The 130,924-nt window shown below is 40.7% G+C and overlaps 31 protein-coding genes, 3 long non-coding RNA genes and 2 pseudogenes across 40 annotated transcripts in view; 16 read left to right on the top strand and 20 right to left on the bottom strand.

Moving 5' to 3' along the window:
- The window catches only part of LOC116931577 (proteoglycan 4), a 4,872-nt gene extending 1,376 nt beyond the window's left edge, over positions 1-3,496 (top strand). Inside the window, exons 3-4 of one of the 2 annotated variants that reach the window (XM_032939172.2) lie at positions 1-2,545; positions 2,606-3,496. The exon at positions 1-2,545 is cut by the window's left edge and continues 972 nt beyond it. In XM_032939172.2, the coding sequence (XP_032795063.2) occupies positions 1-2,545; positions 2,606-3,252 (3,192 nt within the window). In that variant the 3' untranslated portion in view covers positions 3,253-3,496. The other variant, XM_032939171.2, reaches the window with a different exon arrangement.
- An 860-nt stretch (positions 3,497-4,356) lies between these two features.
- On the top strand, positions 4,357-5,046 carry LOC123467043 (pro-resilin-like). The gene is made up of 3 exons (XM_045167111.1): positions 4,357-4,442; positions 4,525-4,611; positions 4,694-5,046. Exons 1-3 carry the CDS (start codon positions 4,437-4,439, stop codon positions 4,940-4,942), a joined length of 342 nt encoding a protein of 113 aa, XP_045023046.1. The 5' UTR covers positions 4,357-4,436; the 3' UTR covers positions 4,943-5,046.
- A 497-nt stretch (positions 5,047-5,543) lies between these two features.
- LOC116931597 (cuticle protein 10.9) lies at positions 5,544-6,407 on the bottom strand. Its single transcript, XM_032939194.2, has 3 exons — positions 6,261-6,407; positions 6,052-6,162; positions 5,544-5,955 (listed from the first exon to the last, which is right to left on the bottom strand). The coding sequence occupies exons 1-3, from the start codon at positions 6,264-6,266 to the stop codon at positions 5,644-5,646; spliced, it is 429 nt and encodes a 142-aa protein (XP_032795085.2). The 5' UTR covers positions 6,267-6,407; the 3' UTR covers positions 5,544-5,643.
- Positions 6,408-7,097: 690 nt separating this feature from the next.
- Positions 7,098-7,901, bottom strand: LOC116931596 (pro-resilin). The gene is made up of 3 exons (XM_032939192.2): positions 7,815-7,901; positions 7,627-7,737; positions 7,098-7,528 (listed from the first exon to the last, which is right to left on the bottom strand). The coding sequence occupies exons 1-3, from the start codon at positions 7,818-7,820 to the stop codon at positions 7,217-7,219; spliced, it is 429 nt and encodes a 142-aa protein (XP_032795083.1). The 5' UTR covers positions 7,821-7,901; the 3' UTR covers positions 7,098-7,216.
- Positions 7,902-8,781: 880 nt separating this feature from the next.
- On the bottom strand, positions 8,782-9,916 carry LOC123467039 (cuticle protein-like). Its single transcript, XM_045167107.1, has 3 exons — positions 9,762-9,916; positions 9,546-9,674; positions 8,782-9,432 (listed from the first exon to the last, which is right to left on the bottom strand). Exons 1-3 carry the CDS (start codon positions 9,765-9,767, stop codon positions 8,899-8,901), a joined length of 669 nt encoding a protein of 222 aa, XP_045023042.1. The 5' UTR covers positions 9,768-9,916; the 3' UTR covers positions 8,782-8,898.
- Positions 9,917-11,121: 1,205 nt separating this feature from the next.
- Positions 11,122-12,063, bottom strand: LOC116931591 (cuticle protein 18.6). The gene is made up of 3 exons (XM_032939188.2): positions 11,903-12,063; positions 11,693-11,803; positions 11,122-11,593 (listed from the first exon to the last, which is right to left on the bottom strand). Exons 1-3 carry the CDS (start codon positions 11,906-11,908, stop codon positions 11,237-11,239), a joined length of 474 nt encoding a protein of 157 aa, XP_032795079.1. The 5' UTR covers positions 11,909-12,063; the 3' UTR covers positions 11,122-11,236.
- Positions 12,064-12,744: 681 nt separating this feature from the next.
- On the bottom strand, positions 12,745-13,586 carry LOC116931595 (cuticle protein 18.6). The gene is made up of 3 exons (XM_032939191.2): positions 13,429-13,586; positions 13,249-13,359; positions 12,745-13,173 (listed from the first exon to the last, which is right to left on the bottom strand). Exons 1-3 carry the CDS (start codon positions 13,432-13,434, stop codon positions 12,862-12,864), a joined length of 429 nt encoding a protein of 142 aa, XP_032795082.2. The 5' UTR covers positions 13,435-13,586; the 3' UTR covers positions 12,745-12,861.
- Positions 13,587-14,450: 864 nt separating this feature from the next.
- Positions 14,451-15,238, bottom strand: LOC116931592 (adhesive plaque matrix protein). The gene is made up of 3 exons (XM_032939189.2): positions 15,103-15,238; positions 14,897-15,040; positions 14,451-14,830 (listed from the first exon to the last, which is right to left on the bottom strand). Exons 1-3 carry the CDS (start codon positions 15,106-15,108, stop codon positions 14,519-14,521), a joined length of 462 nt encoding a protein of 153 aa, XP_032795080.2. The 5' UTR covers positions 15,109-15,238; the 3' UTR covers positions 14,451-14,518.
- A 453-nt stretch (positions 15,239-15,691) lies between these two features.
- Positions 15,692-17,539, bottom strand: LOC116934490 (adhesive plaque matrix protein). The gene is made up of 3 exons (XM_045167105.1): positions 17,436-17,539; positions 17,251-17,367; positions 15,692-17,177 (listed from the first exon to the last, which is right to left on the bottom strand). Exons 1-3 carry the CDS (start codon positions 17,493-17,495, stop codon positions 15,858-15,860), a joined length of 1,497 nt encoding a protein of 498 aa, XP_045023040.1. The 5' UTR covers positions 17,496-17,539; the 3' UTR covers positions 15,692-15,857.
- Positions 17,540-19,346: 1,807 nt separating this feature from the next.
- LOC116931583 (homeobox protein rough) lies at positions 19,347-23,255 on the bottom strand. Its single transcript, XM_045167106.1, has 3 exons — positions 22,798-23,255; positions 21,255-21,489; positions 19,347-19,773 (listed from the first exon to the last, which is right to left on the bottom strand). The coding sequence occupies exons 1-3, from the start codon at positions 23,159-23,161 to the stop codon at positions 19,587-19,589; spliced, it is 786 nt and encodes a 261-aa protein (XP_045023041.1). The 5' UTR covers positions 23,162-23,255; the 3' UTR covers positions 19,347-19,586.
- Positions 23,256-24,015: 760 nt separating this feature from the next.
- Positions 24,016-25,218, bottom strand: LOC116931590. Its single transcript, XM_032939187.2, has one exon. The coding sequence runs from the start codon at positions 24,945-24,947 to the stop codon at positions 24,378-24,380; it is 570 nt and encodes a 189-aa protein (XP_032795078.2). The 5' UTR covers positions 24,948-25,218; the 3' UTR covers positions 24,016-24,377.
- Positions 25,219-25,775: 557 nt separating this feature from the next.
- Positions 25,776-27,124, bottom strand: LOC116931600 (transcription factor 24). The gene is made up of 4 exons (XM_032939197.2): positions 26,717-27,124; positions 26,529-26,585; positions 26,189-26,385; positions 25,776-26,090 (listed from the first exon to the last, which is right to left on the bottom strand). The coding sequence occupies exons 1-4, from the start codon at positions 26,745-26,747 to the stop codon at positions 25,983-25,985; spliced, it is 393 nt and encodes a 130-aa protein (XP_032795088.2). The 5' UTR covers positions 26,748-27,124; the 3' UTR covers positions 25,776-25,982.
- A 3,587-nt stretch (positions 27,125-30,711) lies between these two features.
- LOC116931603 (pro-resilin) lies at positions 30,712-31,616 on the top strand. Its single transcript, XM_032939200.2, has 3 exons — positions 30,712-30,862; positions 30,951-31,043; positions 31,135-31,616. Exons 1-3 carry the CDS (start codon positions 30,854-30,856, stop codon positions 31,387-31,389), a joined length of 357 nt encoding a protein of 118 aa, XP_032795091.1. The 5' UTR covers positions 30,712-30,853; the 3' UTR covers positions 31,390-31,616.
- A 1,929-nt stretch (positions 31,617-33,545) lies between these two features.
- Positions 33,546-34,925, top strand: LOC116931581 (extensin-2). Its single transcript, XM_032939178.2, has 3 exons — positions 33,546-33,685; positions 33,753-33,836; positions 33,917-34,925. The coding sequence occupies exons 1-3, from the start codon at positions 33,680-33,682 to the stop codon at positions 34,739-34,741; spliced, it is 915 nt and encodes a 304-aa protein (XP_032795069.2). The 5' UTR covers positions 33,546-33,679; the 3' UTR covers positions 34,742-34,925.
- A 2,282-nt stretch (positions 34,926-37,207) lies between these two features.
- LOC116931580 (vegetative cell wall protein gp1) lies at positions 37,208-38,437 on the top strand. The gene is made up of 3 exons (XM_032939177.2): positions 37,208-37,347; positions 37,428-37,508; positions 37,570-38,437. The coding sequence occupies exons 1-3, from the start codon at positions 37,342-37,344 to the stop codon at positions 38,302-38,304; spliced, it is 822 nt and encodes a 273-aa protein (XP_032795068.2). The 5' UTR covers positions 37,208-37,341; the 3' UTR covers positions 38,305-38,437.
- A 1,266-nt stretch (positions 38,438-39,703) lies between these two features.
- LOC116931607 (repetitive proline-rich cell wall protein 1) lies at positions 39,704-41,957 on the top strand. The gene is made up of 4 exons (XM_032939206.2): positions 39,704-39,821; positions 40,742-40,869; positions 40,946-41,026; positions 41,118-41,957. Exons 2-4 carry the CDS (start codon positions 40,864-40,866, stop codon positions 41,769-41,771), a joined length of 741 nt encoding a protein of 246 aa, XP_032795097.2. The 5' UTR covers positions 39,704-39,821; positions 40,742-40,863; the 3' UTR covers positions 41,772-41,957.
- A 1,663-nt stretch (positions 41,958-43,620) lies between these two features.
- Positions 43,621-44,991, top strand: LOC123466405. The gene is made up of 4 exons (XM_045167101.1): positions 43,621-43,837; positions 43,928-44,011; positions 44,091-44,376; positions 44,436-44,991. Exons 1-4 carry the CDS (start codon positions 43,712-43,714, stop codon positions 44,897-44,899), a joined length of 960 nt encoding a protein of 319 aa, XP_045023036.1. The 5' UTR covers positions 43,621-43,711; the 3' UTR covers positions 44,900-44,991.
- A 134-nt stretch (positions 44,992-45,125) lies between these two features.
- LOC123466425 lies at positions 45,126-47,549 on the top strand. Its single transcript, XM_045167100.1, has 2 exons — positions 45,126-46,003; positions 46,520-47,549. Exons 1-2 carry the CDS (start codon positions 45,301-45,303, stop codon positions 46,990-46,992), a joined length of 1,176 nt encoding a protein of 391 aa, XP_045023035.1. The 5' UTR covers positions 45,126-45,300; the 3' UTR covers positions 46,993-47,549.
- Positions 47,550-48,384: 835 nt separating this feature from the next.
- On the bottom strand, positions 48,385-49,673 carry LOC123467038 (opsin Rh3-like). The gene is made up of 2 exons (XM_045167104.1): positions 49,311-49,673; positions 48,385-48,870 (listed from the first exon to the last, which is right to left on the bottom strand). The coding sequence occupies exons 1-2, from the start codon at positions 49,601-49,603 to the stop codon at positions 48,741-48,743; spliced, it is 423 nt and encodes a 140-aa protein (XP_045023039.1). The 5' UTR covers positions 49,604-49,673; the 3' UTR covers positions 48,385-48,740.
- A 1,653-nt stretch (positions 49,674-51,326) lies between these two features.
- On the bottom strand, positions 51,327-54,323 carry LOC123467050. Its single transcript, XM_045167120.1, has one exon. The coding sequence runs from the start codon at positions 54,321-54,323 to the stop codon at positions 51,327-51,329; it is 2,997 nt and encodes a 998-aa protein (XP_045023055.1).
- A 2,893-nt stretch (positions 54,324-57,216) lies between these two features.
- Positions 57,217-60,476, top strand: LOC116932962 (annotated as a pseudogene).
- Positions 60,477-69,831: 9,355 nt separating this feature from the next.
- On the bottom strand, positions 69,832-72,061 carry LOC116932964. Of its 3 annotated transcripts, none has more exons than XR_006641595.1 (6): positions 71,424-72,061; positions 71,011-71,358; positions 70,734-70,926; positions 70,569-70,663; positions 70,167-70,512; positions 69,832-70,078 (listed from the first exon to the last, which is right to left on the bottom strand). It is a non-coding gene; the product is annotated as an uncharacterized LOC116932964 (long non-coding RNA). The 3 variants fall into 3 exon arrangements; XR_006641596.1 differs by having other exon boundaries at positions 70,740-70,926; XR_006641594.1 differs by having other exon boundaries at positions 70,569-70,926.
- A 99-nt stretch (positions 72,062-72,160) lies between these two features.
- On the top strand, positions 72,161-74,749 carry LOC123467036. Its single transcript, XM_045167099.1, has 6 exons — positions 72,161-72,284; positions 72,356-72,392; positions 72,502-72,699; positions 72,764-73,703; positions 73,778-73,981; positions 74,042-74,749. Exons 4-6 carry the CDS (start codon positions 73,439-73,441, stop codon positions 74,635-74,637), a joined length of 1,065 nt encoding a protein of 354 aa, XP_045023034.1. The 5' UTR covers positions 72,161-72,284; positions 72,356-72,392; positions 72,502-72,699; positions 72,764-73,438; the 3' UTR covers positions 74,638-74,749.
- LOC123466435 lies at positions 74,643-75,835 on the top strand. Its single transcript, XM_045167119.1, has 3 exons — positions 74,643-74,762; positions 74,823-75,151; positions 75,212-75,835. The coding sequence occupies exons 1-3, from the start codon at positions 74,657-74,659 to the stop codon at positions 75,833-75,835; spliced, it is 1,059 nt and encodes a 352-aa protein (XP_045023054.1). The 5' UTR covers positions 74,643-74,656.
- A 4,545-nt stretch (positions 75,836-80,380) lies between these two features.
- LOC123467048 (peroxisome assembly protein 12-like) lies at positions 80,381-81,577 on the top strand. Its single transcript, XM_045167118.1, is given in 5 exon segments — positions 80,381-80,515; positions 80,590-80,691; positions 80,693-80,699; positions 80,758-81,301; positions 81,369-81,577. Coding segments are annotated over 5 exon segments (906 nt in total). The 3' UTR covers positions 81,487-81,577.
- LOC116931939 (stress-activated protein kinase JNK) lies at positions 81,564-86,618 on the bottom strand. Of its 2 annotated transcripts, XM_032939619.2 has the most exons (11): positions 86,274-86,617; positions 84,612-84,819; positions 84,404-84,533; positions 84,227-84,325; positions 84,061-84,159; positions 83,855-83,989; positions 83,650-83,779; positions 83,413-83,571; positions 83,213-83,337; positions 82,995-83,132; positions 81,564-82,920 (listed from the first exon to the last, which is right to left on the bottom strand). In XM_032939619.2, the coding sequence occupies exons 2-11, from the start codon at positions 84,728-84,730 to the stop codon at positions 82,849-82,851; spliced, it is 1,206 nt and encodes a 401-aa protein (XP_032795510.1). In that variant the 5' UTR covers positions 84,731-84,819; positions 86,274-86,617; the 3' UTR covers positions 81,564-82,848. The 2 variants fall into 2 exon arrangements, with proteins under 2 accessions (XP_032795510.1, XP_045023051.1); XM_045167116.1 differs by having other exon boundaries at positions 84,227-84,533; positions 86,274-86,618.
- A 147-nt stretch (positions 86,619-86,765) lies between these two features.
- On the bottom strand, positions 86,766-89,518 carry LOC116931941 (lipase maturation factor 2). Of its 3 annotated transcripts, none has more exons than XM_032939624.2 (11): positions 89,340-89,518; positions 89,095-89,278; positions 88,727-89,019; positions 88,467-88,645; positions 88,166-88,403; positions 87,891-88,099; positions 87,723-87,816; positions 87,515-87,661; positions 87,413-87,443; positions 87,149-87,343; positions 86,766-87,090 (listed from the first exon to the last, which is right to left on the bottom strand). In XM_032939624.2, exons 1-11 carry the CDS (start codon positions 89,404-89,406, stop codon positions 86,844-86,846), a joined length of 1,884 nt encoding a protein of 627 aa, XP_032795515.2. In that variant the 5' UTR covers positions 89,407-89,518; the 3' UTR covers positions 86,766-86,843. The 3 variants fall into 3 exon arrangements, with proteins under 3 accessions (XP_032795515.2, XP_032795513.2, XP_032795512.2); XM_032939622.2 differs by having other exon boundaries at positions 89,095-89,301; positions 89,351-89,518; XM_032939621.2 differs by having other exon boundaries at positions 89,351-89,518.
- Positions 89,519-89,860: 342 nt separating this feature from the next.
- Positions 89,861-95,056, bottom strand: LOC116931940 (histone-lysine N-methyltransferase SETD1). Its single transcript, XM_032939620.2, is given in 19 exon segments — positions 89,861-90,180; positions 90,183-90,225; positions 90,294-90,443; positions 90,517-90,624; positions 90,703-90,852; positions 90,917-91,141; positions 91,203-91,394; positions 91,456-91,782; positions 91,872-92,072; positions 92,134-92,232; positions 92,290-92,373; positions 92,437-92,687; positions 92,764-92,852; positions 92,930-93,320; positions 93,387-94,058; positions 94,126-94,303; positions 94,369-94,461; positions 94,534-94,788; positions 94,905-95,056. Coding segments are annotated over 18 exon segments (3,582 nt in total). The 5' UTR covers positions 94,735-94,788; positions 94,905-95,056; the 3' UTR covers positions 89,861-90,052.
- Positions 95,057-95,158: 102 nt separating this feature from the next.
- Positions 95,159-96,750, top strand: LOC116931943. Its single transcript, XR_004399209.2, has 3 exons — positions 95,159-95,561; positions 95,641-95,706; positions 95,771-96,750. It is a non-coding gene; the product is annotated as an uncharacterized LOC116931943 (long non-coding RNA).
- Positions 95,552-97,053, bottom strand: LOC123467047 (nucleoporin Nup37-like). The gene is made up of 6 exons (XM_045167117.1): positions 96,784-97,053; positions 96,517-96,696; positions 96,305-96,458; positions 96,008-96,236; positions 95,764-95,920; positions 95,552-95,701 (listed from the first exon to the last, which is right to left on the bottom strand). Exons 1-6 carry the CDS (start codon positions 96,931-96,933, stop codon positions 95,609-95,611), a joined length of 963 nt encoding a protein of 320 aa, XP_045023052.1. The 5' UTR covers positions 96,934-97,053; the 3' UTR covers positions 95,552-95,608.
- Positions 97,054-98,793: 1,740 nt separating this feature from the next.
- On the bottom strand, positions 98,794-104,429 carry LOC123467045 (axin-like). Its single transcript, XM_045167114.1, is given in 17 exon segments — positions 98,794-99,525; positions 99,601-99,751; positions 99,828-99,901; positions 99,973-100,143; positions 100,217-100,417; positions 100,419-100,555; positions 100,619-100,833; positions 100,901-101,045; positions 101,109-101,216; positions 101,298-101,451; positions 101,587-101,712; positions 101,907-102,193; positions 102,260-102,532; positions 102,599-102,930; positions 102,999-103,125; positions 103,552-103,784; positions 104,246-104,429. Coding segments are annotated over 15 exon segments (2,565 nt in total). The 5' UTR covers positions 103,063-103,125; positions 103,552-103,784; positions 104,246-104,429; the 3' UTR covers positions 98,794-99,398.
- Positions 104,430-108,492: 4,063 nt separating this feature from the next.
- Positions 108,493-109,561, top strand: LOC116931947 (protein mago nashi homolog). The gene is made up of 4 exons (XM_032939634.2): positions 108,493-108,900; positions 108,979-109,037; positions 109,094-109,287; positions 109,362-109,561. Exons 1-4 carry the CDS (start codon positions 108,810-108,812, stop codon positions 109,459-109,461), a joined length of 444 nt encoding a protein of 147 aa, XP_032795525.1. The 5' UTR covers positions 108,493-108,809; the 3' UTR covers positions 109,462-109,561.
- A 2-nt stretch (positions 109,562-109,563) lies between these two features.
- Positions 109,564-110,123, bottom strand: LOC116931948. Its single transcript, XR_004399211.2, has 2 exons — positions 109,847-110,123; positions 109,564-109,752 (listed from the first exon to the last, which is right to left on the bottom strand). It is a non-coding gene; the product is annotated as an uncharacterized LOC116931948 (long non-coding RNA).
- A 60-nt stretch (positions 110,124-110,183) lies between these two features.
- Positions 110,184-113,692, top strand: LOC123467046 (eukaryotic initiation factor 4A-I-like). Its single transcript, XM_045167115.1, has 9 exons — positions 110,184-110,331; positions 110,695-110,830; positions 110,885-111,151; positions 111,211-111,367; positions 111,430-111,539; positions 111,601-111,732; positions 111,791-112,110; positions 112,175-112,365; positions 113,422-113,692. The coding sequence occupies exons 1-8, from the start codon at positions 110,309-110,311 to the stop codon at positions 112,317-112,319; spliced, it is 1,290 nt and encodes a 429-aa protein (XP_045023050.1). The 5' UTR covers positions 110,184-110,308; the 3' UTR covers positions 112,320-112,365; positions 113,422-113,692.
- An 80-nt stretch (positions 113,693-113,772) lies between these two features.
- On the bottom strand, positions 113,773-115,203 carry LOC116931946. Its single transcript, XM_045167113.1, has 4 exons — positions 115,120-115,203; positions 114,780-115,032; positions 114,509-114,688; positions 113,773-114,445 (listed from the first exon to the last, which is right to left on the bottom strand). Exons 2-4 carry the CDS (start codon positions 115,021-115,023, stop codon positions 114,066-114,068), a joined length of 804 nt encoding a protein of 267 aa, XP_045023048.1. The 5' UTR covers positions 115,024-115,032; positions 115,120-115,203; the 3' UTR covers positions 113,773-114,065.
- Positions 115,204-126,501: 11,298 nt separating this feature from the next.
- LOC123467049 lies at positions 126,502-127,811 on the top strand (annotated as a pseudogene).
- Positions 127,812-130,924: the final 3,113 nt, after the last annotated feature.

Below are 130,924 nucleotides of genomic sequence, written 5' to 3'. Positions count from 1 at the left end.
ATCGAAGAAAGTAGCAGGTCCAGTCTGGCTTATAACGTCAACAAAGATGGGGCAGAAAATAAAGAAAGTAGTGAGATTACTACTGTGGACCGGGTCACTGAAATTTCAGTACAAGGAAAGCTAACCAAATACGAAGGCCAGACTCAACAAAATTCGGTCATATCTAGTAGAGAGACATCCGATGATAATATCGAAACGGGTGTGGTCGAACTGGTTAGCCAAGTGTCACTTCAGTATGAGAAACCGAAATCTGGATCATCTGTTTATTACGAGCAAGGACCCAGCATTGCTGTACAGGATGTCAATCAAACCAATGGAGAAAGCAAAGAGCTCGTTCGTGACCAACCTATTACCGAGACCGGTGCACAAGAGAAAGAACAAAATGGAGAAAACAATTCGGAAGAAGCTGAAAGGGAAGCAACACCAGTAACCAATACGAATTACGGAGATTCTCAGCCTTCAAAGAGCTTGTACTACGTCGGTACAAATGAAGAGAAGTCGGACGTTGCCAAGGAAACGGTGGAACAAAAAGAGGTATCACAATATGGCCAATCCAGCATCAATCCACAAAAGTTGGTTAAAACGGAAGAAGACGAAGCTGATGAAAGCAATGAAACTACAGAAATATCTGTTTCTAAAACGAATTATTTCGCAAATCAGCTGAATCCACAAGAACCAGCTGTGAAAACGGAGGGGAATAATTCAGCACCGGCAGCAGCACTCGTCGATGAAGATAATAGCGATGAAGGGCCTAGTATAGTAACATCTGCAGTCACGATTCAACCAGCAGTACCTGCTTATCAAATTCCTTACTACCCGCCGAGGCCTGCGGTGCCGAAAATATTTAGACCCAAGGAAGAATCAGAAGAAGTCGAATTACCCATTGCCGGATTTGGCGAGAAGATCAAAGCTTTCACGAAATTCGCAATCGCTGTTCAGAAAAGTAACCTGCAAACTCAACCAAATCCTGTAACAGGTAAATACGACAGTAGTTCTACGCCATCGGTATCGAATACCATCAAAGAGGTCTCTCAAAAACAGCCTGAAAGTACAAAAGAAACAAGTGCTGAAAATTATGAAACAAATGCAACTGATAAAGCAATCAACGCTCAGCCAGCCATTGAATATCCAACAGAGGGCCCCACATTTCACGCCAGTCTGTTCTACAAAAAGCCTGTCCCCCAGGAAAATGATTCTTCTGGAAGTGACCTCACTCAGCCATCAACTAACATCGTCTTGCCCCAAGAAGAAATTCAAACAGAGCTACCCTACATTACCGAACCACTATTCTATGCACAAGCAACAGAGAAGCTTCTGGCATCTCAACTTGCAAGCACCGCCAATGTTCAAGTAGCTGAACAAGATGTTGAGAATGTGGACCTCGTTAAGGAAGACTACGTGCCCGTTAAAAGTACAGAACCGAATTACAGCGTACGTATTGTGGCTGAAAAGATTTCACGTGATCAACCTGTTCAAGTCGTTAATGCTCTTAACGTTTATTCACCTCCAACGGTTGACACTGTTCCAGTGACTGAAATTTCAAGTGTCACGGAGCCAGTATCGATCATCCAAATGCCTGTCTTGGCTCAGGATCCCATGGAGAAAACTAGCTTTTATGCGACTCAAAGAATTTACACTGCATCCGTAGATATTCCTGGTAATGATTACGTAACTACCCCGAAGCCGACAAGTTACGTCCAAGACCAGAATCCTTACGTTACGAGCACTTACGCTTACATCGAGGAAGCTGGTCTTTCAGCAGAGTATCAAAAGGAAATTGCAGCAGCCCAAAACGAAGCCGAACCTTTTGCCAGCAACGATGATCGTATTCCAAACGAAGCCCAGAGTCAGACTGAAGTTCCAGATGTTTCACAGGAAGAAATTTCTTTACCTGTTGTATCTCCCGTGCCCAATACACCTTCCGGAGACGCTCTTACAAAAGCCCAATCCGCAGAAGATGTTTCATCTGAGGTCACCAGCGTTCCAGTGACAGAGCTTGCGTATCTAGAAGTAACCTATGAAGCTGAAACAGTTACTACTAAAGCTAAACCTGCAGAAGAAGTCTCTTCTGAGCTAGCTTATGCCCCAGTTACCCAATCGACATACTACCAAGAGGAAATCCAAACGGTTTCGTACGATGCTGAATCGACTCCCAAAACTCAATCAGCAGAAGACGTTTCATCTGAAGTGACTGACGCTCCTGTTACCGAACCTGCCTACCAGGAGAAACCTGAACTTCCTTGGTACGAAGCTCCAGTAGTCACCACTGTTAAGGCTCAATCCGCAGAAGATGTATCAGCAGAAGTCATCAATCCAGTAACCGATTCGAACGATCAAGACGAAGCTACAGATTTACCCGACATTGCGTGGACCAGGTACAAAACTCCAGCGGTTAACCAAAATGACGTTGAAGCCGTGACAGCTCCTTATGAAACCGCACCGTCCTACAGTACCTCAGATCCTGATTCAACATCAATCGTAGTCGGAACAGTATTCCATATCAACGGCGGGGAATCTTTACAGTCTGTGACTACCGGTAAAACAGATGACCAGCTGTTAAGGAATACTTCTCTTAGCAATACCATCTACGGTAAAAAGATAACAGATGACCAGCTGTTAAGGAATACTTCTCTTAGCAATACCATCTACGGTAAAAAGATTCCCGATCATCCTCTGCCATGTCAATCGGACAAGAGCTCCGAAGTAGTTTCTTCACCGACATGGCTTTTTAATACGGCCGCTTTGGCTAATGTGCCACTGGACAGCCGTGAGTCGAGCGATGAAGATGCAGCCACTTTAAGTCCGACGACTGTTGTTCCAGAAGTGACGACAATCTTCGTTGCCCCTAACGAGGCAAGTGAGACGACAACAGTGGCTTCAGATGGATACAAGTACATTTTTAAATCACGTCCTACACCTAATCGTTTTTACGAAACTAAAACCACCACGGCCGAGCCATCGTCTAATTCGACAAGTACTGCCCAGCAGACTTCTAGACGTCCTTTAGTTGTCATCGGTAAACCGGTTGAAATGAGGAAACCAATCAATGGTAGGGTGTATTCTAGGCCTTCACCAGTGCCGCCAAGGAAATCTCAAACATTAGCGCAGATCAAGATTTTACCCACTCGTCTTCGATCGTCGACGTCTACCCTTCACTTGCCCAATCGGCGTTTTTTCATCGGTAGGTCGTTAATGGCGAACGAAAAGGCTAATCAAGAAAGTAAAGAAGACGAGGGAGGAAAACCCAAATAAAGATTTAAAAACATAAATCTTTAAAAGACGTTTTTAAAAAGGGAAATTTTTTAGAGCTTCTTCAACGTTTCTGGTGCCGGGCACCAGAGTGATGCCAAGATGGCTTCGCGATTCGCTATTCATTCTTTACGAGTTTTCGGAGATTGTTGTAGTATAAATCATTTTGTTAATGTCCATTGACTTGTTATTGGTGTTGTCCTAATTGTTTATAAATACAGAGATAAAATAGACTGGTTATAAATTGCTTTACGTGTCCGTCTTACGAGTTTTAACTAATGCTGCTGAATCTACGGGCGTGCACTTGTAACGCGTAAAGTTTAAAAAAAAAAAAAAACTAAACATTAGCTTCCTCACGGTCTTAAAACAACGGGAATATACACTTTAGAGAAGATAGAAGATCAACTGGTTCTGTTCACCTCTTTACTGGACGCAACCTAATAAGATAAATGCATTTAGAAAGGAAAGTTGATGTCCTAGATGGCCTGCCCCGAGGCATTTGAACTTCTTTTTAGATCAGTAAGATCTAGCGAAATGTGCTGTTGCTATGTTCACATTTGATGATGTCGGAATTAAAGGTATTGAAACACGGCGATAACAAACCAATTAGTAAGAGAGACTATTAGGTGGTTGCTAATCAACATGAATTTCTTGATTATTTACAGTCGAATTATCGTAATTCTTCGGGGATTAACAAGTGCTCAGAAATAACTGTTGAAATGAAATCACGTGTTCGAGGAACGACGGGGAACCCAAAAGAAGAACGCCAACAAACGATTACATTCAAGATCGTGTAGTAAAAGTTTTTTTGAATATGGTCACTTGCCATCACTTGTCACTGTCAACTCTTTCGTCATCTAGAAAAAGATCGGGATTTCATTTGGCATTCAATGAAAGATGGTACAATGAAAAATCGTCGCATACCTGAAAAGGGATAGCCAAGGTAAACAGAGAAGAGATATACACACAAAAAACTGTTGAAACCGCGGGGAAAGTTGGTTTCCAAGACATCTAGAAATAAATTCTTCAATAACTGCGCCAAAATTGTTTCAATTTTGCATACATGTGCCTTCTTCTTGATGCCCCTTTCCTTACATATATAAACAATGGGGCCTGCCACAGTAAAACAGTTCCGTCACCGACCAGCAGCTCAACAGGTCAACCCTCGCTCGCTCTGAACAACAACCATGAAGGTAAGTAAACGGTAGACCAGTGAAGTTTAACTCTCTATAACATTAAACTACGATTTCTTTATTGTTTCTGATTGCTACCCAGCTTTTTGTTTTTGCCATTTTGATCGCCGTCGCGTTGGCCGCTTACGAACCTGTCGTTACCATTAAGGATGTTGCTGAAGCTGAACCCGTAAGAACAATTTATTTCATCTCGCAACTGAAAAATAAGTAAATATTTTTGATGAAGGACGTATATAATCTTTGCTTTCCAGGTCGTTGTTCCACAGCCATACAGTTTCGGATACAACGTCAAGGATGATGAGACTTTCAACGATTTCTATCACGCCGAGAACGCCGACGGAAACGTAGTCACCGGAACTTATCGCGTTGCCCTTCCCGATGGCCGCACCCAGATCGTCACCTACAAAGCTGATAAGGACGGTTACACCGCTGATGTCAAATTCGAAGGTGAAGCCAAATATCCCGAATTCGTGGAACAGAAAGTCCAAAAGAATTACTAAGGAGGAGTCATATTTAAACTATCTGGCATAACCGGGACTGTCGGTCACGTATACATAATCAATTTCGGGGTAATAATTTATTCAATACACATATCCGTACGGCATTCCTGTTTCAATCCATGGTGACATGAAGCTATTCCACTGATTTGCAGCTTCTCAGTTACACGAAAATTAAGAGGCGATGCGTTGGATTGTTTTAGGAAAGGCTTTAAGCGAAACGTACGTGTATTTGGTATAAACCAAACGTACGGGGAAAATCCTACAGGTAAACCGGATGCGGATTTATTGAAACTTAATGTTTTCGTCGCTGTGTCCCTCGACAACTGTTTGGCTAAAATTCTACTAGCAATTGACGCGTTCGGATGGGAAACTAATAGCCTTACATTAGCATACTCACTGTTCGGAGGTGTAGAGGACAATGCGCACAGCATTACATTCTCGATTATGTAATCCCTATGTTACTTTTTGATCTTCAAAAGTTCTAAACGGAAAATCTCGCGTCTGGCATAGGAGCAGCAGGTATTACGCGTTGTTTTCTTGCGAGGTACAGTATTTCACGTCTCTCAAGTACAAATCTATCGCGTTATGTGATATCTGAGGATTCTTACTTAATATATTTTTATTGACAACGATTCATTTTTAGTTGCATTGCGAAGTAGAGGTTACAACACTTATACAGTTAGGATACATTTATAAAGTTTCTAGTATTTAGCGGGTGCCTTGTAGGCAGGAGCTGGGTAAGCTGGAGCAGGATAAGCTGGAGCTTTGTAAGCTGGGGCAGGATAAGAGGCAGCTGGTTTGTATTCAGGGTATTTGGCCTGTCCCTCGTATTTGACGTCAGCGACGTATCCGTAACTGTCAGCCTTGTAGTTAACGATCTGAGTGCGGCCATCGGGCAGGGCAACACGGTAAGATCCGGTAGTCACCTTGCCATCGCTGCTCTCGGAATGGGCGTAGTTATTGTATGATGGGGCATCATTCACTTCCCAAGCAAAGCTGTACGGCTGTGGTGGCTTTAATTGAAATAAGAAAAATATTCACATAGTTACAAGAAGTTGAAACAATTGCACTGCATTATTTGAATTTAGACGGTTGCAGTAAACACTTACGTAAGATTCGGGTTTGTACGCTGGGGCAGGGTAACCGGGGGCTGGATAAGATGGAGCCGGGTATCCGGTGTTGGCAGAGGCGATGGCAACGACGGCGGTGAGGATAAGGAACTGCAGTAAAAGTAATTCAAAGAATTGTTTCGTTATAGTTTTTTGTTAGTTACTTTCCATTTTCTTAAAGAGCCACGTGCTCTTGTATCAACGGTTACCTGCATGTTGTGAGTTGTTTTGAGGTTGGAAGCAGGTGGATAACTGATGCCTTAAACCCGACCAATTTCAGCATTTATATACCGAGTCTGAAAAAGAGAGTCACACACTTTCTAGGGTGTGGGTATAGTTACGAGTAAGATGTTGCAACCGCAAGATTCTACTAGTGAAGGGTTGTACGTTCACAAACAATGCAGACTAGGTAGTACAACCCCCTGCTGAAATTAACTGAATAAATTTTTAATTTGTAAAGCAAGGACATATTTCTATGTGGAGACGACAACCTATAGCGCTAATGCTTATGCGTATTTATCCATACCAAACTTAAAAACACGCGGCTGTATGATACATAATGTGTATGCAGGTTGTTAATGAGTATGTCCTGATTTTAGTTAACGTCGACAAAGGAAACAGTGTTATAACGTCTCCGATATCTTACAGGTTATTCAAACTTGTCACCTCATGAATAAATGCGTATCGTTCTACTTTCCTTTCTCTCTGAAACATAGCAGCATTCTTCCTTTCCATAACTTACGGGGAACTGTAACACTGAATAATGGAAATTCAGTGACGTAATGATTAAGATATCTATCAACATAATACACACCTTAAACTATCGATTATTCATTGACAGGTTGGCTTGTGTGGTTTCCACCAGCAACCAATCAATGGAACAACGTTCTTCTGGTTTAACACCATTTGCGGGTGCGGTATACCATACGCCATCAGTTAACTTTACTTTCATTTAGCTATCACTAAACAGCCACGGAAAACGGAGGTATAACATTTCATGTGAAAATCCATCTTTTATTCTGATTGAAAAGAAACACCATCAAATGTAAATTTTATACACATTTTATTTTGTTCAACCAAAAATAACTCATTCCATCATTTACAACCATACGGGAATAAAAAGTAATACATCTTTCGAAAATCGAATTGCAATTCATTTAGTCTTTTAGTATTTAGCTGGGGCCTTGTAGGCAGGAGCTGGGTAAGCCGGAGCAGGATATGCTGGAGCTTTGTAAGCTGGGGCAGGATAAGCAGCAGCTGGTTTGTATTCAGGGTATTTGGCCTGTCCCTCGTATTTGACGTCAGCGACGTATCCGTAACTGTCAGCCTTGTAGGTTACAATCTGAGTGCGGCCATCGGGCAGGGCAACACGGTAAGATCCGGTAGTCACCTTGCCATCGCTGCTCTCGGAATGGGCGTAGTTGTTGTATGATGGGGCATCATTCACTTCCCAAGCAAAGCTGTACGGCTGTGGTGGCTTTAATTGAAATGGGAAAAATATTCCCATTTGTTACAAGAAATTGGAACAATTGCACTGCATTCTAAGAATGGTAGACGGTTGCAGTAAACACTTACGTAAGATTCGGGTTTGTACGCTGGAGCAGGGTAACCAGGGGCTGGATAAGATGGAGCCGGGTATCCGGAGTTGGCAGATGCGATGGCAATAAGGGCGGCGAGAATGAAGAACTAAACGGTGTCCAACAAATGTTAACATTAAATTCCCGTTTTACTGGATTTCCAGTGCATAGTGATATTAACTTTACCTTCATGTTGGGGAGTTGTTGGTAGTTTTGAAGCAGCTAAATAACTGATACTTGAAATCGGCCAACTTCAGCATTTATATACCAAGCCTGAAAAAAGAGCTCGAAAAGAGAGTTACACAGTTTCTGGAGGTGGGCGGATACGCAAAATGTTGCAATAGCAGACCTGTACAAGTGAAGGGACCTCCTCTCTCCGAAAAGGTTCGTGAACAGGACATTAAAAGCATTGGGTGTACCAGCCTACTTTTTCCACCGTCTACACCTGAATGCTTCTTCCTCACAGTCTGCTAGATATTGATCTGCAATTTCCCTTCAAAATTGTAGTCTAAATAAATTTCCCTTTCGTGGTGTGGTCGAAAAGAATACCATTCTGTTGCGTGCATCTTATTTTGTACTGCCCAACCAATTATTCGTGTCTCGTTTGACATGAGTGTTGGAGTTGGTTTCTTTTTGTCGAGGTTAAAGCAGTTGAGAAAGTCTTTGAATTTTAAGGGAAGCATTCCAGAAGCAATTCAAGTTGTTCATTTTACATTTTGAACATAAGATACACCTGTCATGACATTTGAAAAGGTAACGAACTTCATGTCCAGTGCTTTATATGCATATACGACTATAATTAGAGGGCATAACCTGTTGCCGTTATCGTCTGATTTGGGACTGTGTTATGTATGGAAAATACTACGAATTGAATTCTTACTAGGGAAATTGTATCTGTCCATGTTTTAGAAAACGTAAAAAATGCGACCATGCAATGCGTGATATGCAAAATGCTAATTACAGCATGTGATGATTTAAAAGAAACGTGAAACTAGAAAAACCAGTGTCATGTTAGTTACGATATTTTGCATAGTCTACATTTATACAGCTAGTCATCTCATGAATATGCAATTCGATTTCCCGTTTTCCTCTCAATGCAGAAGCGCCGTTTCCTTATTTCCAACAAGGAACTGAACAACTGAAACGATTGAAATTCAAAAGTGTAATAATTTCATGTATATTTCTCTGATTCACTTAACAAAACGAATACATCGTGGCTGATTGGCTTGATCATTCCACCTCGCAAACAAGTTTACAAAATGTCATTTGACTAATACTGAGAAGGAGCTTTGCTAACAGGAGTCGATTTGTATACTGGAACTGCCGGAGCAGCTGCAGCGACTGGAACTTTGGAAGCAACATCAACCGGAGCACGATAGGAACGAGTAACTGGGGCCTTGTATTCCTTCTTCGATCGAGTTGTGTAAGGTAAAGTGGCCACAGTGACAGGAGCTTTGTATGCTACTGTGGCTAGAGTATTATACTGGGTAGTAGATGGGGTAGTAGAACTTTGATAGGATGATCCAGCAAGTACTTGGTTGACTGGAGCAGGAGATTTATAGGATGGAACAGCGTAAGATGCTGAGGGTTTGTATTTAGGGTACTTAGCTTCACCCTCGTACTTGACGATAGCCACGTATCCATTGCTGTCGTCTTTGTATGTAACTATTTGAGTGCGGCCGTCAGGAAGGTCAACGCGGTAAGATCCGGAGATGACTTTACCATCACTACTCTCCGAGTGGGCAAAATTGTTGTAGGATTCAGCATCGTTTAGTTGCCAAGAGAAGTTGTACGGTTTAGGCGTCTAAAGAAAAAGAAAAGACAGAAAGGATCAATTGAACGTCCAGAACGTTAAGTAGGAAGTTATTGTTAATTTAAACACGAGACAATTATTTGTATTCAATTAAATGTACTTACGTAGCTTTCGGGCTGGTAAGTTGAAGGGGCTTCATTGGCTTTGGCAGAGGGAGTTGGGTAAGCTGGTGTTGAAGTCGGGTCGTAAGAATTAGCTGAAGCAGCAGCAAATAATGTTGCAATGATGAGGAACTTGATCGTTCAAAAATACATTTTTATTAGGATATAATTATTGTACTTTTTTTTTTAATGCTGCGCAACGTTTTAACTGAAATTTACCTTCATGTTGTCGCCTTGTTGTGAAGTAGGAAGCAGCTGAGTAACTGATACATGTGATAAATCTTTCGCGCCCCTTTATGTAGCTACAAGACCATGAAGTCCCGAGGGTTGCGTGTCACGAAGAGACTGCGTTTAGGCTGACGAAGACTTTAGAAAAAGTGAAATTGTCCGGGTGAAATGATTTCCTCTAGCGAACAATTTTCACTTGTATAGTAGCCGAAATTGAGCGTTATCTTGGTAATATACAATTTCCGCGTATCCAACCCAAAATGTCCGTCTTTGATCGCCCATAGGGAACCCAAAACCCGTGTTTGTTTTGCACGCATTAGCCTAGTTTTCTTTCCCTTTCACAACGATCGCCAATGGAAGTATCCACTTGCGTTAAAATCACGAGTTCGCCTCACATCTAGCCTATTTACAGTGGCCGTTGTATACTGTCAAATCTGTTTTCTGGCTTGTACAAACGAAGGTTGGAACAAACATGTAATCATAAAGGGCGATGACATATAGAATTCTGGTGAATAATTACATGTTTGGTAGACAAACGGGAACTTGGTTCGGGATATGATAATTGAGATCACGTTCTAATAAAACAGGTTCTACCTGACTGTTCCGGACACTGCGATTGTTCACCCAATGAGTACTACATCGCAGTTTTCGCCTACATTGGCTTTGATTTATTCGCGTTTTGGAGGTGAAGGTAGTTTGGTAAGGCTCAAAGGGAAACCTTGCAGACAAGAAGCAGGTCGTTAACCTTATATCTTAATTTATGCTCAAAATAGCGGGTTAATGTTGTGACAAGAGAATGTACATTTTTTTTTTCCTGCTTTATTCTGGATTTTAATCCCAATGATTTATCATTGACTGTGATCCCTTTCTCCCTCTTTTTTTTTTTTTTTTTAGAAAGACGAGAGGAATGATTAGGGCCCCGCAGGCAAGGCAACAATTCTTTTCTCTTTCCGATTTGTATAGATAAACACACTTTAGGCTATTTTGATTTTACGTTGTTTTACTGTGTTTGATTGCGTATCACGCGTTCGGTAGAAAACAACTGATCTACATTCGTTCTCACTCTTTCACATAATTTGACGCTGATTTGCCACTGCAATTTTGTTACAAATCCCAATTTAAAAAAAAACAATATCGAGAATTTCTATGTATAGGCTACTTATGTCAAAGATGAATCTCACAATATTTATTGGTTTCACGCGGAACATTGGTATATCATTTGAAATCAACTACTAGTTTCGCTCGTTTACCGTAACGTTAATGGTGACGGAAAAAAAAGGCTTCCAAATGAAAAGCGCCAACATTAAAGGCTTCCTTCAGGGGAAATAGTAAAAAGAAAAGACAAAAGATGTAGGCGTCTGATACGGATTGTATTTGTTTCGTACAAATAACAGATTGATAATTTACAATTGCATGCGAATAGGAAATTTTATATATCTCTTCGATAATCAAACTGCTTTAGCCTTTTAGTATTTAGCTGGAGCCTTGTAGGCAGGGGCAGGGTAGGCAGGGGCAGGATAGGCAGGGGCAGGGTAGGCAGGAGCAGGGTAGGCAGGCGCTGGATAAGATGGAGCTTTGTAAGCTGGGGCAGGATAAGAAGAAGCTGGTTTGTATTCGGGGTATTTGGCCTGTCCCTCGTATTTGACATCAGCGACGTAACCATAACTGTCAGCCTTGTAGGTTACAATCTGAGTGCGGCCATCGGGCAGGGCAACACGGTAAGATCCGGTAGTCACCTTGCCATCGCTGCTCTCGGAATGGGCGTAGTTGTTGTATGATGGGGCATCATTCACTTCCCAAGCAAAGCTGTACGGCTGTGGTGGCTTTAATTGAAATGGCAAAAAACATTCACATTAGTTACAAGAAGTTGAAACAATTGCCCTGCATTATTTGAATTATAGACGGTTGCAGTAAACACTTACGTAAGATTCGGGTTTGTACGCTGGGGCAGGGTACCCGGGGGCTGGATAAGATGGAGCCGGGTATCCGGTGTTGGCAGAGGCGATGGCAACGACGGCGGCGAGGATAAGGAACTACAGTACAAGTAAGTCAAAGAATTGTTTCGTTAGTTTTTCGTTAGTCACTTACTCCATTTTTCTTAAAGAGCCACGTGTTCTTGTGTCAACGGTTACCTGCATGTTGTAAGTTGTTGTGAGGTTGGAAGCAGGTGGATAACTGATGCCTTAAACCCGACCAATTTCAGCATTTATATACCGAGTCTCAAAAAGAGAGTCACCCACTTTCTAGGGTGTGGAAACTTACGCGCAAGATGTTGCAACCATGAAATTCTACTAGTGAAGGGTTGTACGTTCACGGACAACGAAGACTAGATAAGCACGGCCTCCTGTTGGTATCGTCTAAGTAAATTTTTAATTTGTTAAGCATGACCATATTATATCTATGAGGAGACGACATTCATTAGCACAAATACAAATGAATTTATCCGAAACAGACTTAAAAACACGGCTGAATGATACAAGATGCTTTCACAGGTTGTTAATGAGTACATCCTGATGTATTAGCATAAGAAAAGGCTGCCGTGACGGGTTCGCTATCTTAAAGAACAGGTATCACGACTTGCCCCATCCTGAACAAATGCATATCGTTCTACTTTCTTTATCTCTCTGGGACATATCAGAACTCTTCCTCATCGGTTATTTATGGGTAACTACGTAGATTTAACACTGAATAATGGAAGTTCTTTGCGTAATGATTTCGATGTCTGTTACGATGGTGTAGTATACAGTACCTAAAACTCTTAATCATTGACAGGTATATTTGTGTGACTTCCGACAATGATCAATTATTAGAACAACGTTTTCATGCTGGTTTAATACGAATTGCAGGTGCGCTACTCCATACGGCATCATTGACTAACTCCACTTTCATTTACCTTTTACTTAACAGCTACAGAAAAGGAGGCTTTTTAAAAAGAAATCTTTGCTTCTGCTTGAAAAGGAAATACACTCAAATGTAAATCTTGTACACATTTTATTTCGTTCACACAAACAACACATACGTCATTTACAAATATACGGGAATAAAAAATAATATGTCTTTTCAAAAATCGAATTGAAATTTAGTTAGTCTTTCAGTATTTAGCTGGGGCTTTGTAGGCAGGAGCTGGGTAAGCCGGAGCAGGATATGCTGGAGCTTTGTAAGCTGGGGCAGGATAAGCAGCAGCTGGTTTGTATTCAGGGTATTTGGCCTGTCCCTCGTATTTGACGTCAGCGACGTATCCGTAACTGTCAGCTTTGTAGTTAACGATCTGAGTGCGGCCATCGGGCAGTGCGACGCGGTATGATCCAGTGGTCACTTTGCCATCGCTGCTCTCAGAATGGGCGTAGTTGTTGTATGATGGAGCATCATTCACTCCCCAAGCAAAGCTGTAAGGCTGGGGAGGCTGGAATCAAACAAAACCAGACAAGTTAAATCAAATTGAACTTATTTTGATGATAAAGATCTAATAAGCGCATACGTAAGATTCCGGTTTGTAAGCTGGAGACGGGTAGGCTGGGGCTGGATAAGCCGGAGACGGGTAAGCAGTGTTGGCTGAGGCAACAGCAACGCAGACGACCAGGATGAGGAACTATTCATTATTCAAATTTGTCATTATTTGAAACTGACTTCGCCTTATGTGTTTTGAATTATAGTTTACCTTCATGTTGAGAGTTGTTGTTAGGATGAAAACAGCTGAATAACTGATACCTCAATCGAACCGTTTACGCCCTTATATATCCGAACATTTCCGACGATCCCGCAAAAATGGGCGGAGGATGGCATGCCCATAAGTGAATGGAGTTCGTGTCGGTGAACAAACGTGCGGGGAATGTTCGAAATTGGATGTGTTATAGTCTACTTCTGTTCCACCCGAAATGCTCCCTCTCTGCTGCCCACCTTCTATGGATGGTGGACAAAAGAACCTACGACTCATGCCATAAATTTTTAGCCTAGATTTCTTTCCCTTTCACTCGCTGAGCTGAAATTACACCATGTTGCAATCAACATTACAATTTGTTCAATTTGGGCTTGTTAAGCTCTGTAGGTTTTATGCAGTTAAGAGGCTTTGTGTCATAATTATTCCATTCAACGCGTAGTTGTACACGTAACCTTGTTTTAATCATATCATTTGAATAAAGCCACCGTGCATGTTCTTTGCTTTAGTTTCAATTGCGTTCAACCTTACAATTGAATTGAACGCCCAACTACTCTCAAGTCGGTAATTTAAATTTAATAAGAGAACATGAAATTTAAAACAGTTTCATGTTCATTGATGCATCCTTACGATTAGTTTTGGGTTTTTTTTTTTTATGGGTGAAGGTAGTTTCACAAGTGCAAAATCGCATGAATAACTGCGAGAGAGAAACCTCCCATTCCAAAAATCCGTTCAGTCAACATTTTGTTTTTTTTCTTTTCGAGGATGGCAAATAACCGTTTTTAAAAATCAGATAGCAATAAAAATTAAGCAACATATCGTGCTTCTCGATGCGTATTTTCCCTCTCTGTTGGGCGCACATATAAATGATATGCTAGTGATTTCAGATTTTTTGTAAGCTTTCTTTTTCTGCAACCATTCCTTTTCTTTGCCGGTTGATTAAATAACAAGATAACAAGTTCTTGCCAATTAAAACAGAAATTTTCAAAAACATAAATAAATTTATTATTATTTTTTTTTTTTTAAAGGACGGCTATGGGTGCATACAATTCATAAGCTATGAAACACAAAATGCGATACATTTGTATGCAATTCAATATCGAGCGCGACTCTTGTAAACAGGGGGCTTGTATGCAGGGACCCTGTAGGTGGAGGCCTTGTATTCGGGAGCCGAATAAGCAGCAGGTTTGTAATCGGGAGGCGGGTATTTGGCTTCTCCGTCGTACTTGACATCAGCGACGTACCCATTGCTGTCGGCCCTGTATGTCACTGTTTGACCACGACCATCAGGAAGTTCAATTCGGTAAGATCCGGTCACGACTTGACCGTCGCTGGTCTCCGAATGAGCATAATCATTGTAATATTCATCTTTAACATCCCAGGAGAAACTGTAGGGTTCGGCTTTCTGGAAATGAAATTGTTTGTGGTAAATCATCAAATTTGATATTGAGGTTTTGAATTCATTATGTACGTAGGTCTCAGGTTTCTCGTAAGCGGGCGCCGAATAAGAAGGAGCTTCATAAGCTGGTGCCGAATACGACGAAGGTTTGTAAGTTTTTGCCGGATAAGTTGACTTGGCTGCGACGATCGTCACGAGTGCGGCGAGGATGAGAACCTAAGAATCATCAGGTTAACTTTAATTCAGAAAATCGTATTGGTTTTTGCGACCATGTTTACCTTCATGTTGGGGACTTGTTGTGGTGTTTACAGCAGCTGGATAACTGATACCCAAAGTCCAGCAATTTCGACATTTATATAGCACATTGTCCATGTGCAGTCACGAAATCCCTCACGTCCATTTGCAGACTGGGCATGGATGTCAAAACCGGGTCAAGATCCCCCCCACATTTTTACACTGAAGGCAACTCCTTTGGCGTGGAAATGTAAATGTTCACGTTCATAAATTGGACTTAGTAGGTATAACGTAATGGATACGTTCCGGTTTTATTATTTTTATTCAATTTTTGTGTGTGCTGACGGTATGTATACCCCACCCGAAATGTCCTTGATATTGAATCAACGACTTGTTTCATGAGTAACCAGAGATTTCTCTCTCTCTTTTCACGCATGATTAAGTGATTCCGATTTTGGCAGTGACTATTGAACTAAAAAAAAAAAAAAAAAAATCTAGATCGATAACAATATTTAATAAATAAATAGTTTCCATTACAATTTTATTGGATGTTGTGAAAATCGTGTGACTCGCAAAACAACCTTGCAATATCGATAGCTAAGAACCAAAGTGATTTTGAAATTAAAATTTTTAACAAGGTCATTGTATTTTTAGAACGATCAGCAATACATCTGATTGCACACATTACACAGTTAAGAGCATATAACATTGTCAATCTCAGAAAATAAAAAAACATTGTACTTAGACATAAACTATAGTTTTGGGGCTCGCACAGCTGGCCCTATTATTTTTTTCATGTTTACTTTCCATGTTTGTAAGTGACCACTTTGTTAGGAGGAACGTTATTGTACCCTGGAGCTATGTAAATAGGAGTTTTGTACACCGGAGCAGTGTAAGGAGCAACTCGTGTGATGACGGGAACCTTTTTCGCATATGGTTTGTAAACAGTGAACGGTTTTTGAGGTAAAATCTGGTAAGATGCTGCTTTGTAAGCTTTGGGGGTGTAGGGATGAGTCTTGTATGCGTATGTGGTAGTCGGGTAATGTTTTGGACCTGGGGTAGTAACAACAGGAGTCTTATAAACCGGATCGAAATAGATGGGCTTCTTATAAGCTGGGGTAGTAACCGGATAAGAAGCTTTGGGTTTCTTGGGTGCCTTGGGTGCCTTTGGTGTTTTACTGGGAGACGGAGTTTTGTATGCAGGGGTAGTGGCAACAGATGTCTTGTAAACTGGGGTAGTGACAGGCTTTTTATAAGCCTTGTTGGCGGTCGTTTTTTTATTGGCTTCGGTGTAGTTAACGGCCTTGTGATAGTCTGGGGTAGTAGAAGGTGCAATAGAGGCTGGGGTAGTGACAGGCTTTTTATAAGCCTTGGTGGCGGTCGTTTTTTTATTGGCTTCGGTGTAGTTAACGGGCTTGTGATAGTCTGGGGTAGTAGAAGGTGCAATAGAGGCTGGGGTAGTGAAAATCGACGTCGTTTTGTAGTCTGCTGTTGTGTAAACAGGCTTGTAATTTGAAGTAACGGATATTGGTTTCCAAAATGACGTGCTAGACGGAGGAGGAACATCGTACGTCTTCGTTGTGTGTGGAACTTGGGTAGTGTCGACAGCCTTGTCACTAGACGGGGTGTATTCATATTCCTTGTAGGACGATGTGGTGCTAGATATCTCTTGATAAAACAGTGCCGTCGGAAAATTGTAAACTGGTTCTGTGAAAAATTGTTCGCTTGATTTCTCATCAGATGATTTTCGTGATTTTTCATTCTCCCATTCGTTTAGTTGATTTTCTTTGACTGAATTCTCATAGGATAGCTCCTTGTAAGACGGTTCAACGTTCTGCAGTCCATAATCAGCTGACTTGTAGGATGTCCCGAAGTCGTCTGCTAGTTTCTTGTACTCGACTGGTTTAGACTCACTGTATTTGGCCTCTCCTTCATACTTGACATCAGCGATAAATCCTTTTCCTTCATCTTTGTAAGTGACGTGTTGATGACGTCCATCAGCAAGTTGAACGTGGTAATAACCTGACACTTTACCCTGTCTATCTCCAACTCTCGTATCGCCAAAACTAGTGTAATCATCGCCCTTGACTTCGTAACTGAACTTGTAAGGCATTGGGCTCTGTATTGTGGTAAAAGAACGTTAACGTTTCGACTAACGAGTCTTCTTAAAACAGTTAAATTGCCAATCTTACACTGGATTCGTGTGCTGGAAGAGGATTGTAAGGCTTGATGGGAGGTGGTTTTGCTGTTTGTTTGTCGTATCGAGCTTCAGAAACGACGATGGAAACCAAAACCACGAGAATAAGGAACTGTCATCAAAGAGGTTAGAATTATTATTAAACTATATTTGTTTTTGTTTTTTCTTGTGTACACTTACCTTCATCTTAGTGGATTGCAAGTCACTGTTAAGACACTCGAAAGACAACTGACAGTCCATCAGGTGTTGATTGTTATGGTATATATACTGTGGGCTTAGACCATCATCACAAATTGAAAATGGCTAGGCCAATTCGATATACCAGCCTCACTCTACAATGTGGGAAAATAATCGACAGTGACAAAAACCTTAACCGAGGAAAAAAGCTATCAAGGGTGTAGTCGATTTTCACTGAACACAACCAACTGGTTAACGCTTTCTCCCCCAATGTAATTTTGCACATCGTCAGAATATTTTGCCTTCCGTATTGATCCTGTCCAGGGTTCTCACCTGTTCGTCTTGCATTAGAAATGTAGCTTTGCATTACATAATGATGAGAGCACAATGTGATACGAGACAGTTTCTACCAGATGTTGAATAGATTGGGCTTTCACTGATCGATGCAACAATCGGCCACAACCAGCATCCATCGTAAGATCATGGCGGAGAGTAGAAGGAAAAACTTTACTATTGATGTCTCCACACGCCACATTAATTATCAAGCCGCATCATCAACGTATTTTGCGTTTCACCATAGCGGAAATCGTCTGTTTTCTTTATGTTTCCCGCTTGCGTTCATTGTCGCAACAGTCTGGTATCCAATTGATCTCAACAATTCCGTCGAATGGAGTCAATTCCGAGCTGCCGTTGCAAGGAAATTGGCCGTCTGCTTGCTTACCGCAAGGTGAATTCAAATTGTATTCAAAGTCTACAACGTAGACGGCATTAATACCAAAATTACGCTGAATAATTCATGAAGAACAATGGGATACATTGACAATGAAGGTAACGCCGGCACCTTTCGTTACAATCTCGAGTGATTTAATCTAAACGTATGCGGTAACCTCTCGTATTGTTTTTGCTTGACAACATTGAAACGTACATTAGGTGATGTCAATGGTTTATCTTATGAAAGCTTTCGTTCTACAAAAAAAAAGAGTAAGATCTTGGGCCTTGAATTCATTCCGTTTTGACTCTGTGAGATCAAAAGGAAACGACCAAGACAAAGAGAAATAATAAAAAGTTACATGGTTTCTCTTTTTCGCTATAGCCGGAGAAGAATTGAATGCGTACAACAACAACAACAACAACAAAACTTGGTATATTAAAAGCCTGCAGGTCTTTTATTGTTCAGTTTAAAACAAAAAATTTGAATCGGTGGATGTTGCAATATCATTATGAATAAAGAAGAGAGGAGGCCCCTCCTAACGGGAAATCTTTTATGGTGAGAAAAAAATTCGACTTGTGACCGGAGGTGGCAATTCAAAAATATCTGGAGCAAGGTGAATGCTAATATACAACATACAGTTGTAGAACGGGCTGCTTTTTAATCATAAAATAAAATAAAAAAATAAAATAAAAATATTTTCATATTATGGAAATGAGATGCGCTGCAGGAAGAGAGTGAAAGTTTCACTTGGCCCAAGACCAAGAAAATAAAAGTTGAACGACTTCATGACGCCAGTCTACAAACATTTGAAACCAGCCACCCAATGACCGATGTTAAATTGAAATTTAAATGTTATTATTCATCAAGTACCGTAACATACAACACCTCAGTTGGCATTGGAGGGAAAGAAGACAGCTTTGACGTGACTGGAAAGATCGGAGGCAGTTAGATCCGCACCGCGCCCGATTTTACTGCGTTCAATAACGCCTGCGAATGACGACGTCGTTTCTTGAACAGACATGGACCAAAAAACTTTCTTTCTGCCAGAAACGCAGGTGCAGCAAGATTTCATTTCCATTTTTTTCCATCAGTCATCAAGTTTTGTTTCATTCGAAGAGATCTGGGTGAGTTTTGGAAAATAGTTTGATTGACTGTTGCAGACTCTGTGCTGACTGGCAACATAATTATTCTTATTGTTTAGCTTTTGTGTGTGATGATGTGCTGTATTTTATTTTTTTTTTATTTGTTTTCTTTTCCTAGAGCAATTGCAATTGCTTTTGTTATAACCCATCAGACATTTGATTATTTACAGAAAAGAGAGCGTTGACTGGGCTTGTTTCAAACAGAAAAAGTGGCAATTTTTGGCAGGAATAGAATAACATGGCAAAGAATGGAATTGATGCATTTTAAAAAACGAAATCGAAATGATTGGCATTTGTAGATCAAATGGAAACTGGAGTGTCATTGTCTTCGTCGTCCATTTCGCTTTCGTTCACCGGCAACGAAAGCTCTGCATCCCGCTTGTTTTGCGGCTGGAACGAGGACAAATTGCAAGATAAATGCCCGCACACATGGTCCGGCTGCTGAGATGTTGGCGACACGCCCTGCTGAGTGGCCAACTCATTGCACCTGCCCAATCATTTTTTTTTTTAAGTGAAAAACAAAAGATTTAAGGAAAAGAAATCAGAATTTTTGAAAAATCCTATCTACAACGACACCAAAATGTTAGATGTTATTGACCAGCTGCCGACCCACCGTCTCTTGCTGAAGGGTGTGGCCTTCCCCGTTAACCGACTTGCATAATTGTTACACATAAAAACTAAAGTCATCTGGCCAGAATGGCCTTCTCTTGGGGGTCGTGCACTCAAACGTCAGACGAGAGTGAAAGGGTAGGTATGAATAATGTATACACCATTTTTTTTTTTTTTTTTTTTTATATCTTTTATTTTATTTTGTTTTTTTGTTTTTGGTTTTTTGTTTTTTGTTTTTTTATCGTTTATCACCTGCCTAGCTGGACGCAATTCGAATAGGGCGTTGGTCGTTTCTTTCCCATCTGCATTTTCTCTCTCTCTCTCTCTTCCCCTTTTTCTTGTTTTGTCCTATTGCGTAATTAGAATCAAACGATTTATTTCAGGGCAGCCCGCATTTGGAGAGGCAAAAGAACAAAAAGAACAAAATCATCTAGAGAGTTTCCCCTCCTCTACGCTTCGATATCCATTTGCGGGGGGGTGGAAGCCACCTGGAACATACTCGAGAACTTATTGAAAGAGAGAAGAAAAACGATTGAAATCGTGGAGTTTGCTTACTCATCAGGCAAACCAGAGGCCGTTTCACTTTCTTCCTTATCAGTCCCGTGATCCAACAGTTTTGTTTTTTCTTTTTTCTTTTTTCTTTCAACAATGCATAACGGTAAACGTAAACGTACGTATTTTCTTTTAATTACATTTACATTGACTGGCGTGTTGTAAGGTAATTCTTTTAATGTAACAAAATTTTAATGTTTTCATTGTTGTTTTTCAGGTAAAAATTACTCTTCCATTTTTAACACGGACAATTTTCTCTATTAGAAACGCTTGCCATCTAGCGTTGTGGAATGAGATTGTGGGAACCGTCTCGTTACGCAACCAACAGAATTAGCGGTACAGAAAAAAAACAAAAAAACAGAAGGCGGAAAAGAACACCGGTTGGTTTGTGTCATACTAAACGAGCGTATCAGTGACAATTCCAGCCGTTTTAGCGCTTGATGGGTTTTTGCCGAGTCCAAAAAAAAAAAGGCGGATCCGGAAATTAATCACCCTTTCGTGTGCGGTAAGTTATTTCTACATTGTTTATTACACTTCCCAGACCCAACAACAACAACAACAACACAAATTTAACCGACGTGCAACCTTATCGTTACTTTCTAAACTACACTGACACTTCCGTTTTTTCTGTTTGTTTTTTTCGATGATCGCGTGGGAATAGAGGAGGAAACGTATCCGTGACGTAAAAAGAAGCCCTTCATACTTTGCTCAGTTCATTATCGAGTTACGTTTACGACAATCATTTATGTGTAGGCCCTCCCCTCGCTCACGTGTGCACCTCAGACGCTTTTAAATTAGATGCGTTACCTGTACTGATGATCGATGTGGGCCTTCTCGATGCGCTTGTCTTTTGCTCGCCGATTCTGGAACCAGATTTTGATTTGGGTCTCGCTCAAACGAAGGGCTGCGGCCAATTCGGAGCGTCTGGTCCGCGAAACGTACTCGGCTGACTGGAACTCGACTTCCAGACGGAGTGTTTGCTCTTGGGTGAACGTTGTCCTCTGCCTCCGCTGACTCAGACCTTTGCGTTTCCTTCTGGCCACTTTCGACGGAATGGCGGGAGAAATTTTCAAATCAAATCAAGCAAAACACAATAGACGGGCAGAATGTCAAAGACTAGACTTGACTCACATAATTAAAGCGTACAATCTACCGACAGATATTTACAGTGCAATTTAACATTTTGGACACGGGGTTCGCCCATTTCAATATGTGGGAAAAACGTCAGTCGTTTGAAGGGAAACGCACAAAAGCGCGACCGATATGGGAGGTTAATAGGTTAATAGTTTCTGACATTTAATAAATAGATCCACCCCTCACCTTCCGTGTGATGGTTCCATAGACTCAACCCTCCTCCTGCCGACCCTTTTATTCTAAATATCGTATACGAGGAAGAGACAACAGATGTTTAAGAGAGGCGATTATTCTCACCCTCGTATCCGGTTTGAAGTGGGAGCTTCTTCCTCCCCCCTCCACTTTATTTCAAGTCTCTATGTCTTTTTTTTTTTTTACCTTCTCTTTTACCTTGTCAATATCCGTAATGGGGGTTAAGGTACAATAGGGGAGTGGTTTTGCGTCGAGTAAAAAGAGAGGGGGGAACGCGTGTTCATCACGGAAAACACAGATTATATTATACCTGTGCGCGATCAGTGCTGTAATTGTGCATACCTACCCTCCTACTCCCTACCTTTCAAGTAATGGGTACATATTCCCCATTCCACTCTCGTTTTCTTCTCGATGGTTGATCAAATCGGAATTGAATTGGTCATTGAAATTGCCATCGACACAATGCGCAATCCAATTCAAACGAAATCTTTGAATGGAAAATGGCTATGCTAGACTGCTACTCATTCAATAATTTGTCAAATTCTTTTTTGGGGGCTAATGACATCAGTTACCACTCGGGGGGTTGATGCATTTATCTACTTAAAAAAAATGGGTTTAAAAACGAAAAAAAAAGGACTGCGTGAATTAAATGTCCGAATAATCCAGGCACGCAATGCCAGACGTTTATTTTGTTATTTCTAAAAACGTTTGCCCATAGCCTAGTTGGTCTGTCAGTATTCTATTTTCTGTCTTTCTGTCGCTCCTTTGTGTCTGTGTGTCCGTGTGTCAAAAAGAACAGTGCAATTTAGCAAGTCTAATTCGGCTTAGACGGTTGGGCAGATGTTGCATCACGGACTGATGACTCTACACTCGAATATTCAACTTGACGCAGATGACACCCATTCGTTCATTTTCATGCTTTGCTACCGAAAACAAAATGTCTGACACTGCACAACATTTTAACTCGTTCAAATGGAGCTCCCCCCCCAAAAAAATGATTGAAATAATTCATATAATTGTTTACTTAAGGCCGTGAGCGCGGGAGGTAGCGAAAGCGGATCGAAAAAAGATCCTTGATTCCTGGAGGCCCAGAATAACTGTTCCGGATTCCACGACGGATAGAGATGCCAAGAGCTCGTTGCCGAAACGGATCTGTGTTGCTGAAGAGCTATGGCAGCAAGAGAGGAAGAATGTGCCGTCTCGGTAAGTGACCGATGAGTCACAATCTGCATACCGGATGCTGTAGGTTTGTCCTCCTCCGTCGAACTGGAAGAATCCGCTGACTTGCGATCGGTGCCGTAAATTTTGGCGAAGAATTCAGACGGAGACATGGGCACTTTCTTGGCATTGCCATCACTGTTCGATTGACTGGAAGTGGCCATGGCCATTGTTCAGGATTGACACTCACTTTGAACGGACGCCTGGGATCTACTGGCCATAACAATTAGTCTGGCCAGGTATATGTAATACATATCAAACCAAAAAAAACAAAAAAACTGAGCAATACTAACCTTTATTTAGGTTCCACGTGTGTGTAATACTGGCTGTGTTTTTTGAGGGAGACCCCAGTTGTTTGACACCCACCCCCCGACGTCCCTGTCTCCCTCGCCCACCTTCCTTACATCAGGCAGCCAATTGGGTAGGTTTCCATAACTGGTCTAGCTCCATTTCAATTGGCCAGATCTAAAATACTAGGCTAAATGTATGTAATAGTCAAACACATAAGCTGCTCATCTGCCTCCCCTCATTCTCCAGTCGGGGTGATATAGGTTCGTTTCGTTCGTTTAGGGAGGAGCAGGGGGGTTGCAGTGAGTGGGTGTAGGGGAAGCTCAACATCCGGCCAGGTGAATCCGTAGTGATTTTACATCAGGACCATCTCACACAGCGAAGGGATTTCACTACTTTGGTCAGACAGTGACTGAATGTTTGGATTTGGGAGCTGTCGAACGCACTCGTCTCTCGTGTTGTTATAACAATCGTGATTACAGTCAATTTCCCTAATAGATTACCCCCCCCTTTCCTTTTTTTTCCCCTGTGTTTTTGCAAACAGGGGAAATGAAATGTGCATAGGCCAGTTGACTGAACCAAAGTTGTTTTGATCCCTGGACATCACGTCTGTCCCCCTTTTTTTTCTTTCGTTAATACCTGTACTGCTTCTATTACTGATTAATTTTAGTCACTAACCCGTTTCCGCCCTCCTGTCAGTCCATCCGCCAGTTAAATGAGCCATAATAACAATCCATCATGAATGAGACGTACTTTTATTTTAGCCTTCTCACAGATTTTGTATTAAATCGATAATCAACATCGACATACATTGTGGCGGACCAGCCGACACTCTCCATGATAGACGTACTGTGCAATGGACATCACAATTGTTATGCAATCTCTATGCTAACCACATTCCAGCTGGGTTAATTGATTCGTGGTATCATTTGTTTTGTTTGTTTTGTTTTTTTTTTGGCTAAAACGCTTTGTTTTTTCGACTTGATTTTTCAAAAATGCTCTGATCAACAGATATTCTCTTTCTTCTTGACTTAATCTCTTTTGTTTTGGTTATTCCGGTTGTTTATTTTTGTTGTTGTTGTTGTTTTTTTTTTTATTTCAGACGACTATGTTGCGATGGAGTGGCATGTGACGACCAGCCGGCTGAGCAGCGCAGATGCAAGCGACGGGAACGTGAATAATTTCGGTCGAAACGACGTACTGGAGTTGCTGGTCGAGATAAGCCACTTTGATTGGCGACACGAGCGACACGCAACGGGCTGACTGCTGGCCCTGAGACTGGCCTGAAGAACACGGCGAAGATTCACAGAGGCAGTGCGAACGCAGGATCACGTCCGGAATTCGTTGAGGATTGGTGTCCCGCTGGATCTCGAACGGGCACAGAGAACGGCGTTGCAAATGGGGCGAACGAGGATCCGGTTGAATCGGGCATTGATGCCGTTGGTGATGAATTTCACGCCGGATTCTAATGAGAAATTCGCTGCCGTTGCTGCTGGATCGATTGGCCGTTTTCTCTTGCGCGTACATTTGCCTGTCCAGATCAACTGGATCGGCGGCAAACGGATGCACGGAAGATACAGGTAGGGATGCAGACATGCCGGCCACCACAGCCAATACCGTCGAACAGAGTATAACAACAGTTAAAAAACCTGGAACGGTTTGTTTCATTCTTTCGCGACTCGATCGATTAAATCAACATTTCATCTTTGCCTTTTCTTTTTTTGTGACTAAAGGAGCTGAAATGTTCTGCCTCGAGAAGAAGGATTTGAGCACGACAATTGATTTTAACTACACCTAACTATGGACCATGACTGACTGATGGCACTCTGGTGGTGTAGGCTCGGTCTTTACTACGCAGCTATTTATTCTACTGGATTTTTGGTTTTTCACGTTGGTTCGATCTAGCTCGAGATGCAGTCGGTAAGATTGCTGCTGTGCTATAGCCTATAGCTGCCTTGGAAAAAGAAAAAAAAAGACATTCGACGTTGGATTCTTGACGTCATTTGCGTCTATGGTGTTACGTGAGATCCAGCAACAGCGCTCGTTTCAACTGGTTACAATCAGAAATCGTTTTAACTTTGAAATTTCAGACTCCGTTAGAAATTTTCTTTCACCTTTTTCCTTTTTTTTTCTTCTTCGAATCGCCCCATTTTCTAAGTGTCTCTTGCATCACAATTGAATATCAGACGATGACGCGCTGGTTTGCATCTGCCTACCTTCGCAACTTTGCGGCAATCATTTGTTTTTTCGAGAGATCCAGACAAACGTATAGTTCAGCTAAACACCTTTGCGATGATATCGACGACCTATGTTTATCTCGTTGACACTCGTTCAAACGAGTTTCCATCGCATTTTTTTCTTCTTCTTCGCACTTTGGCTACCGTTGCGTTCGTCACGTCCACTCAATTTTACTTCACCATAACACGTGGATGATTTGTGATCTTCGATTAACCGACGCGCGGTGAGAATTTACAAGAAAAAACAAATGTGTTTTGCCCAGTTTTTCAGCATTTTTATTTATTTTTTTTTGTTTACATAAAGAGAGAAAGGGGTACATAGAGAGAGAGAACAAAAGAAACGCCAACGGATATTATCAGACACGTCAAAGATATCTGTGATTTAATTCACGGACAAAGAAGTTAAAAGCTTTCGCCTTTGCGGCAGAACGCGCCCAGCACGGCTGTAATGTGGTTAGCAACCTATTCAGTTATCCCCTGAATGATGATGACGGTAGACCTTCGTCTGGTCAGAGGGCCGATGAGAACCGGAATAATTCAGTCCAGCGTAGAGTCGAGCTCTCATTGGCCACTTCTGTATGCAATACATAAAGAAAACACGACGTTTGTTACCCTTATCGTTAGACAATTTATCCGATATAACGTCCACCACATTGATGAATAGAAAATCACCTTGACCGGATGAAAAGTGACGTTATTCTGGTTCGTAGAATTATTGGCTTGCAAATGAGTCTGTTGTTCGTCGTTGTCCTCTTGGACCAATCGGCCGAGATGGGCGATGTACGCGCTGGCCATCAGTAAGACGTCCAGCTTGGAAAGTTTGGTACTGGGCGGCACGGCCGGCAGTGCCGACTGCAAAGATTGGAAAGCTGACAATATAAACATCACAAACATTCAGCCAAGAAAAAAAAAAAAAAATTGAAACAAATGACAGTATGTGATTTTTGTTGATCTTGGTTGGATCGTAGTCTCATTCCTATAGGCGAGTGATGAAAACAAAATCGATATATACCGTCACGTAAGCTCTGGACGCGACTTCTCTCACGAGCCGCGTTCGGTCGCCGACTGCCTGATGAACAGATCGGTCAAAAGAAAAAAAAAAAAAAAAAGAAAAATTCGGTTAAGTACGTCATCGGGAAACTGAGACAAACCAGCACGCGTTCACTTCCGAGAAATCAAAAATAAAATGGCTGTTGTTACCTGTGATTGTTGATCGGCTGGATGACGACATTTCCGCGTGCGGATGGCTAAATTGATAAACGTGAACTAAGCCTCTTTGAACCGGCAACCTGGAACGTTTTCTATATCTCAATGCACTTAGTCAACAGATATTTCTGGTGATTGGTGAGAATTTTTCGGCTATATAAAATGAGCTGTTGGTTTTGACTGCACACGATCCGCCGACAACTAGCGCTGGAATGACGAAGATTCCGACGCCTTCCAGCACTCGATGTTGCAACATAGAAACAAGAAAAGGGGGGAGTTTGAGGATGATATTCATTTTGCGTTGTATGTACACGTGTAAAACGATCCGCGAGGAACACACACCAAGCAATGGCCCTCACTAAAATACCACCGCCTTTTTTTTCTACACGTTTCACTTTTCCACCCTTGAAAAAAAAAAGGAAAACATTAAAAACCAGAAAAAATAAAAAATAAATAAACATAACCCTCCCTCCTTTGCCTATACGTAACAAAAAATGCCTCCCAGCAGGGTCAGATTACAGCAAGGTTCCTTAAAAACTAATTGGGGCTCAGTGTGTGTACGTGCACTGAAGAGTTGCACTGAGGGAGTCTCCTAATTTCTACAGGTTTTTTTATGTGTAATGTTTTACATTGTTTACGTGAATGTATTACAGTCAAAGGGAGATCCGACTGGAACATGTTCGGATCGGTTGCTGAAACTCGAGGTTGTCACTCGGGACGAATCCGGATCGAGAAACTGGATGATTATAATGGATTCACATTTCAGGTGACGCACTATGTTTATTTTTATTGATTTATTATTCAGACAGTGGTTATGCAACACGTGTAGCCGCAACGAGGGGGAAAACACCAGTGTCGGGTAGTTGCAAACGTGATCGATCTAGTTCGACGTCATACGTTAAACACCAAAATGTGTGTAATGTATACTTGAAAGGTCTCCTAATAATAATTCTGCACTCGAATAGAAGATTTTGCGTCCTTGCACAAGTATCAGCTTAATATTAATATAGGTCTTGTGCCTTATGGGCTTGTTACAATTTAGATTGAACTGGAAATCTGCGCAATCAGTGTCTGTATAATTGTTCATGTAGATTTTTTTTTTGCGGTAATAGTTTTACTCGACTTGGCCTTAAAAATTAATATTTTGTTTCTGAACATAATTGAGGAAATTTAAGTTCCATCTCACTGTACGAGACCATAGATGGCCTTCCTCCCTCTATAGGCGTACAGGATCACCTAATCCATTTTCGTAGGTGCACCTCATCCATCAAATTAAGCCAAAAAAAAATTGGACAGGTGAGCTAATTTAATATCGTTAATACGTGGTTAAACAAATTACTAGTAGTTATCGTTACATCGTTGTAGGTGACACGGATATTACGTGTTGTCTTACGACCTTTTAATTGTCTACCAACCACTGCCGTTTACGCGAATAATAGCTGGTTGCCAGTTAAAAACGAATTGATTCGGAATCCACAGGCCGAGACTCATCGACGTAAAAAAAAATCCTTAATCAACAAATGCTGTCAGAACATGGCGTTCAAAACAGGCCACCTCGTCGTAATTTTTTTTTCTGCGTTATGATTAGCGCATAAATAACTGCGTAAAAGGCGGTGATTTAGGATATCTCCTTGAAGGCAAATGCGAGTTCTATAGTTTGTTATTGTTTCGGGATAGGGCCTGTTTGTTCATTCACTCGGTATGGATGCCATATCGAATTTATGGCGATTATCGATGATAGCAAGCTATAATTAAACTGAGATCAAATACCGATTATTTTACATTAAGCAGTTTGCTAGCATTTTTCAATAACTTTCGCCACGTGCAAATTGATCGCGTTCGTCTAAGGATATGCGCTCTGCGCGTGCATGTGTGAAGTAGAAACTACACTCAGCAGGTGACCAGACCGCAGCAATCTTTCGAACCCCCTGAAAATGTTTGTTGGATATCTAGGAAAGATAGTACTGCATTTTCTAAACCGTTGCAATGTCATGGAAGTAACCAAAAAGGGCCTCCCATGGAGTAAAAAAATTTTTTTTTAATCCATTACTTTTGCGGATATCTAACGCATATAATACGTACACATCGCGTTGTTATTCGATAATAATAACAATCGCATTTCACCCACGACTTTCTAATTTAAACAAAAACAAAACAAAAAAAAATCCCCTCAAATCTTGGTGGCTGGAGGCACATTTATTTTTTCTTGCAGTTTTCCGTTGTTGCTCACTTTTGACTGCGGAAACGACCTAGAATTATTCACAAAAAGTCAAAAACAAACGTAAGAGAAAACGGGTTTATTTTGGCTTTCATTTCTTTCTTTTTTAGGCCCACGCCCATCTCAGAGTCGTCGGACCACTTTCTGTTATACGTACAGGTCAAGACGCATTAGTATGAATTTTTGCCTTGATTTGATTAAATACCTGGAGGATCTCACCTTTTATTTTTAATTTACTGTTTACATTCAAGTTCATAGAGTGGCTTCGCCTCCATTCCGGTTTGCAGCGTTGCAAACCGGAATGCCGACTGGATGTTGATATCTGGCGAATATATCAGCCAAAGATTAACTTCTCTATTTGTTATTGCATATAGCGCCATTCAGCTCGTTAATTATGTACGTCACTGTCACTTTCATGTGTCAGCTGAATGTAGATTGCAACACGTTTTCTTTATGCTAATTCTCAACAGAATATTAGACGGCCATCCATTATGACCGAACGTGAAAGTGTCACAATAAGCACTTTCTCTGCAGATCATATGACAAGTTAACCATTTTTCTGATGCGGCCGAGTAGCTGTGAAATGTTGGCGAGTTGGGAGTCAAATCCGACGTAATGAAGACGTTAAACGTTAAGTTGTTCCGACGAATCCCGAATGATGTGAAGACCTAACATTCGGGGATATTGGAAAGAAGGTGGTGTGCCCTATCCTAATTTCTGGATTTGGAAGCCCTACAATCTGGATGACATGGAAAACACCCACTGGAAAGCCCTTGAGCATCTTTTTTTTTTTATCGGCATTTCCGAGAAGCTACAAATTTTCAAAGTAGAGAATCAACTAATTCATCGAAACTGAGGCAAAGGGGGATCAAAGTTCCATTATGGCCCCCCCCCCTTTTTTATTTGTTCGCCATTCTACCTCTACCTCTAAACTTTACCTTTGAAGCTGAGCTAAATGACACACGTGTCGTGTCTGTGAGGTGAATCTGTGTCGGACAGTGAAAGCCCGAATGTTGTGTTGAATTGATCTTAGTTTATTAACTGACCAATAACTAATACGTAACGGACCCTTTTTAGTATTCCACACTATACACAGGCTCATTACGATCGTTTTTGGACTTAGGGTCATGTTCGATTAAATCCAACAAAATCGAAAGGATATTAGTCTACCCCTGCTGGAACACTAAGGCAAAACGGAACTCGAATGAAAACATTCCATTAAGCGACTTCCCGTCTGTCCATCTTGCCACAGCTGGCCAGATTCACTGTACAATTGAAGCTGGAACGATCCAGGAGGGCGACGCACGCAAGGTCAGTGTAGAAATAATTGATTTTACGTATAACTCGAATTCATACGGTAGATTCAAAGTTAGAGCAAAACGATACAACAACAAAAATGGTAGCACTTCTTCTATTTGTCACAATAGTTTAGGTAGTTATGACTTCGCAAACAAAAACGTATATACTGTGGCTTGTTGGATTTGTTCCATAATTGGAGTGAAACGCCTTTTGCACCAGACTTGCACGAACCGGTTGACTATTTAGAAATGTTATTGAAAACTTGATATTCTAGAATGCATTAAGGATGGAAAGCACTGCATCGTAGCAATGAAAAATTGAAAACTCATGCGATGAAATCCCGATTAGGTAGTGACATGGAAGTGCGATGCAATCAACCACATTATTCACATCCGCAACGAAACAATTTCCCTGCAACTATGCACTCCTTTCACTTTATTTTTGTTGTTCAAATTCGATCAAGTTAGGGGATTTCTCGTAACCTAAGCCCCTTGTACAACTGGTCGTGTTTTGCCAAAAGCCAATTTTCTATAAAAACCCATAAAGAGAACAGTTATAAGTAACTAGTATACTCCAGAGCTTCAATCATAGCAGTTCCCTCTAAAATCTCCAGTATGAATAAGGTAAAAAAAAAAATAATAATAATAATTAAAAAGGCTTCCAGGAATTCTAGGTGCAATGATCCTTCTTTTATCTGTTTGAATTTTTCAGCTTATCGTACTAACTGTTTTGATCGCCATCGCTGCCGCGCTCCCTGTACCTCAGTCCAACTATGCGACCACAGCTTACCAACCCAACGAATACGTGAGTCTCTTAAGCTGACATCCTATTTCAGGTGTTGATTGTCACAATATTAAAACCCCCTGTATTTGATTTTCATTTACGGTTGTTCCAGCCACCTAAACCTTACAGTTTCTCGTGGTCAGTTTTGGATAAGCCGTCGTTCCAGGAATATTCACACACGCAGAGCAGTGATGGTAAAGTGACCACCGGCTTTTATCATGTTTACCTTCCAGATGGCCGCGTTCAAACTGTTACCTACACAGCTGATGAAAATGGCTACAAAGCTGATGTCAAGTACGAGACCTTCTCCAAAACCGGTTCGTGGATTCCTAGCGCGATAGGATTCCGCGTTCTCAGTCGTACGTGAATAATTCGTCACAATGTGTCATTAGATTTCTAGAAGAACGTTCTATATCGACAATATAATGCTGGCTTCATGTTAGATCGCATGTTTGTACCTTAAAATACGGCCATCTACCTAAGAATGCATCCGTTTGTTATGACTTGTCCGCATCGTTACGGTAGAGATCCACTATCAATATACTGTAGATCAGAAAAAAAGAAGAAATAAAGACTACCATTTTGTTTGGTGAACATTCCCCCTTCTATCTGTTTTTAATAATGGAAATTTTATGACTTTCTAGTTGGGCTGCATCCTAAGACATCGAATCTGTTCGAGTGCCGTAGTAAGTCATCGTTTATGTTGCGATATGAGTGTAACCCCTTTTCGTAAACTTAAGGTGACGTCTGATACAGCCTAACAGTCCAAAGCAGATAGGATCAGCTAACGTTGACTTTTGTTGCGCTATTTAGCTTTTTATTCTTTCTATAACTCCATTTAAGGAGAAGTGAAATTAATTTTCTGGGGGAGATGGATGTACGATAGTTCCGTATTTGACAAATCACTTTACAAATACAGATTGCCGGTTTTTTGTTTCATTTCTAACTGATTGTTGAACTAGTTATGAATTTTCATACTATATATAGCTATGATATAGAAAAGCTATGTGAAATTTCACCAGAAAAAAATCTCCCCCTTTCACTTTTTGTAAGTTCACGCAAGACTCACCAGTTATGCTTCCAACCAATTGTACAATCTTTCCGGTACATGTGATGCGAATACAGGATAGCGGAAACAGGCAAACGGCTATTCAGTCCTCTATTTGTATCGTTAGTCACGCTAGAAGCCAGGCTTTTCGGGCTATGGTTCACGAAGGTTTTTGCAATCCAGTTCTGGTAGCCAGTAGGCTTAACCAACAGAATTCCTTGTGCGATTGTGCGCTTAAGTGAATATGATTTAAAACTAATGCTAAAGCAAAGAAATTTAAAGTGGGATACGGGCGTTAGGTTAAAAAGTTTCATTAGGCAAAGAAAGCGGAATACTCGTAAAATAAGTGCATTGAAGCATCTGGATCTGGCCGTGGAGAGCGAAATGGGAATCAAATAGGTGGAAAACAAACTCTCGTTCGTGTTGCCTGCACAAAAAGAGAAATCGCTGACTCATTAAGTTTTAGGAAGACATAATAAGTAATATGCAGGTATATTTACCAGGTCCCTGAACATAACCTATATAGTCATTGCTGGATGCAAATCCCCGGAATTTAAAAGAAAGCGTATGTTCTGCGGGTTCAATGACAAATTCTCGATCGCCATAAGTTCAACAAACGGGACAGGTCCGAAAATTGAGTTGCATCAAAAAGGGACATTTCAAGTTGCCAAAGAGCTGCTGTTATTGGTTTAGAGCAATGGTAATGTGCCCTCTGTAAAAGGACAAGCTTAGGCAACAGAACGCAATGACCTACGCCTTTACTTATACGGAAGAAGGTGTGCTGCAATGGCTCCAAGTTTTTTTGAACCAAAAAAGAACTGAACGTGACCCAGATACATCAACTTTTGTCCTAAACAAATTGAATTGACTACAAAGAAAGAGAAAGTGCCGGCAAAGGCAACCAGTTTAGCTGTCAATAGTAACACGTACAGGGCATCTGTGAAAATACGGACGTCAACGATTTCCGATGTGATACTTACATTTTCGCTGTAATTTCCCGGTTATTATAGACAAACCCAGGAAACTGCAATTCAGCAGGGGCTTTACCGTACTTTTGATTTCTAACTACAAGGTTTACTTTCAGAATTCACAGACTTTCAAGGAATGAAAAATTGTAAGAGGCTAAATGTTTATATTCGAATTTAGGAACAATTCGGGGGTGAAGTGGGATTGAAAATCAGTTTTAAAACATGGACAGGTGGACAAGATCAAGATTTCTTGACATGAATTTAGAGCTTATTTCAATTGGAGAACCCGAATGTTATATTGTTCAACCCTGGAGCAGAACTTGAAGTGCCTACGTGAAAGCAACGAGTGAATGCTGCATAGAGTGTCTGAACTTGTCCAATAATAAAAGAAGCAAAGCCGTTTCACTTTCGCTCTCGCCTGTATCGTTACACTTTTTCTTGCTCTTCGAATACGGAAAAAGGGAACGTTATCTCATGCAATAGTGATAGGAAATAGTCCACAGGTAAAGCCCTTCCCTTCTACTAAACGTTTCACACTAGAAATAGTACTTGTTCAGCAAGTATATAAAGGCTGTGATGTCAAATGATAGTCACAACAGTCGTTGACTTGTCTCAATTCCACTAACACAACACTTCTCATCATGAAGGTAAACGTGAAAGATACTGTATATTTTTTTGTTTTGGTGTAAAAAACGATTTTTGCTTGTGGACTAGATCGTTTTGCTGTCCGCTTTCTTGGCCGTTGCAGTTGCTCAAATTTCATATGATCCAGAGCCGGCCTACAAGGCATACGAATACGTTAGTTCTTTTCAATTCAATTTGCTTAATTTAACTATTTGTCTAAATTTTTTCTATTTGAAACCAACACAATGTTTTAGCCACCACAGCCATACAGCTTTGCGTGGGAAGTCAACGACCCTCCTTCCTACAACAACTATGCCCATTCCGAAAACAGTGATGGCAATGTAGTCACCGGATCTTATCGTGTCGCTCTCCCCGATGGTCGCACTCAGATTGTCAATTACAGAGCTGACAAGAATGGTTATGTAGCCGACGTTAAGTACGAAGGCGAAGCCAAATATTCTGAATACAAACCGGCAGTGTCTTATGCGTCCCCGGCCTATAAGGCACCTGCCCCAGCCTACCAAACTCCGGCCTACAAAGCTCCAGCCCCTCCGGCCTACAAAGCTCCGGCGGCTCCGGAATACAAAGCTCCAGCTCCTCCAGCATACAAAGCTCCAGCTCCTCCAGCATACAAAGCTCCGGCCCCTCCAGCATACAAAGCTCCAGCCCCTCCAGCATACAAAGCTCCGGCTGCTCCAGCATACAAGGCTCCGGCAGCTCCAGTGTACAAGGTCTCGGCTGCTCCGGCCTATGAAGCTCCGGCCGCTCCAGAATACAAAGCTCCGGCCCCACCAGCGTACAAAGCTCCGGCGTACAAGGCTCCGACTTACGAAGTTTCGGCCGCTCCGGCATATAAAGCACCTGCCCCTCCAGCATACAAGGCTCCGGCTGCTCCAGTATATGAAACTCCAGCCGCTCCGGCATACAAAGCTCCTTCAACGGTGTATGACAAGACTCCGGAAGCTCCTGTTTACAAGGTTCCAGCTACTCCGACCTATGAAGCTCCTGCTCCACCGGCTTATAAAATTCCTGCTGCCCCCTCTTACAAAGCCCCTACACCAGTCTACAGTCGTAACTGAACATCTAATAGCAATAACTTAGTGCTCAATTTTTTATGTACAGTCAAAGGGAGAAACTAAATTTTGTGCGAAAAAAAACAAACGCTGATTGCGATGGATGATTTGTAACACACATGTGCCCAAATAGTATAAAAAAAATGAAACTTGTATGTCCGTTGACTAATTAAACAAAAATATCATGAAACAACGTTTCTTTTATTTTTTTTATTTTTGGGGCTTGTTATCAAAAGCTTAATTCGTTCTACGATGATACTCAGTTACGGCGATGGGATACACGTTTTTATGGCGAAAATGCTGACAGATGGGCATGCACACCAGTTGCATTAACGATGCATATCGAGGAAAACGAATAAGGCATCCAATTGTGATTCCAAAGTTGATGTGGTAGAAATTTAACGACGAATTCCAGAGGTTTTCGAGTAAAAGAAAGAAATCGGGGAAAAACAAAAGCTGAATTGATGCACATAAATTTTGTTACCGTTCCCCTCATTTTTACCTGCACGCGCTGCTTTCTTGTCTAGCATCCATTTCCCCCTGTAGCCATAAAGCAGATGAGGATGAGTGCGCAAAATTCTCATCCACTCAAGCTTCGCAGACAAAACGGCAACTATGTCAGTAGTCAATGTCTGCTACTGTTCTTGAAACCTAAATTAGGGAATCCTATCTACTTGTTCAACGCCCACTAGATCTTCTCTCGTTCTTACCAGGTGCACTGAGAGTTCATCGCCAAAGTATGGAACGTTGGCCAGTAACACACAAATTATGAATTGTGCAAACGCTTGTGGTCATCGAGACTGACGTTTTGGCGACTGTGCGTCGGACTAAAGGAAAGAAATATTTCAATCCTATTATTTAACCATTAAGGTCATCAAAAACAGCATTCTGATTGAGCATTGTGTAATGATGGCTTTGTGCTGTACACTAGTGCGTCTCCGGATCAGACCGGTTAACCTAATCGTCTATTCTAGTTTTAAAAACAGTAGGAAATGATTCCCTTCACTTTTTCCGGGGTACTTAAAAAAAAAAATACCAGGGAGGAAAAACTGCAACTTTCACTACCCTTCCTTACGTCTCACGTGTTCTGCCGGTCTCTTTGCTATTTTTCAGTTAGAATATAATATTTAGAATTTCTTTTGTTGATAGTTTCCCTGGCCACAGCAGGTTGCCATGCCATCTGACAGGTTAAAAGAGATGTTCAGACAGTACTTGTCCCATTGTAGAATAATGAATTGCCTCGTAATTTCTTATGTCATATTTTAAAGTGAATATTGATCCTGGTGGTTGAAACTAATGGCACAAGAACATTGGAAATGAGATCGTAGTACTGTTCCATTTTGTTTTTTGTTTTGTTTTTTTCTCCTGGCAGTTAGCAATGCTAGTCGTTCGTGAAATTGGATGGTGAATTCATCACGACACGTTTCTCCCGGAAGGGAAACACGAACAAAATATCAAGTGCCAATAAGTTAGGACTTTATTATATAACTTTTTTTTTTACCGTGTTGATGTTGTAGTTTCGAGGACGGTAGTATAATTTCATGGCGTCGTACAAGTCCCGCTAAACGAGCGAAACGAAAAGCCCAACCACGCACAAAAAAAAACACGGGCGTTGAGCTGATGCTTCTAGCCGGAGAAAAGGAGGAAAAAGGGAGCCAATCTCTTAGTACTCAATAAAAAATAAAATTCACACATCGATTAGCAAGAAGTAAATAAATTATTGGCCAGTAGCTCCGAAGAGAAAGTATGAAGTGAAACAGTTTTCCCTCAACTGCCCCATAACGCTCATGCTGGAGATCATTCGCACAAATAATCACGGATTTCACAAGAGTTCGGCCAACGGAGAATTTGGGGTAGTTCGAATGGAGAAAAATCTTGCGGGCGTTTTCGGGTAATAACTTTCCAAAAATATTACCGTATGATCTTTGATGCAGCGTCGTTCGCACCACGTTATACTTTCCGATTCGAACAACGCGCGATTTCAGCTAAGAGTGAAATTTCAGTGCCTGGCATTTATTCAAGTACGATTCCATATATAATCAGTATAACAGATTATTCAATGTTAGAAATTCACGTTTGGCAGTATCGAGAGAAACTGTTCCAAACATAAAAGGCATTGTTTGGTTTACGAAAATATTGGCCGTCTCAATTGTTAAACCAGGTATTAATCAATTAATATTGAGGTTGGCAAGGGCCACCATCTGCAGCCAACTGCCGTAATTCGAATTTGCATATGCATACTTTATGTAACTAGCGGTCACCAAAATTATATCGGTTAATATGATCTGCAAAAAGCCATCGATTATTACCAAGTCAAACGTGGGGGAGTTCGATACCGACATCTGAATGCGATAGAAAGCAAAAAGAGATCACGTGGTGAAGCAGAAGCGTGAGTCTAACGTTTCTCCATATGAAAGAAAGACGCAAAATAAACGGAGCCTGAATTCACTTTCCCTCTCACGCTTCAGAACGCCCTTTTCCCTCGGCCATATCGACCATCGCTTCACACCAGTGCAGCTCAGGGGGTACACTATATAAAGGGCGCTGTTAGATAGCTAAAAAACATCAGTTGTCCAATCCTATTCAACATCTAAACAGCTCTAAACATGAAGGTAAAAACTCGAAAGAAAAAGAAAATTCCATTACGGCAAAAGAGAACAGATTGAAAACATTTTTCCTGGATTATTGTTAGATCGTCATTCTTGCCGTTGTGTTCGCCGTCGCTGCAGCCCAATCTTATTCAGAGCCGGCGTACAAGGCTCCTGAATCTCAAGTAAAATTTTCATTTATCATTTTCACTGCATTTGTTTTTCAAGACTAACGAATTGCTTTAGCCCCTAATGCCTTACAGCTTCGCTTGGGACGTCAAAGACGACACTTCCTACAATAGCTATGCCCACTCTGAAAACAGCGATGGCAATGTAGTCACCGGATCTTACCGAGTTCTCTTACCCGATGGCCGTATGCAAATTGTTAACTATAGGGCTGACAGCAATGGATATGTCGCTGATGTCAAATATGAAGGCGAAGCCAAGTATTCAGAATATAAGGCACCTGCTTACAAAGCTCCAGCTCCACCGGCCTACCAGGCACCTTCAGCTCCCGCTCCACCGGCCTACCAGGCACCTTCAGCTCCCGCTCCACCGGCCTACCAAGCACCTTCAGCTCCTGCTCCACCAGCCTATCAACCACCTTCAGCTCCTGCTCCACCAGCTTATCAGGCACCTTCAGCTCCTGCTTACAGAGCACCATCCCCTACTTCAGCTCCAGCTTACAGGGCACCAGCTACTCCTGCTGCTCCGGCTTACAGAGCACCAGTCACTCCTTCACCCCCAGCTTACAGGGCTCCATCACCTTCTGCTGCTCCTTCAGCTCCAGCTTATAGGGCACCAGCTACTCCTGCTTATACAGCACCATCTACACCCGCTGCTCCTGCTTACAGGCCATCGGTAGCTCCACCCGCACCAGCTGCTCCGGCTTACAGGGCACCAGCCACGCCCGTCTACGGGGCTCCTGCTCCTTCTTCAACCTATAAAACTCAGCCAGTTCCTCTAGCCTACAGAGGCTAATTGTTTAGTCATTCCGCATTTGAACGTCAAATTTTTTTTTAAATTCTAGCAGAGGATTACTTGGTACTTTTGATTGTCATTTCCATATCACATGAAAATGTTTTGTAATACAGGATGTTCTTACATTTCACTACATGATTTGTGGTTTTTAGTGTTGGAATTCCAAGAAGAAGAATTCAATGTTAACTAGACACGCCAATGGTTAGACTGGTGATTTACTTCTGTACTGATTCCCTTCTTAATTTTAAGGTTTGAAAAGAAAAACCTTAGCTTATAGATTCAAGCACCAATCGATTAAGCTGCTGTATTCAAAGCTCAAATCCTATAGAAATCTAGTTAAATGATTCCAAAGCTTCTTCTTAGCCGTGCGTGAGTGCCTCAAGTTTTGCAAACTGTCACACACATAATCGATAGCAATTCTATTCAACTGCACAACTGTGGATTCTTAAGGATTGGCTCTGAATGTTGAATTACTCTTGCAACAAATATTCGCATTCGGAAAGCTGCGATGACAAGGTGAACAGGCTCTTGCTGCATCACCAAATCGCTGTACCAAAATCGTTAATATTAATTCACTGAAGTACGAAGGTGTGGAAAGGTAGAATAAATCCATATTCTATTCTGGCCACTTTGTCTACTGCGTACAGAACGGAAACTCATTAAACGATGTCCGGGTCTTTCTCCACACCCGAAACTGTTTTTTATGCAGAGCGTTCAAGGCATCATTTGGCACGTTATACCAATCATGAAATGTATAAATTATTCAACCAAATTAAGCAGCAGAATACTCAATTCTTAATCAAGTATTAGAACAAGGAATCATTTGCCTTTATCTATTTATTCATTAATTTAAGCACATAGCCCAGGGATCTGGAAAAAGAAAGAAATGACAATCAATCAATTATGGATTGTGAGCTGCACAAACGAAAGTTCTTTCAAAACTTTTGTCGTTAAAATAACTATTTCAGCGAGTAAGCTGCAAATAAGTAAGCACATTTTCACGAGGCTTTTGCGTATCATCAATATTATACACACATTAGTGCAAATTCTCACTTGCAGGAAAAAAAAAGAAAACGAATCTTATTCCTTCGACTTAAGGTTTGTTTGCTAATTCGGAAAGTTTGCACCCGTAATTGCTAAGTGATGGTTTTTATATATCTTAAGATACCCCTAAATTTGCCGTTGATCAGCATCAAATTCTCAGAAAACAGAGATGAATATTTACTTACAAAATATCCCATAGGAGTTTCATAACCTCAAATTTCAAAAAAGGGAATGGTATTACAGATATCGCTTCCTTGTCCCTTCCTTATCCCCCTGTTTCTAACCATTCGCACGTTTTCTTTTTTAATGAAGCTGGCAACCCTTTGTAAATCCATCCATAATGAATTCAGTGCACAACAGGACCAGTTTCATGTTTCAGTTCATCGTTGCCTAGAAATGGCAAGTCGTTTAAAACCCAACATGTTTTTTTGTTTTTTTAAGTTGCTATAGTGCTTTGGAGAATACTCTAAACGGTGAGTGGATTATCAAGCACTCAGTCGTGTCTTTTTTTTAAACCAGTGTATTCCATAAGGTTTTTGATCGATTCTCCTCAGAAACATTTAGCCGAGATGACATTCTATTCGAGGTAAAACTAACATGTAAAAATGCGTTGATGTTATTTCGTGATTCGAAACATTGTTAAAGATTTCACCCCCAACTTTGGTCACGCTAGACAATCTGAATTTAAAGGCTAAAATTTGAAGACGTAGAAACTAGAAAGCTAGTGCATTTTTTTGTAAGGGGCTCGATGAATTTCGTCTGCATGGAACTTTACTTTCCTTCTCACAAGTCCCGGCATTTTCAACATTTCTGTCTATTATCTTTGACGGCAAAAAGTGTCAGTGTAAGCTGTCAAACGTGTTCAATTTTTTTGTTCAATCTTTCCTTTATCATATATTTTTCCGGCATCCCTAAAAATGAAGGAAAATTTTTAACTACAAAGATTTCTTGGAGCGAAAAGAACAAAAAAACAAAACAAATAATGCTACTGAAGCTTCAGATAATGCAATTTTGAATGTGAAAATATTATTTTTTATTGTTTAAAAAAAAAATGGTAGATGAAGCTCTTGAGTAGCATATGTTTGATTTACTTTGATTGACGTTTAATCTAAATCTGTTTCGAATAATCGCCACCTCCACGATCTATTTTCGAACCTGTTCCGCAATTGAAAAAACGAAGTAAAAAAAAAAAGATGAAACAATGCACGGACATGGTCACGATGACGTTGGTTAACGCAATACGCACGGGCAACAATGCCGCCAGGGGAAAATTGTAAATCGTTTTCGGTAGAAAGCTTTTGATGGTTGGATTTGACTTGCCCGAAGAAGAAAAAAAAACACAGGGTTCAAAACACTTTCCCTCTTGTTTGTTCTACATTTGGCAATGCTACAGGCTATATGAGGGCGATGTCGTTGTCACTTCAAACTTCCGAAACACTTGCAGTATATAAGGAAACCCCAAACTGCATAAGTCAGCATCAGTTGTTTCTATCCTCTCATCGATAGTTATCCAACATGAAGGCAACTAGACTTATTATTTTTATAGCTTTCTACAGTTAAGTGTTACTAATCTTATAATCTTTAAATCGTTGCACAGATTATCGTAATTGCCGTGTTCTTCTGCGTCACTTCCGCTCAAACTGTTTACTACCCAGAGCCAACTTACGAAACTGAATACGTGAGTGGTGTAATTTTAGCACGAACAATAATCCTTACTTTTTTAATCGCATTCAATTAATTTGGGTTGATTTACTTTCACTACTTTTTAGCGTCCACAGCCGTACAGTTTCTCATGGGAAGTCAACGATGCTCCCTCCTACAATAATTTTGCTCACTCTGAGAGTAGCGACGGTAAGGTAGTTTCCGGCTCTTACCGTGTTGCCCTTCCTGATGGCCGTACGCAGATTGTCACGTACAAAGATGACAGTTACGGATACGTTGCAGATGTCAAATACGAAGGCGAAGCTAAAAGTCCAGAGTATAGACCATCTTACTCTACCCCTGTCTACAAAGCACCAACCCCGGCCTATCAGGCTCCAGTCGCACCGGCCTATAAAGACCCCACTACACCCGTCTACGAAGCTCCATCCTCGATATACAGAGCTCCGGCTACTGTCTACAAAACTCCAGTCTACGAAGCTACTACTCCATCCTACAAAGCTTCTATCCCAGTCTACAAAGCTCCTAACCCAGTCTACAAGGTTCCCATTGTTCCGGCCTATAAGCCTGCGCTTCCAACCCCCTACGAAGCTCAATCTTCACCAGCCTATAAGATTCCTGAATACATCGTTCCTTCCTACAGACCTCAAACAACTGTTGCACCGGTTTACACAACGTCCTCTACACCTTTCACGCCCATTTACAGGTCACCTGCACCACTACCTATACTTTACAGGACTCCTGCAAAACAAACGACATATTAGTTCTGAATTTCAACATAAATGTCGTGAACATTAATTCCTAATGTGCCACAATCCTTACAAAACCTAAACCTCGCAATTAATTGTAAACGTAGTAGAGTTTGCATTGTCGTGTGTTTCAAACATAATTAGATGTCATCATACGTGTACATTTACATTAATCAAAGCAATATAAAATATTATTTTCAAGCCTTTGGCCCACACTAGAATGTAATCACAATTGATTATCGACCGGTGCTGGCACGAGCTTTGATTTTGTCAGCAACAGTTTCTTCCACCACATCTTCCCCTCTGCATTCCCCATGGTGAAATTTGGACAACGAATGCCAATCTGGCAATAGAATTTACCTCCGGGAAATACTGCGAACGAAAATTTTGGCAACCACCATACATTATGCTGTTTCTCAGCATATCGCAACCCAGTTCGGAACTGCACGGACGCCGTTAAGAACAGGTAATATTTTTTCTTTTCTCAAACTTTCCTCAGATCGCGAATAGAATTTTTTGCTATCATACGAAATAATAATGAGCTTCCTTTAGAAAGAAAGTTTATTATTCAGAAAGTATGATTGAAAATTGAAAGCATAAAAGTTGCGCTAGTTGATTTTTCCTTTGAGGTTCTTTCTATGGGACCTGATTCTAAGGACCAATTTATGTTTTAGTCACTGCGAATGATACCAGAATTGATGCGCAGATATCACTCTACAGCATTCAATTAAAGCATACGCACAAAGCAATCCTGCATTGAACTAGACATCAAAGCATCGGCTCAGCCTTTGCGCTCTTTGCAGGATTGCGCGTTTCTCCTTGTTTTGATAGGTGATGCGTAAGGATACACATTTTTTGTGGCGTAAAACCATTTTATTGATTGCATTGTGAATCGAACGAAGAAGAAGTGAAAGTATTCGTTTCTTTGTTCGACGAGAAACTTCATTCTTCTATACGTTTCCATACGTAAATATTAACAAAGACGGGATTATATTATTTAGAGTGCGTCAACCCAGAACCGTGGTCTAACTATGGGATTCAAATGAAATATGAACACCTATAGACACACATAGTCTTTGGATCTCTACTCCGTTATATCCGTAGAGCCAGTTTTACTTTCGTCTGTTTGCTTAACAGAGGGAGATGATAAATGTATTCAAGCCTTCCACTATGGAAATTCCATGAATCTCAGCTGCGCTTTTCACTGATATTGCAACTGCTAGAACCTCTGAGAACATCAATGGGGATAGCTTTGGATAATAATGAACATTGTATTATTTGGAACGTTACTCAAATCTTTAGACGATATACCTAAAATTCAAATTAATCTTCAATAAAATTCGAAGCTACTCATGTCCAAAGTTTGCAGGCGAAAACGATGGCTTACTGCTATTCTCCTTGGTTGGTTTCTCCATGCAAATACATCGGTCCTAACTCCCATTCCTGTGCTTCAAAAAATAGCTGATAGCAAGTCACGTTTTCTTCGCACCGAATGAAGAACAAAGGTCCACCGCCATCAAAGATAATCCTTTCCATGACATACTCGAACCTGACACGCTTGAATGTTTTCACCTTTGGTACTGATTGTCGGCTCAAATCAACGTCGATAAGCTCAATTAGAAAATCCAAAACAAACAGCGCAGAAGTCTGGGTCCGTATTTTTCAAAATCGAAACATGTTCTTTGCTGGCGCCAAGACAGACGGCTTTCATCATGAAATAGGACTTTATCTCATCGACAAAAGACCTGTAATCGTGCTTAGTAAAAAGAAGAAAAGAAAAACAATTATACACCTTGACTACTGAGTGTATCCATTGATTGACATTTCCGTATTCATAACGAATATGGTGGGATGCGACTTGTAAAATGGGTACAGTCTTGATTAGATTTCTGAACGCTACAGTATACCTTAGAACCTTACGTAATAGACATCTTTAGTTAACGTAACAGTCAATTATGGAACTGGTTCGTCACACCGTTGCTGTAGTGATTGTTTACCTGTTTCTTCTGACGCTGACATGTCCAACTAGTGGAAATGCTCTTACCCTGGAGGAGGAATTGCAAGAACTGACTGAGAATTACGTAAGGCAACTATTAAATATTTATACATATGTCTCTTGCTGCAGACTTGGTCTTGAATGCCTTTAAAATTAATTTTATTCCATTTTTCAGGTTCAGTTCAAGGAAGCTGTACAGGCAAAAAATGTTCAGTTGGAGGAAACAGTCAGAAAACTAGAGGACCAGCTGCAACAAAACGTTAGTATCGTCCCTCCTACTGTTTTTCATGGAATTCGAATTTTATTCTTTTTCGCATATTTTTATTCTTTTTGACCAGAATGAAATCAAGAAAGATTTGGAATCAGAGTTGATTCGTTTGGAATCCAAATTACAACAACAGGGGTCACGTTTAGCTGCCATAAACCCATCGATGTTAACAAAAGATTACAATAAATCTGTTTCGAATTCCGATACGCAACCAGTGGGTGTCCTCGATGAAATGGCAACGTCATGTGCGGATCTACGACAGGCGGGATATAATTCGAGTGGATTCTATTTGTTGGTGAGAAATGCAACAGTGGAAAACGTCTACTGCAACTTTACAAAAGTCTCCGACAGTTTAGGTAAATAGTTATACCGAGTGAGATGCCGACATCAATTGTACAACAATTTTTCCAACAAGGTTTTCGGCAGTGCGGTGAATATGGTAATCTGAAATCATCGCCCGTCTATTTTTACGTACAAAGAAACAACCTCTTCAGCAAAGAGTCCACTCCAATTTCATTTGATCTTGAAATAATCAATGTTGGAGAAGCGATGAATGGATCGTCTGGAAAGTTCACGGCACCTCAAATGGGAACTTATTCCTTCATCTTCAATGGATTGGCCAAGTTTTCAGTATCCTCTACTCCACTTCGTTTGGGGTTAAATCTTCAATTGAATGGCTCTGGGTTGACAACAGGACGAGTCGAAGTGGGAGACCATGTCATCGTCAGTGATAAGCTTATCTTTTTTGCCCTCCAAGCAACGCTAAAACTCAAATCGGGGGATCAAGTTTGGCTTGAAATTTTCTCTCTGTCACCAGGAGTGTCTCTGTATAATGACGGTACCCATTTTACCTGCTTCAGTGGTTCGCTATTGCAATAATCAACTGAAACTCCGTGAAACTCATGGTAATTGCTTTGAACATCTAAAGTAAACGTATTAACTAGAGAGAAATAGACTGGTACAACGACTCACTGATGACCTAACAACGCTCCTTTTTTCTAACGCGGTGATTACGGCAAACAAATTTGTAAATACTGGAAAATAACTCGCGTAATTGAATTTCTGCGTCGACGATGAGACCATTCATTCACAACCCAGTTTTAGGAGTGTAACTCAAGGACGAGCTAAACGATTTGTAATAATCAGTCTATTCAAAGCATTGCTAGGACGATCGTGCCGCGCATGCGAGAAAAGATGAAAAGGATGTTATTCCGGCTGACTGGCGTGAATATAGCTATATTCGCGGTGCGGATACACCTTGTCTTAGTTCGTGCATTACCATGGAGGACTTGGCACCCGAGGAGAACGTTACATCGTTACGGCAAAACATTTCTTTTGATTTCCCCATAATGGGACAGAACATTACTTACGGCCAAGAAGTGTTCCGTAAATCCGTCGTCATCGTCGGCGTGCTTTTGAATTGCCTCGTTTTCTTTGTGGTGAGTTTTTCGCGACAGTTGCGCTATCCGCGTCATACTTTTTGGGCTGTTATTGCCTTCTTCGAATGTGTCTTTTTGGTCAAATGCGCACTCGAACTGGCCGTCGTTGTGCATCACGATCATTTGGCGTGTCAAATTTTAGTTCTTCTGGCACCTGTCGACTACTCAATCCTGTTGCTTTGCCTTTCATTGGCTGCACTCGATCGTTATTTGGCAATCGTCCGCTACGAATGGTACAAGTCCAGCGTGAGCAATCGAGGAGTCATCGTTTTGATTTCTCTATTGTCCATATTGACTTTTATCGTAATAACGAGTCCATTCTGGACTGGCTATTTTTCCATTTATACCTGTACGAACAATTTGACCCACATGCATTGGATCCTCATTTGGGACTTGTTTTTGGGCACTGCTGGCGTCATCCTGCACCTCATGATTTTCATGGAATCCAAGGCTCTTATTCAACAGTACTTAGTAAATCGCCATCAGGAACCGATTACCGTCAGATTCGTCAACTCGGTGGCCCTTCAACACAATTCTCTTCCTGGTAAATTTTGAATTATATATATATTTTTTGTGTTCTCGTTACAGCTGTTGCTGAGGTTCTGCACATCTTTGTTTCCTAGGAGACCATAAGTGCGAGGCTTCAGTATCATTGAAAAGTCCGCAAAGATATCAAAGAAAATAACAACAGATGCTTTTTTACGGGATTACATGCACAGCTGTTTCTTACCGATGAGACATTTCTATATTAATGCCTCCTTTTGTAAAGATCGCTCTGCTCCCTCGTATTCTTCACCAGAGCTAGCTTGATTTGTTTATCCAGTTAATAACCCCACTCACGCAATTGCACCACTTAGGCCTTTTCAGTCTCTATCCTTTAAGTAGTGCCTCTAAGTGCATAACTCGTGCAGAAAAACTTCGTATGGATTAGTTGAACGGTACTAATGCGCACATGAAGCAGGTCTCTTGAAAGTATTCCTGCTTGTGTAGCTACTTGTTATTTAACTGCTGTATGTTGTGCCAAATCAGTAGCTACTTTTATTATTTCATTATCTCTTAGGAAGAGGAGCAGAACCGTCGCCATCAGCTGACAGGATTTTCTTCAATTTTCCAAAAAATTCTACTTTGGCTGACAATGAACATTCCCGCCAACGTCTCCCTGCTCATCAACTACCGTCTTCCATTGAAAACCTTGACAATGAATGTTTCCCTTGGATGTATCAAGCAGGATCAAAACTTAATCGACTTGAAATACGCGCCGCCCTCAACATGTCCGTCAACATCTTGCCGTTTTGGTTGTGTACATTTCCGGTTTCATGTAGTGTTGTAGTCCTGTATTGGTGCATCCGGCTCGAGGGCGAGTGCGGTAGCATTTTGCTTCCATGGCCTTACTTGTGGAATCTCTTCCTACTCCATAGCATCTATAATCCGGTTATGTACATGGCCACCAGTTCCGAATTCTGGCGGGCTCTCGTTCACATAACGAACAAAGTTGCGATCGCGTTTCATGTTAAGCTGGCAAGTGGAATTTGAACGCGTTACCTCCTGTCCATCTTTCCAAAAGAACGTCAGCTGACGATTTATTTTCACGCTTGTTTGTAAATGTATCTAGCTGATATCGCCCGACTATTACTGTAACATTTTCTAAGTTGGGTCGATAATCCGGATCATTCGGTCTCTTGTCGTGGAATTCTAAATATGAATGCATAGTGTCTACTTTTATCTGGAAGTATTGTCGCGACTGTTTTACCGGTACGTTTGTAATATTTTTGTATGGATCACTGAATTTGACCTAAGAATCTAGTTCTGATGACGCTGTTTAGAAGAAGGCCCCGAGATAAAAGAATGATTCCTACTTTAACCTGGTTTTTCATAGAAATTTAAATCCCTCTTTTGGGTTTTCATTGCAAAAAAAAAAAAATTTAAGGTACCCAATCACCAGTTTTCTAGTTCATTTTGTGTAATGTTTTTTTTTATATTTTCCACTGTGGCACCCACTGCATATTATTTTTTAACATCAATGTCGCCCGTTATGTCAAATTGTACAATTATTGGTCTAAATAAAGATTGCGGAAGTTTCCTGATAGGGATTCTTGCAAAACGGAATGGCAAACTACATGTCTCCTCATGAGTCATGTCGACCGACCCTAATTTTTTTCTGAGATTTCTCCCGATAGATGGTGGTTTTTTTCGCGAAAGCTTGGCGAAATCAGGCCGCGAACTTACTTTTGAAGGCCGTGCTTCCGGCATCGCCTAGCAATGGACTTCATATGAAAGGCCGTGTATATGAGCAATTTCTATTCTGTTTACGTAAGGTCTTACGTAAACAGCAGAGTCATAGAACCCTGGTTGGTTCACGACATGGGGGGAATCTTCTGTCGTTGTGTCTAATTTCGGAAATAGCAGTCAGAGCCTCCAGCGGGTGTGTGATGAATGCACAATCAGAAAATATGTTTGAAAACTTCAACAGCCAATCACAACATTGATAAGGGAAACGACGGAGCAGACGACACCAGTAAAATTGAAGCTCGAAAAAAACACTGATAATGGCCGTTGAATAACTCAGTTTCTCTCGATAGATGACTCTGATTCTAGTTTCCACCACTGTGCCCCGCCGTCATTTGAATGGTACAGTAAAGTCTACTTGCTGATTTGCATGCTATTTCTTTAAGTTTTTATTTGCTGTCAGACAATGTTTTCATATCTTTAGGTGCAATTCCTATCCGCAGCCCTGCAGTGTGCAAAAAAAAAACAGTGGAAAAAATCTACTTGTGGTGCTGATCTGCACAATGGTGGCTTCATGTAAGCAATCTAGAAATAACCTATCAACAGTAATTGTTGTTTATATTTTGCTTTCACATGCAAATCTATGACAAATATTTATATTAGCTAAACTGTTATTGAACATAGGAGTACTGCAGTATTAAAATACTCTTCCCTTAAGGAAATTTACAGCTGTGGACTTTCTTTAGATGACTCTTGTATCAGAAATATTTTCCTGCTTCTTGGAACAAGGAACATAGGATGTCTTGATGCAAACGAAGTGTCATTGGAAAGATTGTAAAAAGATGTTAAGCCAGAGAGCCAAAAATTACGAGCCAATGACCAACTCAGTGGAATCCTGGATACTTAATCACACGTCTTTGGTACTTTGTACTTTGCATATAAGGTTTGAGTATATTTTCGAATTTTCGCTACTGAACTTTTGTTTTCGGTTTGACATTTTCATGGCACGTTTTCAAACGATGAATATCATGGTCCATATCATTTTCTTAAATGGTTTACCTGTTTGGCCGAAAGACCAGCGGCCCTGGAAGGCTGAATAGACGGCCAAGTAGGCAGCAAGCGAAGAAATCGCAGATTGTCAGGTTGATGATGAACACGTTAGCCGGTGTCCTCAATCGTTTGAACCTAGTAAACCAATGTTTATTTGATATTCAATTTTTCAAAGCCCCCCTTTTTTCTTTAAAAAATAAAATCCAATGATGCACCAGTTGATCGAATGCATTACGTTTTTCTTTTTTTACTAAGTCCGCTGCACAAGGAAATGCGCAAGCTCATTATTCAGTCGTCGCTTATTTATTGGACGACGAGACGGGCGTTTCCTCTTCCGCAAAAACGTATAAATAACCCACCGTTGAACGACCCCCTTTATTATGCCATCAACATTATGTACACATCCCAGTGCGTAAAACGGACGAATATAAAGCTTAGAATTAACACGGCTTCATCCACGGCGCACTGTGCGTGAATTCCTATCGCACAATTTCTCGCTCTACATCATTCCAACGCACAATCGGCTATAAATCTCCATTTTTCTAGCAAAAAAACAAAAATGTGCAAATGTTTACCTCGAAAAGACGTAGAGGATAGCCGAGTTGGCTATAACGCCAAACAGGACGATAAAGGCGAGCAGGACGCCTAAACTTATGTGAACGTGACGTGGTATGACGCCTCCCTCGAGTATATTCCTCTGAGCGGGTGTCCACAATCCGCCATCCCAATCGTCCCAGTCGATGCGAACATCAGGCGATGAGAGCGACGTCTCGTTACGGCCACTGATATTCATAAAGATGTCACTACCGTTGGCGTTCACATCGACGTCGTCGCCCGACGCATCAGGCACTGTCCAGTTCCACCACATCCAAGTTTCGCTAATGTTCTCATTAGCCACTTCTGAAAATTCAATCCTTCGATTTCAGCAAACTCGTGTAAACGGCGTGCGAAAACCCACCAGGGATCTATCTGCTCTTCATTGTGATCTCCAATCACTTTTTCGGAAATCATTTTTTTATTTCATTTTCATTTTTATTTATTTATTTTTTTTTTTTCATTTTTGGTTTTGCTCTTGACCTTCCATTCTCAATTTCCCGGAGGATTCCTGCATACGATAATGGTTATGTTGTCATGGTAACAGCATATCTGTCTCTAAACGAAAGAGTTTTCCAGGAGCCCATCATTCGTGGCCAAGTGTTGTCTACGCGTACGCGAGGTCCGCGTCAAAGTGAAAGTTGAATGAGCCGTTTTGTAAATTGGTGGGCGGTTGTAATTATGGACGAGAACGGGCCGTCATTTGCACGAGCGACGGTGAGACGTAATTGTGTAAAAGGAAACTGCAAGAGGATTGATCGTTAGTGTCAATTTCAATCATAAAATTTCAGACACTGTCTGTAAACTGAAATACTGAATAACAGACCTCCATAACCTAAATCTGTTCGTCATGGGCAAAAATTTATGCAGTTTTCATTCTTAATTTTTATGGAATATCGTCAGCAACGAAAACGGGATATTCAGTAATTACGGGATCATATTAAAATTAAATCGAAGAAAAAAGTTCATCAGAAAAATTTATTTTATTCAGTCATTTGTTTAGACAGCATAGATGCGTACATAATTTTCATTAAATATTACATCTAATACTGTCCAACAACAATTAAAAAACAATAAGAACTTCATTGTCAAGAACTCACAATTTTAATGAAAGGATGATTTTGACCACTTGCCTAACCTCTTTACAAATAACTCGTGTTAATGCATGAAACAAGAAATTCTCTTGCAGTCGGAATCCGTCGACAGTGCCTGAAGACGATGAGTAGACTTTGAAGTTCACATTTTGCTGCAAACTGTAAATATAGTCTTTATGGTAAATGACCAGAACACTGCTTTCGGAAACCGTTACGCAGAGAATTTCTTCCATACATTTGACCAATGGAAGAATACTTCTTAAGAGGATATCACGTCGTCAAAAAATTAAAGAGAAAGGAAAATGAAGTAAAGAATCGAAAAAAGAAATATCCTCCTTACAACTAATTCGTGAAAATGTATGAAACAAGAAATTCTCTTGCAATCGGAGTCCATCGACAGTGCCTGAAGACGATGAGTAGACTTTGAAGTTCGCATTTTGCTGCAAACTGTAAATATAGTCTTTATGGTAAATGACCAGAACACTGCTTTCGGAAACCGTTACGCAGAGAATTTCTTGTTAACCAATGGAAGAAGTCTTCTTAAGAGGATATCACGTCGTCCAAAAATCAAAGCGAAAGAAAAATGAAGTAAAGAATCGAAAATAGAAATATCCTCCTTACAACTAATTCGTGAAAATTTATGAAACAAGAAATTCTCTTGCAATCGGAGTCCGTCGACAGTGCCTGGAGACGATAAGTAGACATTGAAGTTCGCATTTTGCTGCAAACTGTAAGTTTAGTCTTTATTATGATAGATGTCCAAGACACTGTCTTCGGAAGCCGTTACGGAGAGAATTTCTTCCTTACATTTTACCAATGGAAAAACGGTTCTTATAGGAGGACAACGAGTAGCCCAAAAGTTGAAGAAAAAATTAAGCGAAGAATTGAAAGATGACGGAAAGGTTATTTGCCGATTGATGTTAGTTGTTCGTAGGCAAGCTTACAGTTGTTGATCTTGCCGTAAATCGTAACCTTCCCGGTGGGAGAAGAGGGTCGGTTTATTTCAACCGAAAGCTCCTTATTCATTTGCTTGATTTTTAAGTTGTCAACACCATCCAAGGTTAGGTCAGGACATTCCAAACGAACAGGAAGCCCGTCAAGAAGGTCCTTCGCAGCCGCCTTACGGTTTTCTGCATCATTTCCCGATATTGTGAAGTTGTAATCACGACGGACAGATTCTCCTACTTTTGTCTGTATTCGTACACCAAATTTTAAGTTGACGCGATCTATGTTTTTACCTCCTTTGCCAACAATGTGTGGGTAATTTCCCTGGGATACTTTTAGCAGCATCACCTTATCAGGGAATGTCTCCATTTTTATTTGCGCGGTAACGATTTTAAAATTTGGTGTTGAAACGCTGTTTGGATTCACCGTTTGGGCTCTGGTATTTACTGGCACGTTAGTTCTTGCGTTGCTGGGCTTGCCTTTTTGTGTATTTTTTGGGCAAGGAAGAGGGGGTTGTTGTTCCTCCTGATCAAGAAGCTTCTCTTTCATATCGCCTTTGACTTTACAGTCCAAGTTCGGTACAGGATTCTTGGTTTTCTTTGCCTTTTCATCAGCGAAAAACTTTTTGATCTCTGTAAACGCGATACCTTCCTGTTCGTCATTTTCTACGGGTGGAAGCTGTTTGTCCACTGATTTCTCACATTCATCCGCCAGTAGTTGAAACGGATTCGAGTTGACATTTGGTTTCATTGAACCACTACCTTGTATCCTGGCTTGGGAAGTGGGCACTTTAGGCGTTCTGTTGTTTATCGTGTCCTTAACTTGTTTGACAGGTCGGGATTCTTTTAGTATTTGCCCTTGTTTTTGCGGAACAGGTAACTGTTTTTGCTGTCCCTCAAGCTCTTGGTTAATTTCTTTATGTATCTCCTCGATTGTTCTGGGTCCGTTTTCCGCTCGACGAGGTTTCCATCCAGTTTTGCGTAGATCTACTACATCTTGAATCATGAAGCGGATACGGCTAGATACTTTCCGCTCACCAGCTATAGTCTGTAAAGTTTGGATGTATGAGGTCATAATTTGAGCGTTGGTAAAATTTGGCCTAACTCCATTGTCTGGAAGTGTAGAACTCTCTAATTGCTTGCCAACGGTGGTCAGCAGCTTGCAGAGACACTCAATCGAGTCTTCGTCTTCCTTGTGACTCAGTAACTTTCGAATGCATTGATGCATAACGTTCGAAGAAATAACATTGACTTTGAATAGTTCGCCAATGAATATTATGTTTCCAAACGATGTTCTTCTATTCTTGTCAACGAGTTCCTTTAATTCCTCTTGTAACTTATGCTTTTCTGTTTCGGTTTCGGCGTTTTCAAACTCAAGTCGTTTCTGTTCTGTCTTGACTAATCCCGCACTATCCTTTTCAAATTCCCTCTGGCAATGGGATAGGATCAGCTTGCGGAAGTTAATCGTTTCCGCAGGATTGGATGAAGATGCAACGTCTTTGGTCGATAGTGCCAAACACATGTTTGCGTAGATGGAGGCAAAAATGGATTCCTCGACCGCTTTTGCAAAAAAGATTCTGATGACCCCGGCCAAACAATCTTGGCTGTCAATATTGGTTTCTTGTATCTTTGCTAATAAGCGCTGGTAGTTGGATGGTGTAAGCTTATTTAAGATTCCACGAATGGTTCTCAAAATCTCTTCGCTAGATGTCTTGTTGCCGTCCTCAGATTTTGCAGACAGCCTTTTGGGTATCCAAACATTGGGATTGTTTGCCTTTCTCGGCTCCTCCTGTGAACTCATCAGTCTTATTTCTCGTTTTCTTGGTTGACCATGTTCCATTGCTGGGAACAGTGGGTGATAAGAACGAGTCATAAATTCAACTCCCTGGTTGGTCGGGGTTGATTTTTCACTGTGTGAATCACGAAGAATACCGAAATATAGCAGACTTTTGATGTTGGTGGTCCCAACGCTGTCTTTCAGTTCCATGAGCGCACGCCGATCATACACCCTTCTCGTTGTCTTTGTTACCGGAAGAGTGTTTGGTTCAGCTTCGATATCTTGTCGCTGGATACTTGGTGGTGCAAAAACAGCTACTTCGGGCTCCTTGATCTGCTCTTGATGAATTTGGCCAGCAGGAGACGAATTGGCTTCGATCTTCGCAAGCTTTCCAGTAAGTTCTTTGTTGGATTTTCGTAGTTGGACAATTTCTTCTTGCATTTGTTTAATTAAACGGTCTTGATCTGAAAGGAATGTTCGCGCCCTCTCCAACTGCAGGTCCTTCAAAGCCAATGCCTGAGTTCGCTTTTGGTTCAGCAGGGCGTAACGCTGCCTCAGTTTTTCAAATTCCTTCTGATATTTCTCTGTTTTTTGTTTCAGATCGCTACGAAGTTTGGAGATTTCTTTGTGAAGAGCATCATGGAACGGTTGGAGTTTCCTTGTGTTCTCCAACTCCTGGTCTTTTTGGGCCAAAAGCTGGGTCGTTTTGTCCTCTAGCAAGATTCGCTGACATTTCAGATTTTCTAACTGTTCCTGATGTTCTTTTTCTCGATAGCTCAAGTCATTGCGCAATTTCTCGTTTTCCTCCTGAAGATTGTCGCGAGCCATTGTAATTTCGAAAACTTGCTGCTGCAGCTGGGTAATTTCCTCCACATCATCATTTATGTTTTGTGAAGGGGCAGCGTCAGTTTTGTTAACTCTCTTGTCCCTTTCATTCGGCAGATGTTGACAGGCCTTACTAATCGGGCAAGTGGTCTGGCTGGTGGAAAACTCTTGCTGGGTTGATTTCTGGTTTGATGTCTGGGTTTCTTTCTGGTTTGATGTCTGGGTTTCTTTCTTGTTTGACTTATGTGTCGATTGACCGTCTGGTTGGGACCGTACCTTATCGGCAGCGGTTGGGTCGGCGGATCCGAAAATCCACGTAGGAAGAAAATAAAGGATTAACTCTTTGAAAGCCATTTCGATGGTTAATAAGAGTTGTTTGTTGCTATAGGAGCTATAACAGATGTGTTTCATCAAAACATCTCGTGCCCTTATGCTAACGCCCACTAAAATGGCAGCCAACATTCTCCCTTTTCTCCAAATAAGTTTGATTAGAGAATGCTTTTCCACAAGAAAATGGAAAAGTATAGTAATTATTCAAAAAGAAAAATTTTTATTCACATATTTCAAACTGATTCACGCAAATATCTTGAAGGGAAATGAATATTAATAAGAAATTTCCTGATTATCTAATTGATCGATTGACTGAAGTCTAAGGACACTGAGGTATAGCCATCTGGCGGCCATGGCTGTCATTTGTGGAATACCCTGCTGGATGGAGCTGGCGTTATGGCTGAGATATGCGGGATTAGGGTGGGAGAGCTTCTGGTAATTTCCACCAAGTTATTCTGAGCTGTTTCGTGCAAGTTTTAAACTCTTACATGTTTTCCGTTATTGATTCCGTTATAACGGAATCAATATCGAATGTTATACCATTTAGAAACTCAACCTGAGCCGGATCCATGTATAGGGCGACCTCTTTTATAGCTTAAGGGTGAAGAATAACACGAATGATGAGGCCCACTTAATTGATAACAGAGTGTTAGTTGTCGATGCGCGATAGGCTTACCGTTTCGCGTGAAGTTTCACCAAAATTTGTATCAGCCAGACATAAAGGTTTCAAAGTTTATGAATCTCGCTATTCGAACATGTCCGTCCTGAACTTGAGCCTCGTTAAAAAGGAAAGGGAAAACGGGAAAGCAATGAGAAAGAGAGAGATGAGAGATAGAGAGAGAGAAAAAGGAGTAGTGTTCCACTTAATAACGTGCTTTGCTGATAGAATTACGGAAAGCGTGAACGAGAAAGTGTATTTTGACCATTTCGATCTTATTCGTCGTGAGTTTCCGTTTCACGCTTTTCAGCGGTAGGGCAATGCCGATACTTTCTATTTTTTTTTTTTGCATCTTTTTTCTTTAATGGTAGTAGCACGTAGGGCCTAATAGCAAGTTAGGAGTAAGACATTCTTTTCAATTCGAGCAATATGACTATACGGTCAGAACCGCGTTCCTTTTTAGCAGATGATTGATCAATAGCGTAGACTTTTTTCACTGAAACCAGAAATTTTCTATCCATTTAATGTTGCCGAAACCCTTTTCTCATCCCCTCTTTTTCAAAACCATAATGGCCGATTTTGAAGTGCTGACCAATAGGATTCAAGTGGGGTAAGGGTCTATATCGTCTCCTGCTGTGCTAGCAACAGATACCTGAGAAGAGATGTCGGGTTTTTGCTATGTTAGACGTTAAATTTCTTTCAAAGTTTTGGTAATTTAACTTGCAATATATGAACCACGATGTACCAGGAGAGGTGGGCAAACGCGAGAGGAAAGAACTGTGCCAAGTTTCAGTTCTTATTCTCACTTCTGCCGCTAGGTTCTCTAGTGTTAGTGGCCCTCAAATCTGGCGCCAAGTTTAACCATTGTGGATAAAGCATCGTGGTTTAAGGGTGTTTTAGTTCAGTAACAATAAAATTAACACAATGCTAGTTTCTAATAACGTAAAATCAATTACAATTTATAGGTTTTTTTCAGAATAATTGTTAATTCTTGTTTGTTTTTATCACTTTTGAAATGTAACAAAAAAAAATGCAATAAAAATTACGATATTGATCACAATTTGGACAGTTTTCTTGACTTATGTAGCATACTCGACTTTTTGGTCTCATCCATCTCATTTTTTTTTTCAACTTAGCTTGAAAGCGAAAACGAAGGACAATGTATTCATAGACTAGAAATGGAATCGTCACACGTTGATGTGTTTCGCAGCAAACAGAGTAGAAGCTGAATTTTGACACCTTTTCAATAACCGACTCAAAAGAATCCCTGATATAGCTGTCATTTCCATCGAAATGTTTAATCAGTAAATTCCTCCACACAAGAAATAAAAAAAAAAAAATTCTGTGTAACCTTTTTTAGCCCACCCTTATGGCATCATCTCTCAATTTCCAGCTACTTAATAGGGCACCACCATTTACAGAGTTCTTGATGATGAATTCTTCTTTAAAATATCTAGAACACACACGATCTTTTCTAGAAAATTTTCTGTCACTTCTTTCCAATTTTTTACCCCAGAAAATGAATTGCCTTTCTTCTTTGGGTGGTTTAAATACCTTAGCATCATTTTCTTTGGCTGATTTGTATCCCGTAGAACATCCAACCACGAAGCATTTAACCATTTCGCAACACAATTTATCAAAAACACATTACTACCCTAAGTTAAAGAACGAAATGATCAAATGAAACAACGAAATGGAATCTACTATCGACAAGATGGCAGACGCTTTACTTTTGATAATTCGCGCCAAATCTGAGGGCCACTAACACTAGAGAACCTAGCGGCAGACGTGAGAACAATTACCGAAAGTTGGCACAGTTTTAAGCGGGGAAGCCCTACTGCGTTTGCCCACCTCTCCTGGTACATCGTGATATGAACGATACCATAGCAAAAATTGTCTACTTGAAAAGCTCTTACTCTCCTCACTTAGATTATGTGTATCACATACCAAATGTGTCAATCCTTTTGACCAACTATCACAATAAGGTAAATTGAAGCAAAAAATGTTATGCAATTTTATTTTTTTTGTCTTGATTTTGGTATTTCTAGCCCTTGAATTTTCTCCCTCTTATTGGTTATTGCTGTCGGTCTCTAATCTAATCTTACTCAACCTAATACTATTCTGAGTAATCCTTTTGGTTATCATCTTACAAAGTGCCAAATTAAAGAGTAGTGAGGTTTATCTACTACCATAGAACAATAAAATTACAAGTAGAGGAGGTAAAGGAGGAAGTCAGAATTAATGCATTTTGTCACAGGGATGGGGCTTAGTAATTTCAAACCTTCATTACATCACATGCTTCATTGAACAGATGGAAGTAAAACTTTGACCTCTTCTTCCCATGAAGTAGTGGTGCCTAATGATGGAACACCATTCCACAAGAATGATATAAAAGCTGAATTGTTTTCACAAGTGGGGATTGATTCCACAATTTCAGCTTCCCAGGCAGATACCGATCCACAAAGCCATGGGTAATAGATAATATAAAATTATAATTGATTTAACAAAAATACTTGCTGAGATTGAATGCAAAAATTTTGTTATCGTAAACTGATCGTTGTGTTGAAAAAAGCAAAAATGGATATTCGAAATGAAGGTACTTAAATTAACATAGATGTTCATGTGAAAAAATTTGTAAAAGTATGTCTTGAAATAGTTAACAGGCATCATGATTTAATGCACAATGAATGACAGATCCTTTCATTCACTAAGTCATGCTGGTCAAGCAAGATGGTGTTGGGAACATACAGTGTCCCAGAGTTGTTTACATTTTGTACACATTCTGTGTTGGCTTCTATTCACCCAAGTAGTCAATAATCACTTTTGTGTCTTTCGTAAAGCAAAGGATTCTATTATTCTATCAGCTGCTTGCTTCATTTGAATCCTGTTGACACAAAGCTATTAGAATTTCAGGAGGTAAACAGCATAGAAATAAAAAATAAATCAAAAATTTTTTAGTTGGCTTTTTTGCCTAATGTTATTGTTGCATTTAACTTTTGAAAGCATGGAAGTGTAAACAACTAAACATATGTTCAGGCTTCAGGGTCAAGTTAATGAAATGGTTGAGCCAAAAATGAATTTTGCATTACTTTTGAACAGGCCCAGCAATCTTTACTTGCGGCCTTCCAGTGCCGGGAATGTGTTATGCTATTATGCATGCAATTACTCAACAAGGAATTAGGTAACCAATTCTGTTTTAAATCAAATTTTTATTATTCAAATTATTTCACAGCAGTATTTAACATGTCAGAAATAATGCCATAAAGTAAGAAACGGAGTGCCCATTGTTTAAAGGTTTAGAGACTTGGCAAATGGTATTGCTGACCCATGGTTAAAGCGTCGATAAGGTTGCAGAAGGGTTGCGTTGCGTCCCAAAATCTACACATCATATTATTTCCGCCATTGCTGATACTGAACGCCGTCTTAGCGGAGTCCAGTTCCATCCTGAAGTTGATATCACTAAAAACGGTATTTTGGTTTCCTTTCCATCTAGTGCGAAACATTGACTTAATGGTTGGTGTAAAATTACAGGACGAAAAATGTTGCATAACTTCTTATTCGACATCTGTGGATTGCAAAGAGGTTTCACATTGGAGAAACGCGAGCAGCAGTATATCGATTACGTCCGGCGTACGGTAGGACGTAATAAGATCGTGTTCATGCTGGAAAGCGGCGGAGTCGATTCCGCCGTTTGTGCTGCCCTTCTCTATAAAGCACTTCTACAGGATGACGACTCGTCGCGAGTGCATGAAATCCATATCGATAACGGTTTCCTGCGTTAAGACGAATCCGAGCAGGTCGTCACTAGTTTACAGCAACTCGGGCTCAATCTTCGTGTGATTTGAGATACTTTTCTGGAACGTTCAGAATCTTATGATTGGCAAAAATTTGATACGAGATTAATTGATACGTCGTCGTGTCATAACTCAAATTCTACGGTTTATAATTCTATGACCGAGTTTTTTTTTTTACAGACAGTGGCTTCTCATTTCTTATTCATACCAGCGATCAGATTTGATGTTTCGAATTGTTTAGGGTTGTTGTAAGTTTGACTTTCTACGTGCTTCCACCAATGTGCATGATCGCCAAACTTTGTCGTTGTGCCGGACTGTTAATTCGGAAGAAAAACGTCGAATTATTGGCGATACGTTTGTCAAAGTGGCAAATAGAACGACTAACGAAAATTTAAATCTCACTTGGGGTAATCTACTTCACGGACAAGGTATCAACCATCTCTTTTTTGCATGTATTATATTGCCTAATATTCAATGTCATCATAAATGAAAATATTACAGATGCTATGAGACCGGATTTTATTGAATTCGCCTCGCATAGGGCTTCTTCAAGCACTGATGCCATAAAGATTCATTATGACGATTCCGAAGTGGTTCTTCAGTTACGCCTTCACGACCGTGTATTAGAATCTCTTCAAGGTAATTGCATTAAGGTGTTACCTGCGTTATGGCATTCCAGTAATATCTTTACGCTTTTCGCAACTTTTCCCAACAGACTTCCATAAAGATGAAGTAAGAGCCTTAGGTCGCGAGTTGGGTCTGCCCGCAGAATTACTGGAACGTCACCCGTTCCCTGGTCCCGGTTTGTCAATTCGAATCATTTATGCCGAAAAACTGTTCATGGAAGCTGATTTCGGTGAGACGCAAGTCCTGATTCGTTTGATGGTTAATTATGCTAACATGGCAGCCAAGGAACATGCCTTGCTCAATCGGATTGAAATCGCGACGTCGGAAGAAGAGTCTTCTAGAAGAACTGTCTAGTAGCAACCAGTTTGTTTCCACGCACACTGCCTATTCGCATTGTCGGTGTTCAGGTATAAGTCTATTTAGGTGTCAGAACTGAAATTGTACTTTTAGAACTTTTAAAACACCACATAAATTTTATTAACAACAGTTTACTTTTACAACTTTCAAAATCTTGTTAACCATTTAAAGGAGAACAAAACTGATTTTTTAGATTACCGGAATTTCAACTTCCGGTTTTAAATGCCAAATAACTCCCTATTTGTTGGTCCGTCAGAAAAAATATTCACATTTTCGTGATCCTCGTCAAATTTGGGGTCGACTCCATGTATCAGCTCAAAATACCCGAAAATCGTCAAAAATCGCAAATTTTCCTGAACTCAAATCGCGTTCATGAAAAATCGCAATTTTGGTCAAATCCGACTTTTGGCTAAAAAAACGTCATTCCAACCCCAAATTTGATAAGGATCACCAAAATCATACTCGTTTTGTTACGGGATCAGTATTTCCTAAAATATGGGCTACTTCCGGATAATTTTCGTGACAATTTGAAAAAATTAAAAAATGAGCTGTATTATTCTAACAATTTCAAATCTTTTCTCGGTATGTTATTATCTGTTCAGTATTGCTATCGTTGTCTGTGTATTAGAAAAGGAAATCTTTAAAAAGATTGCTGTTTGTAGTAGGGTTTCACCTTGTCAGCTGTTTATGACCAGTAGCCTGTTTATATGACTGACAATTATGACATCAATTTTCACTCAACGCAATTTCTATTATATTGTAGCACGGAGGAATAACGCTGAGACTCAAGTAGCGATTAAGATTGTATTCACTGTCGATACGCACACACACACAGTACTAACAAACAGTTACAACTAGACTGGGGCGACAGCAAGGGACACACACAAGTATTTATGCACTAACGTAGACAGCAGCTACCGGGAGAAATATCTGCTGACAAGACTGCCGGACATCTCGGGTAGAGTTGCGGTCAATAGCCGATACAGAAGCGCCGGACGTGACAACTAGTCCATGGGGCCTCAAATAACCGTGACATCTCCCTCCCTAGATAGCGAGTCGTCCCGACCGCTATTATTTTTTTTTAACCAGAAAAACGAATCTAAATTTTGAGACTTCTCCCTTTAGCTAAAATTTCTACAATTCGCTATACTACTGTTTCCCACTAAGGCCTACGGTTCAAAGCTTTCTTTACTGTAAGAGTGCTATAGCCTCTCTTGACTAAACTATGGAAGTCATTTGATCTGATCTACCCATTACAAGGTCAACACTATGCGAAGCATCAAGAAAAAATAAAACAGTCATTAGAACACGGAATAACATCAGTAGGGGGATTTGCCGCTTCTATTTAGTTAACTGCTCCAGACTTCGAAGCGTCTCCAAACAGTGCTGCTCATGTTCTATTATTCGAACCTCCAATTTAGCCAGTTGAGTGCTCCATTGTGCAGCCTGCTCTCCGTCACCTGCACCTTCAACGCGGCCTGTTGTCTCCAACACCTCGAGTCGCTTTCTCACCTCGATTCTTTCTCGGTCATGTTGTTGCTTTTCCCTGTAAAATAGAAACCACAAAGTGAGATTTGCCATAACCGTGAGTATCGTACCCATCAACAACTCGTATGGGTAAGACGGCGGGGTTGACTGTAGACGTATTCGGGTTTCATCCTCTTCTTTCAGCTGACGTATAGATTTCCCAACTATATCGGCCATTGTTCTGGCTGCCTTGTTTTTTCCAAGGGTCGAGGCGATCATAGCCTGTAGTGACGTCGACGTCGATTCTTGGGGCTTGTCTATCGATCCTGTTGGGAGTGTCCAGTTGATGCCCTTCAGTTGGGATGGCGGGGATTCCTCCCAGGAAGTAGATGACTCCCTCTGATAGCTGGCCTGAAGGATCCAGTCATCTGTCTGACCCGAACACCCTTTTGGAATTTCCACAATTTCGACGGTCGCCAATTCTCGTTTATACTGTTTCCGACTTCCAGCTCGCGCCGGGCACGTGATTACCAACGTTTGGGTTCTCCCTATTGACAACGCCCACTGACGCTGTCCAAGATACAAAGCTTCAGGTCCTTTCCATTTCACAAACACTTGTTGACACTCAAGTTTTTGCTTTTCTGTATCTTGTAAAAACAACGCCATGGAACACGTTTTCTTTGCATTTTTCCGCTCGATGGCCCTTGCGAGGGGGCATACCAAACCCGAGTTATCTTTGCAGGATCTTACCTCTTCCTCGGTTAATTCGATGAACGTTTGTTGATCTCCTGCTACTGCCAAAAATTGGGGTAAAGAAGAATGACGAAGTCCTACCCCACCTTCTGCGTCATACACGGGTAACACAAAAATTTCATATAACTCAAAAGTCTTTTCAAATTCTACTATAGGGAAATGAATGAATAACTTGAGACCATTCTCTGTGGATGCTGTCACAACATTCGCTTCCTGATAAGCCCGCCAAAGATCTCCTCTTTGAAGTGCGGGAGTTAGGGCCCACCCTGAGGCTAGAGAGGAACGGATTTCTGACAGAACTGTTCTTAATTGGGCGGGAGGAAACATTTCAGGAGGTAATCGGCCAGACGCCAGTAGAGCTAACCCAATGCTTATGTCGTCTACTGTCATCTTGGTCCATTCCAATAACCGGTGTGCCGCTCGGAAAGCCTCATCCACTCTTGCCGTGACTATTGACTGTCGTTCCAATACATTCATTGCGTTTACGAAATTTATTTTGGCTCTATTTAATTCCTTTTCCAGCGTCTGATGGGCTCGCTCCAATTGACTCAAGACTACAGTGTGCTCGTGTAGTTCCCACAAGCTTTCATTGACCAGGGTCGCCTGCTCAGCCAGAGTGCTCACAATACCGGATGTCTCTTTTGACAGAGAGTCGAGATGTTTACTAAGCTCCTCCAGTTCTCGATCCGTCGCTACGCCGAAAAGCCATTTCAGGGCACTCCCACCGGCATCAATTAAACCTCTCTTGGCCCTCTGCTGTTTCCCGGATATTGCTTCCTTCAGGTGATTGAATCTACTCTTGACTACCCCTAGTTCCTCTAGGCAGCCTGTCCCTCGTTCCGTCAACTGTTCTTTGATTCGATTACCAATCTTAAAATCCTCGTTCAGTGGCCCACCTTCGTGCTGTGTTAGTTTCTCCGCCAGCCATTGTCCAAGATGGCCCAGGGTAGCCTCAACTTGTCGAAAAGACACCTCAGTCACGACTACCCATTCCGAGTCGCTGAAGTTGACTTCCCCAAGATTTTGAAAAACTACCCCACTCATTACGAATCTCTCCCGAGGAGATGCCCCACATGGCATTGCCCCACATAGTAGTGTCAAGAGTAGCATCAAGGGGCTGAAGGTTATTGGGTTGCCATAGCGCTTGGGTTGTTTTCGACTTCTCTCCGATCTCCTCTCCCTCCCCCTACTTTGCTCAGGTGCTTGTGGTTCCGGGCGGGATATTTCGAGATCGACACCCTCCTCCTCCTCTGGCTCCTCCTGGATTGCTTCTAGCCGTGCAGTTCTTTCCCCTTTCTCCTCTCTCTGCTGACGCAGCTCGCCGATTGGGCCTTTTCCACGTCGGGGTTCAGTTGTTACTGGCCGTTGACTCCCCTCCAGTGGCGGAGTTACTGGTAAAGTATCTCCTAGGAAGTTTTCTTCGTTAGGCCTATCTGTCACCTCTGGCGAACCTCTAGCAAATTTTTTCATGCTGACCACGTGAACAATTTCTGATTTACGCGCCCGTGGCAACTTTACCTCGTAATTTAACGACGAAGTTTCACGGACAACCACGTAGGGTCCTCGCCATCGATGTAGCAACTTTTCAGACCGCCCTATTTTGCGAAACGGTTTATACACCAGGACTTCCCCGCCAGGACATCCCCGACCTTGAAATCTGTTGCCACTCTTCGTCCTGCATCATAAGCGTCCTTTTGTTTTTCTTGCACTCTATGTAGCCATTGGGCCACCACTTGCTGAGCTTCCCCCAGTTTTTTTACCACCTCGTCTTGCCCGTCATGTTTCACCGGATTCGGGTTCCCATTCATCATGACATCTATGGGTAGTATTGCCTCCCTACCATACAAAAGAAAAAAAGGCGTTCTGCGAGTTGATTCCTGGCGGCTTGAATTATAAGCAAAAGTGACATAGGGTAGTATGGTATCCCAGTCTGTATGTGCCTTATTCACATACATTGACAACATGTCTGCCAAAGTATGGTTTAACCTCTCCACTAAACCATTTGACTGCGGATGGTATGGAGTAGTAGCTCGGTGGTTTACCGCCAGAGCGGCCATTATGGACTTAGTAAATTCTGCAATGAAACACTTCCCACAGTCGGTCACAATGCTTTCCGGTGCCCCATGGCGGAGTACCACGTCCTTAACAAAAAATTCTGCTGCATCTTTAGCCGTAGCGGTGGGTAGGGCCCGCGTCTCCGCCCATTTAGAGAGATAGTCTACCGCTACAATGATGTTCCGATTGCCCCCACCCGTCACCGGAAATGGTCCTAAAACATCAATTCCCACCTTCTCAAAGGGTCGTTCTACTCTTATTACTTCCATGTAGCCCTGTGGTTTCATGGGAGGTGATTTTCGTGCCTGACACAGCACACAGGCCTGCACGTATCCCAACACATGTTTCTCTAATTTTGGCCAGTAGTAGCGAGCTTTGATCCGATCTGCTGTCCGACGCACCCCGAGGTGCCCAGCGGTAATGTCATCGTGGCACGCTTTCAAGACAACCTGTCTGTAGTTCGGTGGGACACATAGTCGAAGCCTGCTCCCCTGTTGCCCAATTGTACGCACATAAAGCAATTCTTGTTGCAATACAAAATTTTTAAATGGGGCGTCAGGCCGTTGTTCTAGTACCATTAATGCTTTTTTCCATTGTGGGACAGATTCTTGTCCCACGCGAATTCCCTCCAAGTCCCCGTTGAGCGTGACTAGCAGCACAGGTAGCAGGGACTCGCTCTCTTCTTCTTCTTCTGCGGGGCCTACTGGGTACCGCGACAACGCGTCTGCATCCTCGTGTAATTTCCCACTTTTGTACAACACCTGGGGTTCATAACCCTGTACCAGCAGTGCCCAACGGGCTAGTCTTCCAGCCAGATCCTTCTTCGTAGTTAACCAGCACAGAGCATGGTGGTCCGTCACAACTCTCACCGTCATCCCCCAAATGTAGCAGTGAAATTTTTTCATTGCCCAGACAAGCGCAAGGCACTCCTTCTCGGTTATTGAGTAGTTACGTTCAGTAGCTGATAGCAAACGACTTGCGAAGGCTACCGGTCTCTCTCCATCTCCCGTTTTCTGTACTAGCGCCGCGCCTATCCCGTATTCACAGGCATCGGGATGAATGTCAAACGGCTTCCCATAATCGGGATATGCTAATTGTGTCGCCTCAATCAAACGCTCCTTCAGAGCATTAAAGCTTCCTTCTTGTTCTGCTCCCCAACAAAAGGATTTTCCCTGTTTCGTGAGGTCGTGTAACGGCTTTGCAATTTTTGCAAAGTTGCTGATAAATCGCCGGTAATACGAACATAGCCCGATAAAGCTCCTCACATGTTTAATTTTCTGGGCATTAGTCGCGTTAGCCGGCGGTCTAGGGAATTCTCGAACCGCACAAATCTTCTCAGGATCCGGGGCGATTCCATCCTTATCCACGACGTGACCTAGAGCTTGCAGTCTGGTTTGTGCAAATAAGCATTTCTTGAGCTTCACCTTTAGATTCGCGAACTTAAGACACTCAAATACACTTCGGAGTCTCTTCACATGTTCTTCCACCGTTTGGGAATAAACAATAATGTCGTCCAAATACACTAGACACGCGGACCATCTCAACCCACTGAGAACCAGGTCCATCATTCTCTGGAACGTACCAGGCGCCGCACACAACCCAAAAGCCATCACCTTAAACTGATAAAGGCCATCCGCCGTTATAAAAGCTGACTTAGGGCGATCACTCTCCTTTATGGGGACCTGCCAATAACCCGATTGCAGATCCATGATTGAAAAAAAAGCCGAACCCTCCAATCTGGCTAGGGTTTCTTCAATTCTGTGCAAGGGGTACACATCTTTCAGTGTCACCGCGTTTAACTTTCTGTAATCCACACAGAACCGCCAGGCCCCGTCCTTCTTCTGCACAAGTACCACTGGTGAACTCCAGGGTCCATTGCACTTCTCTATTACTCCAGCGTCTTCCATCTCTTGAACAAGCGTCTGCATTAGCTCCCGTTCTTTCCATGCGCTCGAGTAAGGGCTTTGTCGGATGGGACGACAGTCCCCTGTCTCGATCGCATGCTCCGCTACGTTGCACACCCCGAGTCTGTCATTTTCCCCGGCGAAACAGTCCTCAAAATCTTGAAGTACCCCAACAATCTTGTCGTGACTATCCACCCCAATTTCCTTCGAGACATACTTTCCGAACACTTCTCGTGACCATTTGGGTGCTCCCAGGGCGGCCAACGCCACCACCTCCTTCTCGCTATCTGTACCCTCTTCAGCTAAGGTGATCTCTTCTAGCGTCCCCAGGACCATGTTTCTCGGTACCCACTGATTGCGATCTGAGAAATTGGTTACCAGCACTTGGTTGAACGTCTCGCAATCCGCTACTAACAATCGCCCCGTTGAGACGCCCTTCCGCTCCAGTACGCTAGTCGAGGGCTCAATCATTGCCCCGTTCTTCCCCGGGATTCCTGCTGTCAACTCTATTTCGACCACCACCGATGAACGTGCGGGTATCATGCGCCCCACTCGGGACACCAACTCGGGTGTTTCAATCTCTTTTTCTGCCATCATCCCCATTGGAATGTCCCCAATGATGAATTCAGGCAGAGCCCCTATTTTCATTCTCGTTCCAAATCTCTCCAGGAAGTCTTTACCGAGCAAGAGGTCAATTCCCCCCATTTCTAACACCAGAACTCTGCCGACTACTTTTGACTCACCATCCGATATTTCCAACTCTACCGCTCCTCCGGGACGTATTTCCTGGCCGTTAATTGACACGAGCCTGTTCGCTAGCCAGGGTTTTATCTCAAGGCGTAATAACGTGGCTACCCCGGGTGAACAAACGGATACGGCTGCCCCCGTGTCAATGACAGCGGGTATCTTTCTCCCATTACACATAACATCCTGGACGACAAGTTTCGTTACGTCAATGCGAAGTAACGGAAAACTTAATCCGCTCTCTTCCCTTAGGAGGCCGAGGAACGTTGGGTTAGTCTTTTGAGTATCTCCCGTAGCACGATGGTTCCCCCCATTCCCGTTTCCTTGCCGATTTTCCATGGGAATCTGGCAATTTTGTTTTAGGTGCCCCGGCTGCCTGCACCTGAAACAAATGGGCTTACCATCGGGTGTCCAATTAGGCGTGGCCTTTGGATCTCTCCCTCTATTAATATTTCTCCCTTGGTTCAAATTATCTCTTTTCTGCATTAAGTCTTCGAACATCTTTTCGATTTTCTCCAACCTCGTAGCTACGGACGCATCTTGCTGCCCCGCTGGGCAACGCTGGGTTCTTTCCTCCCTTCCCATCACTCCCATCGCCCAATCGTCTTGCTTCCCTCGATCGGTCATCTCCTGGAAGCGTTTTACTTCTTGGAGAAACTCATTGCAGTTGGTGGGCTTTAAACTCCATAGTTTTTCTAGGACACTAGGACGCAAACCCTGCCAGAGATGTGCTAGCTTCGTGGCCTCAGCCATATGCGGATCTACCCTACGGCATAGATCGAGCACATCGTAGTAGTATTCTAGGGTCGATTCTTCAATTCCCTGCTTCCTCCCGCGCAGTTTAACCTCGTTATGTTGCGCATAGTTTACGGGCGTAAACTGTGTCAACAGCGCTGATTTTACTCCTGCCACCACCGGGGGCCCTTGTGCGTCTGACCACGCAGCGGGAAGGTTGCCTGATGCCTCCATGCATGCATACCATTTACCCGCAGCCCCTTCTAACGACAGCTCGATGTGGTCCCTGAGCTCGTTTTCTCCCCACCGGTTGTATCTACCCACCTTCTCGTAGCGATGGATCCAACTTACTACGTCTTCCCCATCCCGCCCGGTGAATGTGGGGGAGTCTGGAATTTAATCTGGGCCGCCATCCCTACGGGATTAAGGGGTGCGACTACCCCAGCTACAACAGAATTTCTGGCGGCCCTGCTGCGTAGCAATCGAGCGCTTACCACCGAGGATCTGCGCCGAAAAGCCTCAAAATCCCACTCTAACCCACCTTCACTGCTTTCCGAATTGGGGCTGTCCTCGCCGTCAGCCCACGCTACAGTTTCTTCCTCGCTAATACTAGCCTGGTGTTGTCCCAAATTACTTTCCCTTGCTATAACCCCTGATGGGTCTTCTCTCTCGGATAATCCTCCCGGCTCCCCTACAACGTCGTCCAAACGACTGAGGGTTCCGCTGGCACTGCCTACGATTGCCTGATCACTCCTTGGCGTAAATCGCCCAAATTCGTCTCGAGGGCGCTGTCTTCCCCTGCCTCTTCCAGCACCCCCACTCATCTACCGCCTTCTGCACGAAACTCCTACTCCCCCGCCAACGATCGACCGTCGTTACCTGACGGATGACACACCGTCTACCCACGATCCCTAGATCGTCGCCCACGACAACCTGCCGCTTCCCGACGAACCCCTCGTCGTCCAAACTCCCGATTTTTTTCAATCGTTACCGGCGGTGATCTACCGCCTTGCAGCGCACCACTGTCCGCCTCTACGCCCCCTTAATCACCACTAGGTCACACCTACCTCCCCAGAAATTCTTATGGCCGTCCCCGCGCTATCGCACCCTAATCGCCCGTCACACGGCCGGTGCTGTGGCTTCGTACCCCAACAGTTTAAGGCACGTAGGCCGGTTGGGTCGACGACTCTCGGAAGCCCCTAACAGCTCCCGCCTCCGCACAACTAGAGCACAATAGAATGAAACAGCGCAAAGACTTACCACAAGTTCTGCATCTCCACCATGTAGCACGGAGGAATAACGCTGAGACTCAAGTAGCGATTAAGATTGTATTCACTGTCGATACGCACACACACACAGTACTAACAAACAGTTACAACTAGACTGGGGCGACAGCAAGGGACACACACAAGTATTTATGCACTAACGTAGACAGCAGCTACCGGGAGAAATATCTGCTGACAAGACTGCCGGACATCTCGGGTAGAGTTGCGGTCAATAGCCAATACAGAAGCGCCGGACGTGACAACTAGTCCATGGGGCCTCAAATAACCGTGACAATATTAAGTGTCTACATGTTACAACTACATTATATAGAAATACAGTCAAAATGTTCCTGCAGCTCTATGGCTCTATGGTTGAGCAACGGTTTGGTAAGCCGAAAGTCGAGGTTCGATTCCCGTCAGAGTTAAAATGCGATGTGGTTACAAATTAGTCAATGGATCTTGTACATGCAACGGAAAGCCCAATCAATCAGTGTAAATTTTGAAATACCACAAGACGAACTAAAAACGGTTAAAAAAATCAAGAGATTTTTAACAACACTTTTACGTAGGTACAGCCATTTGCAAAAGCAGTAGATTCAATTATAATACTAATTGTAGCTCAGTGGTAGAGCATTGGCTGTAAAAGTTAAAGATAATGGGTTCGATCCCCAAGCCATACATGTTGAATGATTGAGTACTTAAGTTTGTAAAACATTGGCTTTATAAGCTAAATGAAGTAGGTTCGATGGGTTCAATCCCTACGCATAAAGAGCAATCATGAATTTGTTAAAGATCAATGCATATTCAACCGTGTGGAGTAAACGAAAATAGAATTGAAATCTGTAAAGAAATTGAAATGTAAATAAGATGAAAGAAAATGGATGAAATGTAGTAACAACTCGAAAATTAAATTTTTTCAAATTTGTATTGTTTAAGTAATAACTTGTAGTTTAAGACATTTGCCTCAATTGAATTTGAACCCCCGGGGAGATTACCCGGGGCGTGGCTAAGAGAAGCCGGAAGAGGATGGAAGGTTTCGGACAAGTTTTTACGTGAGCGATTAACCGTTAATTCGGATTTGTGGGTAGCCTCTTCGCCCTCCAATGATATCATAGAACTTGAGGACCCCCACGTCCCCTTTCCGGACAGCGCACTCACAACCTTTGCTGCTGATCACAGTAGGGGCATGACCCCCTACGGGCTTATCACAAGTCAAGGGGAAACGGGACCACAGAAAAGAAGGGAGCCCAGATATGCACTTCAATTTATAAAAATTAATTATTTTATCTTCGAGATGAATCAGCGATGAAATCTAACGTGCAGGTAGCGTTCTTTGAAATTTCCACTTGCACTTCCAGTCGTTATCATTCTAAAATCTCGTTCAACTAGGTATCTCTTTTGATTCAGTATGATTATTAACCTATGTAAAGGAAACGAAACATGAATCAATATATAAACGATTGCCTATCAATATGTATTCAATAAATATTCGTGCAATCCTTCCTTACCTCTCGTTCTGGAGAGCTGATGCTGATGGTATTCGTTGTATTCAGCTAATGGTTTGACATGACATAGTCCGTTGCATCCTGCTCACCAGATCTCCTTGGATTTTAACATTCATCTTGTATGGAAATCGTCGATTCGGCATGTAGTCAATTAGTGTTGATGGATGCGTTGCTGGATAGTAAGTTGCCGGACGAGGCGGGATATCTCGAGCGTTTGATCTGGTTGGATGCGGATGACTTGCTAATGCATTAAATTTCCGTTCTTTATGTCAAGGAAAAGAGTACTCTCTTCCGATTGGCCTTTTCAAGTCGATATAACTTCGAGATAAGAACAATGCATAAAAGTTTTCTATTAAAAATTGAAGATTAGTATAACGTTTTTCGAAGCTCAATTTATTAAATTACGTGAGCAATGACGTCGAGGAAGTGAACACCATTCCTATTGATGCATCTGATGGCGTAGAAATTCTAGCCAAAAAGCGACTACTTTCCTAATACCTCTGCAAACAACACAATAAATTGCATTTCAATTAGTTGAAATCATGGGTTTACAGGCAGAAAAAACAGAACTAGAACTTCAGCTTTGGCCTGAGATGGTTCAAAACGTTCAACTTCATTTATGGAGCTCTGCATCAGAATGACACACTGGGGAGGTCTGGTGTCGCGAATGGAGAGAGCCATTTTCGGTAACAAAGATGATCTTTTTCACAGTCGACATGTGATCTAAGTCTGCTGTCCAATGAAGTAGGGAAACAACGTAATTCTATATTTAAAAAGAAATGCCATTTTTGTTATACCTTTGTAAAGGTGATACAAATTTACAACACAGCCCTGTGAAATTTCTCACCAGGCATGACAAGCAATACATCTTCAAAACAAACAGGAGCAGTCTGATTGAAGAATGCTGCTGATGTCCTGTTGTCGAAAGCATTGGAGTGACTGACGGAACAGCAGAAAATTAGGATGTAGATTTGCTGATTTTTCTGCAGCACAGAGGTGACGTCAAGGATGTATTCTTCTTGCCATGTAATACAGAGAATATTCTTCCATTTCCTTCATGACCGGCTTGCCCGGAAATCTGTTTATTTGACGTTTAGAATTGAAACTAGACGTTTTTGCTGTGAACATTTTTCAATCCTGAGTACATTCTTCAGGCAAGCAATTTTGCAATTCTGCAAATATACTATTACAGCACCTATGAGGAAAAGCAGAGTTAAAAGTCTTCTCATTTTACTCTACAATATTTATTTCCTAACATACCATAACAAGCTCTTCTTTTGTTGTTGTTTTGTGTGTAAAGGATTGGTACATGTTTATCATGGTATAGGAGTTATACCATATACCATATATATAACTCCTATACCATGATGTTTATGTTAGTTTCCAAAGAGTCGTTTTTCCCTTAATATTTCTTTTACTTAAATCAGATGAAGCTTAATGTTACTAATACTAAACAGTAGCCACCCATAAAACTTCGAACAGCTAGTAAATGTAACTGTCAACTGGATTCAAATGAAGCAAGCAGCTGATAGAATCCTTTGCTTTAGGGAAGACACAAAAGGGATTATTGATTACTTGGGTGAATAGAAGCCAACACAGAATGTGCACAAGACGTAAACAACTCTGGGTCACTGTGTGTTCCCAACACCATCTTGCTTGACCACCAAGATTTAGTGAATGAAAGGATCTGTCATTCATTAGGCATTAGGTGTCGACTGCCACTGCGACAGCCCCTTCGATTGAATTAATTTGAGGGGAGGGGGCAACACAGTCTTCATCTGTCCACGGAAACATATCCGTTTAGATTGTCGGTCAAAAACGGATCCTCCAAGTGGTGGGGAACGGAATTGTTTCCGATCACTATGCGTACGGCTTATTCCGATTTGTTTCCGTTTAACCAAGGCCTACTTAATGGTTAAGGCCTGTAAACTTGAATGTTCCCCTATGACGGCGAGAGGATTTGCAAAATTCCCTATCCTTTCCCCAGTCAAGAGCCAATCAGAAGAAAAAAGGAGGTGAAGACTTCGCCGTCTGGCGTTCAAAAATGCCACCTCGTAAGGATGGGAAGATAGAAAGAAAATGGGGTTGGGACTAACGTTTGACGTCTTCAGCCAAATAATGGTAAGCATTTTGTTATTTAAATTTAAGAAATAGAAAATGCTGCAGAATTTGAGTTTCATTTATTGTTTCAGTGTTCTGGCCCTACGTTCCTTATTGGCTGGACCAAAGGTACTGGTCTTCTTATTTAAACTTAAACGCAACTTTCTCTTGTTAGACAAAATTGGTTTCAAAAATTTTCTCAAAATAACTTCAATTAATGCTTTGTTTTTTTCACCAGGACGAGCGATTTCACAGAGAAAAGTGTTACATGTCTCCAGATGGGGCAGAAGGAATTCAACAAGGCCCTTCAACATGAAAGTCGAGCTTGACATCTGTCAAAGGCACTCCTTTACAAATAGATACACCGTCCACAGCCTTGACACAAACTCAACTGTGGGATAGAAAAGGCCACCACAGTCTGTAAAAAACAATAGAGGTAATGTTGTTTATGAGATTTTAAGTTTTGAAATAATATTGAGTAGTGCCCTCTCTCTTCTCAGCAATTAAATTGGCTGATCCTGATTGTCCATGCCTGAATTGTCTAAGCAATCGACATTCTTTAATTTATCTTCCGAAAAGTTTATTCTTCGGCATACTACTGGACGTGTTCTTGGCGAAAGAGCTGCTTCATGCGGTGCCGATGGTAGAAGCCGACGGATTGGCAACAGGAGGATTCTGTCTTTGGCCGCATTCATATTTGGAGTGAACGTTGCTGCTTGCTGAATATGTGGAAGAAGACGGCGTTTGTTTGAGTTATTCAGCTCGGGATCTTCATCTGCAAGAAAGAAAAGATGATGCGGTAATATAAATATTCATAGTGAGTTATAAATATAATTTATTTTCAGAAATGGGACCAAAATGGTTGTTATGAACGGGAATGTTGCAAGGAAAAATCAGGAAGAGTAAACGAAGACAGAGAAAATTTCAATTTACTGGCCAAGGGAATGCGATTCTCGTACAGAATTACAAGACCATGGTTGTAGATATAATGGTTCCCACTGTCTGTGTTATAAGGTCCCATAAGAAAAAAATTGAAAGTTCTCCGTCAATGATCTTTCCTCAGGGCATGGTTACTACGAAAGTGCTGCCATCTGCCCACACAATCTCTAACTGAATGGCTTACTGCAGAAACGAAGAATTCACGTTTTAATGGCGGAAATGCAGATTAATGTAAAATGACACGCAAACCATGTTTCGTTTTTAATTGTAAATCTTCTTATAACAAAGAAAATGAAAGTCTTGCGTTTTTCCATCCACCGAAGTTGTGTCTAAATTCCTGGCAGGAAATTATTAAAAAGCCAGGACTCACTTGCCAGTCCAGAATTTGCAGTATTCATTTTGAAAAGAACGACATACTCAAAGGGAGAGAAATTCAAGGCGTGTTTTACAGTTATCCGAAATGGAAATTAAAATCAGGTGCTCGGCCCAGTAAATTGCTAGGTATTCTCAAATTTTAATTATCCATGACAATGTTAACTTATACTAATACTGCTAATTCTGTATGTTTCTAACAGGAAATGATGTCAGCGTACTCGAAAGACCTGCTGCAAAGAAGTATGTTCACAGTGATAGGTTTAAGTCACCATATCGAAATATAACAGCAAAGTCTAAAGCTGCTAATCCTAAGCTGCAGTTGGACAATCAATCATTTTTGTCGAATAACAACACCAATGTATTGATCCCATCACATGCAAAGAAGTCAACGTCAAATAGCATAGGTAAATTAAAAACTAAGTGTAATAAGATATTTTTTAAAAACATGACATGTTATGTTACAGCTATACACCAACTTGACGCTGAAAAAGGAAAAGTAAATGATATGGAAGCAGCTGAACCTGTGGCATTACCATGTGTAACAACAGAAGACATGTTCCAGGAACCTACTACTGAAACACTCCTACACATTCCACCTGAAAAAGAAATGGCATCTGAATCTGAATCTCAATTGAGAGTAGAATTTGAACCGAATGATATGGAAGTGGATGAACTGATTGGAGCACCGGGTGAAATGACAGAAGAAATGTTACAAGAAAATTCAGAACAAACAGCACGGGAGACAGAAATGGAAGGATACCTTGACCCAGCTACATACACTGATGTTATTGCGAGAGTCAAACTACCTTCCTCTTCGTGGATGTGGCAAGAAGATAAGGTTAACAAAACCCTCGTGTGTTTCAGTCATTCATTTTCTCCAGATCGCAAAATTGTAATAAAAACAATCTCAGTTGTCTCCATGAATAAGGTGGAATTGTTCCTCAATGGAAAACAAATATTTCCCCGTAATGTTAAGACTAATTTCAATGTAATTGAAGATTTATCTAACATTATTGGTGCCGTGGAAGTAAGCAATGTGTGTGATGGAATTGTTTATTAATCCAAATAACAGCGAGAAGATGTCGATGCAATTAGTGGTAAAGGTTTTTTCAAGACGTATGAGCATTGCTTTGAATCACTACAGAGAAAAATACGAAAAAGATAGCATTAGATTAATATTCAAAGGTATTTTACAACTCATTAATTATCATGTTATTTGTACTTATTACTGCTTCAATGTTTCAGATTCTCTACCTACAGAGAGACTTACATTTCTTTTGAATAACGTATTTGATGTGTTAAATGGACGCATTCCAAAGGAAGGAATAACGATTAGCAACTGGCATAACAAGAAAAAAATTTTGGATCAAATGCTGAGATGTCTGGAACTGACTGAACAGGCGTTCAAGAAGCAATCTAAGAATATGGTCATTGTTAAAAGTATGTTTGTTTCGAATCAAACTCTTTTTGGTTGGCGCTTAACAATCAACAGCGTAATCCAAATTACTGAGGAATTGTTCAATTCTGGGTATTCACTAGTACTGACCGGCAAAATGAATCAAGATATTCTGGAAGTATGTTTTTATTAATTTTAAAAATTTGGTGTATACTATAATATTGTTTTAATTTGATAGCGTTTTTTTGGAATCGTGCGCTCCTACGACAACCGACCAACAGCACACTCTTTCCTTCAGATCTACCGTGCGCTCTCCATGTCGCAAACTGTCAAATGTAAGTTAAAGAAGGCTAATGCAGATGACAAAGAGGATGTGTACCAATTGGTTTCATATGCGAAATGTTGGATTAACCGCTTCAAGGAGTGCGAGAGGAAGGCTGCCGCAATGAAAGCTTCCTTACGCGATAATTTGTTTGACGAAATTTCAATTCGCTATGTGAATGTTATTCAAAATGATGAGAAAGATGTTACTAGAAACAATTTAATTTACGATCTCTGCGGCTACATGTTTCAGACGAGGGGACAGTTAATATCTTGCCAAGAGTGTAAAGAAACAGTTGTTTGTGAGGAGGCTGATTTGCCAGACGATTTCACTGCAAAGCAGTACACAGCTTTTCGCAATAGAGGAGGACTAATTTTTGTTACAATCCCAGTCTTTCAATCAATACGGGAAGTGGAAAAGATTATTTCGTCTCAATTTGAAGATGACGGTCATTATTTAGTGAGAGATAGTTACGAAATTTGTATGTCAAAAATCAAAGTACTCAATCTTTGTCCTTTTTTTTGTGACACACCGTGCTGACTCGTATCCTTATTTAATAATGGAATTCGTACAAGTTAGATATCATTTTGAATCAAAGCGTTTTCAAGAACGTAATTTGGCAGAAGTTGATAGTAACGTGCGACAAAATTTCAAGATGGCAAAACTTGCTTAATTTTTTTTTTCTAAATGTAAATTGTATGTATGTTAATACACATTACAAGTTATAAATTGAACCAATGAAATCTATTGTTATCATCTGAAATTAATCTTAATTAGAAAATCGTCAATCAATCTGTTTAACGGATGCGCAAAGCCGCAAAGTACGCATAGCTCTGATTTGTTTACGAGGGACTTAGAAAATTTCTGTGTTGTTTCAGTGTAAGCTTCCACCCTTCCAACACCAGGTCGCGGGGCTGTCGCAGTAACCAAAGATCACAAAAAAATCAGCTGCCTTATGGGACCTTATAACACAGACAGTGGGAACCATTATATCAACAACCATGGGCAGGGATAGGAATTCTGGCTACACCTGTCGCCTTCATGGCAGTAGATACATGTTTACAGGCCTTAACCATTAAGTAGGCCTTGGTTTAACATAGTCTCCGTGGCGGGCGTTCCAATTTTTTTTTATTGTTTAGCTATGTTGTCATTATTTACGTTTATTGTTTTTGTTTTTTTCTTTTGATTTGGTTTTAAAGTTAGTTGTATTTGTGTTTGTATTTTTAAAATCTATATATATGTTTAAAAAGAATAAACTTTTTTAATGAAAAAAAATTGCTGTATTTCATTTTTTTTGAACCACGAAACAAATTTTACATTAGAACAGAAGTAAGAATATATTATTATTTGATAGGTAATATTAATGAATTTCTTACCATTTAACGAATGTTATTTAGGATTAGTGAAATGCATAAAATTTTTACAGTGTTACTCAGCCAAAGCTTTAAATTTGCATTCAGTGTGTTGGCTGCGTTTTCCATCCACGTTGGGAAGTACACTTTTTTATTAAGAAGGTAATCTATTGTGGCATTGTAAAAAAATTAACACAATTATCAAACAGGTAACTTATCTCACAAAACTTTAATGTTATAGCCCTGACATCACTCTTTTATTTTCCCTTTTCCAGGTATCGGAATCCCACTAGGTTGACCGGGGCAACAACCAACAATTGAATAGTCAATTAAAAAGCAACCATTTAAGCCAAGAATCAATAACTAAGAATAAACCATTAAAGCTAATTAGGTATTTTTCAATGTAAAAATGTAATTAAATAATCAAATAATCAAACAATTTGTTCGTGTCACTCTTCACTCATTGAATTTGCTTTATGTTGTTTATGAATAAAACACTTGCTGCTTACTCTTTAAAACACATTGAGTTTTTATTTAAAATTTACTTGTGTTTACATGCATTCTTGGTAATTTAAAACGTTGGAATAATAATAATGAGAAGTTAGAATTCAAATTTGAATTACGCGCGTCATCAAAATGGCCGCCGCAATGGATGCCGGGAAGGGGCCAAGGGGGGTACATTTTATTGGAATTTGTGGTTCTTAAACTATAAAAATCGAAGTAAAATATAACATCAAAACATGCTAGAGATAATAAAGAATCTTAATAATATATTTTCTGTTTATTTTGGTGTATATTAGTAACCAAACAACGTACCCAAAAATGTCTGTTTTTGGCCCTCCCCCCCCCTCCCCTAAAATGTCATAAAATAAAATAATTAATTACGTTCTATGTTTTCAGCGAATTTTCGTAAGTTTTACGGCAATCGATAGGTATTTAAAAGCGCTATCTATTTGGTGAATTTCATCAAAAAATATTGAAAAGGAAAAAAATTCTAAATGAATCAAATTTTTTTGCGTTTTGTCGCTTGGGTCCAATCCTGCGCTTGATCGATTAAATGAAAAAAATTTGATTCGTTTAGAATTTTTTTCCTTTTCAATATTTTTTGATGAAATTCACCAAATAGATAGCGCTTTTAAATACCTATCGATTGCCGTAAAACTTACGAAAATTCGCTGAAAACATAGAACGTAATTAATTATTTTATTTTATGACATTTTAGGGGAGGGGAGGGGGCCAAAAACAGACATTTTTGGGTACGTTGTTTGGTTACTAATATACACCAAAATAAACAGAAAATATATTATTAAGATTCTTTATTATCTCTAGCATGTTTTGATGTTATATTTTACTTCGATTTTTATAGTTTAAGAACCACAAATTCCAATAAAATTGTACCCCCTTGGCCCCTTCCCGGCGGCCATTTTGATGACGCGCGTAATTCAAATTTGAATTCTAACTTCTCATTATTATTATTCCAACGTTTTAAATTACCAAGAATGCATGTAAACACAAGTAAATTTTAAATAAAAACTCAATGTGTTTTAAAGAGTAAGCAGCAAGTGTTTTATTCATAAACAACATAAAGCAAATTCAATGAGTGAAAAGTGACACGAACAAATTGTTTGATTATTTGATTATTTAATTACATTTTTACATTGAAAAATACCTAATTAGCTTTAATGGTTTATTCTATAGTTATTGATTCTTGGCTTAAATGGTTGCTTTTTAATTGACTATTCAATTGTTGGTTGTTGCCCCGGTCAACCTAGTGGGATTCGATACCTGGAAAAGGGAAAATAAAAGAGTGATGTCAGGGCTATAACATTAAAGTTTTGTGAGATAAGTTACCTGTTTGATAATTGTGTTAATTTTTTTACAATGCCACAATAGATTACCTTCTTAATAAAAAAGTGTACTTCCCAACGTGGATGGAAAACGCAGCCAACACACTGAATGCAAATTTAAAGCTTTGGCTGAGTAACACTGTAAAAATTTTATGCATTTCACTAATCCTAAATAACATTCGTTAAATGGTAAGAAATTCATTAATATTACCTATCAAATAATAATATATTCTTACTTCTGTTCTAATGTAAAATTTGTTTCGTGGTTCAAAAAAATGAAATACAGCAATTTTTTTCATTAAAAAAGTTTATTCTTTTTAAACATATATATAGATTTTAAAAATACAAACACAAATACAACTAACTTTAAAACCAAATCAAAAAAAAAACAAAAACAATAAACGTAAATAATGACAACATAGCTAAACAATCAAAAAAAATTGGAACGCCCGCCACGGAGACTATGTTGAACGGAAACAAATCGGAATAAGCCGTACGCATAGTGATCGGAAACAATTCCGTTCCCCACCACTTGGAGGATCCGTTTTTGACCGACAATCTAAACGGATCTGTTTCCGTGGACAGATGAAGACTGTGTTGGAGGGGGGGAGGCTGGTGTCGTATGTAGTATGTACTACGACACTGCCCCCCCCCCCCTTTCTGGTGTCGTGGTACCCTCGGGGGCCACTGTTGGGGGGTCCAATGACCGCATGCCGTGGGACAAGGGGCATCCCTAAAACGCGAAAGTGAAACGCGAAACGAACAGTGACTAAAACGCGGAACGCTGTGCGAAACAGCCCCCAGGCAATGGGCTGCGAAACCCTCAAATATCGCCTAAAGGCAACCTAAATAGCGAAACGATTTTGCGAAACCATTATTTAAAATGCCATTAGATTTTGCATTTCATTTAGAGAAATAAGAACCGTGTACTATTCTTTTTTGAGAACATGTAACCCCGATAAGCATTGTAAGCTCTACGCCAACAAAAACTCATTTTTAAAATCTATGGTTCTTTCCAGTCCTTTTTTAATTTGTTGGCATTTACTTGAACAAATTTGCGACGAATTGTTAACTTGTATTGGTTAATAGGAAACTAAATACGATGGGGAATAAAAAACTAGCATTTTAAATAAAACAATATGTTTAGAATCTGATTGAAGTAAATTAAATTAATTGATTGAATTAAATTGAGTTTAGACCAAAAAATGTAAAGCCGTGGGCTAACTGGGATGTTCTCCAGTGCTCTGACCTCTGAGTGCCTTGAATGGTTCCATAGCATGATAAATTTGGCCTGAAAAAACTCATGAGACTGTTTGACTCTGTCAGAAATGTAAAAGCCTTGCCCAAAATTAACTTTCAACACGTTGGTAAAAGCAAATATGTTTGACTTTAAATTACCTGCGATTCCTGTTAAAATTTTCTTTTTTTATTTATTGAAATATTAACATTTCGCGCTTTCGCCAGCCATCCAGCAGCCTTCTGTTTCGCAACGTTGTTTCGCACTTTAGCATGGGAATGAAACACCATTCAGCGGCTTAACCGCGAAATAAACCATCTTGATTGGCACGGCGTTTCGCGTTTTATTCGCTTTTCGCCTGTTCCTGTTCGTTTCGCGTTTTAGGGACACCCTGGCACAAGTTTTTTTCAAGCCGAACGCCATCTAGCGATGAACACAAGCCTAAAATAGGAAAACGTGAAGAAAAAGAAGAAGGTCTCTGAAAGTCCGCAGTTTACCCATTCCGCAATCCGCGTCCGCACATTAACCTAGCCAAATTTAACTTGTTTTGGAACAATGAAAGGTTGTCTGCTAGTATTTCGTTATTTTGGCTAACAATGCGAGCGATGAGATGATGGAATTTTTTTTTTAATCATTCTGGTTCAGTTGTATGATCATTATGGCTGAAAGAGGAGCACACTTGAGTCAACTACTTTTAGATTCGAGCAGGCCATCGATTTTTGAACTAGTTGCTCAAGAAGGACTTAATCAAGCACTTCGCGGAACCATAAAATTCTTCTTTAGGGTAGCTTTTTCCTTGTTATATCCATACCCAAACTTAGACAATTCTAAAAATGAAAAAGAACATTTTTTTTATAGGTATGTGCAAATCATTATCCAGAAACTTTGGGTGTAACATTTCGTTGGGCAAATGAAATCCAATTAGTATTTGACTGCTTACTTCAGAGCTATTATCTACGTAAACCATGGTATACAATTTTCTGCTTTAGTGCAACCATGAAATTATATCAAACCTTTTTTTAATAGGTGCTTCATTTGCTGAAAACTTTTATGGACTAGAAAGAGTCACAAAAAATGATTGCAGATTGAATGGGAAGGCAAAACTTTGTTCACTCATCAGTCTTTCAGTTCTTCCATATGCTTTGTTGAAATTAGATGCATATTTCTCTAAAAGGCAACCATCTACTCAGCAACATCCTGTGATGAGCTTTTCTAGCATTCGGTTCATCTATGATTTAATAGTTTTGATAAACTGGATGCTCTATACTTGGGGAAAATCTGTTACCCATTCTCCTGTTTTGCATCTGTTAGGAGTGAAACTAAAACATGGTGGTGAAAACAGCAGTCCAGGAATTTCTCTCACTAAAATCATTGAAATGAGTGCCTTCTTTATTCAATTTCTTGAATGGTGGTTTACTAATCAGTCATCACAAGCCAAGAGTATGCTTTCTTTACCCATTCCACCTCCACCACATTCCGTTGTACAGAACCAAAACTCCAAACCTAGGACGGGTGCTTGTCCACTGTGTCAACAGCAATGGAAGAACGAATGCGTCCTGCGGGTGTCAGGGTATTATTCAGCTATTTGCATATATTACTACTTTATACTCAAAACTGATTCTTTTTTCCAATCACAGATATGTGTTTTGCTACCGGTGTATTTTACCATATCTAAAAGAGAACAGCAAGTGCCCCATATCCAAACTCCCTGCGACCCCAAGTGACTTGATACGCATATTTGCTAACGCTGAATAATAGAATTATAATATAGAATGGAATTATAATATTGGTCATTACGCTGTATCAATGGAGAAAAAAAATAAATAAACACGCTTGTTTCATCGCATCATTTATTAGACTGGTATTTCCATCGAAATCTTAAATATATGGGGAAGCGTTTCTCACATCTTTACTCAAAAACAAGCAAAATGAACAATACTTAAACAAGTGTAACCGACGGATAGCTGGGCGTCTTATGAGACCTCGATGACATACCACAAACAAAAAAGGTAAATAATAATAAAAAATAAATTAATACATAATACGGCTGCTCGCGCTATGTCCCCTTTTTACTATTTCATATATTTTTTTTTTTTTTTTTTTTTAAGTTGAGGTCGCGGTTTTACTTATTTATTCACTCTCAAAAAGATGATTACCATCGGGATGTGGAATGTTCACCGTTTTGTTTTCATCGAGCTTTTCATGAAACGCGGAGTAGATTTAAAGACGGCCAAACCGAAACAAATCGAGAGGAAAATGCGATTTTCCTTTTAATTTAAAAATGTATATGGAGGTTGGGGAGGAGAAGGGACGATGAGTGGGGGAATGGAACAAAAGTGCAGAAAGTGGTCGCCAAGGATCCTCACTCGCTGACTACGACACGATTCACAATTGTATAATTAGAGGAAAGCAAGAGTGGGGTCATCAAACAACACTATTGCACGTGATATAGAAAGATAAAAAGAAGATAAAGAGCAGTGTTGAGAAAAATAACGCAGTTTAAAGAAAATAAGACAGAAAAAAAGAAGAAATGGGAATAAGAAGCTCACTCACGTTTTGGGTGAACGAGGTTTACAAATGTACTTGACTATGGGCCTGGTGCAGCGGTTCTTTCTACCCACATCTTTTGACTTTTATTGCACACCACCAGAAAGGACAGAGAAAAAACCCACACCGGAAGCAATCGGTCTGACAACAAAGATCTTCTTGCATAGATTATGCGCAGCTACAGGATCTCCAATGATACGAAGAATGTAAATACAACTCCGATCCTAAGTGTTACAAATTGGATTCCTCTTTTTGCTCTTTTTGCTCATGAAAAGTTCAATTCGTTTTTCCCTGCTTCAACTAATTTCGTGTGTTATGTGGATTACTGGCTTTCCCATTGGCTTGTTATGCCACTCTCTAACGCCCCATTAAGAAAATACGACCCACATTACTGTTTTACTTCTGTAAACACATCATCACTTTTTGCAGTGACGGTGTTTTTTTGTTTTTTTAGGATGGCAGGGCAACTGGGATGAAATCATGGAGTACGCGAGTGGCAGAGGAGGATTATGTGTGTAGAAGTTGAATAGAAATGGAGAAATAGGATTATGAACGCAACAGACGTTGCTTCTACCGTTTGGCTGCTGTTCCAGAATTGCGATCCCGCTCTGAACTGCCATCAGTTTCATCCGTATGAGTAACCTATTGAAGTTATTTGAACAAAGAAATATCTTTAGGACATCCAGACTAAGATTTAAATGCGTTTGCAATTCTACCTGACGAATATTAGGTGCATAAGTTGGGGTGGAATGGGCGGCTTCGTACTCCATGACTTCCTTGTAGATCAGCTCTTTCCACTGATCAACAGTGTGCTCACGATCATCCACCGAGTGATCGTAGGGACCAGGAGCAGGCTAATAACATTTTCAGTTAATATTTAGTTATACAGCGTCTAAAGTCTCTTAAGACGACAGTAATATATAATTAAACTTACTGCGTTGACTTCGCCATCCTCGTACCAGACGCTAATGTATGGATGCAATAAGGCCTCATCGACCGAAATGCGTTTCTCGGGGTCGACCACCAGCATCTTACACAGGAGATCACGAGCTTGGCTAGCTAAAAATTCCAAGAAAATAGGACGAGATAAAAACTAATCGTGCATTGTTTACGCAAACAGCATTGCTGAAATACCTTTTAATCTACTATGTTCCGATGATTCTGCAGGGAAAAGTCCGTCAGGGAAAAGCTTTTCGAAGGCGTAGCCTGGATATTTTGGCCTGTTTTCGACGTAGCTGCGGACAGTAGGCTGTAAGCGTTTCATGAATTCAACACTAGGAGTTCCCAGTTGTTCTGCAAAATTAGAAAATTCACAAATTCAGGTTAAAGTTTATCATTTTTTCAAATACTAAGTCGATAAAAAAAATGTACCGATGATCTTGTTCCATTGGTCAATATGATCAGTGCCAGGAAAAAGAACATAGCCACGGATCATTTCACCCATGATGCAGCCAACAGACCACAAATCAACATTTTCTTTGTAACCCATACCGAGAATCACCTAAAAGAAGTAAATAAAAGAACAAAAAACCGTGAGCTGTGGGTTGAAACCGGGCCAAAATCAATGGACACATACTTCTGGTGCGCGATAATATCGTGTGACGACATAGGGGGTCATCATAAAATTGGTTCCTGCTGTTCTGGCTAGTCCAAAGTCTAGAATTTTTAACGTGCAGTCCGACTTTACTACAATATTGCTGGGTTTTAAATCCTAGAAAAATGAGTATGGTTGAATAATCAAATTATGTCCAATTAATTCACAATAAATAAACATATTCCTACTCGGTGAATTATTCCAGCTAGATGGAGATGTTTAATGCCACAAAGCATCTGATAAAGCAGGTATGACATTCTCTCATGATCCAAATCCATTTGTATAACCTGTTAAACCGGATTGATCAGTGAGTTGGTTGTGATATAATAAAAAAATAAAAATAAATAAAATAACCTGGCAAAGATTGGCATCCATCAACTCCATAACCAGATAAACATCGGAAAATTCACTAATAGACTTTTGCGGTGTAAAGGCATTGAGCAAACCTATGATCTGTTGATGCAGGTAAAAAAAAGAAACGAATATACGATACAAAATAATCGACCACACTGAGAATAAAATACAGCATACATTTTTGTGATTAACCATTTTCATGAGTTTGAATTCGCGATAGGCTCGTTTAGCATGAGTGACATTTTGAAATGGTCTACTCAGTTTCTTGATGGCAATGTTCTGTCCTGTAACTGTGTCCCAAGCGGCACTGTCAACATGATTTTTTGGCATTCGGTTAGAAACTCCAATGATGTGGTTAATGAAAGAAAAACTTGAAAAATAATACCAAACGATTCCCTGGGCTCCAGATCCGATGGCTTTTAGACTCTGATATCTCCGTAGGATTGTGAACTTGGTATCACCAACCTCGACCGTATAGAACTGATTGGCTAATCGGGACGCCATTTGAGTCCACGAATCCTGGTGATTTCCCCACCGGAGTACTTGAGTGCGAGATGTGACGAAGATGCCGCCTCTCTTTTATCGACCTGTGGCTAACAAGGGAATTCAATAACGCCGATCGTGAAAAGTGACAACACAGATGGTGAAACTTGAACCTTCCTAGCCATTCCGTCACTAGAAACAAGAATTCTACATAGAGATGACAACACTACGCTACAATAGGTGCAGAGGGCGGATTATTTTGATGCCGCGTGACTTGACTCACGACATTTGCTAGCGAACAAAAACAACACGAGTTAGCAGTAAAGAAACCCTCGCTCGTGCCTCCGCTTGACGGATTCCCAGCTGTCGCGTGGGTGTATCTCTTTCACCGGCTAAAGAGATGGAGGACGCGTCGGTTGATGCACGACAAAACAAGCACCATTTCATTCGCATCCCCAGCGCCGCCGCTACCCCCACGAATAGTCACGGGCCAGACTCTGATGTGACCGGTCGTAAATACACGGATTATACGTTCATTGTGGAAGGCGAGCGTGCTTTGATATGCGCTTGGATCGAAGTATACTGTCGGAGAGAAAAATGGGCATCGATCGTTTTGAGTTGTACTATCCGAATTTGCTGCAAAAAGTCACGTCTATCCTTTCAAGAGTCCTATTATTACCTAATATCCTAATGTATGTAACCATTACAGGGTCACAAAACCTGAAGATCAAAATGAAAACATACACAACGAAAAAGCATAAGGTATAATATTGAAAAAACTGCAGGGGTTAAAAAAACCATTCAGTTTGAAGGCTGATAAATGAGAACAAACCAATCCATACACAGGTATTACAATGTAATTCGACACGATGATGGGTTAAAACATAAGCGATGTTGGACGATTAAATTCATTTATTGTAAGCCCAAAAAGAATCGATTCAACCGGCCAAAGGGGCCAGAAAGGAAAAGCAGCAATGCATCGACATACGTACACCCCTCTCTCTCTTTAACCCTCCCAACTCCCCTTACACACTTGCCATCATATCTATGACGTGTGGCCTAACGTCACTGAAGCATTAAGGCAAGATAGAGGAAATAAGCCAAAATGAAATCATAAAAAAGTTTGGCCAGTCCTACTGTGAAAACTTAGTTAAAAAATGTTGTTTTTATCACTTGCAATCCTTTTTGCTCTACCATTGAATGTCCAAATTTAATATTCACACATTTCCCTGACACAATTATATGAAAGTTAAAAACTGAAGGAACTAACTTTCATTGAGATCTTGAATTGATGCAGGACTATATTAAGTATGCAAAACAGACAACATGGCTGCAAATGAAGGGTTTTACTCCTAAATCTTCATCGAAAAGTTTTACCTTACACACATTTCTATTTAATGGGCAGAAAGCAGTGCAGCAAAACAAACAGAAATATGAAAGACATAAGATGTCCAGCTTAATATCTTTACACCATGTCCCTAACATCACACATCATGGAGGGAAATGGTAAGGAATGGTTCAAGAAACCAACTGGAAGGCAAATGTCAAGAAAATCAATACTTACCAAAAGAAGTGAGACAATGGTAGAAACTCGAAGTGTAATTCAAACGGAAAGACTTTTGTTCCTCCTGTAAACTAAGTCACTCTTTAACAAAACCTCTAATATCTTCTTGAAGTAATATCGACCAAGTTTCATCCAACTACCGGTTTGTTTGGGACTGCTCTTTTTAGATATTACAATGTGGCTTGGACGTCAAACGGCACTTTGATAGTTCAAATAGATAATGCTGGCGAGAGTTTAAGAATAAACACTACAAATAAAGTACATAAGCATTCAAGAGCTTATTACACCTGTCATACAGTCATGGCCGACTGTGTTTCTATGTCTATGTGTTGTGCGTGCCGTGATGAAAAATTTTTTTTTCTTTTCTTTTTATGCCAGCCGATCGTGATCCATACCTAAACACACACGTTGTGCGGGTATACCGAAACACACATCTGCTTATTGGTACGCTTGATTTTACCGCGCTTTTCAATGCCGAAAGTGCTTTGGCGCTCTGTTTAAGCAAGCAATGTGTATTACACTTACACATACATTTTTAAATTTTAAGAGATAATAGTGGACCATCTGTTTTTATGATAAGCGAGTAACAACAAAAGCTGAAACCAACAATGCCCAAATGAAGATATGGGGTTCTGTTGCACTACAAATTACCCAAACTTTGTCGAGAAATGATGCCAATAAAGTATTTGTCAATGTAATATCAGGTTGGCCAAGTATTCTTTGGTTCTCCAGGTATTTAATCAATGGTTCATGATCAGATGAGAAAATGGGAAGATAGTCAGAAACCCTTGTTCGTTTCCACGAATTGTCTGTGACACTGCCAGGAATATTTTGAAAATGAGTTTTCCTGTTTAAAATGTTTAAATCAGGTGTACCTGTGGTCTGATGAAGAGGTATATTTATAGGTATATAAACTTCCTTTGATATATTTTGGAGGCCAATCTTCTTCAAACTCGTTGTATATATTGGAATCGAGTAGATTAATGACATCCGACTCGTTGGTCAAAATTCGGTAGGTCAATGATACTAACCAGGGATTGTGATGATAGGTTCCCAATGCTGCAAACCACCTGTATTAAATACATTTGATTTCACTTACCGTACGAATGGAACAAAAAAATCAGGAGAATGAAAAATACATTTGCCAATCTAGTCGAGGTTGATAAGGTACTGGGAAAAACAAAGATATGCGGAATTTAGATTTCAGAATTTATGCGATATTTAAGCATCACTGTGCTTACCAATGAACGGGCATGGTCTTTCAATTTGCCCAGGTTTATATTTAAATGAAATTTCGTTATATGGGCCCTGTAGTTCAGTTGCTCCTTCTAATATCACCTCTGGTCGACCATTTACACCAGTCATGGATCGAAAGAGACCGTAGGAACCTAGAACACAATACGCATGTGAGCACAATATAATTTAAATAATTATGTCATGACTTCTTACTAGTTAAATGAAACTGATCAAACTGTCCATGCCAACGATTAAGGAAAACGGGAAGTGACGTACGCGTCGCAGGATCAAGCGTCGAATACGGAACCTTAAGAAACATATGGAATGAGATTAAGAAGGTCTTTCTTCGACGGTACACATATTTTCCCAAAGAAACTATACCAAGCTGATTCCAAACAGGAAACATGCCACGGTGAAATACGTGACATACTGAATAACATTCAGAATATATTCAAACAAGGATGATCGTGATCTGAAAACGAGATCATATAGGGATGTGCAAGCCGTGAAGAAGAAAGATATAGCACCAATGGCAATTGATGTTGCTACTGCTAATTTAAGGGCCCTTTCAAAATCTTTTGCAGAAAATTCTGTTAATAATGAAGAGAAAAATTATGTAACTTGAAGAAAACTAAACATATTGACATTGTACGTACGTATTTCAGAATGGACTGGGACTTCCTTTCCTAAATCAATCCCAAACCAAAGAACCGTAAAATAAATCAGTAATCCAAGGGTAATTCCAGTGACTGTATTTTCCATCGCTGACGCCTTCTTGTTGTTTTGTAGTCCAAAAAGATGACGATCGTCCATCAGCGAAAAACAAAATGTAATAGTAAGGAGATTGAAGAAATTGTAATTTCCACTCGCGATTATCATGACCTGAAGCAGCATCTGAAAGAAATAATTTTATGGAAAGGGAATACATTTGAATTCTCACGCAATACTCAATTCAACCTGTCCATAGCACGAAAAAAGTCGCAATTTCCGAAACGGTGCAAAAAACAAAAAAGGCAGCGCAATTTCAATCACGTACGTTGCCACCACTGAGAGTTTATGGAACCAAACCGGAGACTGATGTAAATACCATGCCAACGGAGCTGGAATGCATTGAGATTCATAATGAACTGTCAAGGCTATTAAAGAAATGAATAATTAGCTTTAACAATATATTTAAGTGCTACAGCACTTAAGTGAAACAAAGAAAAAATGAATACCTGACAAGTTCCACCATGTTGGGCATTTACTGGTAAGTTTTACAACTCCAGAAGCAAACATGAGTCGAAAAAGTAACCATTTCACAAGCCAAAAGCACAACTGGTCTCTTGGTGTGGTTTTTCTTTTCTCTGAGAAAAGGATTGGAGCCACAACAATAGTTATGAATCCACTTTCTAGTAACATAATATCCCACTGGAAATGGAGAAATGTTTGGCCCACTTTGTACAGCGAGAGGTATAAGAGCCATAGTGTAAAAAATATGAACAAATTGCAGATCTTTTGATAAACTAGCCTACATGTAATGGTAAAAATTACATGGTGTCTCTCAGATCTAAACTTCTAATCCAGAAACAGATTTAAATTTTACCCAAGAAATGATAAGAGGATTCCAGTCAGAGCAAACAGTTCCATGCAATAGGAAACAGTTAACCCAAACACTGGAGCTAGATGTAGCAATGTTGGATTCTCCCAAAATTTATCAAAGAAATGCCTTTTGTCTTGAATACCTAAAGTGGCATGTGATGGAAGGATACCATTGGGCCCATATAACCCTGAAAATGAATGAGAATGAATTCTGTTACATCGTTAAAAAATTCGTGAAAAGTTGATTACATTTGAACAACCTCGTATTTGCACATAGAATGAGGTGAAGGCAGAAAGATATATAGCTGCCATACATCTTAAATAAACATTTCTCGTATTATATATTTCAGACCCCATCGTTGTGAGCAGCGATCGCGAGTCAAAATTTCAACGTTGCAAAACTGTTGACAATCTGGAAGCGTCTGACATCTATTTGCCGTTGCATGCTTGTCTTTAAATATCACAAAAGCGCACAATCTATAATTTATATTTTCTATATGAACGGACAAATAAAACGTTATTCCTTTTTTTCCCCTTTTAACTAATCTCGTTCTAAATTATAAGTACCTATTACCGACTGTGAGTTTCCATATCCCACTACTGCATTATCTTTTTGTTTGGCCGGTTTCGCCCATGCTCGCTTCTCAATTAGACGAAACTCTATAAATTTCAAACGGATTTGGAAATCTGCACCTACTTCCAGCCTACTTTCTCGCACTATTCTTTTATGTCAAATAGTTTGATTAAAACGAAACCAATTCAGTTTCTTTCATTTTCAATTTTTTTTTTTTTACATATTCCAATTTGTGAGTAAGGCGAAACTATTCAACGCATTGAAATCATGGACAAATAAGATAAACAGAAGTAGAAAGCAGGAATCGTAAATCGAAATAACGAATTTTGTACAAAGTCCGTTTAGTGGAACACGTCCGTTGGCAGAAACCGTTTGAGGTCTTCTTGGTTCAATTCAAAGTACCACGACATTGGCTCGAGCCGCAGAGGCAAACAATTTTGTCCTCTTCGATGGGGAACTTGTAATCGTACGTGATTTCTTCCCCAACACCAATAGGTTGTTTTGAATAGATCACAATTTTTTCTGGCTTTCGATAGTGATGACTCGAGCATAACAATTTGGCTATTGATAATACAATTTTATTAGTTAACTTGCGCTCAAACGAATTACAAAAAGAAAGAAAAACTTACATTGCATGAGTGGTTGATGAAGCGGGCCAGATTTCCGCATTTTGTGGCGTCTATGATGTACTCCAAATCCACACGAAATAAGTATGAAGAGCCTATACCGACTGCTTCGTATTGAGTCTCTCGCAAGTCGGCCAACACAGGACGCACAACCTTTTAGATCCACCGATTCATTAGGACTTGCAATTAAATGCTCCATAAAAAAACAAAAAATTGAGGTATTTACCTGCCCGACGTATTCAATCACCATTTCATCCGCAGCAATCGATTCTACGGCAAAAAGTCCCCAGTCGTGAATCGAAGACTTACCGAACTTTAATTTAGCCCCACGGAACTATAAAACCAAGAAAAATATTATGATATTTACAATAAAATCACATGCTTCTGAAAAACTAGCATCTGATTGTGCTACCTTAAGCTGATTGAATTTCAGGAGATCAGAATCATTTTCTAAGCCAAAAGCTGTTAGAAGTCTTCGTTGATTCGATCGAGCTTCACGCGACAGTGCTTGTCCCTTGTTACCCGTATCTGTAGGACCCAGACCAGCTGTCCGTACGGAGGACTAAAATGATAAAAGAAAAATGAATAAGGAAAGTATAATGGAAAGGCATTCATAATAGCATTACGACGTTGGCTTCCAGCAAACGTGAGTCTTCAGTGACGCATCGAGCGAAATGCGACTTGTGCTTGGCTTTCTCTTTACTGTCAAGTTTATAGTAGCCCTCGGTTCGTGCCGATCCAGACTTGTGAGGACGGGGCTCTTCTTTTCGCTTTCGTTTAGACGGTGAAGGATCCATCTCTGTTGGATCATAGTCCACCCAATGCGTGTCATTGAGCCAGTAGCCCTGAGTCTGGAGGGAAAAAAATTAATATACGAGTCTTTTCAAGCAAAACATATGTAATTGACAACACCTGTAAAGCGTCCTGAGACAGAAGATTTTCGTAGCTTTTATGGAAATAGGATATGTCTTCTGCATCAATCCCTTTGGCTAAAAATTCGTAGAAGTATGACATTTCTTCTATCATATCGCGCGGCGCGAAGGTCTTTTTGATAGGTAAGACCGGATCCGGTGTCGTTGAATCACGAATACGCTTAGCCTCCCTCTGTTTAAATTGAAATGAATTGAAATTTTAACCATAAAAAAACAAAAGTTGTTTTTAATACCTTTGATTGCTTCTTCTTGAGTGCTTCAGCATTTTTGAGCTTGCTAGGCACTTTGGTAATCTTCTCCGATTTTACCCTATCATTCAAATGATCTTCACGTTTAGGTGAGGGGGAGGCGGAAGAGCCCTTTTCATCTGGAGGTTCTTCCTTTGGAGGTAATGAATAGCAATGATCTTTATAAACAAAGGAGGCTGATGAAGATGTCGAACTGTCACTATCTTCTTTTTCTTTGGCCTGATCGATAAGGTGGGATAAACGATCCTCTGGTTCCTCTCGAATATCAGGCGTACCAGGAGTTGGAGGTCTGTCTGGCGATACTTCCTCTAACTATTGCACACAAAAAACAGCGATAAGCAAATAAGAAAAATAAATAAAGTAAATAAAGGGAAAACGCAGGGGAAAAAAGTGCAACCCACCTCAAGGCAAGTTTCTGTTCGGCTAGTTTTGTTAGCCATTGGACGAGGAGAATCAGGTAAACTTCCTTCACTTATACTCTCTGCACCAGATATGGAATCCGAATCTGAATGGGAACGATCATCAGAGCTAGAAGATGACGAGGAAAATGAGACGCTTCCTCTTTGCCGCCGATTCCGCTTTCGATGTCTATCTTCAAGATCCTAATAAATTCATAAGTGATAGTGATATCGGGAAGAAATATTTCAATCTAGCAGAACTTACTTCATCGTCACTGCTGCTGCTACTGCTGCTGCTACTGCTGCTATACAAGGAACGCAAAGAACCACGACCTCTTTGATTGTATCGCCTGTCGTTACGTGTCTAGAATATTTAAACATTAATAATCAGTTACAAACACAAAAAATTCAAACAATTTACATCTCGAGATTCATCATCAGAATCCTGCAATCTCCTTCTGGAATCGCCATCCATTGGCGGTGGGGAGGGAGGCCTTATCTTTCGCTATGAACAGAAACGGTAAATTACAGAACGTAATTGAAGATGAAAACTTTGCTATTAACGTACTCTGAATGAAGGTAATTTCGGCATCGACGCCCTTAGCCCTAAACCCAATCCAAAACCGAAATTGAGACCTTCAAATCCTAGGCTCACTTTTTTCGTAGCGGCTTGTGGCTGTTGTTCACTTGTTTGCGCCACTGACTGAGGTGGCTGACCTGGCTGCTGGAGAGCTGACGTTATCGAATTCAGAGAGTTTGGCTTTGTCAACGGACCTTTGGTTTCCTGCTTACTTTGCTCATCCCACCAATTTTCGAATGCTATAAAATAAAGACACGACAATTAATTCTCTGGAAAATAAGAAAATAAAGACACTAAACCTTATGTAACACTTACCTTTGAATGCCGTTCCCTCAACCATCCGTCGATTGAAATCTTTCTTCAAAATTTGTTTAAGTTCAGCAACTATGCGATCCACAACTTCCCTATAAAAGCAAAAAAAACAAACAAAAAAATATTTGAAGGATTCCTTTCTTCTATGTAATGGTGAAATGTAACATACTCAATGGTTGCAGCATGAGGATCTTCTGCGCCTTGTTCGGGTTGCGCATTGTTCTGCATGGTGGAAGCAGTAGATTGGGCCACATCAACCAAAGGGGGATATCCATTTGGCGGGGGATAATTGAAATTCGGATATGCAGCGTTATTTGTTCCCGAGGCGAATGCAGCGGACTGATTGTATGCATTTCCATACATACCCCGCCACGCAAAGTAGGGATCACTAGAAGAGTAGTTTGGAGGTGGAGGGAAAAAGTGCGAAAATGAAGGGCCTCCTGCGTTTTGGTCATCTATTTCAATTTTAGTTCCATCAGAGTTGAAAATTTTTTCATCTCCGGAGCTTAAACTGGACAGGCTCATTTCGTCGTTAAGTATCTCTCCACTTAAACGTGGGGCTAGAAAAACAACAACTTGTTAACAAAAAACACGAGAAAGATAAGGTTCAAACTTTTAAAACTAACCTTGTGGGGGTTCTGGATGTGCAGCTTTATAATATTCAAAATAAATTTCTTGGGATAAGAAAGGGGAGGGAGGTGGGGAGAGTGGTGGACTGGAACAAGGGTCTACATTTTTGTTATCGTGATCGGCAGCTCGACTGCTACTTCTCGAGGAACCAGAATTACTGCTACCATCTAGATGAAGTTGTAGGAAAGCGGGTGTATTGAGTGCCGCCGAGATCTTCCCCTTCAAGAGGAGCTCTATCCGCGAATCTAAATCCAAAACGAGAGGCTCCTCCTCTTTCTTCTCTTCTTCATGATTGCTGTTCGCGAGAGCTGCTTCTGGAGGTGGTTGCGTGACCCACGAAGGAGCTGATGTATTCCAAAACTGCTGGTGCCAACCTCCATAGAAGTCGGCAGTGGGTGGCGGAACAGAGAATGAGGGTGGAGGAAAATTGTAGGACCCCTCAACACCGGCATGGCCGTTGGAATTAAAATAGTGCTCTTCTGATTCAAGATTATTGGTGGTTTGCAGCTGACTGCTGCTTTTCTCCCTTTGTATGACTTGTAGAGGAGGAACTGGAACAACCGTTTCTGGCTCTTCACTTGGTTTGTTTTCAATTTTTTTAATTTCGGGTTTAACCTCAGGCTTTTTCTCCGTCGTTAGCGTTTCGAAGAGTTTTTTGCACTCCGCCCCTGCAATTTCATAACAGAAAGATTTTTCTAGCAATATAACAAACCTACAATGTTGCCAGTGTGTTACCGAATGGGTCAAGAAATACTTGTAAAGGTCTTCCCATAACTGAGGTTTGATTGAGCTTTTCTACACAAGCTTTTGCATTTTTTACATTCTCAAATATGACTCTAGCCAATCCCAAATGTTTATTGGTTTTTGGGTGGTAAAAGATCTGAAGTTCCTCAAATGGGCCATGTTTTTTTACCTACAAACAAAAGAAATAAAAAAATTATGCCACATTACTAACATTGATTTGCAACTATTACATACCAGATCTCCAAGAAAAACTTTATCAATGTTATCATTGACATTACATATAGTGACTTCAACTGAGGGTGGGTCCCCTATGTATTCTGCATCTATCTATTGGGAATGACACATCAAATGAGCAAATATGTGATTTATAATTGATTAAAAGTGAAACATAGTACATACCCTGAATCTTGGCACTGGAAGATCAAGAACTTCAGGCCTGGACCAAAGCCTTTGTATTTGAGAACGTGGATCTCGAACATGAACAGCAGGATAGGTGGGATCTCCTTGGACTTGTCCCTCATACCGAAAGAGCTTCACTGCTCCTTTAATAATGAGAGGATCAGTGAGGAGCTTCCAGTTTTTTTGCTTGGCCGGATTCATGGTTGGTGTTGATTGTTTGAAATCAAACCAAGACGGCTTTCAGACGAACCGTATCTGACAGCGCAAAATCCAAGAATAATTTTTGAAAAACCGTAAATAAATTTTTGCTATTAAAAACTCGGCAATGAATTAAGAATACATATTTTCCAAAATAAAATAAAAATAGTTACCTTAAAGATACATGTTAAATGTCACCATAAAAAATCCAAAACACGTCCCCAAACATTCACCAAACAGTTAGCCATTCGGCATAACGTTATTGGTTGCTGCTAAACAGGGGGTAACTGCGGACTTCTCAAATAGTCAAATAAATAAATTTTCTTTCTTTTGTTTTTATGTTTTTTCCTTTTTACTATAAACAAACATGATTTCTTTCGAAAAATCCAGTCACCTTAGAAAAAATATTCTGAAAATAGCTCGAACAACCATAAGCGACTTTAGTAAAAAAGACAGGGAAGGAAAGTAAGGTTAAATCGAGTTGAAGTTGAAAATAAAGAAAACCAGCAGCCGATAGTTTGACAGCCAATCACGCCGTAGAAGAATCATGTTACCAGTTAGTGACTAATCAACTGCTAATCGAACGCAAATAAATTCTTTTGCGTTAATGCGAAAAAACTAAATTGACGAACAGGCTTAAACGATATACGTGCGTAACACGTTCACGTAATAAAAAGACGGGATATACTGACAATTTAAGAGGCAGGCGCGGGACAGAAATGCAGTAGTCAGACGGTGCAATAGGAATGTTTACTTTGTGGAATGAGCACTCCCAAATAGTGTCAATCACATTCGCAACACAAATTTTTTGTCAGAAATATTTTTGTTTGGTACGCCATTCAATTTTATTTCATCAATTGAATTTATTTACAAAACGTCACTTTAATAGCAATTTCCAAAACCGCACAGATCTATCGTTTGCTACGGCAAGCAGGGGCAGAGAAAAATGCCAACTAAGATCGTTGGCTGCCTAAAGTATAAAAGGTTAATATTTTCAAATTAGGCATGTAATTTAGATTTTTTTTCCCTTACCATCAAGGAATCTGTTACCATAACCGGACCCATGGAACGGAGTACAGTAACAACAGGGCCTGGTGAACTCAGAACCGCCATAAAATTTTCAAACGTTGGATGAAATCGTACCTTGCGAACCATTTCGCAGGACACTGTAGTGGTGTCCTCGGGAACGCTTAAACAAAGAAAGGCAATAATGAAAAGAATTGCTTGATTTCCCAAACTCCTTGCTACAATATAGGTTTCATAACGAAGGAAATACCTCAAGGAGTTCAAATTCCAATGTTGAATTCGACCTCCTAATGCGGTAATGATATAAGTTGGATTGCAGGAGGACCAATCAGCATCTAGAGCTGGATCCTGACAAGTGAAATTGTTGCTCAAAGAAGTGACTGGTGAAAAATTCATTGTACTGAAGAGTGTAGTCACTCCTGATTTTTCAATGACAAAAAATTTGTTAGGCTCTGAAGGATTGAACCTCACAGCCATTCCTACAATACCACTTTCTAGATTAATACTTGGGACTACTTCAAGTTTATCAGTTGCACTATGAAATCACCTGATGATTGAAGAGGGATAGTTTTCAAAAGATCTCCATTCTCCACAGACCAAATCTTACAGGTGAAATCATCAGATGTAGAAATTAAAAACTTGTCATCTATATCTGGTTGAAAAGCTATGCAATTGACATTATCAGTATGGCCACTTAGCTCCTTTGAAAGAAAAAATTATCATAAGGAGCCTATATAAACTACATGTGAGCAAATATACTAAAATGTTTTCAGACTGAGCAAGATCACTGCTATATATCCGGATTTTTCCATCAATACCAGCTGTAGCAAACTTGCAGACTTTTGGAACCGTATCACTAGATGAAAGTGCGCTCCAACTTAAGGTAATAACCGGACAGAGATGGTGGAATTCACGAATGACATTGAACTGAATTTCATCCTGTAAGCATGTCAATTGACATGCAATGAGTAAATACATATTGATATCACATTTGTTGATGAGGCTGCACTTAATCATAACACTTACGTTTTCATATTGAACATTTGCAATAACAACCTTATTTCCAGTGCCAATAGCTAGGAAATTCTTGGACCATTCATAAGGAGAAAAAGAAAGACAGAAAATTTCTTCATCGCCCAACCCAACTGAATGAAACGGTCTGGAAAGAGATCCCATTTCTTTTCTAATTCAATCTTTTAATTCCAAATCTGTCTTGTGCTTGTAGTAAGAATTTACCACTATTAATACTGAAATCTTTGAAAGCACGAAATACAAATAAGTCTGCAGACCGGCGATGCCGGATTATAAATTGTCAATAGGGTTCGGGCGGGTCATTTTGCTTTCAGGGCGGGTGCGCGGGTCGGCCGGCCATGGGCTTTTTTTTTGGGGGGGGGGAGGATCGGGTTATCTAAACGTGGTGTGTGACCCGATCACAAGTAAATTGTTTATATCAGCATATCGATCTATTTTCCCACTATTACTGACGCCATTTTCTAAGATGAGATGGTCTGCCTGGTTGAACCCGAAACCTGGTACCGAACCATCTCACGGGAATAAATATCACCCCAATCGAACTCCATCAGGAGACAGAGTAATTTTGGGTTTTGACTAGGGATTGGTCCCGATTACCCGAGAACCAGCTTACTACTACCAGAGGGTGCAGGCGCTAAGCTGAAAACAAAGCTGAAAAAAGCACATCTTACATGTGTTCGCGCCCACACAAACCAGCATTTTATTTCTTATAACAGTTGCCATAGTTGCCTCATCCTCGGTGTTTATATTTATCTATATTACTTAGGGATCGGCCCCGACCCTAATCGGGGCGCAATTTGCCAATCGGGTTTCTAAATTCGGGGCTCGGGGCGGGCCGTTCGGGGCTCGGGGTGAAAATTTTCGAACCCCGACCGGGTTGTATCGGGGTGCCTAATCGGGGATGCAACCCCGAATGCAATCAGTCGATCGACGTAAAAACATAATCGATCGAGTTGAAATCGATTATTAAAATGAAAATCGGGGTATTCGCCCCGGTTGCCCCGATAAAAACCCGACCCAAATTCGTAGTTTGAATTCAGGCGCCATTTTTGCAAATGGCGTCAGGGCAAGCGGGTAAACCTCGATTTTTGCCCTGCCCCGCCCTGGCTGAGGAAATGGCACCCCGATTAAGCCCCGATTGCCTTTTCCCGGGGCGGGGAGGGGCGGTTAACCCGATTATGGCTAATCGGGGCCGATCGCTAATATTACTTTAAATGCCTAATAATAATTTTTAATATACAGTTTCAATATTTCCTGGTTAAATGGATGCGAAAATTTTATAATATAAATTTTATACTATAAATAACTTATATTTATATAATAAAAAATTTTAACTAAAAAAATTGATTTAAACTAGAAATAAGGGATTCAAAAATCAAAACCATAAATAAAACAACTTTTTGTTAGCAGACTACTTCTGTTTATCAAGGCATTTTGCCAAAACAAATTTATCGCACATCGAAAAAGGGGTGTGGCGTCAAGCTCGGTTCTGGACCAGAACCGATTGGGATCGGGATCGGGGATTGCTTCGTATTGAAATCGGGGATGGCACCGAGCACCGAAATCACCGCACCGATAAAAATTATCCCCGCACCGAATCGAGTTAAAGCTTGGCGCGGGGCTAAGCGCTAGTTCTGTTCTACCATGCTCTGGACCGTGGTAGAGCTGGGCCATGTAGTCGTCTGGTTGCGGTTGAACCTCAACTGTACAGAAGTTAACAGTTGACACCAAAACATTAGTCGAGTTCAACCAGGTTGGCACCAAAACACGGTTGATCGAAACTCAACCTCCTTTCTGGTCACCCAAGTACACGCCAAAACGCGCCTCAAAAGTCGTAAACCCTGGAGGCCTTCTGGTAACTGGTAACTCGCCCTAAAGAGTGCATGCCATCGCCAAGTTCTTCTTGAATTGGTTTGATTAGTCTTTACAACTATCGATATCCAGTTGTTTTTATCCCACTTAATAACTTCAAAATTGGAAGATGAAATGAATGTTACACTGTTATACAAAAGAATTTCATAAAATTGTAATGAAACGTTGAGTTAGTAATGCATCAGATGAAGTGGCCGTTTTATTTGAGGAGGGGATGGAGGATAATGTGAGATGAGGAATTCGAGTTGAACACATATCATTCCTTATCTTTCGGAGAATACTCGATGGATGTGTACACGGTTGCGAAGTAAGAAAAAAATATTCTGGCTAAGGCAAATCTTCCAACATTTTTTCTTAAATTAGTTTTTTTTTGGCCCAGACAACTTATAAAAAAGAAATGCAGGAGGGAGGAGAGGTCTCAGCTCGACAATTAAACAGATATTCATTCATGCTGGAAAAGGGTAATTACTACGACACGATTGTTGCACGCTTTCCAAAATAAAAGGAAAAAGAAATAAAAGAAACCCATTTCTATCAAAAGACAGGAGTTAAGAGAAATAATAACGCGTGAACCGATGAAAATGACAAAGTAGAACTAACATCATACAACATAAAAGACAGGGCTGAACTTTGAAGACGGGTATTTTTAAGCTGCAACATAATATTCAGGTTCAATTAAAGATTTTTTGTTTGCGTAATTCCCAGGACAATATCGTTTTTTTATAACATCATCGATTTTAATCGACCAGCTTGACGATACCGAGCACTTTGTCTTCCCAGAGCGGTAAAATCTCGGAATCGTCAATCACCTCTTGATTAACTGCCATCGCTACGTCATCTTCGCAATTCGTCTTAAAGTAGTACCTAGAATTTTAAAAAAAGAAACAGGAAATCTAAATAACAAAGGCTGTCAATGCGTCGTGCAAGTAAAAATCATACTTGTAGTTTCCTTTTTTGGGTAAACAAGTTTCTTTGAATTGCTTGAGCGTGACAGTTCGTCCAGGTATTCTGCTACGGTAGGGTACGGGCTCATCTCCAAAGGTGAAAGTCACAACAGTGCATTCTGGCGGAACTGTGCTTCCGCTTTCACCTGAAAATGGTCAATACAAAGAAAACAGAATAATATATTTTCTTCACAACGATACCAACGCATTGTTTTGGTTTACCTGAGAGAGCTCCACTGCTTGCTGGTTTTTTCATTGTAGTCGAGTGAGTGGCAGTTGGTTGTGACACGCTAGGCCTAAGAGTTGTAGAAAGCGATTTAGTTAGCAAAAACAATTTCAACTCTTCAAAGTAAGGCTATAAACTTACTTTGGCTTAGTTGGTGGACGATTTCTAGCCATATCGTCATCTGCTTGCGATAATGGACCGGCCAACTTTCCAGCTCTTTCTAACGACTCCGACCGAGAAGTGCCATATGCAGACACCTGTTTCCGACTCCTTCTCGAGGAAATGGGTGACGTTGAACTGGGTGGGCGCGACCTTTGTTTTCCAGCGCAAAATATATTGGTTACCCTTGCGTGACGCTGATTTTCATCAAGGCGTTATCAGTTACCTGTGTTTGGATGACGGATCTCTATCGGCTTCTTGCCACTTGTCGTTGGTGCTGATCCAATGGAGCACCTTTTCCTTGGGAGGTTGTGAAGGTGGAGCCATTAGCGATCCTGGATTTGGGTCTGTATGCAGACAAAGGCCGCTATCATGGACACGATCATATTCCGACTTTTTGCTGCCAACGGCACTACCAGCCCCCTCCGGAGAGGCTCATCCCAATTCGACGCGCGTCCGGAATCGATTGCGACTTGGAAAAGTGGCCTCGATTTTCTCTTACGCTGTCACCTTGATCGAGAATTGCACCCGAATCGGCTGAATACGTCGATCCTTTTTCAATATCCTAAAAGATCCATCATTTCAAAATCCAAGTTGAATCAATTAAAACGATTCGCTGCTGACGAACCTTATCTTTCCGGCGGTGATGGGCCGACGAACGTTGAAAATAGCCGGCTCCATAAGCGGATGAGCTCATAATCGGTGGCCCGCTGGCTTTGGTGGGAAGAGCCACAGAATTCGGTGGTAATCGGCGGCGGTTTTCTGGGGACCACGGCCGTGGTGAGGGAGCACCGGGCGATCGTAAAGGCGTTTGATCTGCCCAGATTCTCTGTACGTGGTTATCTATGATGAAGCAAAAAGATCGATTACAAAACGAAATGGTCAACGGATATTATGATGTATGCAGTACCAAGAATCGATTGCGTATCCGCTTCGTTTGACGGAGCGATCTTAGACAATGCTTCAGCCAGAACCCGGGCCGAGCATTCAGATCCGGGTCTTAAGCGCGCGCCTTGAGGGCAAGGTTCATCCAAGCCGCTTGCCTCACTATCCCTCTGTGTACAACAAACAGGCGTTTTGGTAAGCGAAAATGAGATATCGAAATCATGAGAACTTACCTCAGCAACAATTCGAAGTAATTTCTCTTCGGATTCTCGTTCCCTCTTTACAGCCTCCAACTTTTGAATGAGAAGAGCGGCAAATTCATGCGGCTGTTGGGGTGTCATCTGCTGTGTACAAAATCAAAACAACACTTTTTTAAGTAATGCTGGCCGAACACACACAAAAAAAGAATGAATGCGAATAACCTGATCTTTGGGTGGCGGACGGTGGGTTCGTGGGATGAACGGCTGATTTATTGACGGATCACGATTTCGCATGCAATCGTTTTTCATCTTTTGGGCAGCTTTGCGCAACTGATGCCGGCTAGGCTTTGCTGGGTAAAACAGCATAGAGCCATCGCTATACAAGCCAAACATTTTTTTAAACGTAAATGGTCAGGACAAAACAATCCATTATAAATATTGATTAAATGAGTCGAAAACAAAAAAGAAACGTAAGGCATTCATGCTAAAACTCTGGGAATAAAACTCTTACACAGAACTATCAGTCAGCGATCGAGTGTCGTCCGTGTGAGCATCAGAGGAAATCTCGGAATCCTGGCGTGAAACGGGATTGTACGGCGCGTAAGGTGCGTGATATGGATTGTGCACCACTCGACTACTACCCCAAAAATGAACGTAAAAGAAAAGCGAAACCGAAACAAAATCATAAATAAAATTTGAAAGAAAAATTAGGAAAACGGCATTCCGATAATGAAATAAAAGAAGAAGAAAAAAACGAGCCAACATAAAATGAAAATTATAAAATTAACCATGCAATGCAATTTTCATTCAAGCTCTTGTCTCATGACTCACCCTGTGTAGGGCCCGCCTACTGGTCGTATTTCGACATTCATTCGGTCCTGTTTAGTGGCCATTAAGGCCTCAAGCGTCAGCTGGATTGGCTTGTTCACTTCGACTGGGGGATAAGCCAATTCCGAATCTTCGTGGAGAGTTGGTAATGGCCCGGGATGAGGTCCTCGATCGTCTACAGCGCCCGTTACGAGGAGATCAGGGGCGACGGAGGATTTGGCTGTGTTTTCTGAACCTCCTCCTTGACTCCGGCCACTTCGTGGTGAATCCGGCAGGCCATTTTGCATAGACTGTTATACATACACACAGATTAAAATGTTAAGGAAAGAAGACATTCAAAGATGAAAACGTTTTACTTGGATGTACGATAAATAGACGTCTGAATTTAGGAAATTGACGTAAACTGAGCTACGAATAATATCTTCGACATCTTTTTGCGCTTCGTCAAAGATGTGAGCGTCTAACGTAGCTCTATTGGCCACTCGGTCATTAATTTCACGGCGAACCAGTTCTGATACATTGACCCTTCTAGGCCTGATGTACTTTTTATGAATGACTTGGATAATTTGAATAGCTTTGTCGGGATCTTCTGCCCACTGCCGTTTAAGGCCTTCGCAGGCAAACCAGAACTATACAAAAAATTAAATTATTTAGTATAAAAAGACTGACCAACGTTTAAAAGGAGTTAGGAATACTTTGAGTAAATGGGAGCAATTTTCCTGTTCGAGATATTTTTCGAAGAGTTCGACACCGTCGGGATCGGTAAGGAGGAAATGAAGATTTTCAGCCCATCGCAAGTAGGGAGGCGTTTCGGCCAAAGGTGGAGAGGTGGAGGCCGATCCTTCAGCCGGTTCGTAGCGGCGCGCCAAGTCGCTCTCATCCATCGACTGGCCATGCCTGCGCGGCGTGAGGACGGGTGATGAACCTTTGGAGGGCGACAGCGTCGAGGGATGCGACGGGCCCCGCCTTCCGAACCGCGAAGCCCATGGATCCATCTTCACCTGACTTTGCGGCACATTTTCTTCGCCTAGAATAAAGCATGACAAAAATATGTCAACTTAAACTTTGTGAGGAAATTGTGATTAACCAAATTACCTGGGAAGACAGGGGGACGAGGGGCAGATTCCGAAAAACGGGTCACAGCTCCACCTCCATTCATCACTTAACACTGTACAAGCTCGTTGCAATCAACGGAGGATAAATAAAACAGGAGCAGCATCACCTGAACACGGAAGAAATGATGACGAATAAAATCATTAGAGCAGAAGTGCATTTTCACACATGAAGCACGTATCAACTTTGTCATCGTTTTTCACTAGTAAACAGAGGCTTAAACTTGTAGAATTACTGAACCGAGGTTGGCAACTTCAGAAAAGGAACTAAAACTCATCGAAAAGGCAGAACTGTAGAGAATCCATCTCGGAACTCATATCCGGCTTTGGAAGAGACCCCCACCCCTCTGGAGCACCATAAAAAAAAACAACTGAAAGTCTTGGTGGGTACGCATTGATTGGAATCGTTGGAGCGCGAAATATAATCTGACAACGTAACAATGAGTAGGGAGATTTCTCATTTTTTAGTGAATGCTTGATAACAATAGGAAAAAAATGAACTACAATAGAAATGGTAAAAAACAGAGGTTGCTTACCAGGCAGCATCTAGTTCCAGACTGGTGAAATACGAGGGGTGAAGCAGAGGAGGAGTTGGTTTCACTATGAGGCACGCTATGAATAAGGCACACTGCGACGAATCACTACTGCATCAACATAATTGGACGGTCTGTGGGGGATGCAACTATTGGGTCGATCTCTTCAGTCCTTAATGAGGCCCGATAGCTTCACATGAGTGGTCCAATTGTTGTCATGAGTTCTGGATGAAAACCTGTAATAGAAGAGTACAAGAGTTATCGAACGGTTTGTTATCCATATGCACAAGCTATTGTGTTCTCCACTCCTCATATGTGCACAATATTTGACAGCTGGAAAAAACTGCATGAGAGCTTTAGAATTTAAAATGAGAAGGGGAAGAGAGAAATATTGCTCTCTGAGTTCTCCCTTCTCTGTCTAGGATGGCTCTCACCAGGTCGATCAATACAGACTGTGCTCACAATCCTGACAAAAGAGTGATGCATCCCGTAGTCAAGACTTCCATTTTATTTCTCTCATATTCAATAAGTAGAGTGGTAAAATGAACTTGCCTAGATAGAAAATAATCACTAGGGCACGGGAGACGTACATGAAAACCTATCGTTTGCCCATTGTCACTTTTCAGATGTATGGTAGGGGCATAACCTAGGGGCATCACTCTGTCAGAATATGTTTTTCCTTTTATTTCTTTTTTACCTTTTCCATCTAGTTTTTACTTCAGCTTTGAGGGGTGAGTTTGAGTTCTGACCGTAGAGGATACAAGTCAACAACGGCGCAAAACTCAGGAAAGAAACAGAAAACACAAAAAAAAAATTAAATAAATGAAACTGGGAAAAAGGACGGTTTTCGCTTCAGACTCCAAACAACTCTTCATTCCATTCCCCAATTTTTCCTTTCAACTATCGATTATGCATATGGAGTCTATCGATAACGCATACTTAACTATCGATTCAAAACTTAAAAAATTCTTCCAACGCAAAAGAATCCCCAAGATTCCATATTCCTTTTTTTTTTTCTATCTTGTCTTTTACTTTCATGCAGGAAGCCATGGCAGGTGCCGACATTTTCGGAAAATCGCCTAATGATCTTTACTTTTTTACATTGGCAATAATCTTATACATACATCTCGAGTGTTGCGTGCATAATGCATCCATGAAAGGGCATCAAAGTGCACCGAACAAAAAGAGGAAGAAAAAAAAAGCTTTCAAGCGGGTTTTGAAACTGCGTGAAACGTATCAGTTGTTGTTGGTATTACACATTTGGTAGTTTCGTACTAAAAAAGAAAATTCCTTAGTATGGCAGGCAATCGACAGTTAATAGAGTAAGGCAAAGCAAGTTAAAGTACCATCATACGGCTTTAATCTGATTTAGATCAAAGGCACTTGATGTCGCAGGTCGCGTGAAGAACAAAATGCATTGGCCACCTATTTTCTTTTTTCAAAGAATTGTTCATAATTTGCTTAGTACTTATACAAGACTAGCCCCAGCGGAAAAGCTGGTTTTGCTCTGTCAAGAAAATTAAGAGCCAGACATTTGATGCGATTGAGCTGTAATCTTATTTGTTCGATTGTATACTCTACGGCACCGTAGAAAAGTTGACTTTGCGCATTTCCGACTCCAACGGCGCAAGAAAATCCATCACGTCAGTTAAAAGAGATCAATCTAAATGTTGATCTAAAGGTCGATCCACTTTCTGACGCTCCTGGCATTTTGCCCTCACCTGATTTTGGTGTGTGGGGGCCATCAAGACATCATGTCGGTCATGTTTCCTACTCTGATGATTGCCCTTAATAGTGGTACATACATTGTGGGTCGCCGTCATTGCTCCTGCCTCACAGAGGGGTTTTTCTTCGTCGGCGGCGGTAGCCACTCAAGGTCTTCACGTCGACCAGCGAAGAAATAAAAAAAGGGCGCACTACGCGATAATCAAGACTGTGTGTTAAAAAAAAAAGGAAGGAGAAAAAAAAAGTAGAAGGCGGCGGCGGCAGTGGCGGCTTTTCTTGTACTGCCTCTGACCCGCGGCTCTTTTTATTTTTCTCTTAAGAAAAGTAAAAAAGAAAATAACAACTCTAGCTATCTTTTACAGTGCTGCGGGGCTGTTGATGTCATCTATCTCTTTCTCAATGCGGGCGAGAATGTGTGTGTGCTGCTCAGTAACATTCCATGGGAGGAGAGACGTGTCAAGGTAAAGTGACTCTTGCTCGATTACGCGACCAAAGCAGATGGATTCGAGCCAAAATGCCGACAACTCTCGTAAATATAGATCAGCCTTTTTTTTTCTCTTGTCTTATGGATTGTTGTAAGCTCACCGCCGAATGTCGTCGTCGAACGATCAAACGCAGAGAAAGCGACTTCCGCCGACAACGTGATGGATGTTCCGAGGATCAATTTACATGCTAATTCAACTAAATAATATACCTAAAATCGAATCGAGATAACCTCTTTCTTACTTGATTGTGGAGAGAGAGAGAATAAAACTGCGCAGTGAAGTCGGCAAATTAGTTCCAGAGTGTCCGGCATTCGAATAGAACTGATGATGGATGACAAAACAACAACAATCGGAATCGTCCGACCACTTTACCGCGAACACGTCTAAACACCTCGCCAACCAAGTCCTTTCTTCTTCCTACTCTACAGAGGCATATCTGTGTCATTCACAAGATGGATCTGATATTTATGTTAAAGGTCGCCACATAGCGGTTGCCGCATTTTGTTTTTATCTACGGCCACAGTCCCGAATGGTATATAAAAGCTATATATTCCACGCGGCGGCGCGGGTCTATTGGCCTCAGCACTCATTTGTCTCGCCCGATGATGATCACTCAGCGGACTGGGCAGTCCTGTCTAACTGCAGCATCATTTGGAATTATCTCTCTCTTCTCGTACACACACATACACACGGGAAAATCAGATTACACAAGCGGCGCGAGCGGCGGTTTCTTTTTACTCGTAAAAATATATAAAAACAAAATTTCTTCCTTTTTTTTTTTTTTTTTTGAGGAAAACAGAGAAGAAAAAAGGATAGCCGCCCGGCGAGCGATAAGAACCTCAAATGAAGAAAGAACGGCTTACATACGCGACATCTTGGCGCTGCCATAGGCGGCTTTCTTCAGTCATTATATTAGTATATTACTGTTGTTTGCCTAAACACATTTGCTCGCATATCCGTGTTCAAACAATGAGTTCTGTGAAATCTCTGTAAGGGTTGTGATTAAACGTGGAATTATTATATAGGCCTTTTGCGTTAAGGAGTGGTTCATTACATTCAATACGCCGAAATCACAAAGCAGCAGCGAAAAGAGATGTTATCGCGCTACATATTAATTATTTTCGTGCCCTTTGTTATTTTTTTTTCTTTTCCAATAAATGTCTGAGTCATCAAAATATTGGGCGCACCACAAAGTTCAAATTTTGAGATCATTCTGTCACGTCCGTGATAAAGGCTAGAAGATTTATTTGCCATAAACGTTGTTCTATGTCAATGTCAACATGGCCTGAAAAGGGACTTGTTTACGTTTTCAAAAATTTCCAAGATCAATATCAGCAGTCATCCAAAGAAATAAAAGTCTAGGCGTATGTAGTTGAGCTTATAAAGAGCTCAGAGAAATTGATTTCACGCTTGATTGACACTTGCCAGATAAGTTTCTAATGATAGTATATATTCTAATGACATCGGATGTAGGCGAGCATTACGCAGTTTAGTAACGGGATTTACTTTATCAAGTCGTCAAATCCATTCTATAAATCTGCCAAGTCACGTTGAAATTAGGATTCGTTCGTAAAAACATTTTTTTTTTTTTTCGTTCAAAATATCTTAATCGCCTATAGCACTGCAAAATCAAGAACGAAATGCTTGGATTTTGTTTTTGTTTACCGACGTTCAACAACCGAAGCAATGTAACATGCCTGTGATTAAAAAATTGAAGGTATGAGGGACTTCTAGCGGTAGTATTGTGCACTTAGTTTCAGAAACTGAAAAGTATTTACGCAAGATTTTCAGTGCTGGCGCGCCAGTATCTTCTCGTATTTAATACATGCTTTCACATAAATTCTTAATAATTGTATCAGCAGTTTAAAATTGCATCATAACATTTCTAATGTTTACCAGGAATTTAAAAATTATCTTTCAAACATAGATTAACTAAAAGTAACGCCTAAATGAAGGTCCCACAGTTTTTTTTATTTTTCGTTGGGCTTCCCCTCCACCTACTAGTTCACGTACCGTACTTAAAACAACTATTATCGGAAAAGCTATAAGTTCAAAACTCATTAATGTCACTGTAATCAATAGCGCTTGACGAGGGCTATTCATTTGTGTAAAATTCGTGACAGAACTGTTGTAAGCAACACATTTTTAATGAGATGTTTTTCGGAATTTTTGCACTTCACAGATATACTCGACCCAATCCACAAAACCAAAAAAATCATTAGTCCTTAAAATTGTTGGTTTATAACGATTTTACTATAAATACACAAATGAAAAGCCTTCATCAAGTACTATTTGGTTCAACCAAATTTTGTGAATTTTTGACGGATAGTTTTTCCAATAATAGTAATCTTATGTTCGTAAATTAGTAGGAGGAGGGGAAGCCCAACAAAAAGACAAAAACTTTTGGTCCTTTAATTGGGTATTGTTTTTGGTTTTTCAGCATTCTAAAGGCAATTTTAATTTCCGATACAATTATTTATAATTTAAACTCGAATGAAGCATGTGTTAAACACCGGAACGGACTGGCGCGATAGCTAAGACCAGTTTGAAAATCTCGTTAGTGTGTATGCGCTGTTAAAGAAACATGCTTAATCAACCGCTAATAAACAGGAATCGGCCAGTCAACGTTTACTTTCGTTTCTTGAGTAATGTCTTCGTTTTTTTTACTGTTTCATAGTCAACTGCCAGGGCGCTATGAGCGTCCATTAAACTTGATACGCAGTCAGACTGTGACGCAGTGAATCGGAGAATCACGGATATTAGACATCGTTACAACTTTGGTCTTCAGATATATTTTATGTTTACTTCGTTTGCGTATACCAAGTGTTAGATCTATAGGCTATAAATAGTTTTAACTAAATACTAATTCAATTGATAGATTTGTTTGAATTTCAGTAATTTTTGAATAAAAATTTTAAAAAAGATGCGAGAATGTGTTTAGGGATCGGACTCAGAATTTGTTTGGGCACTGGAGGAGGGGAAAGCTAGCAGTACAAGAAAGTAGCGTGGGTTAATTTTCACCGAAAACTTTATCGTAAATTATTACACATAATGCCGAAAAGTGAATTTTATTTACGATATTACGTTGGGCATAAAGGAAAATTTGGGCATGAGTTTCTCGAGTTTGAATTCAGACCTGACGGTAATATGTCATTATAATAAGACTTCACTTAATGGATGAACCTTTCACTCAATGCCGGGTTATTATATTTCTTTTCAGGCAAACTGAGATACGCCAATAATTCCAATTACAAAAATGATACAATGATTAGAAAAGAGGTAAAATGACAATGTATATGACTATATTCACTTTACCATATCTAACTTTGGTATAGGCATATGTTCATCAAAGTGTTTTGAATGAGTTGAAGCGGATCATTGAAGATTCTGAAATTCTCCAAGAAGATGATTCCCTGTGGCCAACTCCTGATCGTGTTGGAAGACAGGAATTGGAAATTGTCATGGGAGATGAACATATTTCATTCTCTACATCAAAAATTGGTTCACTTGTTGATGTCAATCAGTCAAAGTATGAAAACCATTTGTTTTTCAGCCTATATTTTGTAATATCCTCCTTTTTTTGTTCATTTTGTTTTATTTCAGGGATGCCGATGGATTACGTGCATTTTATTATTTGGTCCAGGATTTGAAATGCCTAGTGTTCTCACTCATTGGTCTCCACTTTAAGATAAAACCCATTTAAAGTTTTGGATTGTGATTTGTGTTGTACTCCTGTCATTTTTCCATCGAACCATCCCGGAAGGTGTATGTTTTTTTCCAGATTAATAAAAAGATTTCTTGAACATTGTTTTATAATTCTCACATTTATTCTTGGTGTTCTGTAATGTGATTTAATCATATTACTTTACACATTGATACTCATAAATATATATACTGATATCAAAACATTGGTGTAGGACTGTTTGGCGAAAATCGAGTGGAATCTTGTTATCTATTTTGTCTTGGTATTAGCCGTGATATGTTATTTGACCCACTAGATGCCCACAGTACACATGTATTCGAATATAATTAATGAACCGGTTGTAGCATCCTTGAAAATAGTGAGACAGGCAGACAGCCATATTTACCAAAGATTCAATGATTGTCGCTGGCGATATGTCGAACAATGTACAAATGAACCTTCTACACAAAAGCTGAATGAATTTCACCGTAAAATTTATTTTCCAACCCACTAAAAAGGGATGAACATAGTTCCAGCGCTAAAATTTTCGTCCTCACTGCTTGGTAGCTGCATTCAATTATTAACTTAAATTGTTTGTAGGAAATAAAATTAGTTGGTGTAAAACAAAGATGAAAATTACAGATATATTAATCTCAATCAGCTCAATAATATTCACTGCAGTAAAAAAGAAAACGCAGAAAAGGGATTAATAAAAAAACAATTCGTGAGTCGTGACCAGTCAAGTGTGTTTAGGGTACATATAGTGCGATCCGAAAATTGCCTTCGCTGCAAGTTCTATTCCCTTTTGCATCCGTTTTTTAGTCGATTCTGTGCCAGGTCCTTTACTTTTGGCGGTGTATAGTGAAACATGTCATACTCGAACGATAACAGGTACTGCTGCCGATTTCGTGGTTTATTTATTATTTTACCTGTCGGTTTTAGTTTCTAGAAATGCACCATGATTCGTTTTATTTAGCGCTGCAGTTCTGGGATTTGTTTTTTTAGCCATTCTCCGGCAGTTAGACGTTAACTTTTTTGGGGAATTCGTCATGAGAGTAGCCTCAGTTGGTACATCATGGCGGCGTGGGTTGATTAATTTTTTTTATTTCCTGAATGCTTAAGTGTATTACTATTAAGTTGATCAATGTTTTATAGTAGTAATGTTTGCTTTAAGTCTGGTAGGTTTCTAACTTTGTGTTAACAGTGAATGCTGAAATTTTCCAAGATGACTAATTGTTGAATGGTTTGTTAAAGGGAAGAGAATTGGAGTGGGAAGGCTCCTAAGAATGGGACTGAAGAACGTCCTGAAGGAGAAGCTGAGGACCGTGGAAACTATGATGGACCACCAGGCATGGACCCTGATGGTGTCATTGAATCCAACTGGGACAAAGTGAGTTTGCTGACACTTTGCTTTATTGGAACGAACTAATCATACTTCCTCTAGATTGTGGATAACTTCGATGAGATGAAGTTGAAGGAAAAGTTGTTGCGTGGTATCTATGCTTATGGTTTTGAGCGTCCCTCTGCCATTCAGCAGCGTGCCATTTTGCCCTGTATTATGGGCCATGATGTTATTGCTCAAGCCCAGTCTGGTACCGGCAAGACGGCCACTTTCGCCATATCGTTGTTGCAGCAAATCGACATCGATGCCAATGAATGTCAGGCGCTTGTATTGGCACCCACCCGCGAGTTGGCTCAGCAGATTCAGAAGGTATGAAACAAACAGGGAAAAATACCACAAATTTTCAACCACCTATGCTCTTCGCTTAGGTTGTTTTGGCTCTTGGTGACTATATGGATGCACAATGCCACGCTTGCATTGGTGGAACCAACGTTCGTGAGGATCTTCGCAAACTGTCGCAGGGGGTCCATGTTGTCGTTGGAACACCTGGTCGTGTCTTCGACATGATCAACCGACGAGCACTGAGTAATTATAGCGTTCATTTATTAAATACATTATATTCATTTCTCGTTTTTGAAAACCTCCAGAGACGAGTTGCATAAAAGTGTTCGTGTTGGATGAAGCCGATGAAATGTTGTCTCGTGGTTTCAAGGACCAAATCTACGATGTTTTCAAGAATTTGCCCGCTGAAGTGCAGGTAAGTGCTCATTTAAATCCCATTTTTCATAAACCTTCAATTTTATTTACTTTAATTTTAGGTTATCCTGCTTTCCGCCACGATGCCGGCTGATGTCATGGAAGTGACGAATCACTTCATGCGCAATCCTATCCGAATTCTCGTCAAGAAGGAGGAGCTGACGCTTGAGGGTATCAAGCAGTTCTACGTCCAGGTAATGCGATTAATGTTATACGTGTCTCGAGCTCCAAATGGCATGTTTTGTTGATTAGGTTGAACGCGAAGAATGGAAATTGGACACGCTATGCGACTTGTACGACACATTGAGTATTACTCAGGCCGTCATTTTCTGCAACACTCGCAGGAAAGTCGATTGGCTTACAGAGAAGATGCATGAGAGAGATTTCACCGTTTCCGCTATGCACGGTGAGATGGAGCAGAAGGAGCGTGACGTTATTATGCGTGAGTTCCGATCTGGTTCTTCCCGTGTCTTGATCACCACCGATCTCCTCGCTCGCGGGATTGACGTTCAGCAGGTGTCGCTGGTAATCAACTATGATTTGCCCAACCATCGTGAAAACTACATCCACAGGTAAACCGATAGAAATTCGATTTACAGTGGATCTGATTTGACACATGAAAATTTAAATCAACAGAATTGGTCGTGGTGGTCGATTCGGTCGCAAAGGTGTGGCCATTAATTTCGTGACGGAGGAAGATTGGCGCGTGCTTCGTGACATTGAACAGTACTACAATACTACGATTGAGGCTATGCCCATGAACGTGGCAGACCTCATCTAAAACAAACAGAAAGAGACGATTTGTTTGCCCTTGTGCATCTTGGCCTGTGAGTATTTCGGAAAATCGCACTGGCTAAATCTCGGAAAACGGTTCTTTTTGCAAAACGACTAGACGATAATTGAAAGTTTCAGTGCGGCTGCTGTTAGCGCACTCTCTATTTCTCTCCACTTTCCTCCCACCCCCAAACAAAACGAGCTATTTGAGAAGTTTTGAAGGTTTTGGCTTGCAAGGCCATTGTTGGTCCCGTTAGCTATTTCGAAGCAGACGAAGCATTACTTTTTTTTCCTTATATAATCAAGAAAGTCGTGGTAGCGACATTCAAAATTATTATACTTTTTTTGTTCCTCGTATTACCATCCTTAGATTTATTACATTTAATTTTCCACTAGTAGCAATTCTTGGTCCCTTCCATTTTATTATCGTAAATTGCCCCCTTTTTTTTCTCAAAGAATTTCAATAAGTTTATGCTAAAACATCGAGCAATCCAAGAGTTTGGTAGGAAGTTGGGAAGCCTTCAGCGAGGGGGTCGTCATTGGCATCCTCCCTGGACTGGCTGCGCCACCAACCAACTTTCCGTTGTCAATCTCGATACGTGTAACACAAAAAACTTAGTTTCTAATTCTGTAAGAGTATACTGTCGCTACTCTATTTTTGCTGCTTGCCCTCTTGTACCATGCGTTCGGAGGTTTGTATCCGACCGACCTCAAGCGTCCTCCCGGCCGGATGTGGATCCTCTCTCACCCACATTGATCGGCGTGCTGGGACGAGGGTTCCAAATCCGTAAGAGGCGTCGGCGGAAAAAGAACATAAGACCCCCTTCGTCTTTATATGTATCACTATTGCTATAATTCATTAACTCTTCATTTCTATCAAAGATAAAAGTTTTTTTTTTTTTTTTTTAATGTCGAAGTAAAAATTGAAATCCGATGGAAGTGTTTCCCTCTTCCTCTTTCCGTGTCGTCCTTTTATTTCACCTCCCAATTTTTTTATTGGCTTTCTTATTAATACAAACTTTTGTCCAATTCGTGCTTTTTGATTCACATTCAATTTTTTTTCTTATTTTTTTTTTCTCTATCGCGGTTCGTTCTGGCCACCCGTTAAGGACCGTGATGACCCATCGTGAGTTTGCAGATTGAGAAGGAGCGTGCTGATGTGTGAAGGCTGGCTACATCGTCGTCGTCGGCTACAGGAGTGATTTTTTTTTTACATTAAGTTCAAAATTTTTTTTGTTGTGCGCTTTGGATTATCTGAGAACGAAAAAAAGGAAAAAAAAAAAAAAAAAGATAATCACGTGACATTACCAGCTCCAGCGTTCTTTCACAACATCAGTACCTCTTGACTCTGTTGCTCTAAATACAGTCATGGCCGTTCAATGAAATGTGTCTGAATTTTTCATTTACATTTACTCGTCGACATTTGTTCATAAGTATAAAAGGGAGAGGAAAAAACTGGATTTGAGTGAACGAATGTATTGAAAAATACGAAAACATTGTGCGTGGGTGTGTTTTTGATTGTACGAATACGCAAGGTAGTTTTAGTAGGTTAAATAATAGTACGCTTGATGGAGAGCATTGAATAACATCAACATGTTTTTTGTTTGTTTTTTTTGCGTTGTGACGAGTTTTTGTTTTTATTTTTGGTTTGTTCCAGGAAATTGTTGATTTAGTCTAACTGGAAACAAACTGCGAATCCTCTGACATTTGTTGTTGTTTTTTATTAAAAAATTCGGTGCTTGTTCTGAGTCTTTTACAATTTGATGTTAGGGTTGGTGGCAGCAATGTACTGGAGAAGAGGAGGCGAATCTTCGCAGATGACGGCCTTGGTGTGATAGCATCCAATGTCGTGCCATTTGATGCCGTCCTTGTAGACGTTATTGAGCACGCCCAGGCAAGATTCCTTGGTCTCGTTGATTTCGAATTCAGCGTTGTCGGGTTGCGGTCTCTTAAAATGGCCAGTAGCGCTCCATGGCTGATAACCCCAACCGGCGGGAGTTTCGTTGGTCTTGGCCAATTTGACGCCGGAACCCGACCAGAACCATCCGTTGATCAAGACGGGTTGCAAATCTTCACGATCGCAGCCTTTGAAGTTGCACAAACGCCCGCTCGTCCAAATGTAGGGTAGTTTCTCTGTTGGGGTTTTACGGTTGGTCAATCATTTGATTATGGAGAAGAGAGAAAATTATGTATTACGTTTCTCCAGTATGTCGAGCACCATGTCGTTCTCTTCGACCGTTTCGATGCTGATGGCGTCCATGCAGTGTTTACGGCACAGATTACGGGCATCCAACCAATCGCTCTTGATATCCTTATAAGCGCTGACGTTCGTGCTCAAAAAGTACCAATGTCCATTGCGTTCCCATTGTTTCGGTCCTTTTTTGTTTTTGTTTTTTTTTTTAATAAAAAAAATTGGCATTCAAATTTAAAAAACCAAAAAAAAAAACAAATAAAAATTGAATGTTACTTTGTGCGCAAGCGTCAGCTTCCGGTAGCGACAATAATCTTCCACCGTCGTTGATATCGCTGCCTCCTTTGCCGGACACTTCGACGCTTTTACCCATGGCCGCTTTGGCTTCCATGGCCGCTTTAGCTTCCATTGCAGCTTTGGCTTCCATCGCTGCTTTGAGATCAGCATCCAGCTTGTCAGGTCGGCAAGTCACCAGGGTGACAGCCAGCATTAAAGTGAAGAATAACATCGGGCGGAACATGTTGACAAACTGGTTTCGAAAATAAATCAATGATTTAAAAAATGTCCTTAAAGACGAATTGTGAAAGAAAGGCGACTCCAAAAATGAAGAACTTACTTGTTTGAATGATAATTTGGTATTGCACGAGATGTGGGTTGTTGTTTCCACTGTTGGTTCTGTCCAACTGTTGATACTACCTTGCCGTCAGCCTCTTATATAACCGGGTCCCGGGCCCGTTGAAGCCTTTCCGAGGCCTCTCCCTCTCTCTCTCTCTCTCTCCCTCTCTCTAGAACATTGCGTGAGTAAAGGGGAGAGAGAGAGAGAAGATCGAAAAAGAAAAAAAAAAAAGAAGAAGAGTGAGCCGGAACTTAGTTATGCTAGTCGGTTTGTTCTTTTTCAGCTTTCGCGTCCTTCCTATCGGCTCTAGTACAAGGTCGGCTGCCTCCGCGTGCAGTTGGTATACGTTGGCACACGATTCTACCTGTTTCAAGTGTCCAGAAGATGAAGCTGACCGCATCGCGGCAAAGGTCGTCACCGTTTTTTTTTCTTTTCTTTGACGACCTTTGATTTTGATGACGGCGCTTGACCGTGACGTCCTTTCCTGAAACTCGACGAAACAAGAAGGTTATTTGGGTGCGTTATTCACATTATATTTGATGGCAAATTGTTTGGAGAGAAAGACAAAATACAGTAGGAAAAGCACATTGTTTGTTTTGTTTTTTTTCTCCTTCTCGTTTTCTCTGATGGTATCACGCCGCACTCGTGAGGATCATCATCATCACGAGAGAAGGGAAAGTCACGACGAACAAAAAGACGATTGGCAGCTAGCCTATGTTATCCTTCTTTCTCCACGATTTGATGAAAAGTTTATCCGTTTCAACCCCCTCTTCTACGTACTTATCTCTGAAGGAAAAAGAAAATACAAATGGCATAGAAGAATCTCTACGCAACGGCTCGTGCATGTTTTTTTCTCCTAGTTCGGTTGGCTTAAAACGTAGTACTCCTTTTTTTTCCTTTTCCCGCTGTTGCTGTTTACAGAAACTTTCACTTTTCTTGAATCCCCAAACTGATGGAGATGAGACATTTTTGTGCCAAGAGCACACACATACACACACACACGATATTTTATTTATTTCTTTTTTTTACCATTTTACCTTTAACAACATTCCTGTCCTTTGCCAGAGATACGCTCATCAGGCTAGTGTATAGTTGTGTACAAGTATAGATAGTATCGGGATTGCCGACTACGATAGCTCAGCTTCCGTATAAATTATATGCAAGAACCCGGATCTCGTGTAAAAAAGATCAAATTGGATTTTGTTTTTTTTTCTTCTTTTAAATTCTGAAGTCCTGATGGATGTTGACGTTTATTTTTCACGACCTTGAATTTCATCATCATTCTTCGTATTTTTTCAAGAGTATATATCTAATTACAGTTTAACTGAACAAGGACTATATTCTTTAAAGGAGTCGAATTCTTCAACACGTGTCTCTATGGTGATGCACATTGCAGAGACGGGCCTACATCCAAGACAAAGAATTTGGTTTTCTTTTCTGTTTTTGATTCACGACGATCGTAGTGGATGACGATTGCTGGGTATATGTGAAAAGCTGACGCGTGTCTCTTTCGCTCTGTTGCTTCTTGTCAAATGATGTCACGTGGTGGTTGGTATTTAGACATTGTTCTTCTTTTCCTCTTCAAACTTTTTTTCCAGCTAGGAAATGATGTAGTGACGTGCATAGCATTCGAACGTCAATCTTCCAACATCATTTGTCACGTTCCGTGGGAAAATGTATTCCCATTTTTGTTTGCTGTTTGACATTACAGGCGAAAGTTTGGCGAGAAAAACACAAAAAAACTGATTTCGTGTCACTTTCGCTTTTGTTTCAAACCCAGTTCTTAAAGATGTAATTTCTGCTTTGGTAAACAAATCGTAAAAATTTACTAAATGTGATCCATTTCTTTATTTATGATACACGAAGAGATGCATCCGTTCGGTTCGTTGAGTTTACTCGATCGTTTTCTGGTCGACTCGTCCGATTCGGTTTCTAAACAAAATTCCAAACGTTTTGTTTGACTTTTTCCAAGCGAGAGAAGAAATTGCCTTGGCATCGATAACGCAATGATGAAACTTTGGCCAATTCACAACACAAGACTTTTTTCTTTTTCTTTTCTTTCTTCTTCTTCTCAGGTAAACTAACACGTGATCATTCGAAAGTATCAGAAGATGTTGATTTTATTTTTATCGGCGGTAGGCAAAATATCGGGTGAAACAGGAGATCAATTATTCCATTATTTTCGATCGGGAATCAAACAAAATAAAATGGTCGTATTATTGAGGAGGTATTTCAAATGCGTGTTGAGGCTATTGAGGGTATTCATCATAAAGCTGTCGCAATTTTCGCTTGGCCAAAATTCTCTTTTTGATTTGAGAGATTGGTTAAGACGACTGACGTGAAAGTGTGGCTTCACACACGTTGCAAAGGGCGTTGATTAGCAATTTCGCATCAATCCATCACGGACCAAAGCATCAACAACTAGAAAGAGATTTTTTGTTTTGTTTCTATGTCTTGTGGTTTTGTTATTGTTTTTAACACACACACGAAAAAAAAAAAAAAAGAGAAAAAAGAGAAGAATCCTGGCGCGGAGAGGTTGATTACGACGTTTGGCGGCGCCCGATAATGACGGTGAGAGTGTGTGTCTTGTATGTATGGGCCATATATACAATACAAAAATGATTTTATCCCGTGCGCCGTGCACTCACGAAAACGATCGGTTGGGGCGCCATCCAGGCGCCTTTGCTTCTCTTTTTCCACTCTCCCCAAACAAAGATATCTACATTCTTCCCCTTAGCAGTTATTATTTTATTTTATTTTATTTTATTTTATTCTTTTTTTTTTTTTTTTTTGGGTTGCCATGTAGGCCTAATGGTTTTATTGAACGTTTGGGTATACGGGAAGAGGAAACTCTGAAATTCCAAACTGTTGAGTGTACACGTTGGCGACCTTCCACCTGTTCCACGCTCGCTTTCACTCTTGATATTTTCATTTTTACGAGTTGATGACGATGGCGTATTCAAACGGATTTACATAAGAGAGGCAGGAAAACAAACGAGACGATTTCCTTTTGATTACAAACCGAAAAAGCTGATTTAGGAATTTCCAGTACGCTGCGTTTTCGATGTGACGAAAATTCGTTCACGCCAACCGCATGTATAGTTGGTTCGTTTTCTAGTGTCGCCCACTGTCTGCTGTTAATCAACGCCAATTATGCATAACAGAAAAGAAAGGGACAAGCAATTCGGTTTTCGTATATGTGCCAATGTCTGTTACTCACGTGGAGCTACCCCAACTGTTGCAGCCTATACCATTGATACTTTGAAATTAGCGTTGAGTACACAACCTTGAGCCTAATGCGCTCTCAGACGTGGATTGAAACACGCCAGTGAGCTGTTGAGGCCACACGTTCAAAGACAAAGATCCAGATGTCGAAAGATGAAGGGGTTTTTTCATAATCAGCATTGCAAAATTTGATTGAAAAAAACAAACAGTGTTACGTAAATAATATAACAAAAACAGTTATCCCCTGCAGCACTACATCATACGTCATAGCACTTGTTGGGATTGAAATGGACGAACTGAGAAATTCAAATGAAAATCGAGAAGGCAAATTTTATGATATTTATTTATTTTTTATTTTTTTTATTATTTTTTTTTGTTGAATGTTTTTATTGACGACGATGAGGAAATTCGTGAGACGTGGAGGGCATTGTCTGCTGCCGGCATAATGTAGAATTAACACATTTTTTTGCCCTCGATTGAATATTAGCAGCCATCGACGAATATTTGGACGAGCTCACGTCGACCTTCACCTCTTTCTTCGGTAAAGAAACAAACAAAAAAAAAAACCCGTGAAATAAAGTGAATAATGTTCCAGGTAAGAAGAAAAAATAAAGGTATGCAGCGTTTGCCCTTGATGATAGGGGCTGGTTCGTTCTCAGCTAGTCTGTCAACTATCTTTAATAGATGTGAAAATTATGTTCTCCACTGTTTCAAAATGAGTTTTCCCGTCTCGGAAGTCGGCCCTGTCCGTCTGCTTTTTTTTTTTTCTCTTTTGTGGCTAGCTAGTTATAGTTCTCTTTTTGTTTTAATGGTTTCACTTTCAAGGTTGATTGTATATATAGTGTGTCTGATATGGATGAAAGTATGTTTGATCTATCGGGTTCTTCAAGCGCTCCCCCACCAGGTTACCTCCTCGTTTTTTTGTGTGTGTTGATCATTGTACGATTTTGAAATACAATTTCAAGGACTTACAATGCCTCGATCCTTCCTGCTTTTATTAACACATGCGATTTTTTTCCTACACAACATCGAGTTTTGTTTTTTGTTTCGTTTTGTTTTGTTTAGTGTATGTGTTAACGAATGGCTAATCATCACGCCCAATTTTAATTGTCAACGTTTCCAGGAAAAGGATGTCAGTTGGTCGATTGGCTTCTAAATGCCACTGAATTTTCTTGTTTTCTTGTTTCTTTTAAATGCGATTGTAATAATTGAAGCGCACAGCGCACCAAAAAATGATTAGAAAGTTTGCTGAGAGTTCGACCTATCAACGACCTAAAAGGTCGCAAATGCGCAGGAGAATGGGAGCCAAAACTAACAGAAAAAGAAAAGAAAAATCGAGGATGTCGAAATGTGATCTATTCCTTTTCTCCTGTTTTTGCTTCCGTTTTCTCCCGTTTGACACGTAGGGCAACAGTTTCCGGATCGAAACTTGTGAGAATTTTGAGAACATTTCACCTTTGATTTATTGTTGTACAAAATGTTTGTAGGCATTTATTCAAGGGGGCAAGGAGTAATATATTGTTACCATAGAAACTCTTTGGTCGTGGGAACAGCTGATGGGGTTCATGAACTGTCTTTCTCTTTCTTTCTCAATTGAAGGATTGGGGTCTTTCCCGTGCCCGTCTTAGTCCCCAACAACCTCCCCCAAAAAAGAATTGTAATTTCGCGGGAATTCTTTTTTAAATTGCTGTACTTTTTTCTTTTTTTTTTTTGGCTTTCTTTTTTTTTTTTCTTTTCTTGCATACTTTGCAATCGACCTCAACCGAGAGACAATTTTTTTTTTATGTAAAAGTGTTTTAGTTTTCTCTTTTTTTCAGTTCGTATTTTGCTTACCTTTTCTTGCATTCAAATGTTTTTCAAATTCGTTTCGTTTATGATTTATGAACGCCACTAGGCGTCGGGAGTTTGAACTCACCTTAAAAAAAGCAACGTATAAAAATTTAAATTGTCTCTCCTAGATGGCGACGCTGTTCAGTGGGAGTAGCTTAAAAACGTGAGGAATAGTCTATCAAGTTACTGATATTACTGGTAGATGGCGATATTCTCCATCGGGGAAAAAAAGCGACGAGATGAGAAACAAAATTTGTCGAGGTCGAAGGGGTCATTTGGGTCGGGACGATTCGTTCATCCGTGAGGAGATAAGCAAAAAGAAAAGAAAACGAACCGTGTAACAGCACAAGGGTCTTATCGTGTCAGTTCAAAGTTCGGTCTTTCAACGGTAGAAACAATCGAATGTCGGTCGTCTTTCTTATGCAGACTTGAACTTTTGTTCGCAACGTGATTCTTTATTATCACAGGCTCAGTTTTGGAACTTAAAATGCACTTGATATTACCGTTCTTTTTTATTCTTTCTAAATCGGGAATTTTTTTCACGAATTTTTGGAAAAAAACGGTTGAGGTTCATTTTCGAGCGCATAAAATCGGAATTATTATTATTATTTTTTTCGATTCATTCGTCTTTTCTCGCCTTCAGGGTGGGCCCGTTATTAGGGTGAACAAAACTGTCACATTTCCACCACTTCCGGTGCGTGAAAATCGAAGCCAAAACCTCAGAATGCCTTCCCACCCATGCTTTTTGATTTTTTTACTATTATTTCAAACTATTATCTTTATAAGACCTGCTCGATATTTATATCTGTCCACCACTTTTTCGACAGTTGATTATCATCATGGAGTCGTTGTCCGTATATGGTTACCTTATTTCATACTTCGCCTGAGGGTTTCTATGCGTGACATTGCGGATGCGCATGTTTTTTTTTTTAAAAAGGCCACATCAGCCGGACCCAACGAAAATGTAAAAAAAAAATAAATAAATAAATAAAATAAAAACTATTATTGAACCTTTAATCTGCCTATAATAAAAATCGATGTGGTTCCGCGTCCCAATCATTGGCCGAAAAGAAAAGAAGCATTCTGAAGCTTTTTTTTTTTGAAATTGGGTCAATGCGCGGGCTTTGCCCTTCCTGTCTGTGGAAACACGCCGTCGTGCAGCTCTTGCGCGTCGCACTATGATTGACTTATATCTTTCCCGTAGCACAGCACACGTATAGCCGTACCCAGTGGTAGCAAGTTCAACAAATTAGTCGCTTGTGTGTGTGTGTATGTAAGAATTCAACATTCATTGTGTGTGTGTAAGAATTCGACATTCTTTGATTTCATGAATTTCTCGTTTTGTCCTCCCGGTTTGTATTGAAAAAGCCAATCAAAATGCAATCAATAAAAACCGTGAGGACATCTGGCCTGAAAAAAAAAAATGTTACCCAACAGCAATTCGTATTGTCATTACAGCACCTAGGGAGAGAGCGAGGGGGGGGCGAGATTTCATTCAGAATTGAAAAAAAAATGGCCTTTTTTTTTTTTTTTTTTTTGTAATTCTTTTAACTGTTTCGTTGTGTTGAAATTCCTGTCCTTTTGTCTAGTTATCGGGAAACAAATAAAAAGCAATACACAAACGACTTGCGTGCCACCAGGAGGACCCCATCTGGCCACCGGTCAGTCCAGTTTCTTGTTCAAAGAAGGTGAACCTGATGAAATATTATTGTTATTGTTGTTGTAACACACACACGTTAACCCAGTTATGCATCAGTTTCGGCCCTCATGATTTCACAGAGAATATCGTTAGACACGATCGCCTATTTATGTAAACTGGCAGATCCGCGAGAAAGCTCAGCCAAAAGAAAAAACGCATTAGCGGCCTGGATTTCGAGTCTGTCATTCTACGCAGTTTTTTTTTTTTTTTACAGGTGAGAGAAAATGTTCTTTTCCGCATGGAATGACGTCAAACGAGAAAGAACCAGACCGTGTCCATGTACATGCTCGTCAAAAAAAAACGGATTGCTATTAAATGAAAAATTATTACCGCCTATATGTACACATATACACGATAACAGATGGTTAATCGGGCCAGCCGGTTTGGGAAGCTGTCGGCCAAAAGATAAACCAAAAAAAAAATAATAATAATAAAATTCAAGAAGTGCAAAAATTACGTGCTGGTGTGAACATGGCAACTGTTCTCCCCCACCCTCAGTGTGATCGGTTGTGTGTGTTCATCGCGGAACAATACGTTTAAAATGAACCGCTAGAGACGAGATCACACACCTAACGTCACCGTCTGGGCTAACAGGCCAGGCGTTAAAGAAAAAATAATAAAACATGTAATGTACGGTAAATATAATAAATTAAGCATCAATTTCCCATTTTGAATATATTCGGTGTACAACAGGTGTGTGTCCTTAAATTGTTTCTCTTCTTCGCATTTTGAAGGAAATGTTCATCCGTCTATCAACCATTTCGTGCAAATGAGCGTGCACGTATAAATCGCCTTTAGCCTCGAGGCTTTTCTAACGTAGCCGTAAATTATGTGTCGCTCTATAAATAGCTTTTTTTTTTCTTTTTTAATGAAAAGTTTGGTAATGGCCAGCGTGGAAATGAGCACGTCACTTGCGTAATTAACCTGATTTTTTTTTTTCTTCCACAAATTTATCTGAGCAATAAGAAAAGAAAAAACAAAAAACAAAATGGAATTATCGGAGCTCAGAAAATGATGTCCAATTTAATGATTTTTTCGAACGGACTGAGGTGTGGATGCGCGTTGCGCTATGTGTGTGTGTACACCGTGTGTGTGTTAGAACCGTATTTTTAACCTAGGTCGATCGAAGTTAAACAAGAAAACCGCTATAGAAAACCGGCATCCATCGCGTAAATTCCCGGGCACGTTTTATTTTTTTGTTTGTCTTGAAGAGAAGAAGAAGAAAAAATGGAACATTGAGAACACGCGCAACAGGTGAGAGCTCCGTTGTGGGTCGAAAGGAAAAGTCGGACCGTCCATCCGCCTTTTTGGTGACCATATACACATCGAGTTACGCTTCTCCTATTTGCAGATGAAAATCGATCGTCATCACGCGCGTCCTCCTTAAAAAAAATAAATTTCTAAAGTAAAAATAAAAAGATAATTCCGACTTCAAGAGAAACAGCAAGTTCCGTTTGGTTCCAGTTCAGACATGCTGGCGATGACCGAAAAAGAAAAAATACTCATGTGATTTGAATTTTTAGAAGACGCGGCGGGAAATGGTGACCTAAAAAATAAATAAATAAATAAAAAACTAACCAAAATTCTTGTTTACTCACGTCGCAAACATTTCTAACCCGAACTTTGGTTTTTGGTTTGAAATAAATTTGAAACGCGGGGGAGTAGAAGAATGGATTTCACGATAGAGCAAGTATAAGAGAGAAGAAATGATTCGTCAGAAAAAGATATTGCAAGATCAGCAGACAAGAGGTATAGGACGCGGAAGTGACATAATGTGTCGAAGGTCAATGTACACAAATCGCATGCGCGCTACCAAAATAGGGAAAAAGAAAATTCATTTTTTTTTATGTAAAAAACAAAAAAGCAAAGAATTTTATTTAAAAAATAAATAATTCCGAATTTGAAGAAATTCATCCATCTGCACGGATGCATTTCATAGTTGATGGATACATGATCGAAAGATTTAATGATGGTGCAGTACTATACTATACGATCGTTTATTAACCTCACATTTCTATAAATAATGTCGTCTGGTTGAATAACCTCTCCATTCGTCTTGTAATACAGCAGTATAGAATAACGTTATACTTACACGAATAACAACGGCCTTCTGCAACGATTGTTACTTTACTGTCGAATTTCACAAGGAACGGAATGAATGAAACCAAACGAAACAGACGCGTTCCTTTTTTTCTTTAATTTTCATTTTTTTTTCTTTTTCCCCGGAAGAGAACTTTGACATTCGGTGGGGGAAACGCAATTTCCCGGAAGAGAATTTGCACTTTATTTGAAAAAAGGATTTCTTTTGCACGTGCATAATCGTCTGCTACTAATTAGTTGATTTTCATCGTAGAGAGGCTATAATCTGTTTTAAAACTGGGAGACTTCACAAAGCTCCGTTTCTTTTGAATGAACTTGTCAAGCAGCACAAACCTATATCATCTCCCATTCATTTAAAAAATCCAGTGCGTCTGTGGAATCCAGTTGAACATTTCCCAAGACCTTATTTCTTCTTCCCCACGTTTTTCATCACGAGAAAATTATAAAAAAAAAAAAAATTAAAAACTTGGCAAGATGTCACGAACACAACCGAACCCACCAAACCCATCCCTGTCCCGGAAAACATCATTCTCTTGTTTGTTTTTTTTTGTTTTTTTTCACGTTTATATTCATATCGATATAACCAAAAAGCAAACCTATACTTTTCAAAACGCTGAATTCATTTGGCTAATGAACGCACGTTAATTGAACATCGATCCAATACTATTAGAACGATCGATACAATCGATATGAGAAATCGTACTATACTATTATGCTAAACAAAATATTGTTCTTTTTAAACGATATATCTATACTTAACATTCCCCCTGGCTGTGTTCGCTTGCTGGCCATTTTGCAGATATAAACAAGCCCAACGTCCACAAGCCCCCCAAAAATGTTTATGGCTGCAACAGGTTCGATATTATATACCTTTTCTAGCTTATTTTTATGCACATCAACTGTCCCCCCTATTTGCACGATTGCATCAATAGCAAACAAGCCAATAACGAAGCTCCCCGTCCTCCCTACTCCCCTTAAACAGGGAAAGATGCTTATTTCCTCCTCACGGGGAAGAAGCTCCAACCGGCGTGAATGGCCATTTTATACACACGTAGGAATAGAACATCGATGCCAACAAGAAAAAGAGGTTTGGATGTATTGACCTTGACTTATTGATTTGGTCCAAGTCTTTTTTGGTTAGTCCACAGCATCGCCATCAGCGGGTAGAGCATTATAATAGCCCTGCAACTGGACCAAAAAGAAGAAGAAGAAGAAGAAGAAAATAATAATAAGAATAATAATAATTCTGATGCGCGGAAACCTGCTCTGGCTAATGTCCACCACCTGCTGTTGGTGGGTCCAGCAGGCAGAACGACGCATCTCCAATCATTCCGAACCGTTTATTTTTTTGTTTTTCCTTACACGAGTTTGTTGATGATGTAACTTTTTTCGGTCTAATATTCTCATCGGTCGACGGAGTGGCTCTGCTCCCGTCAAATATGTTGTGGTTCTATTATTTCTGAGGCGAGTCGTGCACATTATATAGACAATTCCCATCGTATAATCAAATCACGGACAGATGTGACTGCACTAGCGAAAATCAATTTTTCGTTCAACAATCATCTAGAATTATAGTTGATGGATTGTGTGGAAGAAGAAGAAGAAGAAGACGAAAATAAGAATCGGGTTGATGAAAGCTGTTGCCTGTTCACTTCCCCATTCCGGAGATGGGCTGACATTCTTTTAATTTATTTATTTTTGATTTTTTGAAGAAAATCCTCTGACGTGGGTGAAAGCGGCTTGCATCATTAAGGAACTTGGCTGACCTGCCTCGTAATATCAGACGAAAATATTTAAAAACAAAACTAATGATTCCGGACATTGACATCCATTTTGTAGAAACCTCCTTTTCCAAAAAAAAAAAAAAAAAATTTATTTTACGGGGGAGTTTTCTATGTCGGATTGCTCGTTTCCTGTGTCTCCTCCAGTACACATGCTTTGCACATGTGTACTGGTACACATATTTGTACCGAATTTTCTTTCCCCAAAAGGTTTTTCTTATTTCATTTTTATTTATTTATTTTTTTCAAAAATACTCTCTGAAGTCGCCGCTGCTAACTATATGGATATAACGGTGAATTTAGCCAGCGGCCAAAAAAAGAAAATCAGTGCGGAGTGCAGGAATAAAAGGAGAGCCAAGAGGAGGAGCTGCTTCGAGGTTTCTTTTCATATACCTGAACTACCTGTTGGGTTCCAAAAAAAGAAAAAAAAAAATAACAGGAGAAGGAGAGGGGCTGGAAGGCATGTGTCCCATATACGAAAAGACTCTGCTCGTAGACACGCTGTGGCAGGGAGGGGCGGGGGCCCAGTTTCCGTGGGTTTCGGCGGTTGTGGTTGGTGGTGCAGCCACCTCCTTTTCTTTTTCCTCCTCTTACTGGCGTGTGTAACCTCTTCTTCGGGTTTCATGGCTTTGTGTGTGTGTGTGTGTGCGTCTATACGTCATCTTTTTCTGTTTCACCTACACACACACACACACACACACAGACTTACAGGTATAGCGTCTGGGGTTTGACACATGGAAGGGGGCGATGAGTAAAGAAATCTGGCGGGTATAAAAGCAGGGCCATCGACAGTAGCATCTTCAGTTCTTCCGTGAATCTTCACCAAACAACAAGTGGTGCTGACTCCTCCGTTTGAGTTCCTGGTTCCAAACGCCAACAAGTGTTTGATTTGAAACTTACACGCTCAACGCCATCGGTTTTCTTTTCAGTTCTCCAATCGCATTTTGATCTTTCTCCAACGTGAGTTTTCTCCTTCTTTCATTTAAAACAGCAATACAATTGAAACCAATTGACCTTCATTCATTCATTCGTTCATTCATTCGTTCATTCTGAATTTTGAAAACTCCAACAGAAAACCAAAGTTTCGAAGAGCAAACAAAACCCCCTACACACGCAACAAATGAGACTGGCACTCATCGTTTTGGCGCTGGCCTTCGCAGCTATGGCCGAAGAGAAGGTGGCCGAGGTCTGCTCCGCCCCTGCTTCACTGGCCGCTGAACCCGTGGCCGAAGCCGCTGGCCCCAACCGCCGTCGAACTCCGAGGCTGCCGCTTCGGCCCCGAAGCCAGCAAACCTGGGCAAATTCGCGCTCCAACGATCAGGCTCCGAAGGTCTACTACGCTCGTCCAGCACAGCCTCAAGCTGCTGCTCAATCACGTGACGGAGCTCATCACCACGATCACGGCCATGGTCATCACGAACACCACGCCGCTCCCGCTCCCATCCAGTACTCTCAACCAGCTCCGCAATCGTACGAAGCTCAGCCATCTTACGATCAGGCTCCCCAACAGTACGCCCAAGCGCCTCAACTTAGCGAACAGCAGCCGGCCCAGCCGCACAGTGCAGCCAGCACCTTCCTTACGATGCGGCTCCTCAATACCTCAGGCACCAGCCCAGGCTTACAGCGCCCCAGCTCCCTCTTACGACCAACCGGCCGCTCCCGCTTACTCGACTCCCGGTCACCAGGGTTGCCATTACTACTACTACCCCGTCAAGGATCTTCTAAGGTCGCCTAAGTTGCCCAAGTTGCCCAAAAAGCCCAGCCTTCCCAGCCTTCGTCTGCCTGAATATTACGGAAAGGACGGCGGTGTTTCATCGGTCAAGAGTTCTCGGCGTTGCCGCCATCACGGGCTGCCTGGTCGGTGTAGGAGCTTTCTTTCGCTGCCCATCATCGGTTTGGGAGTCGGCAAACGCTCGTTCAACAGCCTGTGGGAATCCGAGTACTTGAGCGACAACTCCTCAACGTCTTGGCTGAATACATCATCAACATCGTTGATAACTACAAGCCCAGCAACCAATAACAACAAAGAAGAAATTAATTCATCCCTTTTTTCTAATTATTATTAATAATTTTTTCTTTATTGTTGAAAAAAAGAAGTTTGGGTGAAGGACGGGCGGGACGAATGACACGACCAGGAGTTTTCATTCGATTTTTCCCCCTATATCCTTTTTTTTATTTCTTTGAGTAAAAAAAAAACTAAACAATTCCAGTACGTACCGTTAAAGAATAATCGTCTTAGTCCTCGACTTTTCCTCCTGATTTTGTTTTAACTCTAATTTTTTTTTAATTCATTCTCTGACTTTTGACGACACGACATTGACGAACAAAAAAATCTTTCACTGTCCAAACGGGACGGAATGGGAAAAGACGAAAGTGTCCCCAAAAGTCATTCTCTCCACTTCTCCTCAATCTCCGGAAACGGATTTTTTGTTTTCCTCACGATATTAGGAGACCACAGGACCCACATGCAAACAAACAACAAATAAAAACAAGTGGTATTTGATCACAGTCAAAATTTAATTTATAACTGAAAAAAGAAAAGAAAACGAAACATTTTGCATTTGAAACGGCCCCGTCGCAACAAAAAGAAACGCACCGACACCAATGAAAAGAAAGAAAAAAGTTTTGAATTTATTTTTTTTTTCGATTGCTCAAAATCGTGCACACAAGAACACAGGAACAAACTCGCAGTAAAAAAATTAAATTCATTTAAAAATTTTTCTGGAGCCGGACCGAAAAAAAAAAACAAACAAAACAAGGGATTTCTTTAATTAATTTTTTTTTTTGCAATTTAATTAGAGAAAAGAAAAAAACAAACACATCCCTTTTGAATGATTCGCGTTTTGCGCGTGTGTGTGCGCGTGATTGTGTGTGTTAACTGTCGTGTGTGTCGGATCCTCCCCAATTTTTCTCTGCACTTTTCCACCTGCCCCTCCCCCCCAACAACAAAACAAAACAATTTATTGTCTTTTTTCTTGCAGCAGCAACATCCTCCGGTTTCCAGTTGTCCATTCAACGATTGCTACAAACAGCAACTAAATTCAATGAAAATGACAATTAATAATTTATTCTCCTATCCAATTTTTGTTTGTTTGTTGAACTATAACTGCCTCCCAACAATTTTTTTCTTCTATTTATTCGTTGTAGTTGTTTTTTGTTTGTTTCTTTGTTTCATTTTTTTCAAAATCTGTCCCTCTCTCTGTGTCTCTCTTTTTATTTTGTCGGTTGTTGTCTTTATGGCAAAGCAAACAACAGAATTCTCAACACACAAAGATACGTAGCATTGCGACTAAACAATACACACCACAAATAATCTCTTCCAAAAACCAAAAAACAAATGAAACCAAGTCTCGCTTTCATTTCATCGATTTCTTGATACAAAAACACACACACGCACATCTGCACTTGCTAAAATACACATGGTGTAACTTGAATAAACCGTGGGAACGCCAACATTCCAACGACGTTTTGACTCGAACTTCAAAATGCCCTCAACAGTAAAAAAAGATAGAGGAAGAAGCCAGTTTTTCAAGAGTCCCGTAAAGATATATATTTATTTCAAAAAGGAAAAGAATCAAGTCGATAAGTCTGCACATAATGTCTTAATCGTCATTGATCGATTTTGTTTTGTTTTTCTCTCCAAAAATGTACAGTTATGATATGCTACAAAGGGATATAGCTGGACAAGTTTTGTTTTTGTTTGTTTTTTCCCCGAACTCTTCTGGCGTTTTGGCCTGCTATGTGGAGAAACGGACACATGCACTGAGTATGTGTATAGCTGCTTGTGGCTCCGTTTGCTGAAAACCAAAAGAAAAACCAACAATCCTGCTGAACCCAACATAGCGCAATCTTATCGGCATAAATACCTGTTTCACTGCATATGCTAATATCATGAGATAGTTCGCATCCGAATGTGTTTGGCTGATGATGGCACGTGTGCAGCGACCTAAATCGACGATCCGCACGGGACGTGTGCCCCCTTTGATGGATGGAGGCAAAAGAAAAGAGTCTGCAGGTTATTATTGACGCAATATCCCTAAGGTTGTGGACCAGCAGACACCCCCTTTTTTTTCAAAAGCTCACAAGAATTGAAACAGACTTTTAAAAAATAGCTGTGTCCACGTATAGGCTATACTATAGTGTGAAACAACCTAACGGATCACATCGCCACGAAATTGGCGATCTAGTGCCGTTGGAAACGGGCCGATTTAGGCTGTAGGTTAATCTTTGATACTATGCTGAGAGAATGACCGTAAAGTACGTAAACGTGTGCGCTCGGTCGGGCGTGTCCTTATTTTAGCCCGTCTACTTTTCGCGAAGGATCTAGCCGCCTACGGGTGAACGCAGCCAGGCAAACATGGGATCGGAATACGATGCGAGATGGTGAGAAATCCGCACCGAGCCGGATTGTTATATATCTAATGGGCCAGGCCATACAGCGACGGATGATTCCCCGCCCTTCAACAACGAATTCCAACGGCGCGCAAATCTTATAATAATGTCATATAAATAAACAAGAGTCGGTAAACTGTCTGGACTGTTGTTCGACGATCATTCCGTCAGACAAATGACAACAGACGAGATAAAAGGACTGAACGAATTGGTACGTTCCAGTTACACATCCGCCGGATCGACTGGATCAACAGGAACGGAAGGAAGATGAGGTTCTTAATCGATTGGTTTCATCTTTGATTAGTGCGTGGTTGTTGATGCTGGCGATCGTGACGGCATCCGGCCATGCGGATCAATTAACTAGACGGACGTCTAACGTCCATCCCGTTTACAGCAGCGGATGTGTGGATTCTATAGCGTCGGAGAGTCACGTCGTTCACGATGTGGTAGATTCCTAACAAAGCGGTTCTTCTGGCACCGGATTGACTGGGCAGGCCATTCAATCCGTACAGCCGCAACAGTAAATTCAAAGACGAAACGGACGGGATCGTTTATCAATATCCGCAGTCGGAAATCAACAAGAACTACGAAGGCTCATCACCGTACGGCAGTGAAGTGCAGCATTACCGGCCTTTGCCCAGCATCCAGAAAAAGAGTACGCATACTCCCGGCCCAGTAAGAACAAGGGCAAAGACAAGATCATTTATGGAAATTTGTCGAACATTTCTTCGACAAGAAAGTAATTGAAGACGAAATTTGGGACCTGATTTTATTCAAG

The sequence above is a fragment of the Daphnia magna genome, unplaced genomic scaffold (genome assembly GCF_020631705.1).
Source record: "Daphnia magna isolate NIES unplaced genomic scaffold, ASM2063170v1.1 Dm_contigs139, whole genome shotgun sequence".
Lineage (NCBI taxonomy): Eukaryota > Metazoa > Arthropoda > Branchiopoda > Diplostraca > Daphniidae > Daphnia > Daphnia magna.
Note: the sequence above shows the minus strand (reverse complement) of the source record. Positions and strands in the feature narration are given on the sequence as shown.

Excerpts from the sequence above, each read along its gene's own strand:
- LOC123467036 (XM_045167099.1), top strand. The coding sequence starts at position 73,439 with ATGACACGCAAACCATGTTTCGTTTTTAATTGTAAATCTTCTTATAAC. Across the intron at positions 73,704-73,777 it reads TCGGCCCAGTAAATTGCTAG|GAAATGATGTCAGCGTACTC; the intron begins GTATTCTCAAAT and ends TGTTTCTAACAG. Across the intron at positions 73,982-74,041 it reads GTCAACGTCAAATAGCATAG|CTATACACCAACTTGACGCT; the intron begins GTAAATTAAAAA and ends GTTATGTTACAG.
- LOC123466405 (XM_045167101.1), top strand. The coding sequence starts at position 43,712 with ATGGAACTGGTTCGTCACACCGTTGCTGTAGTGATTGTTTACCTGTTT. Across the intron at positions 43,838-43,927 it reads AAGAACTGACTGAGAATTAC|GTTCAGTTCAAGGAAGCTGT; the intron begins GTAAGGCAACTA and ends TCCATTTTTCAG. Across the intron at positions 44,377-44,435 it reads AAAAGTCTCCGACAGTTTAG|GTTTTCGGCAGTGCGGTGAA; the intron begins GTAAATAGTTAT and ends TTTTCCAACAAG.
- LOC116931590 (XM_032939187.2), bottom strand. The coding sequence starts at position 24,947 with ATGAAACAAACCGTTCCAGGTTTTTTAACTGTTGTTATACTCTGTTCG.
- LOC116931603 (XM_032939200.2), top strand. Across the intron at positions 31,044-31,134 it reads CTTACCAACCCAACGAATAC|CCACCTAAACCTTACAGTTT; the intron begins GTGAGTCTCTTA and ends CGGTTGTTCCAG.
- LOC116931597 (XM_032939194.2), bottom strand. Across the intron at positions 5,956-6,051 it reads CGTACAAACCCGAATCTTAC|CCACCACAGCCGTACAGCTT; the intron begins GTAAGTGTTTAC and ends TTTCAATTAAAG.
- LOC116931596 (XM_032939192.2), bottom strand. Across the intron at positions 7,529-7,626 it reads CGTACAAACCCGAATCTTAC|CCACCACAGCCGTACAGCTT; the intron begins GTAAGTGTTTAC and ends TTTCAATTAAAG.
- LOC123467047 (XM_045167117.1), bottom strand. The coding sequence starts at position 96,933 with ATGGGATCTCTTTCCAGACCGTTTCATTCAGTTGGGTTGGGCGATGAA. Across the intron at positions 96,459-96,516 it reads CTCAGTCTGAAAACATTTTA|GAGCTAAGTGGCCATACTGA; the intron begins GTATATTTGCTC and ends TTTCTTTCAAAG. Across the intron at positions 96,237-96,304 it reads TATCCCTCTTCAATCATCAG|GAATGGCTGTGAGGTTCAAT; the intron begins GTGATTTCATAG and ends GTGGTATTGTAG.
- LOC123466435 (XM_045167119.1), top strand. The coding sequence starts at position 74,657 with ATGTCGATGCAATTAGTGGTAAAGGTTTTTTCAAGACGTATGAGCATT. Across the intron at positions 74,763-74,822 it reads CATTAGATTAATATTCAAAG|ATTCTCTACCTACAGAGAGA; the intron begins GTATTTTACAAC and ends TCAATGTTTCAG. Across the intron at positions 75,152-75,211 it reads TGAATCAAGATATTCTGGAA|CGTTTTTTTGGAATCGTGCG; the intron begins GTATGTTTTTAT and ends TTAATTTGATAG.
- LOC116931595 (XM_032939191.2), bottom strand. Across the intron at positions 13,174-13,248 it reads CTTACAAACCGGAATCTTAC|CCTCCCCAGCCTTACAGCTT; the intron begins GTATGCGCTTAT and ends GTTTGATTCCAG.
- LOC116931600 (XM_032939197.2), bottom strand. The coding sequence starts at position 26,747 with ATGTCGTCATCCAGCCGATCAACAATCACAG. Across the intron at positions 26,586-26,716 it reads CAGCCGATCAACAATCACAG|GCAGTCGGCGACCGAACGCG; the intron begins GTAACAACAGCC and ends TCTGTTCATCAG. Across the intron at positions 26,091-26,188 it reads TCACTTTTCATCCGGTCAAG|AAGTGGCCAATGAGAGCTCG; the intron begins GTGATTTTCTAT and ends TATTGCATACAG.
- LOC116934490 (XM_045167105.1), bottom strand. The coding sequence starts at position 17,495 with ATGGACTGTCAGTTGTCTTTCGAGTGTCTTAACAGTGACTTGCAATCC. Across the intron at positions 17,368-17,435 it reads TGCAATCCACTAAGATGAAG|TTCCTTATTCTCGTGGTTTT; the intron begins GTAAGTGTACAC and ends CTTTGATGACAG. Across the intron at positions 17,178-17,250 it reads TTCCAGCACACGAATCCAGT|AGCCCAATGCCTTACAAGTT; the intron begins GTAAGATTGGCA and ends ACCACAATACAG.
- LOC123467050 (XM_045167120.1), bottom strand. The coding sequence starts at position 54,323 with ATGGCTTTCAAAGAGTTAATCCTTTATTTTCTTCCTACGTGGATTTTC.
- LOC123467038 (XM_045167104.1), bottom strand. The coding sequence starts at position 49,603 with ATGTGGTGGAACTGGACAGTGCCTGATGCGTCGGGCGACGACGTCGAT. Across the intron at positions 48,871-49,310 it reads ATCCTCTACGTCTTTTCGAG|GTTCAAACGATTGAGGACAC; the intron begins GTAAACATTTGC and ends TTGGTTTACTAG.
- LOC116931592 (XM_032939189.2), bottom strand. Across the intron at positions 14,831-14,896 it reads ACGAGAAACCTGAGACCTAC|AAAGCCGAACCCTACAGTTT; the intron begins GTACATAATGAA and ends TTTCATTTCCAG.
- LOC123467046 (XM_045167115.1), top strand. The coding sequence starts at position 110,309 with ATGTCATACTCGAACGATAACAG. Across the intron at positions 110,332-110,694 it reads TCATACTCGAACGATAACAG|GGAAGAGAATTGGAGTGGGA; the intron begins GTACTGCTGCCG and ends GGTTTGTTAAAG. Across the intron at positions 111,368-111,429 it reads GATCAACCGACGAGCACTGA|AGACGAGTTGCATAAAAGTG; the intron begins GTAATTATAGCG and ends GAAAACCTCCAG.
- LOC116931583 (XM_045167106.1), bottom strand. The coding sequence starts at position 23,161 with ATGGCCATGGCCACTTCCAGTCAATCGAACAGTGATGGCAATGCCAAG. Across the intron at positions 21,490-22,797 it reads TCCCGCGCTCACGGCCTTAA|TGGCCAGAAGGAAACGCAAA; the intron begins GTAAACAATTAT and ends TTCCGTCGAAAG. Across the intron at positions 19,774-21,254 it reads CACATCGATCATCAGTACAG|GTGCAATGAGTTGGCCACTC; the intron begins GTAACGCATCTA and ends ATGATTGGGCAG.
- LOC123466425 (XM_045167100.1), top strand. The coding sequence starts at position 45,301 with ATGGAGGACTTGGCACCCGAGGAGAACGTTACATCGTTACGGCAAAAC. Across the intron at positions 46,004-46,519 it reads TCAACACAATTCTCTTCCTG|GAAGAGGAGCAGAACCGTCG; the intron begins GTAAATTTTGAA and ends ATTATCTCTTAG.
- LOC116931941 (XM_032939621.2), bottom strand. The coding sequence starts at position 89,447 with ATGGGGTCTGAAATATATAATACGAGAAATGTTTATTTAAGATGTATG. Across the intron at positions 89,279-89,350 it reads ATTCTATGTGCAAATACGAG|GGTTATATGGGCCCAATGGT; the intron begins GTTGTTCAAATG and ends ATTCATTTTCAG. Across the intron at positions 87,091-87,148 it reads ACCTCTTCATCAGACCACAG|TGTCACAGACAATTCGTGGA; the intron begins GTACACCTGATT and ends TATTCCTGGCAG.
- LOC116931591 (XM_032939188.2), bottom strand. Across the intron at positions 11,594-11,692 it reads CGTACAAACCCGAATCTTAC|CCACCACAGCCGTACAGCTT; the intron begins GTAAGTGTTTAC and ends TTTCAATTAAAG.
- LOC123467039 (XM_045167107.1), bottom strand. Across the intron at positions 9,433-9,545 it reads CTTACCAGCCCGAAAGCTAC|ACGCCTAAACCGTACAACTT; the intron begins GTAAGTACATTT and ends CTTTTTCTTTAG.
- LOC116931580 (XM_032939177.2), top strand. Across the intron at positions 37,509-37,569 it reads ACAAGGCTCCTGAATCTCAA|CCCCTAATGCCTTACAGCTT; the intron begins GTAAAATTTTCA and ends GAATTGCTTTAG.
- LOC116931946 (XM_045167113.1), bottom strand. The coding sequence starts at position 115,023 with ATGTTCCGCCCGATGTTATTCTTCACTTTAATGCTGGCTGTCACCCTG. Across the intron at positions 114,689-114,779 it reads AGCTGACGCTTGCGCACAAA|GACCGAAACAATGGGAACGC; the intron begins GTAACATTCAAT and ends AAAACAAAAAAG. Across the intron at positions 114,446-114,508 it reads GCTCGACATACTGGAGAAAC|AGAAACTACCCTACATTTGG; the intron begins GTAATACATAAT and ends AAACCCCAACAG.
- LOC116931581 (XM_032939178.2), top strand. Across the intron at positions 33,837-33,916 it reads CCTACAAGGCATACGAATAC|CCACCACAGCCATACAGCTT; the intron begins GTTAGTTCTTTT and ends ACAATGTTTTAG.
- LOC116931939 (XM_045167116.1), bottom strand. The coding sequence starts at position 84,730 with ATGGCGTCCCGATTAGCCAATCAGTTCTATACGGTCGAGGTTGGTGAT. Across the intron at positions 83,780-83,854 it reads GATATTATCGCGCACCAGAA|GTGATTCTCGGTATGGGTTA; the intron begins GTATGTGTCCAT and ends TACTTCTTTTAG. Across the intron at positions 82,921-82,994 it reads ATGCACCTAATATTCGTCAG|GTTACTCATACGGATGAAAC; the intron begins GTAGAATTGCAA and ends TAACTTCAATAG.
- LOC116931607 (XM_032939206.2), top strand. Across the intron at positions 41,027-41,117 it reads CAACTTACGAAACTGAATAC|CGTCCACAGCCGTACAGTTT; the intron begins GTGAGTGGTGTA and ends ACTACTTTTTAG.
- LOC123467043 (XM_045167111.1), top strand. Across the intron at positions 4,612-4,693 it reads ATGTTGCTGAAGCTGAACCC|GTCGTTGTTCCACAGCCATA; the intron begins GTAAGAACAATT and ends TTTGCTTTCCAG.
- LOC116931947 (XM_032939634.2), top strand. The coding sequence starts at position 108,810 with ATGCCGAAAAGTGAATTTTATTTACGATATTACGTTGGGCATAAAGGA. Across the intron at positions 109,038-109,093 it reads ATACAATGATTAGAAAAGAG|GCATATGTTCATCAAAGTGT; the intron begins GTAAAATGACAA and ends ACTTTGGTATAG. Across the intron at positions 109,288-109,361 it reads GTTGATGTCAATCAGTCAAA|GGATGCCGATGGATTACGTG; the intron begins GTATGAAAACCA and ends GTTTTATTTCAG.